Below are 142122 nucleotides of genomic sequence, written 5' to 3'. Positions count from 1 at the left end.
ATGTACAAATGTGCTTTATGCAATTGGTGTATGTATGGATTCAGATGGGTGGTGTATGAGTCCCTAATAAAATGATATTTTAAAAACCCCTACTATAAAGATCTACATATAACCCCCTCCCTGGGGGATGGACAGCAGAAAAGGGGGTGAAGGGAGACGCCGGATAGGGCAAGATATGACAAAATAATAGTTTATAAATTATCAAGGACTCATGAGGGAGGGGGGAAGGGGAGGGAGGGAAAAAAGAGAACCTGATGCAAAGGGCTTAAGTGGAGAGCAAATGCTTCGAAAATGATTAGGCAGAGAATGTACGGATGTGCTTTGTACAACTGATATATGTATGTGTATGGATTGTGATGAGAGTTGTATGAGTCCCTAATAAAAGATAGAAAAATCGAAAAAAAAGTAAAAATAAAAGATAAATAAAACAAAAAAAAAGAATTACAAATATCAAAGGCAAATGGAAACGAAAAAAAAAAAAAACCTAACTTATGGCAAGTTGATGGTGTGTCACATGAAGACTTTTGCCAGGTGACTCTAAACCACAGTCACCATGACCGCCCAGCCCCATGGAGCTCCTCTGACCCTGTCTGACAGAGTGGAACCGCCTGTCAGGTTTCCAAGCCTGAAATGTTTGTGAGAGGGTGATCGCCAGGTGTTTCCAGCCCCGGGGATGTCCCCCAAAGAAAAGCAGTAGAAAAATAAGCGGCAAAAGAAGTGAGAAGTCGTGCTTGCTTCGGGGGCACATATACTAAAATTGGAACGATACAGAGAAGATTAGCATGGCCCCTGCACAAGGATGACACGCAAAATCGTGAAGCGTTCCATATTTTTTTTCATTTATCATTGTAAAACCAAGGACAATTTTATAACTTTTTTGTACATAGCTGTTACATGTAGGGCAATCTGTCTTTAAGTAGGGGTAAATTACTCTCCAAGAAATGAAGCCTGGATAGTTTTCCCTTCAAGTCAAGCGTCTTGTTTTTTAAATAAACTTCTTGCTTAAAAAAAAAAAAGAAGAAGAAGTGAGAAGTCATGTTGTAGGTGACACTGTGTTCGTGTCTGAGAGTGCTGTATGTGCAAACCGGGGTCCAACAAACGGCATCTCATAGGAAACTGGGAAGAGGGGATCCGCAATAGGAGAAAGTACACACAGATGTAAGAGTGAGGAGGCTCAGTAAACACCCTATATTCTCGAAGTTAAAGTGGTATTGTCAACAGGCACTCAAAATCTAATCTTTAAAAATTAAAGGCAACATTTCCTAACTGTGTCTTCTAAAAATGCTCAGAAACAGTAATGAACCTACTTGTAGTGAGCATCACTTAAGCCTAGATGGGGTGAAATAGTGAGTTTCACATTGAGCAGCCAACCACAGGTCAGCAGTTCAACACCAGCAGCCGCTCCATGGAAGAAAGATGAGGCTTTCTACTCTCATGAAGACTTACAGCTCAGAAACTCACAGGGGCAGTTCCACACTATTGTAGGGGGTCCCCATGAGCCAGAATCGCCTTGTTGGCAGTTTGTTAAGTTAGAGGTAGGTGGTTTCTAAATAGCATTTGTCATTCAAAGGAAAGGAGGCCTGCTGGGGGATGAGTAACTGCTCAGCTGGGAAACGAGCTCTGTAAACCCACCAGAGGCTCCACAGGAGAGAAGATCTGTCAATTTGTTACCACAGCGAGGAAACTTGATCAGGCGGTTCTACATTGCTATTAAAAAACAAAACACTGCCGTCAAGTCAAAGCTGGCTCATAACAACCCCTGTGGGTTTCCAAGACTGTAACTGTTCACAAGAGTAGAAACTCAGCCTTTCTCACAAGGAGCTGGAGGTGGTTTTGAACTGCCAACCATGGATATAACAGCCCAATACGTAACCACCACACCACCAGGCCTCCTCTCTGCTTTGCCATATGGGGCCACTGAAGGTCAAGACTTGCTCATGACCCACACAACATTCAAAGAAACCAAGGCTTCTCAAATGACTAATTCCATATCTGGAGCCAAAATAGTACATGATGAATCTGGAGCATGATTCCAGAAAGCAAGGAAGTTGTTGACGTCCAGTGGATCCGAAGGATTTAGGAAGAAGGGGGAAACGATCTCAATGATGGACACACAGCCACACCCCAGGGGGACAAACATCAGAAGCCATGGGGGCAGACAGTGGTCAGTGTAAGATGTGAAAATAACAATGATTTATCATTTATCAAGGGGTCATCAGGGGGAGAAGGAGGGAAAAGAGAGCAGATGATACAAGGGCTCAATAGAAAGTAAATTTTTAGAAAAGAATAATGACAACATATGTACAAATATGCTTGATACAATTGATGTATAGATTGTTATAAGAGCTGTAAGAGCCCCCAATTAAATGATCTTTTAATAAATTAAGAAAAGGATTTAGGAGCCAATGTGAAGAGGTTCTCTCTGCCCAAAGATGGGCTAAATTGAACCATGAGAATAATACTTGTAGGGGTTTGAAACACATCATGGACATTTCAATCTCTACAGTCATAATAATAATAAAGACAATAATAACTCATTGATCACCTTTGGAGGATGCTAAGTAATCAGCTCATTTGAGAACTGTCAAAGTGAAAGATGCAATTTTTAAAAACATTTTATTAGGGGCTCATACAACTCTTATCACAATCCATACATATACATACATCAATTGTATAAAGCACATCTGTACATTCCTTGCCCTAATCATTTTCTTTCTTTTTTTTCCTTTTCTTTTTTTTACATTTCATTAGGGGTTCATACAACTCTTATCACAATCCATACATATACATACATCAATTGTATAAAGCACATCCGCACAATCCCTGCCCCAATCATTCTCAAAGCATTTGCTCTCCACTTAAGCCCTTTGCAAGACCCAAATTTTTGTAAAAACTTCAGTGGTCTAGTAGGTGCATGTTGGGCTGCTAGCCTCAAGGTCTGCAGTTCAAAACCACCAGGCACTCCGAGAGAGAAAGACGAGGCTTTCTACTCTCATAAAGACTTAGAGCCTTGGAAGCTGTTAGGGGCAATTCTACCCTGTTCTTACAGGGTGACTCTGAGATGGAATCAACAGGACAGCAATGAGTTTGGTTTATTTTCTTGGTTCCATATTTGTACTGTCCCTCGGGGTGACTAACAGGGCTGAGGGGGAGAAGCTTCTCTGTTATAAGTATTCCAGATAGTAGATGAAGGACGATAGAACTAGGATACCATCATTCTGTAATCCCTTGTGAAATAACAGATCTAGGCAATGACTATCAACGGCTGCTAGCTTCACAAAAAAAGAGTGGTCAGAAGCTGTTATGACCTCCCCCCACCAGCCCCCGCCAGAAGGACACACCACCGTCTGTGAAGCAGAGCTGCCAAAAATCAAACCTACGTCTTATCAGGCCTTTAGATGTAATTACAGGAAATACAGGGGACAGAGAAACATGTTCAAAGACCCCACAGGGATACAAGCAGCAAAAGCCAAATTATGGAAAACTATAGGACAATCAACCAGGTTTCTCCAGCCAAGAAATGCCAAGGGGCGAGGGAGGAGGGAGGAGAGGAGGGAGAAACTGCTGATTAAAGAGAGGCTTAGGAGACGGAACAACTAATTGCAAAACGCATGGACTTTCTTTTTTTTAATATAAGGGTTTTGTTTTTTTTTTAAAAGCACAACCACTTAAGAGATGATCAGAGAAATGTGAACATGGATTGGATATGTTTGATGATCATTTTTCCAGGTGTAATAAAGGTAGTGCGGCTATATATTTTTCACCTGTTCTGATCTTTTAGAAATTTATACCTATATCATTATGGGTGCCTGCCAAAAGAACAAGCAAATCTGTCTTGGGAAAAGTACAGCCAGACAAAAGGGAAATAGCTACTGCCTGCAAACATTCCTGGGGTGAGGACCAGGTAGTATGGCAGGAACCAGACCAAATCCAGGGTTACATATGGTAGCCAACTAAAAAGGACAGGGTGGGGAAACAGAAAAAAAAAGGGTAGTGGGGGCACAGGGCACTAACCCACCCAAGGGAAGGGTATTGTTTATATCTCCACAGAGAAGAAGGGACAAGACTTCAACCCAGGGTTCCAAGATGTGAATACAACATGCTGGCATGGAGTAGGGAACCAATGGAGAGGTCTGAGGGGCTGGCCCCAATCCCAACTATGTGGACACCTTCCCCTCCCCCCAGAAGAACTTATTTCAGAGGACAGCACTGAATCTGCAGCTCCAGGAGACGGACATGTCTGATCAGAGCGCATGGGAGCAAATGAAGGGGGAGGAAGAGAGAGTGGAGTACATCCTGACCCACCAAGCCTTGAGGATGATATTCCCACTCAGAACAGCCAATCCACAGAGAGGACTACATGGCCAGCCCCACTGTGAGACACGACATCCCTCACTGACCCATAGCCCTACAGGGGACAACACTGGAGACACAGTGTGGGAATTCTGCCTGATCTGATCCTACCACACCGAGGCAAAACACTAAGGGCATGGAACAGAACAGCAAGGGGAACAGAGCAACAAAGTCCCCAGGGAATACCGAAAATAGACTTTGGGGTCAGGGCTTGGCCCCCCAACAGACTCGACTGGAAAACACTCCTAAAGGTCAACAAACAGTCCTTGAACTAACTACAAGCTTTTCTTGTTGTTGTGTTTTGCTTTGTTTATTGTCATTGGCTTATTGGTATTGGTGTTGTTGTTTTATTGTATTTTGTTGCTTGCCTTTGCTCTGTCTTGTTTTTGTGCATGTTATTATCTCCGCAGGTCTATCTAAATGATAGGCTGGATGAACAATCTGGAGGAGAAAACAACGGGACCGACAGTTTCAGGGGGACATGGGAGAGGAGGAGGTGGGGGGAAAGGAAGTGGTATTAACAAATCTAGGGACAAGGGAACAATAAATGATTCAAATTGGTGGTGAGGAGGGTGTAAGAGGCCTGATAGGGCACGACCAAGGGTAATGTAACTGAGAGGAATTACTGAAACCCAGGTGGGGACTGAGCATGATAGTGGGACAAGAGGAAAGGAAATAAAGGAAAGAGCTAGGAGGCAAAGGGCATTTATAGAGGTCTAAATAAAGGCATGTACGTATATATATTTATATATGAGGGTGTGGAAATAGATCTATGTGCATATATGTATAGGTTTAGTATTAAGGTAGCAGATGGACATTGGGCCTCCACTGAAGTACTCCCTCAATGCAAGAATACTTTGTTCTATGAAACTGGCATTCCATGATGCTCACCTTCCTGACAATCACTGAAGACAAAGTGGGTGCACAAGCAAATGTGGTGAAGAAAGCTGATGGTGCCTGGCTATCAAAAGATATAGCATCTGGGGTCTTAAAGGCTTGAAGGTAAACAAGTGGCCATCTAGCTCAGAAGCAACAAAACCCACATGGAAGAAGCACATCAGCCTTTGTGGTCACGAGGCATCGAAGGGATCAGGTATCAGGCATCATCAGAACAAAAAATCATATCATTGTGAATGAGAGGGAGTGTGGAGTGGAGACCCAAAGCCCATCTGTAGGCAATTGGATATCCCCTTACAGAAGGGTCTTGGGGAGGAGACAAGCCAGTCAGGGTGCAGTGTAGCAACGATGAAACATACAACTTGCCCTAGTTCCTGAATACTTGCCCCCTCTCCACCCCACCCCACCCCACCCCCTATCATGATCCCAATTCTACCTGAAAAATCTGGCTGGACCAGAGGATGTACACTGGTACAGATAGAAACTGGAAACATAGGGAATCCAGGACGGATGATCTCTTCGGGATCAGCGGTGAGAGTGGCGATACCGGGAGGGTAGAGGGCGGGTACGGTGGAAAGAGGGAACCAATTACAAGAATATACATATAACCTCCTCCCTTGGGGATGAACAACAGAAAAGTGGGTGAGGGAAGACATCAGATGGTGTAAGATATGACAAAACAATAATTTACAAATTATCAAGGGTTCACGAGGGAGGGGGAGCAGGGAGGGAGTGGGGGTAAATGAGGAGCTGATGCCAGGGGCTTAAGTGGAGAGGAAATGTTTTGAGAATGATGAGGGCAATGAATGTACAAATGTGCTTTACACAATTGATGTATGTATGGATTGTGATAAGAGTTGTATGAGCCCTAATAAAATGATTAAACAACAACAAAAAAGAAAAAGTACAGTCAGAATGCCCGAGAAACAAGGACGGCGAGATTTCGTCTCACATACTTTGGGCATGTTGTCCAGAGAGACCAGTCCCTGGAGAAGGGCATCACGCTGGGTAAAGTGGAGTGGCAGCGAAACAGAGGAAGGTCTTTTACAAGGTGGATTGATACAGTGGCTGCCACAATGGGCTAGAACATAACGGTGCTTGTGAGGGTGTGCCGTTCCAAGCAGTGTTTCCTTCTGTGGGACAGGGGTTTGCTGTGAGTCGGCATTGACGCCAGTCCTGGGGGAATGTTATCTTGTCTGAGAGTTCCTTCCAAATCCTCCGTTAGAGGAGAGGAACTGGGAAGGCAGGGGGTGGGTGAAACAGGATGGACGATGGGCTGGTCCTGGCTGAAGCTGAATATAATAGTCTACTTTCATGTGTATTCGAAAAATCACTACAATACAAAGGTCTACCACAAACAAAAACCAAAAGATAATCCGCTCCTTTTCCAAAACAAAGATACCCTGAGCCTCTGATGTTTCTATGTGGTCACTTCCTTGTGTAAATGATATCCTAGCTGGTAACTTTCTTTCACATTATTCCTTCCTTCCAAGAACGTGTGGGTGAATAGTCTCTATGGTCGAAGACCAGGAGAGGCCATGCATGTGTTCTTTTATCAGAAACTCTCTGTGCTCCTGAGAAACTCAAAACTCTCTTACTGACACCCAGGTGACGCCAACTCATCGACTCCCCAAAAGCCCATCTTTCTCCTGTTCAGTGGCTGGTGGTTTTGAACTGCCCATCTTATGGAGATTATAGCCCAAAACATAACCACTACACCACCAGGTCTCCAGCACCTCCTGAGAAGGACAGCCAATGGTTTAAGAGGGAAGCAAGCTGGAGTTGGGGCCTCACATGCTAGTCAACTTCGTGGGTGTGAGGTAAGAGAGCTGTAAATCCATTTTCTCCACCAAAGCCTGTCCCTTCTGCTAGCCAAGAAGGTCCTCTCTAGGCCACTCCTAGCTGGGTATAACCCAGGTGGATGGAAGCAAAATTACGCAGTTATTAAGAATGTGGGCCCAGAGAGAGTCCAGTTCAAATTCTAGTTCTACCAGTTGGTATCTGTGTGACCTTGGGCCCTCCATGGCCCTGAGTCTCAGTCTCAGCATCAGCAGAGTGGGGACATAAAGCTATTGTGTGGCTCCAGGATGAAAATGTGTATGAAACCTCGATGGTGATTATTTCTGCTACTGCTATTATTACTATTGTTATTATTATCATATAGCCAGGCTACAGAGTAGGGCCTTTTCCCAAAAAAGTATTCCTTACAAAGTATAATATACTTAAAAAATATTTTGTAAAAATTAATATTAGTCCCAATGAGTCAGAGATTAAACGTGTTCCAAAGGTTCACCCTTCCTGAAATCCTATCCCTGTCCCCTGAGTATAGTCCCTTATAGCCCAGGGTCTTCGGTTCACTGCCTTGTTTCTTAGAACTCACGATCTGTTCAGAAAAGGGCTCTTGTGGTTGTGGGTGCCGGTAAATCCAAAATTCAGACGTCCATAAGAAGGTCTTCCTCACCCACAAGGTCACAGAAGCTGGTCAAATCAGGTCAGGAATAGGACACAACTGGAGTCCCAAGAAACAGTGGTCAGGTTAGATGCAGGATCCCAAGCAAAAAGTAAAAGCATCTGAAAGTTAAAGCAGGTCTCCTCCTGGCCTCTGCACATGCTCTGTTGCGAAGGACTGTCAGAAAAGGTGACTTTGATGGAAGTGGGGTCTTTGCCTCTGCAGCCCATCTCCCCCAAGGAAACCAAAAGTGATGACTTGAGTCACACGCTCTAGTAAAGTGGGGACTCACAATATATCCCACCTAATCCCATGTCATCTGCGCAAAAGATGACTCCTCCAAAATAGGGTAACAGTCACAGGTGTAGAATCTACAGTAAATCCCCACAGGGATAACTGTGCCTAGAAGGGCCGTCTTAAGTAGTTGGCTCCGTCTCATGTACTGTGGGCATGTTCTCAATGATCTCTTTTTGACCAACAGAATGTGCTGGAGGAGACTGTATTGCCCTGGAATGACCTCACTTGGTGCTGGTGTGGGGTGTTAATTGCAGTAACTTGAAGAATGGGCTCAGAGGGGGATAAAGTAATTTTACCTAGTTTTGGAATTTCTCCTGAGAGGATGGCCTAGAACCTTCCAGGGTCGGATATTGTCACAAACGAGCCCTTTACCGCCCACTTTATAATGCAATAGAGGAGCTGTGCAGATCATGAGTTTATACCCACAAGAAGAATAAAGGCAACTTTGTGTCCGACTGTTCAATGAATGGCCAGTTGTGGCTGGTGATAAAGGCACCCCATGCATGAATTTGTGTATCAACTTGGAGAGAAGCGGAGATAGGTCTTCTCAAAGACCATGCTGGACATCTGTGATAGGTAGGTTTATTGCACCAACCTGGCCAATAGGAACATGTGGGATTCATAAGGTCGCAGTTTGATTGGAGGGCAAAGATAAGTGGCTCAGCAAGCCCTGCCTGTTTCTCTCTTGCTCCCTGGTGATCCAACCAGCGTACAGCTGCCTTAGCTAGTTCTCTGCCTTAACTTGTGAGCTATAGCACCCATGGGACACCCAACCCGTGGATTGTGTCGCTAGAGCTTGAGGTTCCTTCGAGACCTGCTCTGCCACGCGGCTGGTGTGTACATCACCTGAGCTTGGGACTGTCAGAACCTGTCATCTGACTGACTGTGGGCCAGACTGCCTGCTGTTTGCTGCCTGTGACCAGACTACCTGCATTGCCCTAGGGAAGACTCAGCTGTCTGCCTCCTTGACCTTGGACCCAGCAGCCCCAGTAAAGTTGAAGACTTCCCGTACATTCACTGTTCCACGGAAGGGAGTTGAACTTCTCCCTCTGTACTGCTGTTACATTCCTTCTTGCTGTATATATTTATCTTTATATGTATATATATTAAATCATAAGTGTCCTGGTTTTGTTTCTCTAGCAATCCCTGTCTAACACACCATCTCAAAAAGTTGTCTAGTGGATGTCAAAGGACACAGATGCCAAAAATACAGGTGAAGGTAAACCTTCACCGAAAACATAATCAGGATTTTTTTAAATACTGGTGAAGAGTATGACATTAAACTGTTTCCAAAAATAAAATAAAATAGTTTCCGCAGCTGTAAGAAAAGGCAATATTTCCATTATTATCTTTTTTTGAAACCAGGATGTCAGGTTATTATTATAAACATGCAACATTATAAACCAAAATAAGTTGAAGGGTAAAATTCAGCTCATAAACTTAATCTTTTAAGTAGGCATCTGACAGTTTCAAGATCACGTGCTTATATACTCAAGTTGCTTGCTAACACTCGGGATATCGTCTCATTGGGAAGACATCTTTCAGGGAGCCCTGGTGGCGATATGGTTACACATTGGGCAGCTACCCAGAAGGTCAGCAGTTTGAAACCACCAGCAGGAGAAAGACAGGCTTTCTGCTGTAAAGAGTTACCATCTGCTCACAAGGGAAGTTCTGCCCTGTCCTCCGGGGCTGCTATGAGTCAGGACTGACTCGGTGGCAGTGAGCCTCCATCCTTTCGAGCACGTGTAGGGCACATTTCCCATCACCCTGCCTGTCCTCCTTTCTAACAAGGGACAGTCCTGGTTTGTTCTGGGTATCACCCAGGGCTCCGAGCGCCTAGCTTGCCCTCCTCCCAAGGAAGTCATCTCCTTCCCCACATACTCACTTCCATGTATGTGTGCTTCTCCCTGCGCCACTCCACCCAGGGGCGGGGGGCGGGCTTTGACTGAAGAATGTGTTACATACATACAAGTATGGAAATCATTGGGAGCAGCTCTATGACTTTCCACACGGCGGCACACCTTTACAACCTGCACCTGGATCCAGAGACAATATTACCAACCCCTCAGAGGCTCACCTGAAACTCCTCCAGGTCACGACACCCCCAAAAGGTAACTTCAGACCCTATAGACTGATTATCCTGTTTTGAAATGCATATTAATGGGACCATAGCATGTGTAAACTTTTGTCACTGACTTCCTTATGTGTGTGAGTATAAGGGGCTTCAAAAAGTTCATGGAAAAATTCCATTATCTTTTCATTCCATTTTGCTATGAACTTTTGGAGGCCCCTCGTCCACTCTTGTGGATGTAGCAGCAGGTCATTTTCCTGGCTATGCTAGTATTCATTCCCTCATGCGGATTGCTGCAATTAATGTATGCATGTATGCATATTATAATTTATGCCTTTTACCTCATAGTTGGGTGTTTGTTTGGTTTGTGGTTTTCCCTCTTCTGATTAATGAAACAACTACTGAAAGATTTATTTCTTCAAAGTAACCAGTGGTGTGGAGGTAACAACAAAATTACCCAACAACTCCCCTAATACTCCTTCAAAGCAAACATATCTACCTTGATTTCCATTAGAATGTATTCTTCACACTAATAAATAAAAAGGCCAGAATGTTAAATATACATATATGTATATATACACATACATATATAAACACACACTTATCTCAGAACAAACGATTATTAGCTTCATCTTCCGAACAAGAATGCCGAGTTAGTCTCTCTTCAGAAAACAAAGTTACAATTTGAGGGCCTTCCATGTTTGCCTCCGCTGCCAGCACCGAGCCTGCCTCGTGAGAATCTTTCCACGTCATGAGGATCGTTCCTGCCCCACTGCTGTCTGTGGCTGTGGTGACTGGCTCAGGAGCAAGACTTGGGGCAACGCCCCTGGGTGTGTTCCACAGCGTCTCGCGTCTTCTTGACTTCCCTGCCATCAGAGGCTCCATCAGACAAGACTTCCTTCTTGTGCCATCTTCTTCTTGACCAGGGCTTGAGAAGGAAGAACTGCCTCAATTAATTCCGGACCATCTAAAATTCCCCAAGTATCTGAAAATCCCTCTCATTTTAGGATTATTCCACCTTCCCAGTCTCGAGGTGTTGGTCCTACCGCAAATGCTTCAGCTTCGGCCTCTTGGATGATGTCACTCTTTCTCATCCGGTTTCATTCCCATTGTCTGCAATGCACTTTGACTGGAGGCCATTTTTATGACAGACGGGATGGGTTATCACTGACTGTCAGCGACCGTCGTCTGCCCTGCGCACCTCCAGGTCAAGGGACCGCCCTGTTGTGGTTTCTTTTATTTGTTATTCCCAGTGTGGGGTATGACAAGCAGTGCTGCTATGAAAAATCTTGTGCTTTTGTTAAATTTTATTTTTCTAAGTCATTTTATTGGGACTCGTACAATTCTTATCACAATCCATACATACATCTGTTGTGTCAAGCACATTTGTACATTTGTTGCCATCATCATTCTCAAAACATTCGCCTTCTACTTGAGCCCTGAATATCTGCTGCTCATTTTCCCCCTCCCTCCCCATTTTCCCCCACCCGGTGAACCCTTCATCATTCATAAAGTATTATTATTTGGTCATATATTACACTGTCTGACATCTCCACCTGCTCTTTTTGTTTGTTTTTGGATTTTTGTGGAACATGTGTATTCCTCTTGAGTCTATGCTCTGAAAATGCACGGAATGGATTGGGGGTATGAGGACTTTCAGTTTAAGTAGGAACCCCATCTCTCCCCCACCCCACCCCCCCAAAAAAAAACAGTTCTCCAAAGTGGTTGTACCAATTCACTTCCATTGCTGTCCATGAGCGCTCCAGCTACTCCACGTCTGCTTCCCACGGGGTTTTTTTAGACTTTTGGGTTTTAGCTGTTCTAGTGGTTCATGGGTGTGGCTTTCAGACACACATGCATACACACTCTACATTGCTCGCGAATGAATGCACAACACTAGTAAGTCAAGAAGAATTGCTACAAGATCATAGAAACCTTTATTAAACAAAAATGTGAAGCTATTGTTTCTCAACATACTGTCTGCCTATGTCTGTGCACTTCTGAAAGCAGGGTTTCCATCTCTCTAGCCTCCCCCACCCCCCTCCCCCCACCCCCCCTCCCCACACCCCCACTCCCCCCAAATTCCACGTTCTTTGATTCCACACATCAAAATGGCATTTTGGGCAGCTTTGTGGAATCCGAACTGTGTTCCTTTTAAATGGTCTTTGAGTTTGGGGAACAAAAAGACGTCTGAAGGGTCAAGGTCAGGGTTGTAGGGTGGATAGGGTCAAGTTTCCCAGTGAAATTCTCATAGAATAAGCTTTTCTACCCTTAAAATAATGAGCAGATGCATTGTCCTGGTGGAGAAGAGCTGCATTGCTACAACTTGCCTGGCGTTTTGGTTTTCAGCAACGCAGGATTCAATTTCCTTAAAACTTCTTCCTAATAAGCCCCCATGATTATGCGATGTCCTCCAAGAAAATCTATCAAAGTGACTCCTCGGGGCTCCAAAAAGCAGTCGCTGTAACCTTCTGAGCGAAGCTCTCTGCCTTCAGTTCAGCTGGCCTGGCAGACTCCTGTGGAAGGTTTGGATTGACTGGACCTTTTTTTAATTTTTAAAAAGGCGCTTCTCAGTATTGCTTAGAGAACTTATCGGCAGCCATCCACTGACCACAAAGACACGTTTAAACATGTTTTGTTCCTAATAAACCCACGTGTGTGTGAACTTGAGCCTCAGAGCAGTGCTTTTCCTCTTTCTTTTCCTTCGTATGCTCATAGGTACACATGATGAAAATAAAAATGAAAAGGCCGAGAGGCAGCCACAGAGCGGACGAGTCAAGCCAGGGAATCCAACTCTACCGAAAGCATGGATTTTTACTTCCTTCTTTATTTTGGGTGAAGATCTTTTTATATTTTTCTTTGTAATTACCCAAAGTGTACTTTTACCTTCATAAATCTGAAGCCATTTCTCTTGGTGTCCCCTGGTCTTGCTCTACATTTGGAAGTTCTATAACTACACCATGGGTTTCTCCTTTTCGTGTTGCAATTGTTATTTACAGCTTAACATTTCTGGGTCTCGAGTTCAGGTTTGCAGTTTTACCTTACTTTTATGAAGTTTCTAGCTGGCTTGGTGTCTAGATGGTGCTGTCATGTGTCTTTTTCTCAGGTTGCCACCTGATGTCATTGGCTCTCTGTCCAGTGGACTTCCTTTAATATTTTTATTAAGCCTGGTCTGATTTTCACGAATTCCCTCACTTTGTGCTTATCTAGAAATAACCATGTTTCGGCATCATTTTTGAAAAACCATTTTGCCGGACATAGGATTCTTGATCGGCAATTCTTCTCTTTCGGGGTTTTGAATGTGCCATCCAACATGTGCCAACATGGTTTCTGGTGAGAAATCAGCATTTATTGGTGTCCCTCTGTAAGTGATATTTTCTTTTTTACAAGCTACTCTCAACTCTTTCTTTGTCTGTAGTTTTGGGAAGTTTGAATATGATGTGTCTTGGTGAATTTCTTTTTGGGTCAATCCAGGATGGGGTTCATTGAGATGTGAGGATGAAAACCTTATTGTCTCCCATAATGTTTGAGAAGATCTATACCAATGTATCTTCCAACCTATATCTGTACCTCCCCATTCACTTCTAGAGTTCTTGTGACATGTAAATGCTTCCTCTTAACAGTGTCTTCCATAACTCTCAGGCTTGCTTAATTTTTCATCATGCTTTTTTTCACAAATAAATTTGTCTCGTGGGATTTGTTCTGAGGAGCCTAAATATGAATCTTTTGATTTATCACCAGTGTATTCCATTATCATGTCTTCTTCAGGAGAGTTTTCCATCACCTTATTTGCTATTTCCATCACCTTATTTGCTATTTCCATCACCTTATTTGTTTAAGCTATGTTTATGGTTGGTTATTGACTGCTGTTTCCAGGCATTTGGGTGTTAATTTATTTGCTTATGCATTTCTTCATTGATTGCATGTTTGCTTGTTTTGTGCTGATACTTTAATTTTATTTTGATGGCTCTAGAACTTTGTTTCTTCTTTTTCTGTCTAGAATCTCTTTCTTCCTTTGTCTTATTTTAATTGCTATTGTTTGTGGCACTGATCTACAAGTGTGGTGATGTCTGTTGGATGGGTATGACTTCCTCGCTCACTGGCGGGTCTGGTGGGTCACACCCATGTGTGACTTGACAATGGTTAGGCTCCGCTGTCTCCCCTTACAGGATTGAGTGGCGGTGGGGGCACTGTTGGGCAAATGGTACTGGCTGGGCATGGCTCCCCTGCAGCCTGGGTGGAATCAGGAGGCCCTTCCAGGTTGGTGCTAGCAGCTGATGTGTCCTCTGGAGGTCAGCGGAGGATGTTTCCGTAGCTGCTGGGGACAGTGCTGCTCAAATGAGCACTGAAGCCCTGTGTGTGCACTAGTTGGCATCTCAGTGGGCAATGGAGGACCAGGGGTTTCAGTGCTCAGGATCCCAAAATGGTGACTAAGCTACCATCTTGTCCTGTCTCCTCTATGTAGACTTCTTAATATTCTTTTATTTTAGACGAAGAGACTGGTCGAAAGAAATGGTCCAAAATTGATTTTTTTTAATTACTCTGGGAACTCAACACTGCCTTCATTTTGCAAGGTTTCCTGAGACTGTATCCTGCCAGCTGCCTCCACAGTGAACCTACTTGCAGGGAAGTTGCCAGTAGGGCCTCCACTTATGGGGAACGGGTAAAGATGGGGCATTTGTTGGTGAAATCCTGATGTTCCCATCATTCACCGAGAGACTGTGATTGTGGCTGGGCCCCTATTCACTCCCTCCTGTCTCCTTACATAAAGTGAGACCATCATAACACCTCCAGGAGCTACCTCTTTGGCTGCCATCGAGAGTCCCAGAGACCAGCCTGTTCTTTCTCTCGTTCCCCACCTGCATGTTCCTTAGCTCCTCCTACACCCCCCAAGACCCTTCTGCCTCTGCTTTTCTAGACCATCCCACCCTCCTCTAGATCTAGAGAGCGGAAGTCTTCATCTGCATCTTCTCCACCCTTGGTCATGAGTCAAAGCTTTCTCCTCCCCCACTATTGGTGCTCTGGGTGGAAAGGAAGGGGAATGTTGCCTGAAGGGGTGGCAGAGTTAGGGAGTTATCAGCCAATACAAGCGATCGGACATGTCTTACAGGGTACGACATTATTTCTCACGTCGAGTCTTCAGCAGGCCTGCATAGGGGAAGGGTATCGTGGACATGTTCTAGGTCAAAGACACTTGTTCCTTCTCATCTTAGGTCACATTATAGACCCTGACACTTAGAGGCCTGCCTAATCTTTACTGGGCTCTCCCGGAACTGCATGGGGCCAGGAGGCAGACGCAGACATTCCCATCATACCAGGAAGGAGAAACATAGATTGCCGAGAGCAAAGAAGTAGACCCAAGCTAGTCGAGAGATGAAGGGAGGAGGCGGTGTTCAAACTGAAAGAGAAAGGATAAACAGGAGCACAGCAGCAACAACAGGAGTGGAGAGACTGTCCAAGCAACAGGAAAAGTCCTGTTCAGAGCACTGAGGCAAGAGAGAATATGAGCTTCGTGAGAAGCTGAAATAAGGCCAGTATGTTTGGCAAGTGGCATGGAGTGCAGAGGGGAGGGAGGTAGACATGAGCCAGGCAGGCGGACACAGGCCAGGCCTAGTACAGCCTTAGAGACCATAGGGAGGGTGCTAAACTTGGAGTTTTCCTGACTTTGCAAAAGTCTGAGTCACCAAACTATTCCAGAGAGATTTGCTCTGTCAACCAGATTCTGTGGGCTGGAGTAGAGGTGGGAAGCCAAGACTCAGAGGTGGGCTTTTCTGACTGTTTCTGTGTACTGGAACAATTGCAGGGCTATCCAGATCTGTCTGAGCTAAACAACCTGCCCAGCTGACCGCCTTCTGAGGCAGCCCAGCCCCCACCGTGTAGGCCAGTGGCTACTGGCCTGGCTCTGCAAGGTATGATCTTATGCAAGTTGCTGTATGGGCATATGCAAGCAGCTCTCTGGTCTTGTGCAAGTTGCTCTTCCCCGCTGAGCCTCAGGTCCTTCGCCTGCACTATCAGGAGCCATGCCAGCTGCCCCAGAGGCTTGTTGTACCGATCCCATGAGGTCACTGATATCAGAGATTTCCAATAGAACCTGGTCTAGCACATCATTGATAAATTATCACTGCTGTTGTTTAGCGTCTATCCCAGCTGCCAGGCACCGCTCAGCCTGTTGGTTGCTAGGCAGCTGCAGAGACAGACCTGGTGAGTAGCAGGGATGCTGTGTCTTTTTGCCTAAATGTGCATCTTGCATTTAGAAGTCCCCCTTCTTCCCCAGTGGGTATAGCAGGGTTGCTCATGGGACGCATTCCAGAAAGAATAACGTTGTAAGAAGAAACTCCAAATCTCGATGAGAAATTGGAGGATAGGTCTGCTCTGCGGGCCACTCAGCCAACTCTGAGGGCTTCTTACTCGGCCTCCATCTAGCATCCCTCTCCCTCCAACAGAATCCCTTCGATAGAACCAGAGGCTCCTCCCGGAAAATAAAATCGGGCATGGCATGGCCTTGTGGATGCCCCACTGTGGCTCCGCACTGTGCTCAGGGTCAGGGCCACACTGTCATCGTGAACTGCCAAGCTCAGCTTCTTTCCCTCTCCTGAAGCTGGATTCTTGCTCCAGGCCAGCCACGTGGATCAACTTCCAGTGGATCAGGTTCTTTCTGCCTCAGGACCTCAGCAATCAAGTTGGCCCCTGACTTCTCGAACAATTCCCTGATGGCTCTTCCACCTTCAAGACTCCAGAGACCTTACTGAGTGGCATAATGGAAAATATTATCTGAGGAGACTGAGACCATGAATACCACCAAGCCTCAAATCAGGCCAGACTGAGTAGGATGCTTGAGCCCCCAAGGGGAAGCACCCAGCCTCATCACCTCCAGCACAACAGGAGGGTACAGTTGGCTCTGATAAGGGGCCTGGTCCAGGGAGAGAAGCATCAGTAAGTGTGGCACAGAGCAAAGGCACTGAAGTCACATTCAAACTCAGCTACTCGTACACTGGTTGCCTAAGGCAAGACACTTACCTCTCTGAACCTCAGTTTTCTCATCTGTAAATTGGAGCTAAATAAGAAGGCCCCGCAGGCATGTGGACACAATTCAGGGTGGACATAAGCAAAGCTCTTGGTATGAGACAGCACTCAGTGAATGGCAGGATGCCACCCTCCCTTGGTACATCTGGAGAGACAGCACCAGTTCAGACCGGCCCTTCCCAGACTAGACTTGCATCACCCGGAGTTAGGCAGCCAAAGCCTGGGAACCATCTCTGCTTTGGATGGTGTTCTGTTTGGGGTTTTGGATTTCCCAGCGTTTCCTTTGGAAAAGGTCCAGCTTCCTCCCTGCTGGAAGGCAGCAAGAGGAGATTGTTCACGCCTGGGCCTGGATGCCCAGGGGACCATGCAGGGAGGTGACAAAAGCTTAGGATCTGGAGTCAAGCCAATCTGGGTGTGGATCCAGGTTTTTCCCCTTTATAATGCTGTGTGATCCCCGGCAAATCACTTTCCCTCTCTGAGGCACCGATTTCCTGACCTGTTCAAGGGTCTCATGATCTCGCCTTCGGCAAGTGCGGGATACGGATAGAGGGACGGAATGAAAGAAAATGCTGGATGCACTTCCTGCTGTTCGTATAGCGATTCCTTTAAGGGAAGGTATTGAAGATCGGGGGTGGAGTCATAGAAGTTACCAACACAAATGCCCCCTGGCAAATGGAGCAGCTCACGCCTCGCCTGGAATCCACAACTCTGCTCCAGGTGACCAAGATCCTCTAGGATGTGAAGGTGCTCTGCTGGCATGGTCAAGAGATGGGCTGAGAACCACAAGGTCAGCAGATGGAAACCACCAGCTGCTCTTCAGGAGAAATATGAGGCTTGCTCTCTTCTCCCGTAAGGAGTTGCAGTCTCAGAAAACCAGCAGGGACAGGTCTACCCTGTCCCTATAGCGTCACTGTGCGTCGGCATCAACTCCTCGATGGCAATGAGTCTGGTTGGTTGGTGGTTAGTGGATGGGTGGGTTGGTGGGTTGGCTGGCTGGCTGGCTGGTGGGCGGGGGGTTGGGTGGTTGGTGGAGAGGAATGAGAAGGTGGCACGCGAGATAAGCATTGAGCTGTTAACCACAGGGTTAGTAGTGCAAACCCATCAGCTGCTCTGTGAGAGATGCCCAGTCTCCAAAAACCTGGGCAGAGGGGGGAGGGGGTGGGGTTGGGAGCAGTGCTCCTCTGTCCTATAGGGTCACTATGAGTCAGAATCAACTCAGTAGCAGTGGATTGGGGGTTGGTTTTGGGGTAGGAATGGGAATCCAGGATTGTCAGGCTTTCTGAATTCACAGAAAACTCTAGATTTTTCATGCAAACTCTCATGATTAAAGTATAGAAAGGGGGCTATACTGGGTGATTCCACTTGTAAATGATCCTGAAGCAGCAGGAAGTCATCCAGAGTAGTAAAGAGCAGGAGAATATGCTTTCTTGGGGACGGAGGTGGGTCATGGCTGGCAGGGAGTTTGAGGAGAAGTTCTGGAAAGATTCTCCCTAGATCTGAGAGTTGGTGTCATGGGTGTGTCCTTTTGCACAGTTATATACTTTTCCATATGTAAATTACTATTGTTATTAGTAATTGTTTTTGTTGTTGTTAGTTACCTTAGAGTGGGCCACACAGCAGTACAGTGGAAGCAAAGACCTGGTGACCTGCTTCCATTAAGATTACACCAAGGGAAAAAAAACAAAACCATTACACAAAGAAACTCCCATGGAGCAGTTCTGTGTAATCCACAGGGTTCATAAGTCGTCACATGTACCCTACTTCAATTCAATTACAGCCGTTCTCAACCTGTGGGTCTCGACCCCTGTGGGGGTCCAAAGACCCTTTCACACAGGTCACCTGATTCATAACAGTAGCAAAATGACAGTTATGAAGTAGCAACGAAAATAATTTTATGGTTGGGGGGCTCATCACAGCATGAGGAACTGTATGAAAGGGTCACGGCATTAGGAAGGTTGAGAACCACTGACTTAAAAGGTTACTTAAGACTGTCTTAGAACAAATGCAGCCAGGCTTCAGTGGTGGGAAAAGAAATTGGGGGGAGGGGGTCAGACAGGCTGTATCCTGACTCTGAGCCCCTAGTTGGAGAACGGGGACCAGGGCTCAGGCACTCTGGGCCCTCGACATCCGGGCTGGGCTGCTTTTCACCCTTAGGAAGCAGGTGTGTGGTGGACAGCATCCCTGCTTCCTGAGCCCAAAGGAGAAGGGGTCTGGCTCCTGCCACTGCCCTGTGGAGAGAGGGCTGTCCAGCCACTTCTCTGTGCACCTCTGCCTCTCAGCCAGATTCGACTAAGTTTGAATTCGATCCCTGCCACTTCAGTGCAAAATAGGGCCCCACCTCCCACTCAAAACACAAAAACCAAAGCCCAAACTTCCACCCTTATTCATGATTCTGTTTGCTTCACCAAGAATACCCAGGGGGCAGTGATTACAAGGCTGGCAGCATCCAAATCAAAACCACAATGAGATGCCCATTTGCATGGCAATGATTAAACAAATAAAGAAACCCAGGAACAGCAGGTGCTGGTGAAGTGACAGAGAAACCGGAAGAAACACTCCTTGGTTGTGGGTGGACGTGCAAGCTCTTACCACCCCTCCAGAAAACCGGAGCTTCCTTGCGGAGGCAAACATAGAATCACCACGGGGCCGCACAGTCTGGGTCCTAGCGATAGACCCTGCAGGAGTGACGGAAGGAATGTAAACAGAAACGTGTTCCTCAGTGCTCACTGCCTACTTCATAGTGGCCAGAACATAGAATCAGCCGACACGCCCATCTGCACGTGAGGGGATAGACAAGATGTAGCAGACTCCTCCAATGGAACATTAAGCATTCTATAAAGGCAAAGGAGTCCTGATCGGTGCCGCAATGTGGATAAACCATGAAAACATTATGCTGAGCCAAATCGGCCAGTCAAAAAAAGCACAAATTCTCCACACTCACTGATAGGCAATAAAGAAACATGTAGAAGCCAAAGCTGACTGAATATGCACGCCCTGGCTGCTGGCAGTACAGCCAACCCAGCGGCTCTACAGGAGAAAGGCTGGCGATCTGTCCGGTCAAGATCACAGTCTAGAAAACCGCATGGGGGATTCGGCTCTGTCCTGTGGGCTCTCTAGGAGCTGAAATTGACTCCAGGACGCCCTAATGGCAACAGCCAACAGCGGTCCACAGGGGCGGGAGGAAGGAGGAAAGGGAGGGTTCTCAAGCAGGAGGCACTGAGTTCATGTTAATGGCGGTGGGAGAATTTGGAAAAGGGTAGAGAGAACGAATGGTTGTAGGACACAAAGAATGTGATCGATGTCACTGGATTATGCATGTGGAGACGTGTTCAATTGGCTAATGCTTTCTTATGTATATTTTCACACACACACATACATACAAGAGGCCGTTTCATTTCCAAAAAAGCATTGCTCCGAATCTAGATTTTACCAAGCCTACCTCTCAGTCCTGAGCAACCCCAGACAGCTAATGCCAAGGCTGCAAACTCTGCATCCCTGGTGGCCACAGCCCCAGACATCAGAAGAGCTCCAATCCCTCTGCCCGGCCCTGAGCGCCTGCCTTCATTTTTTATTTCCGCTCCATTCTTCTATGTTCCTAGGTCAATGGAGAGCGAGCGCGCACACCTCCAACAGAAAGGGACACTCGTCGAAGCAAATGCACGCTAAATGCACTTATTTGCACAGACACTCAAAGCCCTGTACTAGATACCAAATCATTGCAGGAAGGGGCAAACCTCTGGCTCCTAGCAGCCCTGGCACTGTGGAGTGAATTAAAGATAAAGATCAATAGGGCAATGGATGCTGGCCCCAGCACCCTAGGCTCGTAGGGTGCAGACCAATAAATGCCCTAGTTTTTGTAAACTTGTGTCCAATTCACAGAAAATGTCTTGCTGCAAGTTATTCTTAGTCTTCTGTCCTCATAGGGCTTTTGTGGCTCTAAACATGGTCTGTGGCCATCTCTTTGTTCTCCTGGCCTAGATCCACATTGGGGAAACCTCTGGTTCTAGATGTGCTGCTGAAATAACCCAGCCATTCATTTGGCCCCACATCCAGAGTTTTTTTAGGACAGCAGTGTGTGTGTATGTGTGTGTGTGTAAAGTAGGTCATGCATACTCACTGCCGCTGAGTCTATTCCAACTCATCATGACCACAGGGCAGAACTGCCCCTTTGGGTTCCGGAGGCCGTCAATTGTTATAGAAGCAGACAGCCTCACCTCTCTCTTGACCTTGCCATTAGCACCCAACCTAAAACCCACTGCATTTTTAAAAAACTCTAAACCAGTGGTTCTCAACCTTCCTAATGCTGCTGCCCTGTCATACAGTCCTTCATGTTGTGGTGCCCCCCCAACCATAAAATTATTTTCGTTGTTACTTCATAACTGTAATATTGCTACTGTTATGAATCAGGTGACCCTGTGAAAGGGTCATTCGACACCCCCCCCCAAAGGGTTCACGACCCACAGGTTGAGAACGGCTGCTCTAAAGTCACTGTCATCAAGTCTATACTGACTCACAGAAACCCTATGGGCTTCCCAGACCAAATCTTTATGGGAATAGAAAGCCTCATCTTTCTCCAGTGGGTTAGTTGGTGGTTTTGAACTGTAGACCTTACAGTTAGCCACTCAACATGTAAACCACTATGGCACCAATTTATACACATACATATACAATGCTATACATTTCTTATATCTAATGTGCATGTTATATGTAACATATATAATCATAGATATAGTATATATTATATTATATCTATAATATATAGATATATATATTATAGATATAGTATCATAGATATAGTATATATTATATTATATCTAATCATAGATATAGTATATATAATATAATATAATATATTATATTATATCTAATGTGCATGTTATATGTAACATATATAATCATAGATATAGTATATATTATATACTCATACCTGAGTATCTCACACAGTCAGGCAGAGCCAGGAAAAATGGAGAGGGCAGGAGGCTGACTGTGCTGGCCTTCTGGGCACTGCTTTGGGGCACTCCTGTGCTCAGCAACTGGGACCTGGAACTGAGCTTCCTTCGCCTGCCCTGAAGGAAGGTGCCTGACAGGGTTCAGGGTAGTCTGCCTATTTTCCTGCAGGTCTTGTTTCAAGGGGGGAGGAACAGCTATGATTTCCCCGAATCCAAGTATTTACCAACTCTCTAGAGACACCTACATGGGGTCCCTCTGAACACTGACCCAATGGCACCTAGCCATGACCTTGGGGAGCACTCTCATTGCGTTCACTCAACACCCAGGGGGAGATGCCATTACTAAACTGGTTTTACAGACAAGGAGGCTGCAGTGTGGAGGAGACAAGACTTTCCTATAATCCCACAGCCAGATCGGGAACCACATCTGGGTCACACTCCAAAGCTGCTGGAGTGCACTTGGAACCACCGGCTGGCCGGTAGAAGATCTGGGCCCTAGGCCAGCCAGAGGGGGGGGGGGGCGCACCACCCTCTCTGAGCTCCAGCCCTTTGATCCAGGGAGCTGTCTCCAGGGCATTCTCGGATTGGAGAGGCATCCCATGACTGATGGCTCAGCCCTTGTGCTGAAAAGTCCTGGGTCTCTGGCCAGAGAGCCCACCTGCTGGTGGAGGCTGTGCCTGGGTTGGGAGGGGGAGGGGGGAGTCTTCACCCACAAAGCAAATAAACAGCAATCCACCGAGGAGCCACACCCACCCACCCACATCAGCCAAAGACCTGAAATCCTGCCCCCTGGTCAGAAGACCACAGGTGAGAGGAAGAATCAGCTCCCAGCCCTGAATCAGACCCCCACCTACCTCCTGGCTTTGACGACCCCCACCATCGCCACTAGTCACTCCTCTGTCTGGCCCCCTCTTAGAAGGGAGACATCCAGAAACACTGCATTCTGCCATGTGACTGTGTGATTATCTCTCCTCTCAAAGAAGGGACCTGACCCTTTTTGCCCGCCCGAGTCCCAGGCCCTGAGCCTTTACCAATGCCACCTCTGCGCCACCCTGCTCCCTACCCGATCCTGTGTGGCTCTCCCAAGTGCCTCCGGCCCGAAGGAACCCTTAGTCCAGGCCACAGCTTACTGGATAGAGCTAGTCGCTTGCGGCCATCCCAGGATCGATTGATCACTGCTTCCTCAGGTGATGGTGGCGGGCAGCGTGGGCTGGGGGCTCTAGTATTCTCGCTCCTGGGGCACAGTCGATCCACACAGCTCAGGGTTGGCACGCTCTGCTCCCCACCCCCTCAACCTTGCCATCCGCGAGAGTTGGATCTGGGAGGGACCCCGGGGCTTCCGTTCAAGCTGTCGACCGGAGCAGGATGAACAGGGTTAGGTGGAGAGGGTCATAGGGCGGTGGTCTTGGAGGGTGGGCAGCCGGGGGTGGGAAGCGGGGTGCAAGCTTTTAGAAGAAGATCCAGTGGCGGAGGGGGTGTCCCGAAGACCCGGACCGGAGATTCCGGCCATCGCGCTTCCATCGCTCCCTTCTGACGGCTTCCCCAGCGATTCCGAACCGTCCAATCAGGCCGCCCTCTGATGGGGAGCGTCTGCAGCTGTTTGTGCTGCCGGAGTCCGAAGTCCGAGCGAGAGCGACCCGGGGTTGCGCGGAGCGAAAGGGTGCGAGCGGCCGCCGGCACCCTGGATCCCGGCTCGTCCTGGAGACCGCAGCCGGACCCCGGCCTCGGTCCAGTCCTTGCTGCGCGCCGGTAGGGCGACAGGCCTGTCAGTGCCGGCAGGAGCTTGGGGTCACTCCGTGCCAAGGACCCAGGATGGGTCGGCTCAGCAAGGAAGCCAGGGGCGGGAACAGGGCTGATCAGTGGTCCGAGGGTGGCAACGAATGGACTTGGAGCAGTGAGGACGCGGAGAGGGGACCGGGGTTTTGATCCGAGCAGGCCCGCCCTTAGGTCATACGGATGGGGTGGTCGCTCCCTAGGACGCCAAGCCCTGTACCTCGACAGCCTGGAGCGAATGTGAGCGCGACCTTCGCCGGGTGTTGGAGCTGTTGCCTCCGCGGGGACGTGAAGAGAACAGCGGGGGCAATGGCGCGTCCTTCGGTCGTGAGACCCCGAACGAGATCCTGGGCACAGGCCGTGCTCCAGACTGCGCACAGGACGCCTCCCTCGGGATCTGAAGGCCAGAAGGCCAGGCCAGAGCGGTTCTCATTTGCCCAAACCTGAGAGGGTGAAAAGGGGGAGACTGGATGGGGAAACAGGGAGAACCATGGAACGCTGCACTGAGCTTGGAGCTGGAAGGTCTGGGTTGGGTCCACGGGACTTGTCATAGGGAAGGATTCCCAAGGACTCTGTGGATTCCCAAAAGCGCGCTAGGGGAGAGGGCCAAGTCCTGGGTTTGAAATTGGGACCTCCTCGCCGGCAGGCAGCAGCCCGACAGCGTGTGTAGGTACGCAGTGTGGCCAGCAGAGGGCACAATATTCCCGGTCCGCCCGCCGGCCCCGAGCCCGGCTCAGCGACTCCCGACTCCTGGGCTCCGCGCGCCCGAGCGTTCCTCGCCGGGCTTCTACCAGCAGCTGCCGCGGCCCGGGCCCAGATGCCCAAAGACCGTGACCCGAGCCTAGTCCCCACCTGAGAACGGGGCTGTGAGGGCTGGGTATTACTCAAGACTGAGAATTTCCAGGCCTGGGTAAGGCGGAGGACCAAGGACATCAGAGAAACTTTGCATCCACTTTCCATCCCCTCCCCTTCACAAGCAAGCACACAAAGAAAAGACACAGGAGAAATTCACGGAAACACAAAGCGACACACACGCGCGCGCACACACACACACACACACCCCACTCTCGAACATGAGTACAGAGGATCGTTCGCTATGCACACACACCGGGGTGGTGTGGAAACACGCCTCAAAAGGACCTCAAACCTAATACAGAGGCTGAGACATACAAAGAAGGGGACACCCACCAAGAGCCTAACCAAGGGTCTCAAAGCGACACACACACACACACGCACACGCACGCACACACAAAGAAATATGAAAATACAGACGAGCCAGAGTGTGACACAGATTCACACCCAGAGACACATACAAAGGCGAGGCCAGAGGCGGATCCGCAGAGACACACATTACGAACCCCAGAAAGTCCCAGAGACACAAAAAGAGTGGAGGGGTGTGTGGGGGTAGGGGGTGGGGGTTACAGAAATAAGACCCTGGAGCACACAAACGAACGCTAGAGCCTCTCGGAGGCCAGAGCCCTTCACGCACAGATACCCACGGATTCCCACCCAGGTATTAGGGAGGGGCCCCCTAATCTCCCACAAAGCCGGGGGCCCCTCCGCGGCCCCCCCCCGCTGCGCTGGGGCCACTTCTGACCGTGCCTCCTGCTGCCTCCAAATCTGATCCGCCCTCTCTCCTGCAGTGGGGTCAGGGGACCCGCCCCCCCTCCCCTCCACCCTGGCCCCGTGCTGCACCGCTGCTCTGCTCCCGAAGGGCCCGCGCCGCCCCTCGGGGGCTCCAGGGACCAGTCCGCTCTGGCCCCAGACGACAGTCCTCTTACCCCATCCCGGGCTCTGAGGCCAGCTGCACCTCCGTGGGGATCCTGGAGCTGCAGACCCGGCGGGTGAATAGTGACTGTGCCCGATACAACGGGTGCGACACCTTCTTTGGCACCAGGAGTGGTTGCCAGGCCCAGGGGGCGATAGGCCCGGAGGGGCGGGTGTTGGCCGTGTGGCCTCCCCGTCGTCTGCCATCAGGGGGACCAGGCCCACTCTGTCCCCGCTGACCTGGGCGCTGCCCGGGCCCCGTGCGGCCTACTCGCCCTGAACCAGGTCCCTGGTCCGCCAAAGGGAGCTGATCCCAGCAGTCAACCCGGTTGCTGCGAGTGGCCAGCAACGCCTGTGCCGGGCCTTCCCTCGGCTTCCGACCCCATCGCCGCCCCAAACCCGGTGAGACCCGACGTCCCCTCATTGCCCTCCCCCCAGTCTCCTGACTAGGCGCCCCCTTGCCTGGCCCAGTCGTTCTCCAAATCTGTCACCTGAGTCCTTCTCTCCAACCCACTGCCCCCCTTTTCGATCCTGGGGCCCCCAAGTCCCACTCCACCCAATCCCGGTCATACCTAAAGCTTTCCCGGGGCCTTTCGCCCTAAATCTGGAGCCCAAGTCCCCCCTCCCTGGCCAGGGCCTCCTTCGGCTGGTCGGATCCCGGCCCTCGGTCCCCGGTGCCAGCCCTCTCCGCAGAGCCTCCCGGCCCCGGCAGGCACCACCGCCCCGGGGACGCCAGCTCAGACCTGTGCGACCTACCTCGGTCGACAGCTCGGGTCCCCGGGGAGGCCACTCGCGCCCCGCGCCGTGCCCTGGCGCTCGCCGCTGTCTGCGCAATCTGGCCCCGCTCGGGGCCACTCCTCTTATCTCTCGATCTTTACAAAATATTAATAATAAAGAAGGCAAGCGAGGAAAAGAGCGCTTTCATTCCCCAACTCCCAAGTCAATTTTTCCAAGGGGGTGGGGCAGGAGGGCTTCTTTCGAAGGCCACCCAAACTTCTGCGCTGGGCCAGCGGGGAGCCAGGGCGGGCTGGGGCGCCGGGGCCGGCCCTCGGGGGCCGGCGTGGCGCGGGGCGCCGGCCGGGGGCGCGGGGAAGCCTCCCGCGGTGGGGGCGGCGACGGCACTATTTGACGTGGAGCGGCCGGCTCATCCCGGCGCAGGGATACGAGGCGCACCAATGAGTTCAAATGTCAGGAAGTTTGAGGAGGGGTGAGGCGGCTCCCGGCCGGGTATCCTTCCGCCGCCAGCCCCAGCTCTAAACCGAGCGCCTCGGCGGGCGCACCATGGCACTGGAGTAGGCAGGGAGCGCGCCCGGAGCCCCGCGGCCCGCTGCGCCCCGCCCGGGACCCCGCTGCGCCGTCCGCGCCCCCCAAGCCCGCGGGGCCGCCCCTGCATCCCCGCCCCCTCCCCCGCCCGCCGCCGCCGCCGCCGCCTCCCCGCGGCTCCGTCTGCCGCCACTGCCGCCGCCGCCGCCGCCGCCGGGCTCCGGGGCTGACAAGCAGGTGACAGAGGAGCCGGCGCGCAGGGCTGCGAGTGGCCGGGAAGCGCGGGGCGGGCTGCAGCCGCCGGGGCCAGCGCGCTGCTCCACGCCCGCCGGGGCCAGCCAGCCGCAGCCCCGCGGGGGCCGCGCCTCCCCGGCTCCCGGGCGGCGGCGGCGGCGAGCGGGCCAGCGGCCGGGCAGGCGGGGCCCGCGGCGCGCCCCGCGCCCCATGGATATAGCAACAGGTCCCGAATCGCTGGAGAGGTGCTTCCCCCGCGGGCAGACGGACTGCGCCAAGATGCTGGACGGCATCAAGATGGAGGAGCACGCCCTGCGCCCCGGGCCCGCCACTCTAGGGGTGCTGCTGGGTGAGTGCGGAGCCGGGCCACCCGAGCGGTCACGGGGCAGGGCCCAGGGGTGTCATCCCGCCCGGGACGCAGGCATCCAGAGCCACGGATAAAGTCTATGGGTGTGCGGGATGTGGGGATGGAGGAGCCTCGGAGACGGGACTCCGGGGGTGATCACCGGAGGGCCAGTAGGCAGCCCGGACCGGACCGGCAACCTGAAGTGCAGGGACACCACCCAGGGGCGGGGAGGGTGGGACAGCTCCGGCCGCCACCCGCTGCCCTCCGTAGGCCTAGGTTCTAGAGCTGCAACCCCCCGCGGGTGTAGGAGCCGGTCACGGGGAGGATGGCAGACCGAGGCGTCACCCTGGCGAGCGTGGGAGAGATGTCAGGTCACCTAGGGCAGAAGGAGGGCTTCTGAGAGGAAACTGCCACCTGGGCCACCCAAGCCAGGGAGCATGGGAGGTTAGGGACAGAAGACCAGGAAGGGCACCCTAGCCCCAACCTCTCCGCTCTGGGTCCCGGGTTCCAGCCGCCGACCCAACGTGGCGCTCGCTCCTTTGTCGTACCCGGGCGCCGAACCTCAGGAGAGAGCGCAACGGGGCCAGGTCACCCTGCTGGATCCCGCAGGCCGAGCCTAGTCGAGCGGGCTGCCGGGTCCCAGGCGCCGCGGCGGGGCAGCGCGGGCGGCCAGCAGGGCAGCGCTCCCCAGCTGCGCGCACCCTCGGAGTCAGAGCTGTGGGTACCGCGCCGTCCAGACTCCCGAGCCGGGCCGGGCTGAGCCGTGCCGCGCGGCACTGATGGCTGGGCTCTTGCCCTGTGCGCTGCAGGCTCCGACTGCCCGCATCCTGCCGTCTGCGAGGGCTGCCAGCGGCCCATCTCCGACCGCTTCCTGATGCGAGTCAACGAGTCGTCCTGGCACGAGGAGTGTTTGCAGTGCGCGGCGTGTCAGCAAGCCCTCACCACCAGCTGCTACTTCCGGGATCGGAAACTGTACTGCAAACAAGACTACCAACAGTAAGCCTCTCCTCCTGCTGCTCCTTCCCCGCCGCGTCCCAGCACTCGCGCCCAGCCGCCCTGCTGCCCGGTTCAGTGGGGCCAGCGCCCGCCAGGCCGTAGGCTCTTCGCCCCGCTGGGCCGGATTCCTCGGCCGGCTGCGCGGGTCGGGACTGCGGCGGCGGCGGCGTACCTTCCCAGCCCGACCGTCGCTGGTAGGGCGACCAGGAGCCTCCAGTCAGGTTCCTAGTTCCCATCCGTTGGCCTGGAAACCAGTCTTGGGCTGCAGAGTTAAGGCGCAGGACGAGGCCCTGGCCATCTGGGGGAAGATGCAGCGGCCTGGGGCGGGGACTAGGTACCTCTGAGTCGCTAATAGAAGGACCCACGGATTGATTTCCAAAGGAAAGCAGGCCCTTTGAGGGAACCAGGCCCCGGCCTGCCGACATGCTTCCCCAGCAGAGGCGCAGGTTTGTGTGGGTTTGGGGGCTCTGCAGCTGGAAGGTGAAGTGTATGTGTGTGCTTTGAACTGACCTGAACTGGGGAGGGGGAGACCCCCTTCCAGGAGACTTCTTGCTGCAGTTGTAGTCTCCGTGGCACATGGAGTACCCATCCTCCTCCAGCCGTACCATGCGGGAATTTTGCATTTGTGATTTTTCTTTTCATTGTTTGGAAAATCAGAATAGGTGGGGAAATAACCTCAAAAGATAGCACCCCACAATCTTGCAGTGAGTGGCAAACCAAGCCAGTCTTCCCCAACAGGCCTCCTTTCTTGCAGTCTCTATGTTAGGGTGCAGCCTAGGGAGGGGTGCCACCAGTCTTGCAGCTGAGGCCAGACCTTGTTGGCCGTGCCCTACCTGTGGCCTTTTCCTCATAACTGAGGCTGAATTTGCATGGCAAGGGATTGGGCACTGAAGAGGGTGGGCAGTGGTAGTCACTTCACTCACCCTGCTGGGGTTTGTGACTGGCAGTAGGGCTTGGGAAGGAGGAAAGAGGGAGGTGGTGAGGAGCCAGAGCTGGAAGACAAGAGCTGATGCGGGGGTCCACAGAGCGGCATTGAGGAAAGAAGGAGGGGGGGGCTGTGGGAAATCTTGAGTGAAGCCTTGAAAGTCCACTTGGGTAGACTGCTCAGTGAGTTCAAGACTCAGAGGGTTCATGGTATGGGACCAACGGGTGGGGGCGGGGATAGGGATGAGCTGGACTGAGGTGCCTAGTGGTGAGTGACGCCTAACCTGCTTGGCCCAGGGAGGCAGACCTGGTGGAAAGTCAGGAACCCCAGGACTCCCATCTCCATCGCCCCACCTGCTTGGTTTAGGCCAAGGAATAGTGTGGCTGCAGGCAGAAGCCCATTGGGGGCAGGAAGAGGGAATTAGTCTAATTGTGTCCCCCTGGTATAGGATCAGGGACTGGGAGCAGGAGCTTGGCTCTTCCTACCACCTGGAAGCTCTTTAAGAAGAAACCCAGGTCCCCTGTGTGGAGTACCCCCGTTTAGACATACTGCCCTGGATGCCTTTGTACTGCACCCTGGGCTGATATTCTGTCTATGAGAGGTGGTGAGGCGGAGCTCAACTGACCTGCATCCTGGCACAGAGCAGCAAAACTGAGATGGGGTTGTCTGAGTTAGGGCTTTGGGCAAGCATAAGAGTGACCCCTCACAGGCCCACCAACCTCCACCCTCCCTCTGCTCTGCTTGCCAGACCCTGGCTCTGTCCCCTCCCTTGAGGACTCAACTTGTGGGGCCAGGAGGCCACAGGAACTGGGAATGCCCCCCCCCCCTCCACTGACTCTCCTTTGGAGCACTTTGCTTTTCTTACATTTACCGGGTTGAAAGCAGCTCTCCAACCTCTTGTCTCCAGTTCCTGCCCTGTGATGGTCAGTGGCGCTTCTCCTCCGAGGCGGGGCGGGAAGGATGCCCCCTGGTTCTGGGAAGCACAGATCCGGAACATCACAGAACTCTAGCTGCATGTTGCCTTAGAGATGAGCTGGCCAACCCCCTCATTTTACAAAGCCGTTAAACAATTGCGACTACTTTGTGGAAACTATATTTGTTTTGAGAGAGGAGGGGCGGAAAGGAAAGAAAAAGTCGCCTAAGAAAGTGTGATCCGGGTGTGCTTTCAAGTGTGTTTTGGCTCAGGAAGAATTGGTGCATCCATCCAGATTCTGGTGGGCCCTTGGAGCTACAAGACCCCCACCCCCAACAGACGGACATTATTCAGCTACTCCAGTTTTCTCCTTTTCCCTCACCCCCTCACCCCTCCAAAAACGCCTGTTAGGTGCAGGCTGGCCGGGTGTGCGGGTGTGCTAGTGGGTGCGAGGCTGTTACCCAGCTGATCTGGTCCCCAGCAATCTCTCCTTTAGTCTCACCTCCCATGTCGTCATTTTGCGGAGAGAGCCAGCCAGGAGGCAGGCAGAGTCCACCAGGGAGCCATGTGCTTGACACAATAAATTAGTTTCCATGAAAAAGGAGATTGCACAATTTATTTTTTTCTTTGAGACATACAGAGGCATATATGTACCGCATCCCGGTGGACAAGGTTTTCAGACAAGAAGCCCTTCAAGTGGGCACAGAACCACATCCCGATTTTGTCTACAACTGCCTGGTTGGTTGGGAAATTAACACAGACGCCCATGAAAATAACAACTTTGGAAAAATGAGCCCTCCAGGCGTCGAGCTGCTGGGAACACTCCTCAGAGCATCTCTCCCTCCTTTCGGTTTGTTCGCAGAGGCCCTGAGCAACCAGACCAGGCCGAGTTATTGTACTATTGTACGCACGATGGGGGTGATGAATTGTTGTTGGGACACATTTAATAGCTCTTGATAAATCCACCGGCACGCCCTAGATGGGCAAGCAGAGTGCATAGCCACTGCTGGGGCATTTTCCTGTGTCTCTGGGATAGGATAAGCTGCAGGGCAGGGTGTGTGTGAGGAGGGGCTTCTTGCAAAAGGCGCATCTTTCTCCGCCTGTCCAGGGAAATGCTGGTGCCTGGGCAGCCTGAGCTCTTTTTCCGGACAGAAAACCCAGTAGTTAGAAACCTGGAACAAACGGGACTCTCCTCCCTCCCCGAGAGCACAGGGGAGAAAAAAAATGACAACACGACCCTCCCCTCTTTCCTCCCTTTTTTCTTTTCCCTTGGCTCCGCCAAACTGAATTATATAACTCTCTTGTCTTGCTGTCTGTCTCTCTTCTGGAAAGGGTTTCTATCCTGAGGAGGTGGCGAATTCCTGGAGGAGGCTCCGGAAGGGGGGAGGGTCTGGGGGAGCGTCCAAAAAGCTGTCACAAAATGGAGTCTAATAGTAACACAGTCCCCAGGTCTGGCTCACCCGTTGGGGAGCAGGATCCCGCATGCCTGGAAGAGCCAGGGTTAGGAGTCCAGTCCATGAGCATGTGGCTTGGCCTCCCGGTGGTCCAGTGACCTGAAGTTCCCCTGGGCCCACGAGGGCTCCTTGGGGCTCCTCTGCCTCAGTAGTGTCCCCACTTGGGCAGATGCTGGGGCAGAGAGGGTTTGATTGTGTTTTGCTCACAGCAGCCCATGTACCAGGGGCACTTTTTACCCCCCAGGTAGTGGTGGCCATAGTGACCCAACTGCTTCTTCCCAGCACTTTCCTTTCCTGGGAAGTGTTTGCGCTGGGAAAGACTTTCCCGGGACCTCACCTCTCCTCTCCTTGGTCAGCTAGAGAGTCCACGGAGCACCCGGTGGCAGCTCAGGAGGCTGCTTTCCTGCAGGCTGCTTTCCCTACCGGCAGCACCCCTCCACCAGTGGGCACCCAAACTGGCATGGCTCCTATTGGATACTTCTACCCACAGCCTAGGGTAGAGGGCCTACCCTGGAAACAGGGTTGGGGGTGGGTGGGCCCCATTCAACAAACAAAAAACAAGTTCTCTTGGGAGGGGGCTACACCAAGGCTGCAGGGCTCACTCCCCCTGCCCCATGAAGATTCGGGTGGCCCTTGGGAGGACACCTCTCTGATGAAGTCCAGTCCTTTGGTGGCAGGCCTTCTGGGTGCTGCAGTCCTTAGCGGAGGCCTTCAGCTTGTCAGCAGCTGCCCCTGCTCACCCTGGATTTCCCAGGCCCCGCTTCGGCCTCATTTGTTTGCCGGTTTTCTCTCAAGTGGGGAAAAGTAGAGTGGTGGAGCTCTTCTAGGGTAGGGGATTGGCACATCTCGGCTCATTCAGGCCCCATCCATTGGCTCAGGAAAGGACCAAGGCACAGTGACCGTGCACAGCCCTGGCAGACCTACCTGAGCCTCTCATATAAAGTGGGGACAGACCTACCTGGGGAAAAGGATTTGCGATAAGGCATTCCCAAGGACCTGGCATCTTGCCCAGCATGTTGTTAACACTCAGAAATGATTGTGTTACTATTATCATCGCCAGCTTGGCAGAGGATACCCTGACTCCCAGGACATACAGTCAGGCTGCCCTCATGGTCAGTCTGGGGCAGATATCCTGGCCAGGCAGCCTGTGCTGGCTGCACTTACCTTTAGACCTTCTCTGCAGGGATCTGGAGAAAGAGCATCCCTAGGAGACTCTGCTTTTTGCCTGAGTGGGTCACTGTGAGGACCCTGCCTCCCGCACAAGCGTGTGTTAGGAACAACCTTTGGAGTATTCGTCAGACCTGGGTCTGCCTTCCAGCCCCACCTCTCCGCGGCTGTGTGATCCTAAACGAGTGGCTATGGCTCAGCCCTGGGTTCTCCTTCAGCAACTGGGAGTGGTGGTAATGATTACAGCGGGCACATTGGGGATGGGGGGTGTCCAGCAAATGCTCTGTGCTCCCTGGGTGCCCCATGCTCTCCTGTACCCCTGGAAAGGTGGGGAAACCTCTGATGGTGGAGGGGGGAAGAGAACAAATGCCAACTGCATTTTTGATAGGGCAGGAGCCAGGGTGGGCTTGGCATGCTGGTCTGGTCTATTTCTCCCCAGTGGAGTGGGATGGGCCAGTGGGAGTGGAGGTTGGTCCAGAGCAGTGATATAGCCACTGGGGATGATCCAGCTCTCCCGGGGTCGGTAGTGTGTAGCTTGGCAAAGCATATTCAGTAATACAATTTCAAATTTGGAAAATGGTTCCCACTTATTGTTTTGTGATTCAGGCGATAGAAAATAAAGCTTGGCCAACACCTTTGAGGTTAACAGTGAGAGTCAGACAGTGGGGGAGTAAGGGGGGGGTAAGCGATCCAAGGATCCCTGTGCTTCTCAGAAAGGAGAGGTTGCATACTGAGGGCTCAATAGAAAGTAAATGTCTAGAAAAGAATGAAGGCAACGTATGTACAAGCATGCCTGATGCAATTGATGTAACAAGAGTTGTAAGAGTCCCCAGTAAAATGACCTTTTAATAGAAAGAAAGAAAGAAAGAAAGAAAGAAAGAAAGAAAGAAAGAAAGAAAGAAAGAAAGAAAGAAGAGGTTACAAAGGTGTAGAAACGCCAACCTCTGGGCCAGGCTGCACAGCCTGCTTCTGGGGTGGGGGGCGTTGGTCCCCGGTGGTGGCTCCTGATTGGCCCCCTCCACCACAGATGTGGGGGGGGTTGTTTTTGTTTTCAATCAAAGGGCCAGACAGAAAGGAGGAAACCCAGTCCTGTTTTGGCACTAGTTAGGCTGAGGGATGGAGGATTCACTCAGTGACATGAATTATAGCTTCCCATTTGTTGGAGACCACCACCACCAGGCACCCCCTGCTGTGGGGAGGGAGGGAGGGAGGGAGAGATGGTCCACTCACCCAAGGAAGACATGCTTTGCCCATCATTTGCAGGTACAGGGAACCCCGGGCCTACTTTTCTCTGACTGCCCCAGCCAGCAGCTCCTCGCCTACCTCCAGATTCGTGCTGATGGCAGCAGAGAGCAAAATCCAGATTGCATGTATTCGTTACCACTGCAGTTGAGAGCGGGAGGCAGCAGGGCGGTGGCAAGGGGTGAGGCGGAAACCCGCATTTGAAAACGTTGATTCACAAAGGCAGAGGAAGCAAAGTGGCAGACGCTTGCCATTTCATCGACTGGCTGGTGTTCTCCATTCATGTCATAAATGTCTCCTGTCATTTGATGCCAAGAGCAACATGATTTGGTTCCCCCGTGGCCTATAGGGTTTTTCTCTTTTTAAATTTTTTTTGCAGTAAATGTTTATTTGTTAATAATATACTTTAAACAGCCTAAGCTTGACCTCAAGTCTCTGCAAGCATCCATCTTCTCAGGAAAATCTTTCAAAGTTTGTGTAATTTTGGGGGGAAGGTGTAAGTGACGGGGCAGTGAAGGGCCTGTGTTTGCTTTAACTACTGCTTCGGAGTGGAAGAGTGGAGTGGCCCGGTATAAGGGGCCACTGTGCTCCGAATGGCAACTTTCTTGGGTTTCAGGCCCCCTGACAGCACTTCCTCGCAGCGCTTTACCTTTGCCCCTCCCCACATCAGTACAAATAAATTTCTGCAGGAGCCCTTCCTTTGTTAGTCCCTGGACAATATTGTATCCATTTCTGTTCAAATTCTTGACTGGCAGCCGCTGGACCTGCTCTGCTGTCCCTGGGGTGCTGGGGAGGGGAGGGAAGTATGGAGACCTGGGGGATTGGATGTGTGTTATTGGGAGGCATTCTCTCAATTGGGAGCCCTGCTCTAGTGGACCAGGGACCTAGGTGCCCGGTGAGAGCAGGGCACCTTTCTAGCCTCATGCTTGGTGTGCTGGGGGGAAATCTTTCTGAAGGAAGAACCCAGATCTCGGAGTCTGGTTCCAGATGAAATGGAGATGTTCAAAGCCCAGCCAGGCCAGTGGATACTGTAATAAGCTTCCTCAGGAACTGTGGAGAGGTTTCAGGCTGGGGATGGTTGTGAGGAAGAACAGGGGTGCCCCCTGGGCTGACAGGGGCAAGACGACCACTGAGACACTACGTAGTTGCAGGAAAATAAGCTGAGCATGCAGGGACACACGCAACCACCACCACTACCACCCCTCACCCAGTGTTGTGGGGCTTCAGAGGTGCTGGTGATGACAGAAGGAGGTGGAGGAGCAGTGCTCTCTCTTGTCCAGCCCCCACTTTCAGCAGGGACTCAGTGACTGCTGTCAAGTGATTGCTATAGTGACTGGACTGTTGGCCTGAAGCTGCCTGGGCCAGAAGAGACCAAGAAGACCAAGGTGCTCTGAAGTCTGTGAGCCCTTAGGTGGGGAATCTTTTTCAAGTGACAGAATACTGGCAATTACAGATCAGGGACTAAGGCGCTCTCTGTTGCAAGTGGAGCAGTCTAAGGGCTACGGGAGGAAGGACAGACTGATGGGCCACCAACAGACCTCCATTTCATCTTCTGCAAAATTGGGGAATAATTTCAGTTTCACATGGTTGCGCTGGGGCTGCATGAAAAAAAACCCACAGGTGCCAGCCAGCATTGGGCAATGTGTGCTTCCTTTCTTCCTGCTGAGGAGTGCCTGGCAGAAAAGCAGCGTTGTGGGCCCTGTGTGGGCGGTGACAAGTGCAGCCTCCAGAGCAGGCCAGCCTCCTTTTCCTCACCTAGATCTCCACTTACTGTTTTGTTGTTTTTGCATTTCCTCCTTAAAGATGGAGTGGAGTGACTTAGTGCTGGCTTTCAGAGGCTGTTGGGTGCGATGGACCCTATGTCAGCTGAGGCTCCTAGATCTTGTGTTTCCCATCAGCCTCTGGAGCACAGCTGGGTAGATGGGCACTGATCAGAGGAGAGCTTTACTGACCCCAGAGGTCAGTTAGCAGGCCACCATAATGCATCCAGAAGGTACAGGGATTGGCTTTTGTTGATGCCTGGGAACTTGGTGCAAGGGGCCTATATTGCCTTGACTTGGCTTGTAAGCCAGGAAACAGACTGAGGAGGTGAAGACACTCCCTCACCCTTCCCCCAGGTGTAACTCCCAAAGCTGGAGGGGCTCCCCAAACCCTCCCATTCAGACCAGCTCCAGACACTCCTGGTTGCCACCCTGATCACCTGTCCAAGAGCAGGGAGTCATCAATGCCCCCTTCGAAGACCCACTGTCAATAGTGAAGGCAAAAGGTTACAATATTGGCTTTCTCCTTCCTTCTCCCAGGCCCGCAGTCCAGGGAGCAGAAGTGGGGCCAGCTTTGGGGAGTCCGTCCACGGCAAGGTTCCTGCCCCTCTTTCGCCTCCCTCCACCCCCGTGGGGCAGTGGGGTGCACAAGCTCCTCAGGTCCAGGGCTCCCCACTGAGCCGCTGGAGGAGCGGCGGTTGATGAATTTCCGTGTCACCAGGGTTTAGCCGGGATTTGGGAAGCGCAAGCTCTAATACGCGCACTCGGCCTTGCCCTTTCTAAAGCATAGTCCTTTCACCCACCGCTGATTTATGAAGGAATCCGATCCCGGACGAGCTAGGCGGGAGCTGGAGCCCAGGGCCCCCGCAGCAGCCTTAGGGTCCTCTGCACTTCGGGGGAGGGGGCCCAAGTAGGTCTTAGGCACTCCTGGCTTGGAATGGGGTGCCGGGCGTTCTGGCCTCCCACAGCTCGGGCTCTGGAGGAGCAGGTCGGTCCCCCTAAACCCTCAGAAAGGAAGCAAGGCTGGCGGGGAGAGTTCTCCTGTGAATTCCGGGCTCAGCACAGCGCCCGCCCTGACTCCCACCGGCAGGCGCCAAAGTAACGAATTCGGGAAATTGTTTTTGTTTCTATCGAAATCAGAGAAAATCGGGAGAAGGGGGAAGCCTGAAACATCCCCCCCCCACCTGAAAAATGTGTCAAGTCCCTCCGATTCTGGAAGAGGCTAGATAGCCAGAACGCCGACTCGGCAGGACACTCAGCCTACCCCCTGCCCCCGCCCTCCTTGCCCCCAGCCCAAGGGCGGAGGGATGACGATTTTTTTTTCCAGATTTGGTTTGCAGGAGGGAATGTGGTTGTATCAATCCACAAATATTTACTCTTAACAGACTTGTATCTGTGGAGATTTCGAACAAAGACAGTTTAGGGGGATTACAAAAACCCTAAACCCCGTTTTTCTCCAGGACTTGGTACTTTAAATGCCAATTATAGGCGAGCCATATCCAACAGCAACCGGGGAGGCGAGCAGGGTCCGGAGAAGGGGTGGGGGCCGAGTCCGGCCATTAAATGTAACTTTTCATTATGAAAAGGATTTCGCTGGTTTTCTCTTCTAACAAGATTATGTCACAAACACAAGTACGGAGGATGGTGCTGAATGACAGGGATCTGTCGTTTAATCAGAGGCTGCGCTGCTCAAACCTCCGAGCCCTTTGTCCCGCCGAGTGAACGACGGAAACTTGCCCTCCTAATCCCCTTATTCATGTCAAGTAGAGAAAAGAAGCCGAGCACCTTACAACCGTGTCCCCTCCACCCCTTCCGCGGGCGGGGAGAAGGGGGGCTCCGGTCCGTGCCCCCCCTCCCCTAGGCCTTTCATTTCCAGCGTGCTCAGGCCTTGGAGCCAGCGAAGCCTCCCTCCCAATCTGGGTGGGAGAAGAGCCTCCTTTACGGGAGCCTCAGTCAGCAGCGTCTGGGAAATGGGGACAACAGCCCCGCGACCACAGAATACCTGGGGAGATTTTTAAGCCCCATTGATAGGGAGCACGGCCCTGTTCTGTCCCCCCACCTCTCAGGAAAGGAGTCGGGGAGAGGGCGCACCCACCACTCTCACTAATAAGGGGCTGGCAAGAAGTGGGCGGCTGAAAGGAGATGCCAGGCTAGAGGTCCTCAGTGGGGCGGATTTCGTTGGGTTCCCGCGGTTGCAGGGTGCAGCACTGCAGAGTTAGCCGTTCCCGGCGATGTGTTGGGCCCTTTTCTTCCGTGGGCGAATTCCTTTGTTTGACCCCAAGCGAAAGCCAGCTTCTCCTCGCCGCTGCCGCCACGGCTCTCGATCCACCGTTTGCAGCGCTTGATCGTGGGGCCCCGGCCGCACCGACCCAGCTCCGCCCGCCCGCCCGCCGGCCCTCGGGCGCGGTCGCCTGCCCGGGGTCGGGCTGCCGGCCCGGACGCCTCTTGCAGCCTGCGAAGCGGCGGCGGGCAGCGCCCAGCCAGCTCCCGGCGGCGGCCTCGGAGCACGGCGGGGAGCCGCGGTGGGCCGCCTAGCAGCCGCGCGGTTCCGGGTCGCTGCACCGGCTGAAAAAAGTCAAAAGCAAAACCAACACCGAGCAAACGAAACCGTGCGTCCCGCGCGCTCTGGGCTCTGCGCCCCAGCAGAGGAGCAGGGCGCCAACTCCCAGGATTTGGGCCTGAAGGACCCTGAGTCGACGGAGCCGAAGAGGGTGCGGGACGGGGGGGGGGGTGGGGACAGACTTTGGAGCAATCGTCTCCGGTGCCCTCAGCCCCTCGGCCTCCTGGTAAAGATCGAAGGCTGTGATCCGGGATGGTCTCCTGGGGGCCCCTGGGCGCCCTGGGAGCGCTCTGGGGACGCCTGGCTGCCCCGTTGTCTCCTCTTGGCCGGACCCTGAGCGCGGGAGGACGAGGCCGCGAGCAGGGTGTCACCTCGTAAAAGCGACAGGCAAGGCCTGTTTTATGGAGAGGGAGAATGGGGCAGGAAGTGATGCTTCCCTCTCAGGCCACGCTGGGACAGAACCCGGAGGACGGGGCAGGGCAGGGGCCAGGACCGTGCGCTCTGGGCTGTTGGTGTAGGACGCTACGCGGCGGCGCGGGAAGAGAGCTACAGCCCGGGAGCCGGGAGCTCACCTCCCGCCGGTGCTCTCCGGGTGTCCCCTTCTGCAATCCCGGCCTGGCCCTTCCTCCCGCCGAGGGCGGGGGCGAGACTTTCTCTCTCCGAACACTTGATACCAACTTTGTTTTTTTGGCAAGAAAAATAAGCCTTGTTTGGAAAGGGGTGGGCGGGGGTGGGGGTGCCTAGCGAGCGAGGGAAGGAGCGAGCCGGCGGCAGAACCAACTTTGCGGATTAGGTTTCAGCGCCTCCGCCCCACCCCCAGCCCCGCGGCGGTGATTTGTGTGCGGGGGTCTGTGACCCTTTGAGGCATCAAACGGCCCGCGGGAACCGGCCGAGTTCAGAGGGACAGTGGGCAGAGGGGCGGCCTAAGACAACGCAGATGGTTCATATCAGCCGGGCCGGGCCCGCGCCCTGGGCTCGCAGCGTCCGCCGCCGGCCTGGGCTCCTCGGCCTACGCAGAGGCCCTGGGTGTGCTGGGGAGACCCCTCCTGAGCGTTCACAGGGACTAGAGACTCGCAATCAACGCCCAGTGGGTCCCAACGGAAACCTGCGTTTGGCCGGCGCTGCCAGGCGTCCTGACCTCACCCGGCTCAGGAGGAGCTCCCGAGCTCCTGGCCTGCCCCAGAGTGGGACCTGGCCTCTCAGCCAGAACTCTCAGGGCCCCACCTTCTGCTGGCAGCTGGGGCTCATTGGGGTCACATTGGCCCTCCCTCCCTCAGTCCTTAGGAGGCTTATTTTTCTCAGGGATGTACCCTACCTTCAGCCTGCCCTGCTTGCTGTCCCAGGTTTGGGAAGCCTCCACTTTCTGGGGACAGTCTTCCCTTTGCCTGTCCACCTGGCTCCATGGCGATCCAATGCCTTTCCCCTCCCTGCCCACTAGATCCCTTCCGGCTGGCCTCTGCTAACTTTGAGGGAGACTTCTCTCCTCTCCCTCTCCATCCCAGGTACTTTGGTCTAGGGTCTTTCTCTATGGGTGGGGGCTCTGATGGAAGAATGGAAGGAGCACTCCACCCCCCACCACCCGGTGCTGGCCCCCAAGTGGCCAGGCCTCACCACTGAGCCAGCTGCTCCTCTGCCCAGAGCTAGGGCAGTGCCTTCACCTGCGGCAGCTCCAGGCCACCCTGCTCTGGTTTCTAGGGCCCCGTTTGGTTTTCTCCTGGCATCCAAGAACCATCTCAGTGACTTCAGCAGAGCCACATTAAGGCCACACCCATAGGACCCTTGGGCTGCCTTAACCTGTCCCATCTGAAAGGCTCATCTGTGTCCTCATAGAAATGAGGAAAATGGGGCCAAGGTAGGACCCTAACTCCCCAGGTGCAGTCAGTTTGAGGCAGGCCTACCCATCTGTCTGCCTGCTGCCAGGCTAGGCATCTTAGAGGTTACTCCAGCATGCTTTCAGAACCCTCTCCCAGGCCCTGGCCTTAACACTAACCAACTCTTCTCTAGGCTGAGGTCACTGGGGTGGGAGGTGAGGGGATCCTTTCATCCTGGTTCCTGAGGGGGGTGGGGTCAGGCATACCTCCACAATGATGAGGTTGAGAGCTTTCTTGGCAGCATGGGGATTTTATTTTCTGAGTTGGCACTCAGAGGAACAAGAGTCAGGTGAGCACAGGGCCTCCCCTTGTTCCTCCATCCTTCTAGTCTTGCCACCCTGGACTCAGCCCTTTCTCTCTGTAGCAGGTCACAGGGAGGCCAGGAGCCTGGCCAGGGCCACGGAGGACCAAGTCAGTTGCCAGAACCTCTCAAGTACTCATCTCCCGGGGTCCCTGCCTCAGGGACCCAGCCGGCTGGGTCATCTGTGAGTAGAAGACACATCTGCCCTCCACATGTTGGAGGCCAAGCAGAGGACATGTGGTTTGGGACGTGTTATCTTAATCATATTTATTAGCCAATCCTGGAGGGAGATCGAAGAAAAAAAATCTGATATTGTTACAATTTGGAGAAGACCCCCAAACCCAGCCAACGACAGATCAGGTGAGGCCACTGGCAGCAGCCAGATTTCAGCTGGATCAGGACAAGGCTTTGGAGAGTCTTCCTTCAGGTTGTTGTAGTGCACCCGAGTCTTGAGGCTGTGAAACAACACTTAATCGCTTTCATTTTTCCCAGAGATCTGAAGCAAAATTAATTACCTGCCTTGACTGATAGTTGTTCTGTTGGAGTGTGGTTCTAATCCTTATTAACATTCTCTAAAGTCAGGCATGAAATAGGACTTTTGCACCACACTCTTCGGCATATGTTTTCCTTTTCCCGGGTATTTTTCAGGCGATCCACGAGCCGCACTGCTGTTCATTATTTTTTTGCCATAGGTCTAAAGTTGCCAGTCCCCAAGCTAGTCCGCGCCCCAGCACGGCAAAGGGGGGTAGGCTTGTGGGGGTTGTGGGGGGAGATGACACGTCTCTGCTCACGATGCAAATTGCTTCTGATTATTGAGCTTTGAATGTTTTCCCCCATCGTGTTTTTATTAAAAACTCCAGCATATTTACGCTTGATGGTGTCTTCAATTAGGTTAGAGAGAGAGAGTTTCCCTTTCTGTGGTAGAATGTAAAGAAAATAGTTGTCAGGACCGCAAAATTACCGCCCAAGCCTGGTTCTAGTAAAGCCTAAAGCCTGGCCCTGCTTTGCCGAGCCCAGCAGGCTGGGGCGCTTTTTCTGAACACTCCAGCTGCTGGTGAAACAGACATAAGAGCCTCCTCTTTGCTGTGGGGTTCTCAGCCCCCCCCCCAGCCCCCCTTTGCCCACTCAGGGGCAACAAACACTTCCCAAGCTTGTGAAGCGCAGAAAGGGGTCTCACTGCATGGTCTTTCTGACAGCAAGGCAGGCCCCAGGCATGGGCAACTGCAGTGGCAACAGCTAACAATCCCTTAGCACTCGGGATAAAAGAGGCTAAGTGCCGCACATTCTCGAATGATGCGTGATGGACACGCTGTTCTGATGTTCATTTCTGAGAAATAAGGAAATAGAGGCACGGAGAAGTTGTGGCTTGCTCCAGGTCGCACAGCTAGCAAGTGGAGTTGGGATTTCAGTGATCCTCAGGGAGGGCAGGTCTGGGGCCCTGGCTGGGGCTTGGCCACCCATTGGTGGCCTGGCACAGAACTTGTGATTCCTTGCTGAATGCCTGGCTCCTAGTGGCCGGTGTTCATTGGCCGTTAGCTGTGGTAGGCGTTTGAAGGTGATTACCTCCATGGGCTCTCGCCCCACCCCAGGGAGAGGCGTGGGGTGTTATCATCGTTTCCCATTCTGACATTTCTGCTGCTAGGTGCAGCGATTTTCACAAAGTCACAGCTGAAGTGGGCACAATAGAGGGACTGTTCACTGGGGGCACCTGTTACTTACAGGCCCGTGTCACATCCCTGTTGTTTACCTTGGTCTCCAGGTGACAGAACTGGGGTTCAGAGAGGTAAAACCACACGGCCCAGAGTCACACAGCCAGTGGAGACCTGTAACACCCCCCACCCCTCCCACCCCATACATCTGTGGATGCCAAGTGCTATTACTGTATTTGCTTCTCAGCCGCAAGGGATCGGAGCCTTGAGACATTCAGATCCTGGCCTGGGCCTTCTCAGAGTGGCTCACACGGGCGGAATAACTCCCCTCGCAGTAGGCGCTGCATGGAGGAGCTTGGCACCATTCCATCCTATCCCCATTTTATAGATGGGGAGCAGCTGATGGGGACCAGACTCAGTGTCCTGGCTTTGGGGTGGTGTTTCTCAGAGAAAGACTATGATTTCTCCTCTTCCTGGTCAGCACTGCCAGCCCCCAGGCGGGCGGGCCATCCCTGAGTGTCCTCAGAGTGCTTTGTAAGGAGAGCCTGGGGCTACAGAGAAGAAAGGTGATGTGTTTGTTCCAAGTTGCTCAGGGAGATGTAGAATGCGAGCCTCCCTCTTGCTCAGGGTATCAGTGGTTGGACAGACAGGGGACAGGGGTGCAGGCCAGGCCTCCCAGGGATGCCTTTATCCTGTGGTGCCTTCCCTGCTCCCAGGCAGAGACAGCAGCTCCGGACAGGCTCTGGCTGCCCTTTGAAGGGGAGGGCCAACTGAGTGTGTCACTTTGAACTGTGAAGGGGCCTGTGGCGAGGGCTCAGCCCCCTCCCACGTGCCCCTGCCCGCCCACCCCTCAAGGTCTGGTTCCAGTCTGCGGGTCTGGAGCCAGAGGGGCGGGCAGGCTGGCGGCCCCCCTGTGGGATGTCAGCCTGATAAGTGACCACAGACCCCTGGAGGAAGATGGAGCTGGCCGCCCACTGGTCCAGCTGAGCCACGTGGCGAGAGTTCAGGCCAGCCCCTGAGGTGCCATCCTCCCAGGGACATGCATTGGTGACTGCAGAGAAACCTCTCTGGGAATGTCAAAGGTTTGTGCTAAAACAACAGTAGTGATAGTAATATTAACGATTTGTAAAGGGAAGCGTCTTGCCCTGGGGCACGGGGAGCATCAAGGAACTAACCACGTACTGTTTGGTAAGTGTTAAAGGCAGGGCCCCGGGACAGACTAAGACACCGTTGCTTCTGGAAAACTAGACACCAGGCACTCAGCTGGGGGTGCCACAAGTTGCTCAGCTTTCAGACCAGGCCCTGGCTAAGCTGGACCAGGAAGAGGTGGGCGCTCCCTGCCCTCTGAGGGTTCCCCAGCTAAGTGGGTGGGGGTGGTAGGCAGAGGGAAGCAGGAATTATGGAAGTCACAGGCCCTGTGCCTGGAAATACTGAAATATTGGCCTCTTCTTGGATTGTAGAATTCTAGAACCAATTTCTTGGGAGTCTAGGAACTTCACCCAGAGTCTTGGCCCTGGTGTCACAGCGGTTAAGCACTCAGCTGTTAACAGAAAAGTCTAACAGTGAGGCCACCCCACAGGAGGAAAGTGAGGTCATTTGCCTCCCTGAGGGAGTCACAGCCTGGGGAACCCAATGGAGTGGTTTTGCTCTGCCCAGTAGACTCATTCTAAGTCGGAATGGGGCTTGACAGCCGTGATTTGATTGGGGTCTGGGTTTGGGTTTTTCAGCCAAGTGGATACCTATACTTTGGAGCCCACAAATTCAGAGATTGAATCTAGACTGTACAATTTCTTGGCATGTGACCTTGGGCAGCACACTTTCCTCCTCTTGCCCCGGTTTCTTCAGAGTTTCTGGAGGAGCAGGCCCCTGCTTTGGGGTATGAATGAGATGGACAGGGGAGAGTTCTCGCACTCGGTGTGTGGGTCTTGCTGTCTCTGCTCTAGGTGTTTCCACAGGCTCTGGGCTTGGGCAAACTGGCCTCTGTTTTCTGTGTCAAGGAGCTCCTTGCCAGAGTCTCTGGGTCCACTAGGCCCTGGCTGGAGCCGGGCCTCACACAATACTAGTAGGTGCTCAGTTCGTATTGTCACAAAGGATAGGAACCAGCCACAGGCTAAACTGGCTGGGCAGGAATCAGATCCTCCTTTTGCTGTGTGGCATTGACCAGGTTCCTCAGCCCCTCTGAGCCTCTGTTCCCTCATGAGTAGATGGGACCAGGGTGGGGGTTTGGGGGCGGGGAAGGAACCTCCTTGGAGGGTGGATGTGAGAACTGAATGAGAAGGCGGAGCAAAGGGCTGTACGGCTGTAAGTGTGGCCTGTTGTCACTGGAGAGTCTGTGGGCGGCAGGTCTGGCTGTGACTCTGGAAGAGAGTGAGACTACCTGGTGGCTTCAAGGGCCTTCCAGGGAGGAGCCCTGACAGCGGGTCTATAAGGGGTTAAGTCAGTGGGCTGAGAAAAGTAGGCTGGGGCTGTGAGTCTGACCAAAGGGGCTACCTAGGGAGGAGGGGGCAGGGGCCAATGGCTGTGCTACAGGGTTTGAATTCCAGCCTGTGGGCTGGAGGGAGCCATTGAAGGTTATTGGACAGGGGAGTGACAGGACTGGAGAGGCCCTTTATGGCATGACACTGGCATCTTGTGCAGAGGACTGGAGACCGGCAGGAGGAGGCTGCTGCTTCCGTGGAGGCAAGGGCAGTGGGATGGGGGCGTTGGGGGTAGGGCTGGAGAAGGGCTGGGGTTGAGCCAGCCTTAGGGGCAGTGCTGATGGGTGAAGTGGGGACAGAACAAAGAGCCACAGAGGCTGAAGCTTGCCACCAAGGCACTGGGACTCTTAGTGTGTCTGGCTAAGGCCTTGGTATCCCGAGCATTCTGGGCTGCTCCCAGTAAGAATGACATACCTGTCTAGGTCACTGATAGGGCCTGCCTAGCCCTCTGGGGTACTCATTTTCAGGACAGGTACAGGAGGTGGGTATCTGGCAGTCCCATTTGATATGGGGGATACCCCTGAGTACTTGCTATGCTGGGCTGCTCCTAACCCCTGCCCTCCCCATTCTTACCATGACGAGCTGCCTCAGCCATTTAGCCCTCCTCTGAGGGCAGGACCTCTGACTGTCCTGCCACAGGCTGCCTGCCAGGGATGAGGGCCTCCACACCTATTTCTGGAAGGCCTGTGTGAAATGGGCTTCAGAGAATGCAAGCCACTCATTGCTGCTTAGAAGCTTGCCTTGCCCTGCTGTTCCAACCACGTTTTCTGGATACCCACTCATGCCCCATCTCCACAGGATCAGACTCTCCTACCTCCTCCTCATCCCTGTCACACTGGACTGTAGTGGTCCTGTTCACCTTGGGGACTTGGTGTCAGCCCAGCTCTGTGCGATAGGAGAAGGTCTGGTGGGTAAGCTGGGGCTCCCCTCTTTCTTCCCTCCCTCCCTGCCTTCTCCCCTGCTCACGGAGCACCTACTGTATGCCAGGTGCCCGCCCCCTCCCCCGCCAGCATGGTTCAAGCAGGAAACCTGGGGAGGACTAAGGCATCACAGAGGCAGATTAAGCTAAGCAGTGTGACCTGGGACAACTGGCCTCCCTGTTCTGTGCTTCAGTTCCCACACCTCTGGAAGGAGGACCACAGAGGACCTGAGGAGAGAGCACAAGTCTTTAACTCAGTGATACAAGAAATGGACACTTGATGGAGTCAACCTGAGGGGGCAGCCCTGTCAGAGGGGGTGGGTGAGGGAGCTGGAGAGAGAAGCTGCTGGCAGGTCTGATGCTTCCAAAGGGACTACGTGTTGGCCTGCTAACGACAAGGTCAGTGGTTCAAACCCATGAGCTGCTCCTCTGGAGAAAGTTAAGACTTTTTGTTTCCCTTCTGGGGAAGGCCACCTACCTCCTGCTGAGAGTCAGGTGGAAGAAACCACTTGAAAACCAGCCTCAGACCCAGGGAGAGGTGGGTCTCCTCAGACCTAGCAGGCCTGTTTGAGCCAGAGCCCACCCCAGATTTGGGAAGCTGAGCAGGCCATATGGTGGGCAGGGCAAAACGGAGATGCAGAAGTCTTAGTCAAAAATGAGGAGCTATAAGATGCTGGCTGGAGCCCGATCCTCAGAAGGGATGAAGCAGGGCAGCGTAGGGATGATGGAGGTGGCCCTCTGGGTAGCAGCTGGGAGATCTTGGGGGCAGGGGCTGAATGCTGTGTGAGGAGGCAGGGGATGTTTGGACAGAGCCCATGAGGGGGGGCTTTCCAGGCCCTTCTCTCCACCCTGCCGTCCATTCCAGGCAGTGCATCTGGGCAGAGTTAATCCCGCGCCCAGCACCTGTGCGGCACCGGCTCTGAATTGAGCTCCTCCTGCACATGAACGAAGCCCACATGGCAGGCCTGTGAGGTAGGTGCTTCCATTTCACAGGAAACGGGGCCTCCAAATGGGGAGCCCTGCCAATGGGCTGTCTGACCACAGTCAGGCCCATCTGACTCCAGACCCTACTCCCTACCCCACACCACTCCCCACCATTCATCACCCAGCCACTGTCATCACCTGGGGAGCAGCAAGACGTCCTGGGCTCACACAGAGGCAAAGGGGAGGGCTTCTGGGACTGGGCAGGGTCGCTTCTGGGATACAAAAAAGCACAGGAAAAGACCCACCAGTTCCAATAAAGGAGGTGCTGCGGAGAGGCCCCACTGGGCTGCAGGCACTGCTCTGTCTGCGCAAATGTAGGCAGGAGGCCAAGGCCTGCCCTTCTGAATAACTCTTTGCATGTTAGAATGGACCTGATGCAGGCACATGCAGGACTTCGGAGGTTCTGAGGAATGAGCGTGTGTCGCAGAGGCAAGGAGTGCCAGTCTTGGCTCCCTCACTGCCTTTTAGCCTCAGTCTGTTCACTTAACAAATGGGCCATCTCAAAGCCCAAGTCAGGGTCCCCCTGCAAAGGAAGCCAGCGGTGCTATCTCCTATAATAGCTTTATTATTATTCATCCACTCCTCTCCAAGTCTAACAATAATAATTATAACAGCTGGGGAAACAAGATCAGAGAGGTTTAGTAGCAGTCCTGAAGTCACCCAGCTGGGAAGTAGGCAGTTGGGACTTTGGTCTCTCTTCTTCTGGGGTGGGGTCAGGGTGGAGGTAGGAGGGCAGGGGGTGCATACCTCTTTGGCCTTGGTCACTGAGACCTCCTGGAACAAAAGAGGGGGTGCATGAGCCTTGGCAGGCTGAGTCAGAGCTAGGACATGAAGCCATGTCTGGATTGTGAGCGTTCTGGGGACTCGGTACAGCAGCCACTTCTGCCAACCTAAAGGCAGTCTGCTGAGCCTAGAGTTCCTTGGATGGCCTTGCTTTGATGGCCTCTTTGGACCCCAGTCTTCCTACAGGCCTGTCTCCCTTGGGAGCTGCTGTACTTGGGGCTTCCTCCCCTTCTCCCGTCTGCTTACTGGAAGGTAGCCATGTGCCTGATGCCAGGTCCTGCCTGAGACACAGCAGATACAGCCTGCCCCCAACGAGCTCATCATCCGGTGGGCAGGCGACTTGTCCCTGGCAGGAGCTTTGTAAAAGCTGATGGAGGCAGTACAGGGCATTGTGGGTCCTGGGGAAAGGGCTCCTCTTTCATATTAGGGGGCATGGTGGGGGGTGGCTTTCTAGAGGAAGAGCTGCCCATGCTGGTAACAGGATGATCCAAGTAGAGAGGAGCAGAGGTGTGTGTGTGTTCGACAGACAGTACAGCATGCACAGGGGCCTGGAGTGGATGATTTGAGAGTACAGGGAGAAGGCAGATCTTGAAGGGTCTTACAGACACTGCTGGGAGGTCTGGCTTTTTCCTTGGAGCCACTAGGAGCCATGGAAGGTTTCAGGAGCAGGGGAAGACCAAAATGCCAAAGTGGGAGGCTAGGAGGTTAGGGAGGCGAGGGGTGGCCACCAGGTTATATAAACACAGGCCAGTAAGTACATGTGTGTGCATAGTGTCTGTGTAGAAGACCTCAGTGGACTTGGACTCTGTGAGAAACTGACCTTGGCCTCTGGGTCAGGACTAATCACTTAGCACGTAGCAAAGGACATGGTCCACTGGGAGGACATGATAAGCGTGTGTGAGGCCAATGGGCCCAGGTGTACATGATGTACAAGGTATATCAGGGATGGCAGGGTGTGTTTCCAAGTGTGTGTGTGTGTGTGTGTGTGTGTGGCATAAACTGGGAAGGCAGCCCTCTATCTGGTCATACTGCCCAGGAGAGGCCTAGGGCACCTTGGCATGAGGGCAGGAAGCTATTGACTTGGCCTGGTCTGGCCTGGCCTCAACCCCCAGCCCCCTGGCAGGAGCTGTCAGCAGAGCTTCTGTTTAACTCTCAGGCTACTGCTGTCAGGGGTTATCGCTGCTGTAAATCCTGAACCCTTTCATGGCAGTAGTACCTGCCTACCTCCCTCTGCCTGAGCTGCTTGCAGGCGGGTGGCGGATGGTGGGCTTTGAGCTCCGGAACAGGCAGCATCTGGAGAGGCAGGCTTAGCAGCTCCTCGGGGACTCTGGTGTATTCTCCTGCATTCGAATGCCAGTGCATACAGTGTGTGGCAGGGCAGGGAAGGAGTGTGTGTGTGTGTGTAAATGCACTTGTGTCTCTGAGCTTGGTGTGCTCTCCCTGCCCATCACCCTCTGCACCAGTGGCCTGTGCCCATCTCTCTGTTTGAGCACAAGTCCTCTGGGTGCATACATGTCTTACCTGTCAGCTCCTGTCTGTGCCCCCGAAGGAAGGTGCTGGTGTGGGTGCATTCCCATATGTGTGGAGAGGGACCTTGCATGATGTGTGTGTGGAATGTGAGCCCATCTTAGGACACTGTGTGACTGGGTGTGTACATGGAGCTGGGTACCAATGCATGGGTGCTGGCTGTTGGGGCCAATAAGTCAGGGTGTGTGCATGTGTCAGTGTAGGTCCAGAAACGGGGTGGGCAGAGCAGCAGATGGTCCCGCCTGGCCTGTGACGTCTGTGCCCATAGCAGAGCCCAGCCCAGGTTTTCGTAGGAATTTCCTCTCACCTTTATTTATCCAGTTGGGCAGGTGGAGGGTGGCGTGTGATGATGGATGGCGTGCTCTGGGGCCTGCGGTTGCCCTTGTGCCCTTTCCCTCTCTTCAGGGGCCATCAAAGTTCTTCTTCCTCCACCTCTTCTCCATCTTTGAAGGTGCTGGGCCCAGGCTTAGCTCCAGAGCCAAAGGTACAGCTGCCTAGAACCTCCCCCACAAGCTAGACCAAACCCTGGGAAGAGACAGAGCCCCAGCCCCTCCCCTGGGACACTTGTGCCTGGGGCTCTACCCCTGAGGGGCCTCAGCGGCTCTCAGACCTGGAAGCCCCCAGACCTGGGACCAGGGAAGCACATGGAGAGGGTGAAAGTTGACAATGTTGACCTGGCCTGGGCACAGGTTCCTGGCAGGTAGGCCAGACCAGGTGTGCTGCTTTGGTACACTCAGACTGGTGTGTCCTTGCAGGTGTGCCTTGGCGAATGTTCCCCAACAGGTGTGTCCTGACAGGTGTGCCCTTGCTACATTCTCTGGGGCAAGGGGGATAAATGGGTTTGCCCAAACCCACTGAGGCTGCCCCTAGGGCTCCCTGCTGGCTCCTCACAGCCCAGACACTGTCCTCCTAGCCCCCCACCCCCCCACCCCGAGGGCCTTCCCCACCACTGGCCGACTGCCCTTTCCTCAGCCCCCACCTGGGGAGCTGACCCTGACCCTGGCCGCCCCCCCACGTCCCAGCTCGGGGCTCACAAAGGGAGAGGAGGCAAGAGAGAAATCGCAGAGATTTGTCTTGTCTCGGGCTGACAGCGGAGCGAGTGATTGCCAGGCCCGCTTGGCAGTTTTTAATCATTTTATCTCTGTTCTGGGCTCTCCGGGGAGACAGCCAGTGCTTAGCAGTCTGCTCAGAAAGACCTCGGGGCGCGGGCGCAGCGGCGGCGCGGAGCCCCCATTATTAGCTGTGCTCTTCGGAGCGCGCTCGGATCTCTCCCGGGGGAGCCGGTGAAAAATTAACACGGGCCGGCGGCGCGGGCGCCCGATGTAACTGTAATTACTCCATTGATATTCCTCACACAATAGCGCTGTCATCAGTCATTTACATAAACTTTCTCTCCGCAAAGACGGGCGGAGGTGCCTAATCCTATTGGGTGCCTCCACAGCATGTATTATACATGGCGGCGGGCGCCTAGGTGAGGAGCGGAGGGGAGAGGAGGGGCGGGCTGCGGGAGGGGGCAGCCGCCCCTCTTGCGGGGCGGGCCCTCAGGGCTCCTAGGTGAGGAGGGGCGGGAAGGGGTAGAAATAATTGGGAAGGAGAATTGGAGAGGAGGAGAGAGGAGGGAAGGGGAGGAGAGAGGATCCTTGGGAAGGAGACTTGGAGGGGGGAGGAAGGAGGGGCTGAAGGCTCCGCAGGGCGGGGCGGGGAAAGGATCTCGGGTAAGGAGATGTGGAGAGGGCTCGAAGAGCGAGCCAGTGAGCGAGCGGAGGAATTAGGGGTGTCTTTCAGGGCGTCAGACGCCGCATAGCGGGCTGAAGCAGCGGCCAGAGCCAGGAGCTGCCCGCTAAGAGTGGGGGTCCCGTCGAGGATGCGGGCTGGGGGCTGTCGGGCCCTCGATCATCTGCCCCGCTCCCCCCGCTGGTGCAGGTGAGTCTGCTCCTCCAGGGGCCTCGCACAAAGCCTGGCCCGACCTGCGAGGACCAGACACCCCGACCCCCACCCCGGGGGATTGCCTGCAGGGCCGGGCCCCAAGCCCTCCTGGGTGTGGAGGGCTCTTCAGCTGCCAAGGAGTTAAAGCCTGGCTGGAAATTACCCTGTAATGACCTAATTAAAGACTTCTGGGCCAGCTAGTTGGGGTGAAAGCTAGTAACACCAGCCCAACAGTAATATCCCGGAGGAGCGCCCCCTGTTATTGATGCAACCTTGTCCCCCACATCCCACCAGCCTCTGCCCAACCCTTCCCCCCAGCCCAGCCAGCACAAGCGACCATCATGGGCTGGGGAGAGTAGCAGGGGCTGAGCTTACCCCAGCTGGGGTGGCCTAGCTGATGGCCTGCAGGGGAGGGCTCAGGATGGGACCAAGGAGAGAGGCCGGGGCTAGTCAAATTTCCGTTGCTGAATATTTAATGAAGCCCGAGCGGTTTATTTGGTTGGCCTGTCGATTTTTATTCTTCTGTCAATAGCTTCTCATATGTGGGGCTGTGATGATCTTTAGCAGGCCCTCTCCAGGGACGGCAGCCACTAAATGCAATTATGGATTTTATACCTCAATGTGTTTGATATTTCCACTGATCTAATTTGCAGGCTGGTAGTTTATTGTTTGGCATTTTAATGGCGTTCAAATGCGATGGGAAATTTGATTTCTTTTTATAATTCCTCCTTAACGCAGTTAATGTGGGTGGCGGGATGGCCCAGATTCTAGAGCCCAATGTATAGAAAGAAGGGGAGCGAGGAGACACACCCTTGTATCTGTTTGAAGCTGTGTCTGTTGAAGGGTGAACTTTCCTTTGAGCCCTGGGGCCCGGGTGTCTGTCTGCCTCGGGGGTAGGAGTCTCTTTAGGCTGGCACTGGGGGCTTAGGGCTGGCACAGGAGTCAGGAAGATGAGGACGGGCCGCAGGGCCCCGGCGGTCCTTTGCATTCCATGTCCTGCTGGCCTTATCATGTCACCTCCCCAAGTGCTTTCCATCTCGGGCTGCTTCAGAGCTCTGCACCCATCTACTGCTCTGCTACCCTGCAGCCATCCTTCCCACCGCCACCAGTTTCTGGTGGCCTGCATCTGACAACAGTGGTTAGACCGACCCACGCCTTTGGGACCAGGCGACTCTGTGATCTGTCTGTCAAATGTATGACAAATCCTTGTGCAGCCTCAGCCATGCTCATCAATTGTGTCCGCCCCTAAGTCCCAGGTCAGGAGCGTCTCCACTTCTGTCCCAGCCTGCACTCTTCCTTCTCAACCTGGCCTCCTTGGGAAGGGGAGGCACAGGGACATGGCCACAGAAGACCCACCTTGACTGGTCAGCATTCCAGACCATGGTTCCCAGAGGGTCTGCTGGCCCTTTCTTCAAGCTACTCAGAGAGCAAAGGGGATGCTAAAGTGCTCAGAGCAAGATAGAGGCACTCTACCTTCTCGTGGCAACTCCCCAGCACAAAGCCACCTGCTTTCCTGGCAGGGAGTCCACCGGCTGGGCAGCCATCCAGAAGTGGCCTTCTGCCCTAGGTTATCGGGTGGGGTCATGCAGGATGTAGCATGCACTCCAGGGAGCTGCCTGCCCATGGCCTGACAGCTCAGGCCGGCCCTAGTTCACTGTTCTGTCCAGAGACACTCAGGGAACTCGACCAGACACCCTGCTGGGAAGATGGCCCAAGACAAGTAGGGGGAATCTTCTCCATCTTGGGTCACTGGACAGCCAGTTGGGTGGCCATCAGCCTGGCATGAGGTACAAGGGAGCTTTGATGAATGTATCTGAAGTCTCCTCTATAGCTTGCAGACCCCAAGTTTGGGGCTGGAGGATTCTCTTTGCTGGAGGGCAAGGGATCCTGGAGTCAAGGAGGAAATCATTCAAGCTCCACGTTCCTGAGCGCACCCTGTGTGCCGGGCCCTGTGCCAGTCTTGGTGTGCAGTACCTTGGGAAGTCCAAGGACCGTTCTTATCCACATGTCATGGAGACACACAGTGAACCTCTGAGGGTTCTGTCCCCTGCCTGTGATGGGCCGCTCATAGTGACCCTGGGTGTGTGGCTTCAGAGACTTGCTCTACCATCTGGTTTGAGAGTGTGGCCTTCCCAGGGGCTAGGCCACCCTTTCACTGGGACCTTCTTCCCTTCCTCTCCTCTTCTCAGCAGTCCTGGCCCTGGGTGCTGCTGTCCTTGGACCAGTCTTACCCCCAATGGCCCATTTGACTGCTGGTTGGATCCCAGTGGGTGGGTTTTGTCTCCCAGGGAATGTTTCCCTATTTGGGCTCTCCTCCTTATCCTATGTCTTTTCTGGGTGTCTGCTGTGTCTGATCCATTGTCTGTGGCTGCTCTGGGGTGTCAGGCCCTCTGAGCCACCCAGCCACCCACTTAGTTCCTGGGGGGGGGAGAATGTATTCCACAGCCAACCTCTTACAGCTCTATGAGGCAGGGGCCACAGGTAGCCCCACTGTACAGATAGGCAAATACATATTGCTTCCAAGGACCTAACTGGGCCCCCAAAGTCCCACTCCAACTACCATCATACCGCCCCTGGCTGCTTTGAGTGATGCGTGGAGCCTAAAGCCAGGCAGTTATATATTCAGGATGTAGGTCTCACCCAGCCTAGGAGACAAAACCAGACAGGGACTGGCTGTCATATTCATAGACTACCTGCTGCTCAAGACCACACACAACCAAGAGTCCCATAAAGATTGTGGATCGGATGAATGGATGAATGAAAGTGTCAGTGTTCTCAGCCACCCAAGGTCTCCCAGCCCCGTCAAGAGGGAATCCAATCTACATGCCAGGTGCTCAGAGTTGTCCCTGGTGTCCCCTCCACTTTCCCTACAACCCCACAGCTCCACACAGGTGCCCCGTTCTCACCCCGAGCCCTCACTTCCCCTAGACCTTCAGCTCCTTTCATGCCTCTGCACCCCCATCTACACTGTTTTTCCCACCAAGGAAACTTTTTCCCTGCGCTAACCTGGCAAACTGCTCATCCTAGATGACCTTTGCCCAGCAGGACCGGCCCTGGCTCCTCTGTACACCCTCACCACACTGCCTTCACCACTGTCTGCCAAGGTTGGCGGCTGCCCTCTGTACATGGCACCTACTATCCCATCAGAGCATGACCAGCATCAAGGGTCTGTCGTCAGAGGGTGGGTGAGTGAGTGGGTGAATGGGTGGGTGAGAAGAAGGGAATGAGGAAGAACTGTGTCTTTTGGCCATCATTCTGGAGGCCTGAGACTAATTGGCTTACTCCTCCATCGAAAACCCCCCTGGAATGGAAGAAGAATGGCTCGCCCAGGTGTGGACGAGACACTGTTGGCGGGTGATGTACAAACAGTCCCTTCAATGGCCTCGCCCAGTTGTGAGAGCTGTTTCTGCCAGCTCCCAGGGAAATTAGACCTGAGCAATCTGATGTCCCACTTAGGAAAGAAAACAGGATTCCCCAGCCTGAGAGGAGGCTTTAGCGGGCAGCCTGCAAGCAGCAGCCTGAGAAGATCTTCACAGCTCAGTGTCCTGGGGCGTGCTGTGCTGGTGAGCTGGGTCTGCGCTCCTCCACCTGCCTGAGGACAATAAGAGGTGTGTGTATGTGCAGGGACTGCTGGTGGAGGAACCGGTCCCCAGGGCTTCCATGTGCCTGCAGGAACAAGAACTCCCCAATCTTTCACTTGCATCTCCTGTCAGAGCCCAGACGGACAGATGAATGTGGACTGCAGACCCTGGACCAAACCCCAACTCAGTCACTTCCGCTGCGTCTCTTTTGAGAAGTCACCCGCCCTCTCTGAGTTTCAGTCGCTCCCTCTGTAAATGGGGAACACAATCTCACCTTCTGGATTGTTGACAGGATTTAGTATCGGTCTTGTTTTTCCCTGACACAGCTGGAAAGCTCAACATTAGTGACCATTTTATTCCTTGTCCAAACTGGGACATTTTCCAAGTGACTAGCCTGTTGCCATTAAGTTGATGCCCAGGGTGTTAGACTTGGGCTGCCCTGGGTAGCCTGGGCTAAGGTCACCTTCCAGTAAAGGTCTTTTTCAAAGGTCAGGGTGTGACCAGGGGTGCCCTTACTTTCTCCCCTATACTTACTGCTCCCTGGAATCTTAGAGATCAGACAGAAGCAAGACTGTGGAGCCTTTCTGGGGCACTCCCAGCATGCCCCGCATTTTGTTTTCTCATGTACTTGTTACCATAGGCAGGTGTTACTCTTATCCTTGCTTTATTGATGAGGAAACCGAGGTTCAGAGGGGATAACCGACTTGCCCAGGGGACCTGAAAACAAGACTAGTTGTTTCCAAAGGCAGAGCTCCAACCACTGCCCACCCCGGGCAGCCCCCGCAGCTGAAAGGTAAGGTGGCTGCTGACAAAGGGCCATCTGGAGGCCAGGTGGATGCCCACTCACCCTGCCAGGTGAGCAGCCGGGCAGGCAGCCCTCGGATGCACTACGGGCAATGACGGAGTTGGTTTTCAAGGTTGGAGCATCTCCCCCCTCAGCCCAGCAGCTGTCAGATGTAAAGGATGAGATGGGGGAGAAATCTATGAACTGTGGTTTTGAAAAACCTGTTTGTTGTATGAACTATTGATTGACGGGAAAGCTCCTCCCAAGTCACCATTTAAGCTTAATGGCAAGCAGGCTCAGAAGAGGTGGGGGGGGGGCAGCATTAACTCTTCCCCAGCCTATTCCCCTCTCCCAGAGTAACCGGCCTGGTAGGGACAGCCCCCTTCTCCAGGAGCCCAGCCCCAGAGTCCCCTGCACTGTGGGACCCTGGCTGTTGGGGCTCAACATCATCTGCCAGTGAGACAGGGCAGCAGAAAGAGAAGGCTTTTATCTCCGATTGAAGTAAGTGAGAATTCTACCCCAAGACACTTACCAGTTGAAAAGCCTCCACTGAGTCTCAGCTTTCCTGGCTGCCAAATGGAACCATTATCCCTCTTGCAGGGGCTGAGAAGACAGGTTTAAATAGTCGGTGCTGGGGGAAGTTCCTGGATGCACTCTCAGAGTCAAGTGCTGGTGGAGACAGGCATGTTTCCTTTGGGATTCTTTCCAGCAAGCCAGAGCCTTTCAGCAATTACATTGAGTTTCTCAGAATCCCTGCCAAGAGCTGACAGGGACAGAGGGCCTGGAGCCTTCTGCTGCCCTCTCAGCCCACCTGTTGTCAGTCTTCCCCAAGACAGGGGCTTGGCTCCCCTCTCCCATCTGGCCCTAGTATCAGGTGTGCCTCCTTGCTCACTGTGTTTCCCTAGTTCCCTCCTGATATGTGTCCTTCTGATGGGGGTACCCCATCCCACCGTAGGACCCACTGAAGATTCTTCTTCAGACCCAGGAGCCCAACTCGCAAACAACCCCCAACCCCCACACACACACCCTGGCTCTGAGACCAAGGCAGACACATTTCTCCAAAGCTTCTGTGCTTGGTTGACTCACTCGCACCCCCTCTGGACCATCCAGCTCTGTGAAGGAATGCAGGTAGGACTCAGAGAAGACTCTGTCCTGAGAGAGCACCCAGTCTGGTGTGGGAAACAGACATGGATCCTGGTGATGCCAAGTACCCAGGGAGACCCCTGCCATGCTAGAGATGCCCTAGGACCTGGTCCTGTGCAGGGTCACCGCTAACTCAGCCGTCCCCACTGGGCAAATGACTTGACAAGCAGAGCACTAACTTTCCACGCACAACCTGCCCAGCTACAGAGGACTGCCTGGCACAGGGGCAACATCCCTGTCAGAGAAGGCAACTGTGCTTATCCCCAGAATTGGGGCTTGCTAGGTCAGTGGGACAGGAGACTGGCCTTGTAGGGCTGTCATGACAAGGAGCAAGGGATGATGTCTCTGGGAGCAGGGGCAGGTGGCGCTAGAGAGGAAGCAGGCTCTCCTGATAACTCTAGAATGCCATGCTGAAGAGTTGAAGCTGACCGAGTCTGAAGGAAGCTACACCCAGGTTTACAGCAGCAAGTACTGACATCCCAGTTTGTGGCCAGTGGGCTAGAGGGATGGGGGCGGGGGCAGTGTCGGGGAAGCAGCCCCACTGAATCCCTCTGGATATAAGCTCAGGGAGACCAGGACCGGCCGTGGCTTATTCAGCGTGCTTAGTAAAGTACCCGGTGCCCAGGAGACACTCAGTAAATATCCCCTGGGTGGATTACCGCCCTAGGGAGAGGGTTAGAATCTTCTCACTTATCCCGATTTGAGGCCAGATTCCTGACTAGTTGACAGAATATTAGGCTAAATTCTGTTCTTCCGAAAGATGCTTAATTGGTTATGACTACATAGCTGGGAGTGGAGGTGGGGGTAGGGTCCCCAGGGTAGAGTGTGAACAAGAGAGTCATCAGAGGTGCCTGGGAAAGCAACGATGATGCTGACTTCCCTCACCTACATGTATCCACTTATATATCTACTGTTGTCCATCCATCTGTTCACCCACCCCCCTATTTATCCATCTCACCACCTGTCTACGCATGCATCTGTCCATCCACCTAGTCATTCACCCACCCATCCATCCAGTATTCACTGAGGGTTCACTCCATGCCAGCGAAGACAAAGCAGTGCCACCCATTGGCATAGGCTGCCCTTTAACTCACAGCTCACTGGGGGATGTAGACAAGCCAGAGGACCAGGTAGACTAGAAGCCTCGCCCCTGATGCTAGTAGCACCTGGTGTACCTGTAAGGCAAACCCTTGGCTCCTGGAGACACCGTTCCCCAGAACCAAACACTTGTCCAGTCAACAGATGTTCCTTGGTGCCGGGACCCCCAAGCAAGTAATAATGTCCCTGCCCTGTGGAGCTCCCTCCCACGCCTTGTGCAAGCCCCAGGGATACTCGGGCAAATTGAGAGAGAAGGTCACCATCCCTCAGCAGGAACAGCAGCGAGGATGACAAGGTGCCCCGGTGGCACCAAGCCAAGATCTTAGTGCAGTCCCTAAGGGGAAGAAGCAGTGCAGAGCTCTTGGTGGACTTGGATGGTTTTCTTTCTTTCTTTTTTTTTTTTAATCATTTCATTAGGGGCTCATACAACTCTTATCACAATCCATACATACATCAATTGTGTAAAGCATAATCGTACATTCATTGCCCTCATCATTCTTAAAACATTTGCTCTCCACTTAAGCCTCTAACATCAGCTCCTCATTTTCCCCTCCCCGTTCCCCTATCCCTCACGAACCCTTGATGATTTATAAATTATTATTTTGTCATATCTTGCCCTGTGCATCGTTTCCCTTTACCCACTTTTCTGTTGTCTGTCCCCCAGGGAGGAGGTCACATGTAGATCCTTGTAATCGGATCTTTCCAACCCACCCTCCCTCTTCGTTCCCTTTATCGCCACTCACACCACTGGTCCTGGAGGGATCATCCGCCCTGGATTCCCTGTGTTTCTGGTTCCTATCTGTACCAGTGTATATCCTCTGGTCTAGCCAGACTTGCAAGGGAGAATTCGGATCATGATGGGGGGCGGAGGGAAGAAGCTTTTAGGAACTAGAGGAAAGTTGTATGTTTCATCGTTGCTATATCGCACCCTGTCTGGCTCATCTCCTCCCTGAGACCCCTCTGCCAGGGGATCTCGAGTGGCCTACAAATGGGCTTTGGGTCTCCACTCCACACTCTCCCCCTCATTCACTATGGTAAGATTTTTTTGTTCGGATGATGCCTGATACCTGATCCCTTTGACACCTCGTGATCACACAGGCTTGTGTGCTTCTTCCATGTGAGCATTGTTGCTTCTGAGCTAGATGGCTGCTTGTTTACCTTCAAGCCTTTAAGACCCCAGATGCTATGTCTTTTGATAGCTGGGCACCATCAGCTTTCTTCACCACATTTGCTTATGCATCCGCTTTGTCTTCAGGGGTTGGGTCGGGAAGGTGAGCATCATAGAATGCCAATTTAATAGAAGAAAGTATTCTTGCATTGAGGGAATACTTGAGTGGAGGCCCAATGGGACTTGGACAATTTTCTGTAGGAAGAAACTGAATATGTAAGCTCACTCTTGTGAACAAATATCTTTTTTTAAGAAATGACTCTCCCCAAAGCCATATATAGTAGGAATAGCTCAAATGATATATAATGGATACACAAAGAGTAAGTGGTACCCTGCCTTCCCCTAGACCAGTCCCTGGGGATAAGCTCTATAGGAAGGAGGAATACATCCCTCCTGACATGTCCCCACACATTTGCACTCAGTTATACATGCATAACTTCATGGCAACATGGGCTTGGGCTGCCCCTACTGTGACATATGGATGACTGGTGTTTTTCACTTACTTGGAAGTTCCTTCCATGTCAGTGGATTCAGCTCCATCTCACTGCCCACTGGGCCACTGTTCATTAAACCAGTCCCCGATCAGTGGACAGTTGAACGCGTGCCTGTTGTTCGAGATTACAGATACTGCCGCGGTGAACATCCGAGTCCAGCAGCTCTGCTGAGGGGTACCCAGGCCGCATGTAGAAAGGGGAGTTGAGGCCCACATGATGGACTGTAGAAGAAGGGCATTGGTGAGAGATGCAAGCCTGCCACTCTCCAGAGCTGCAGAGTCAGGAGCTCCAGCTCTGAGGCTGGGCAGACGCCAGGATGCCAATGGTCAGGGGAACCCACACCAGGAGGATGCTCAGAGCTTGCAGCCCCAGGCCCGGGCTGTATCAAGCCCTCTTCCATGCAGGAGATGGCCAAACTTACAGGGAAACCAGGACATGTATCACAGCCCCAGGTCCCGGTTCTGGAAGCTCACACTGCGTCCTTTGGGAAATCTCCAGTGGAATCAGCCTTGAACACAGAGTGAGTTCTCAAACTTTTCTCCCCAGAGAGCCATGGTCCCCATTCCTGCCCGCCTCCCCCCCCACCCTTGTCCCCAGGACCCACTATCTCTGCCTTCCCCTTCTCTGCCTCGGCAGCTCCAGGAGTGACGGGGAAAGACAGCTTGCCAGCCTATGACCGACTGCATGTAGGTTTCACTTGTATTTTTTCAGCACCTTGTGAAATTCTGAACACCAGCAATAATTCCCTCACCATATTGGGTCAAGGGCGGGAGTGGGTGGGGGAAGGCCTCAAAAGGAAAATGAACCGGCCCAGGCTTGGACTCCATTTGTAACAATATGGAAATTGATTGTGGAGTCAGAGGAATATTTTGTAGGTTTCCTTACCTGTGCTCGGCACTAATAGCCAAGAACATTAATGAACCCCGGGAATGAGTTATGGGCGAATTAAGGAGGCCGCAAGGCTCCCTGGGCCTCCCTCAAAGGCAGGTCCCAGGCTCGTTGGTCTGCAGGCTCTTCTTCTTCCTGCGCTGGGAGAACCAGGTGGAGCTGGAGCACAGCAGCTGGAAAATAAGGCACCATCTAGGTGTGACATGGTGCCGGCAGGACCAAGCCGTCCCATCTGTTTGCTGTATCACGTTGGGCAGGTGGTGTAGCCTCAGTGTTCTCTCATCTATTAAAGGGAGCTAATCTTCCCTCTCTCAGGGGGTTTGGGAGGACATGTTGCCCAGGAGTTGGCTCAGTGGGGACTCGGGAAACTGGATAAGTGGATGGATGGATGGATTGATGGATGGATGGATGGATGGATGGATGGATGGATAGATGACTCTCCAGCTGGAATCAGGTAGATGCTAGCTGCCAGTGGAAGATGTAGGTTTCCCAGGAACACAGAGAACTTGGAGGCTGCAACTACGGAGACTGCAAAGTGGGGACTAAGTATTGGGTAGAGGGAGATGATGGCTTCTGGTGTCTTTGTGTATAGGCCATGCCCAGACCCAGAGCTACATCTGACTGGAGCATTTCCGACTGTGTCTTGGACATCCTTATGTGAAGGCTTTGCAGGTCCCTTAGTGGCAGCGTGATCTGGAGTCGTGGTCCCTGTCCCCACCCATCCACAGCACCTGGGCATCTCTGCTCCTTATCTTGGTGAGAAGCCATCCCCGGTCACTAAGGACAAAACCGTCTGCATCTTCCTCCATGTCCTGTGGCCTCCTGGGTAGCTGACTTCCAGCCAAGCCTCTCAGCTCTTCTCCTGCTCAGCCCCAACGAAGCCTAGGCCTCACCATCCCTTCCCTGAACTACTGCCCTCCCTGCTTGTCATCTGCCTCCCTCTACCCCCATGTCAGGGTGCACTGTCGCTCCCTTGCTTAAAGGCCTATGTCCCAGTGCCCTGCCAGGAACCTCTCAGTTTCTCTCTGCACCCCTCGGCCTTCTTTCCTGAGGATACCCTGGTTTTCAACCTGGAGCAACATCAGCACCAACTGAAGGGCTGTTATCCCACCCACTTCCCCTGAGATTTTGACTCTACCTGTTGGGCTGTTAACCACTGCGACGTCAGCCGTTCAAAACAGCCAGCTGGCTCCATGGGAGAAATACAGGCTTTCAACTCCGGCAAAGAGTGACAGCCCGCCCTTGGGGAAGGACATCCTGCAAAGTCGAGGGGAAGCGCAAGCTGGGAGGGCCCCCGAGGAGATGGGCTGACACCGTGGCCGCCACAATGGTCTCAAGCGCAGAAACAGCTGTGACGTGGGTGCAGGACCGGGCAGTGTTTCATTCTGTCATGCACTGGGTCGCGGTGCGTCAGAAAGGACTCGATGGGCCCTAACAACAGCAGAGTGTGTGCGCTCGGAAACTGGGATCGGTGCCACCCTGTCCTTTAGGGTCAGGATCACCGTGAGTCAGACTTGACTCGATGGCAGTGAGTTATTTTGGAAGTCGTGGGTGGGAACAACGGATTGACATTTCCATGACTCTTCCAGGCGATGCTGGAGCCCGTGTCTTGCTGGAGAACTCCGCTGGCGCACCCCTCTCTAGGGACACACTTGCTGTTTCCTTTCTTACAGCCCTCCCGTGGCAGGTTTGTTCCTGCCTTCAAATCCTGACTGTGTCTTTCCCCTGCTTCCCAACCTGGGCGCTCCCACCCCTCCTGTTCCCTGTGTCCTCAGACAGATGTTGGCCTGGAGCTCCTCAGTACCAGCAGTCTCCTGTCCCTTCATGGTGGGCTGGGCAGAGCAGGCCTCTGATAGAGGGCTCTCTGAACTTGCCCCTTCCATGTGGGAGACTCAGGTGGGGTGCCTGGTCAGTGCTCGTCAAATACAGCCACTCACCCATCTTTCTTGTTACAATGCTAAGCAACTTTCACCGGCGTGGCCAGATTAAGAGGAACTCGGAAGCAAGACCTGGTGACCACCTTGCAAAAAACCCAACAACTGAAAACCCTAGCGGCCCCAGCGGTTCAAATCCACCACTGCTCAGGGTCTCTGTGAAGCGAATGCCCTCAGCCGCTCAGAGGCAGGGTGGGTGTACAGTCACTCAAAGCTAGTCACTCAAAGTCCCCGGAGTCCGCTTCTATTCTGACTCATGGGGGGGGGGCCCACGGGCTAGAATCCACTTAGTGGCACCTGAGTTTTGTCTTCTTTGTTTTATGCTTTGACCAAGGGTCTGGGCAGCTTGTCCAGGAATGTCACACTCTGGGTTTGGCTGCTAAGGGTCTGGGTCATTGCTGTACACACAGACCAGGCCAGCTTCCCCCAGGCCAGAGCAGCCAGGAGCCTCCGGGGAAAGAAGGCCAGAGGCTCTGTGCTACCGGGTCAGCTGAGGAGCGGGCAGGGGCTCCAAGGAGGCAACCCAGTGTTTTGTTTTAATCAGCGTGAGATGCTGACAAGAGGGCTTCCCTGGGGACAGGAAGGGGGAGACCAGATCCACTGTTGGTGGAGGCGCTTCTGCAAACAGTGAGGAAACCCAAAGTCAGCAGCGGGGGAGAGAGGGCAGCGGTCCTGGAAGGAGAGCATTAATTATGCCCAGAGCACACCCCCCCCCCCATGCACACGGCGGGCAGAACCTCGGCGGCAGCGCTGGCCCTGCGCCACCCGCCAGAGCTGCTGCCCTCTGCTCCGTCCCAGGTGCACCCTTCCCCAGGATGCCGAGGCCTGCTGAGCCCAAGCCCGTTAGGAGCCACTGGGCCACTGGAAGTTGTTGGCTGCAGCAAAACTTTGAGCGCATCCTATCCGTGGGTGCCCCGGGCGGCCCTCAGAGGGCCAGGAAAGTGCTCGCCATACCTATTTTAAACACCAGTGTAATGGTTTACAGCCCATGGAGGGATAATTACGGAGTGCAGAACCCTGCTTTTATGGCCTCTCTTCCCCCGGGCACACTTAGAGAACAGTATGTGTCATGTAGCCAATTTAGATAATGATTCTGATAAAGATAAACGGAATTGTTTATTATAAGTAATTGGGTCTACGAAGGCCCAGATGAGGCGGTGATGAGGAAGGACACGCAGGGCAGGACGTGGGGACATAGGGACAGGGCTCTGGATGGGGATCCAAGCTAGTGGAGGAGACTGGCCTCTTCTTTTCTCTCTCTTTCTCTGCCCCCCACTTCCCCAGCTCCCTCTCTCTCTTTCTGGGGCTGAATGGACACTCCTCCATCCTGAATCCCAGCAGAGACTGCCCCTAGCCATAAATAAATCACTGGGTTTTCTGTTGAGTCAGCTGAGTGGGGGAGGCATCTGTAAGGAGGGGCTGGATGAGGGGGACAGGGGTGTCCCGACCCACCCACCCTGAGCTCCGCAGTTGCCTGGCCTGTGGGTCCCAAGTTTCAGGCAGGTTTCCAAATTTCTAAAGGCTGCTGTCCTCCGTGGGCAGCTGAGAGGTATGAGTGGGGTCCAGGGATAGGGAGCTGGGGTCAGCTCAGAGCAGAGATTCAGAGCTATCTCAAGGGGAATGGTGGCCCGCTGTTGGGGATCTTTGTGAAGGATAAACAAAGGTCCTTCAAGCCCTCCCCCTCCCAACAATACACACACCTGAGACCTCTAATAACACCTCAGCCCCAGGCAGGACCGTGAGAACTCTGCCCTGCCAGCCCCCTCCCCCAGTCTCCGTTGCTCTCGGTCCAAGGCCTCCTCAGGCTCAGTGCCTGAGTGTGGGGGAGCCGAGGGCCCACGCAGCGTCGGATTCTGAACGATGGGCACACAGAGGCTAGAACCCTGTCTCGCTCTCTTGAGATCTGGATCTGACCACCCAGCCCCAGAACTAGGGCTCCAACCAGGCATGTCAACAGGGAGTGATCCTCCAGGCCAGCAGCCCCTGAGAGGGGCCGAGCCTATCTGCCAGGGTTTTAGGTAGGGAGGATCTCGCAGTTGAGTTTAAATGTGGGCTCTCACACACCAAGGTTTGAGCTTAGGGACCCACACCCTGGTATCCACAAGGACCCCTTAGGCAGGGCCCTCACAAGGGAGGCCGGTGGCCCATCAGACGCAGGTGTCGGGGCTCCCAGTGTAGCTGCCCGAGGCTTCGGCTGCAGCTCCCGGATTAAAACCCAAACCGGAGGAGCGGCCTGTCACACGGCCTGTGATCCTGGCATGATTGAGAGGGGGGCCAGGCGGGGAGGGGGCTGCAGGCCTCCAGGCAGCCCTGGTGCACAGAGCAACAGCGCAGCAGGAGCTGGAGGAGGAGAAAGGGGTGGGGTGGGGGTTTCTCTTTCTTCCCTGCTTGCTTATCTGATCACAGCGGAGGGCAGGGTTCCCGTTCAAAGGCAACCTCCTTATCAGCTGGGGATTTGTTTGGGGCGTGATAACCGCACCTGGCAGGGAAGCCTTCCTGCAGGTGGGGGGCAGGGAGGCAGCCCTGCAGGTTTGGGCCTCCTGGGCGAATGTGTCCACCCGGTGAGTATGTTTGTCACCCTGTGTGTACACATGTCCTGTGTGTTCACAAGGCTCGGTGTGTGCAGGGCTGTGTGTCACCTGTGTCCACATGGACACATACATGTGCCGCTTTGTACACCCACCTGTGTGCAACCTTGTGCGTGTGGGAGGACACGGCAAAGATGCCATTGGCAGGGGACAGAAGAAAGGAGCTCATATTCTGGGCCTGGGGCTAGATTAAGGGGTTGCTTGGTTTCTCTGATGTAAAGGATTGAATGTTCATTTCCCCCAAATATGTGTTGTCAATCCTAACCTCTACACCCCATGGTGTGGTTATAATCCCATTTGGGAATGGGTCCTTGTTATGCTAATGAGCCAGGATTAGTATAGTTTGTGTCTTGAGTCCATCTCTTTTTCCATATAAAAGAAATTAAACAAGCAAGCTAGGAAGCAGAGATGAGAGGAGGCCAGAGAGATGCCAAGCTGTGCCAAGCAGCAGCTCAGCGACAAGGACCTTTCTGCATAGCCAACAGAGAGAAAGCCCCTTCCCTGAACTTGAACTTCTAGCCTCCTAACCAGTGCCTAAAGGGCAGAAGAAGGGGGCCTGCTGGGGCCCAGGGGGTGGGCGTATTAGCACTGGGGTGGACTAAGATAATGGGGCTGCTTAAAAGCAGAGATACCATCCCAGAGAGCCTGGAAGGATCTCTCTAGCACCCAAGGCCTCCACGCTCTAGGTCCAGAGGGTGTGAGCAGAACCTAGCCTCTGAAGGGCAGTCTTAGAGAATGGAGGGGTATTTCCAAACTTGAGATGGAATGCCATTTGTTCTACTGGGTTTAAACTTACTTGGTGCCTGATGTCTCTTTTTTCCTCGGATTTCTCCCACTTGCAACGGAAATGTCTATTCTGTTCCTGTTCTTACATCAGAAGCCAATAACTTGTAGTTTTGATTTCACAGAGTCATGGATGAAGGGAAATTTTGCCCCAGGATGGAATATGCCTGACATTTTGTCCATATTTTATTTCGATTCCAAGTTCCCAAACTTCTTTGACCAACTGCCCTCTTTTCAGGAAAAAAACCCCACAAACTACCAAAAACAACCTCAGAGCTATCCCTACCTGGCAATTAAAAACATTTGTATTACAGCCCATAACCCAAGGTAAAGTATAGACATTTGCTTTTGTTTTTTGTTTTTAAATAAAAAGATCATTTTAGTGAGGGTTCTTACAGTTCTTATAACAATCCATACATCAATTGTATCAAGCATATCTCTACATATGTTACCAGCATTAGTTTCTAAACATTTACTTTTTTATGTGAGCCCCTGGTAACAGCCCCTCTTTTTTCCCTCCCAGGCATTTGATTTTGTAGGTCCCCTGGGTCATTCCAGGGGCCTGGGGTGGGGAGGGACGACACACACTATATTGTCCACTTAGGGAAACACTGGTTTAGATGATTCAGAAGATAACATTTTGCACTTGGAGCTGATTTAAGACATTCAGGATGGTGTGATAGGGTGAAGGGGTTTTGCATGTGACAAGAACATGAATGTTAGGGGGCCAAAGAGTGAAATGTTATGGATTGAATTACTCCCCACCCTGCTTCCTCCGACCCCCTCCACCCGTAATATGTGTTGTAAATCCTAACCTCCATGCCTCTGGTTATGAGTGCATTTGAGAATGGATTGCCTGTGTTATGTTAATGAGACAGCAGCCATATGGGGTATGTCTAGAGTTACATCTCTTTTGAGATGTAAAAGAGATAAAACAGGCCAGCTGGGAAGCCTAGAGGAAGGGAAGAGAGATGGTAAGCCACATGAAGATGGTCCCAGAGCAGAAGCAGAGACAGACAAGGACCTTCCTTCCGATGAGAAACAATCAGCGAGAGAAAGCCTCCCTCTGTCCCAGGCACTCTGAATTTAGACTTCTAGGCGGCGAGAAAATAAACTGCTGTTTATTAAAGCCACCCCTTTATGGTCTTCCTGTTACGCCAACTCTGGGTAACTAAGACACCTGGTGATACCGTTCCTGGCGCCCACCAGTGCCAGGATGCAGCCAGGCATGCACGGGTCCTCCATCAGGGAGTTCGGCAGCCTGGATCCTGTGGGAATGAGGTGAAGGATGGATGAGCGGTGCCACGGTTCACCCATCTTCACAGCAGGTTGGGGGCAGGGTGGAAGCCAACACATCAGAGTGACTTCAGAGGCTTAAGGTGTTTATAGAGAACAGCAAGCCTGAGGCAGAGGCCAAGAGGAAGACCAAAGAGGGTGAGCAGGACAGGTCCAAACCAAAGAAGAAGAAAAAGCTGAAAATGAAACATAGCCCCAGGTACCAGGGTCTGCCCCAAGCAGGGAAGCAGGGCTAGGGCAGCAGTGCCTAGCGTGACCAAAGGACCTGGGTCTTTCTGTGCTAGGAGCAGACTTTGCTGGACAGCCATCGCCCATCCCAAACCCATGACCCCGGTTTTCCACAAAGATATTTTTACATTACACGTTTTGTGTGGGGAGCATTGCCGGTGCTCATAGTTCTAAGAAACGACAGAGCGTCCCCCTGCGCCCAGTTGCACAATATCACAACTAGGAGGTTGTTATGCAAACCAGGGGAATCAAAACAAGGCTCAGGGGTTGTATCAATAACAACCCAATGCAATCCGTGAATTCTTTCTCCATTCCCCTCCCTTTACCTGTACCTGTGTGTGTGTGTTTGTAGGCAGTTATCACATGTAGGGTTGCCTATCAACGCCCATAGCCAAGATACAGAAAAGTCCCATCCCCACCAGGATCCCCCAGTTGCCCTTTTCTAACCATACCCACTTTCTTCCCCTGAGTCATCCTTGCCCCTAGGGTTGGTTTGTTTGGGTTTTAACTGAGTGAATGGTTCCTCTATCTAGCAGACTTCCAAGCTGAAAATGTGGGCATTCCCTTGGTCCTTGCCATCTCTACTCTAGGCGTCCCCTTACCAATCATGTCTGGATCCCTCTCCTTCTCTCTATTGTGAAAACCCTGACTCATTCCATCCTGGTTCTTGGTCCAGGCCTCTTGGCCTCTAGGCTTGTCTCTGGCAACTGACTCCCTGATGTCCTGCAACCTGCCCTGCTTTCTCAAGCACAGACTGAACCAGCCCCGCCCCTCCAGATCCGCCGGTCTCACTACTGTGTTTGCAGACCGCCCATAGCTCGGGAAGGATTCTGAAAGGACCGTGGGCTGCCAAAGGAACCCACAAATCTGTCTTGGAAGAAGTCCAGCCAGAATGCTCCTTGGAAGCAAGGATGGAGAGACTTCATCTCATATGCTTCAGGCATGTTTTCAGGAGAGACCGGTCCCCGGAGAAGGATGACATCGTGCTTGATACAGTGGAAGGGCAGCAAAAAAGAGAAAGACCCTAGACGAGATGGATGGACACATGGCTGCTGTCACGGGCTCAACATGACAACGACTGTGAGGATGGTGCAGGGCCGGGCAGTGTTTCGTTCTCTTGTGTGCAGGGTTGCCACGAGCCAGAACTGATTCAAAAGCACCTAACCACAACAGAGCACCACTCCTCTGTTCTGAGGCTAAGAACCCAGAGCACTTGGCTGTGAGTTCAGTCCTGTCCACTTCTCTGGCCCTTTACGGAATGTTCCAGCCTTTCTGAGCTAGTCGCAGGGCTGTGGGAGGCCATGCTACCAGGCCATCTCTTCTGCTGGGTGCAGTACCCACCCCTGCTTCCTCCTGCCCCCCCTGGCGGTGTCAGCTTGTGGGTAATTGCTAGGGAGAACTCTCCTGACCCTGTGCCTGGTTTGTCGGAGCCTTGACTGGGTTTCTTCCCACGGCCACCCCTTCCTTCCCCTGCCCTGATCACAAGTATTGTCATGGTCTGTTTACTCCCTAGTCTTCCCAGAGACTGCAAATAACTTGGAGGCAGAGACTCTGTCTGGTTCCGTGTTGTGAAGCTTGTGTCTGTGTGGTAGAAAGCAGGCACCCGTTCTACTTTGTGTAAACGATGAATGGATGGGTGGGCGGGAAGTGGAAAGACAGGCCTGGTTGTCAAGCTCATGTTGGAAGCAGGCAGCGAAGGCATCAGAGCAGAGACGGCAGACACTTTGGGTCAAATCATAGCCACACATCCCAGAATGGGGATCTCCTCCATGACCTTAGTGTCAAGGCCTGAGCACCTGGCTCTAAAGAAAGAAATGAAAGACAACTATTGAGTGTCTTCCGGGTACCAGGCCCTCACCATGCTACAGGAGACAGGGCGGATCAGTGGGAAGAGTAGGGACAGGTTGTTGTTGGGTGCCACTGCTTGGTTCCGAACTCTGCGTGAACAGAAGGAAACACTGACTGGTCTGGGGTCGTCCTCACCATTGTTGCCACATTGGGCTGCCATGTTGTCGCCACTGTGTCGATCCATCTTGGCAAAGGTCTTCCTCTTTTGCCTCTGAATCCTCCATTTTACCAAGTCTGTCTTTTTCTAGGGCTTGGTCTCTCCTGATAACATGTCTACACTATGTGAGATGAAGTTTCACCAGCCTTGTTTCTGAGGAGCACCCCAACCATACTCCTTTCAAGACAGTTGTGTTGGTTCTTTGGGCCCTGGTGGCATAGTTGGCTATGTGTGGAGCTGCTAACCACAAGGTGAATGGTTAGAACATACTAGCCACTCGTTGGGAGAAAGACGAGGCTGTCTACTCCCATCCAAGATTCAATATCTTGGAAACCCCCACGGGTCATTCTGCTATGTCATATTAGGTCACTAGGAGTCCGAATTGATTCCGTAGCAGTGAGGGAGAGAGATAATAACCAAATCCTGGATCTATTGGGCTCTAGCCAACCTCAGGCAAGCCACTTTCCCCTGTGAAATAGGGCAACGCTCACACCACCCACCCTCAAGGGGCTGCTGGAAGGAGCCAGAAACAAGCAAGCATGAATATAAGGATACGTGCTTTTGCTACGGGGATAAGCAACTCTTCAGAGGTTTCTGAAGGGGCTCTGGGCTGACTGCAACCAGGAATGTGTCCCCACCTTAGCCTGACCATCTCTCAGCCTCGATGTCCCTGATGCCTAGCCCTCCTGCATGGCCCCATTGATCTGAAGAGCTAGCCATCTCACAGTTCCTGGTTCCCGGTTAGTACTCCTGTAGGAGACACAAGAGGGGACCCATGAAGAGAGAGTGGATGGGGCTGAGGAAGCATGACGTTGGGAGGCAATTGGGTGGCACACAGAGGCATTCTGTCCCAAGAGGGCAGACAGGTAGGCAATGTCAGGACATCTGGTGTCAAAGGTTGGAATCTTGGCTTTGCTCCTTCCTGACAGAGAAGTTCTCCAGGATGTCAGCAGCACGGGGGGATATTCTGCGCTAGCTTCTTCCTGGTTGTGTCCTTAGCATCCCAACGTCCCCGACTCCTAGTGCTACCATGACAAGCTGGCATCAAGTCGCCCCTGACTAACAGTGTCCCCATGCATGTCCCAAGTAGAGGTGCGCTCCAAAGCCTTTGAATGGCTGGTTGTTTAAGACACAGATCAGCGGACACAGAGTAGGTACTAGAAAAAAATATTTGTTGTGTCAATGAATCCACCATAAGCAATAACTTAACATGTTTAAACCTTAGTTCTCTCATTGGAAGTGGAAGTTGAATGCTGCTGGTTTTGTTATGAGGTACAATTCGCCTAAAATTTCACATCACCTAGAATTTACAATGTTTAGAGTTTACGATTTGGTGGTTTGGGGTATATTTACAAGGTTGAATGATGCAGGGTTTGTTTGTGGGTGGTGGTGGTAGTGAGTAAATATACAGACAATAAAATATTGGTCAACTCAGCCTTGTTTACATGGATCATTTGGTGGCACTGATGCTAGTCATCAAGCTGTGGAAGGCTGTAGGTCAGATCAAAGAAAGTGACCACGTGGGGGGGGGGGAGTTTCACAAAGCGACTGGCTCCTGGCCACTCCGTGCTTGTTGGCTTGTTCTTCTTTTCAGAGGGTACCTGCTGCTTCCTAAAAGGATGTGAGGCAGCTTCCAAGAGGAGCCTGAGACAAACAAAATCACAGTGAGACCACTTCACAGCCCCTGAGATGGCCACGGCATGTTGCTCCCTCTTTGTTCCGGTATCTAGCTCTCTGGCTGTGCCAATGGAAAGCAACACGGGTTGTCAAGAATGTGGAGAAGCTGCAGTCTTGGGGGGTTGTTGGTGGGAATGTGGTATAGCAGCCACTGTGGAGGACAGTGAGAGGTGGATCCTCAATAGTTAAACAGAATTTCCGTAGGACCCAAACACAAAGGCCTCTTAAAGCAGGGCCGGGACAGATCCTTGTATAACCATGTGCATAGCCTCTTGGCTCACAATCGCCAAAAGGTGGCAACGGTGCAAGCGTGCTTCAACAGGTGGATGGTTGAAATGTCCAGACGATGGAAGCGTTGGCATCTGTGAAAAGAAATGAAGTGCTGACACATGCTAGGATGTGAACGAACCTTGAAAAGACCCCGAGTGAAGTAAGTCAGGCAGGGATTGGACGATGGTGTGTGAACTCATTTATACAAGTATGACGTAACTAGACCAGGAAAATGCATCGAGCCAGACATTGAATAGAGGTTACCTGGGATGGGGAGAGTAGGGAATTATTGTTTGATGGTGCGAGGTTTCTTTTAGGGGGATGAAAAAGGTCTTGGAAACTGGGGGCTTCATGACCTTTGTGGAAACTTCCCATGAGCTTTTCATTCTGTTTCCCATGAATCTTGAAGCTCCCTCACAGATGGTGCTGGTGACTGCTCACATGGTGACGTCACTGAAATGTGCACTTAGAATGGCAAACTGACTTGTTTTGCCAACAGCACTTTAAGATGTGGAGGATCAACTCTCTGGAGAGTGAGGGGAATAAATGAAGCATCCGAGCCAGTGGTTTCCCCAGAGAGATGCTTGAGTTAAGTTCGGAGCAGCCTATCAGCCAAGAGAGGATGGGAAATAGGCCTCACCTTGAGGCCCTCATCCAGACAGTGTTTCCTGGCCCACAGCCACTTTCTGCAGGTGTCTCTCCTGTGAGGGATAGCTGGGATGAGGTGTCACATCCCTAACTTTCCCTGCTGCCTTCTCATCAGAGGCTCTCAGCAAACCTTTGATGAAAACCCAGTGCCAAACCCACGGCTATCAATTTTATTCCAACTAACAGCAACCTGATAGGTAGCGAGCCAAGAGCATCAGCCCCTGTGCCACCAGGGATCCTTCCTGTGGACGCAGTCAAGGGCTTCAAAGATCTTCAGCAGAGACCCTGCTCCACAAGCTTCATGGCTGCAGAGTGAAGGAGGAGCCTCCCGAGGGGCTCTGGGATTCTGAAAGGAGCTTGGGTGGAACTGCCTGTGAAGCGCCCGGCTGCTACCCACAAGGTCTGTAGCTCAACCCCACCAGCTGCTCCATAGCAGAAAGTGAAGCTGTCTGGTCCTGTCAAGATTGACAGCCTCTGAAGCCCTCTAGAGGGTTGCTGTGGGTGGCAATCGACTCAATGATGAGTGGGTTTGGGCTTGGCTCTGCGGGACTCTGAAGGAAGCGCTGGTGTTATGCTGGGTTCTCTTGCTCACTGCCACAGAGTCCGTTCCAGCTGACAGTGACCTTCTAGGACAGAGTAGAACTCCCCCTGTGGGTTTCTAAGATGGCAACTCTGTGGCGGAGGAAGAAGTCTCACCTTTCCCTTGAGGAGGGGATGATGGTGTTGAACTGCTGACCTTGTGGTTAGCAGCCCAAGTTTAACCACTACACCACCAGGAAAAGTTAATGGCTCAAACCCACCCACTGCTCTGTGGGAGAGATGAAGCTTGCTGCTCCTGTAAAGATTCACCAAAAAACATCCCAAACTCACTGCCATCAAGTTGATGACAACTCATAGCAACCCGCAAAAGCTCTACGGAGCTCTTCTCTGCCCTGGAGGGAGGGTGGCTTTGAGTCAGAATCAATTCGATGGCAGTGTGTATGCGCTCGCGCGCGCGCGTGTGTAACCATTAATGATTTTTAAAATTTTAATTAGGTGGTCTGAATTACATTTCGGACCATCAAGTCTGTATTCAACAGTTCAAACCATTCATCAGATCCCACTCCTGTATCCTTCCCATTCCTCCCCCAGCTTTCTCTTTTCCATCTTATAGACCACTGCCCTCCTTGCCACCCAAGTGTACACCTGTTGTGTTGGTCTGGATTGACTAGAGAAACAAATCCAGAGACACTCACATGTGTATAAGAGGACTTTATATCCAAGAATAATTGTACATTAAGAAAACATTCCATCCTAGTCCAGATCAAGTTCATAAGTCCGATATTACCCCATATGTTGATAAGTTCCTCTTCAGACTCATGCAAACACGCAATGATGCTGAATGCAGGAAGATCACAGACCAGTGGGTGGAAAGTCTTATGGATCCAGTGGTGGTGGAAGCATCTCAGTGCTGGCATGGGTCTCCACATGGCTCCTCCAGCTCCAGGTGTCTTGTCAGCAGGAAGACAAAGCAGAGACTGTGGGTCTGGCCTCCATTGAGCTATTTATCTCTGTCAGGCCTCCAAATGAGGTCATCAAGCTGTAACCTGATTGACAAGCTAACTTCCACCCCTTCATTCTTAATAGTCTCAAGTTGACACCAGATTATGTAGCTACCATACCTACCAATCTTCTCCATCAGTTCATCTTCCCATCCTCGCTCTCCCTCCCTTGGGATCCTCCAAAGCCTGTTCCCTTTGGTGTGCTAGACTATGTTTTGTTTCGTGTGCTTATAGAAGTGGTTTCATACAATATTTGTCCTTTTGTGATTGACAAAGCCCACTCAGCATAATGTTCTCCAGGTCCATGCAAGATGCTTCCTGGTTTCGTCATTGTTTTTCAGCAATGCATAGCATTCCATTGTGTGTATGTACCAAAGTTTCTTTACCCGCTCCGTTACTGATGAGCGTTGGGGCTGGTCATAACTCCTTGCTGATGAGCAGTGCTGGGTGAGCACAGACGTGCATATGTGATGGTGAGTGTAGTGAAGTGAAATTTCTTAACGTAGCTTTGCTACCGGAGTCTCTGAAACCTCCCACCCAATCATTGGGTGGGACTCTGCAAATAGGGTCTGTAACACCCATAGAGGGGATTTGTTAGTTTTCATTACCACCCACCTATATGGATGAGCCATCTTTGAAGTCAAGGCAGAGAGAGAAATCCCAGGACCTCCCAGAGAGAGCATGTTCTAGAACTCTGTCCAAAATGGTGGCGGCCAAGCCCTCAGGCACCAGAGACTGGTCGTGGAGCCTATGGGACAGAGCAAGAGGGGCCCACGTGACGGAGAGACCGAGGACCAGAGAGAGACCTGGTTGCTGGCTGAGGAGAGGTGTTGCTGCAGACCAGTTACTGTATCCTTGCTGTTCACTGATCCTGACTATGGTAATCTCTCGAATTCCCTAAGAAGCCCCATCACTTGAGTGTGGTCTGTGAGTTCTGTGTGGCTATTGCAACAATTTATTGAGTCCTTCATCGAAGTAAAATGCTGTGGAGGGAACTGTTGGTGGCAGAGTAGCAAGGAAGGATGGCATGTGGAGGCAATGGAGAAGCCAGAGGAGGTCAGATATGGCCCCTACTCCCTTTACTTCAGTGGTTTTTTTTTTTAATGATACTCTGAAACTTGCTCTTGAAAATAGAGTAAATAAATGGAAGGAATGATGAACAGAAACTTTCAAAGAGCAGCTTGAGAAGATAAAGTATTATAATGAAAAATGCCGAGCTGAGTTAGAAAACCAAAAGGGGGGAATGTGCTCACCATTTCTTAAGCTGAAGAACTGAAGAAAAGATTCAAGTCCCGAGGTGCAATATTGAAGGATTCTACGAGCAAAATGTTGAATGATATGGGAAGCAGAAAACAGGAATACAGAGCCACTGGATCAAAAAGAAACGGCAATGTTCAATCATTTCAAGAAGTAGCATGTAGTCAAGAACCAATGGTACTGAAGGAAGAGTTCTACCTGCCCTGAAGGGGGGGAGGGGCGGTGAGGGCGGAAACAAGGCTGCAAGAATTGACGTAATACCAACTGGAATATTTCAACAAACGTATGCAATGCTGGAAGCACTCACTGGTCTGGGCCAAGATATTTGGAAGACAGCTACCTGGCCAACCAATTGGAAAAGATCCATCTTTATGCCCGTTCCAAAGAAAGGTGACCTAACAGAATATATAAATTATCAAACAGTATCATTTCTATCACATGCAAATAATATTTGCACAAGATAACCCAAAGGTGGTTACAATAACACAGTGAGAGGAAGCTGCCAGAAATTAAAGCCAGACTCAGAAGAACACATGAAATGAGGGATATCATTACTGATGTCAGATGTATCTTGGCTGGAAAGCAGAGAGTACCAGAAAGATGCTGTGTTTTAATTACTATGCAGAAGCACTCGACTGTGTGGGTCAGTTCAAACTATGGATAGCATTCAGAAGAATGGGAACTCCTGAGCACTGCATTGTGCTCATATGGAAGCGTACATAGACCAAGAGATAGTTAGTTGTTGGAATAGAACAAGGGAGTACTGAATGCTTTAAACCCAGGAAAGGTGTGGATCGGGGTTGTCTCCTTTCACCATACTTATTCAGTCTGCATACAAGCACATAACTCAAGAAGCTGGACTGCATGAAGAAGAACATGGCATCAGGATTGGAGGAAGACTCGTAAGCAACCTGTGGTGTGCAGATGACACAACCTTGCTTCCTGAAAAAGAAGAGGACTTGGAGCACTTACTGATGAAGGTCAAAGACCACAACCTTCAGTACAGGTTGTACCGCAATGTAAAGACAGCAAGAACCCTTACAACTGGATCCATAATAGTAATAAACAGACAAAATTGATGTTGTCGCGGATTCCATTTGACTTGGATTCACAATCCACACTTATGGAAGCAACAGTCAGGAAATCAACGAACAAATTGCATTGGGCAAATCTGATGCACAACACTTCTTTAAAATGTTAAAGAGTAAAGATGCTGAGGACTAAGTCAGGTGAGCCCGACCCAAGCCATGGCATTTTCAGTTGCCTCGTATGCATATGAAAGTTGGAGGGTGGATAAGGGAGACCACCAGGAAGGAATTGATGGGTTTGAATTATGGAATTGGCAATAATATTGAAATTATGATGAACTGCCAGAAGACAAAACAAATCTGTCCTAGAAGAGGAACAGCCAAACTGTTCCTTAGACTTGAGGATGGGGCCATCTGAGTGCATTGGACATGGTATCAGAAGGAGCCAGTCTGTGGAGAAGAGTATCATGCTTGGCAAATCAGAGGGTCTGAGAAAAAAAGAGGCAGACTCTCGATGAGCTGGATCGGCAGCAGTTGCAACAATGAGCTCCTCCAGCACTGATGGTGAGGGTGGCACGAGACTCCGCAGAGCTGCCTCTGCTGTCCAGAGGGCTTCTGTGAGCAGAAAACTACAGGAGGACACCAGACAGCATCTGACAGAGGGATATGCTATGCTCAAACGCACAGGACGCAGCGCAGGAAGAGCTTAGGAGCCCAAACAGGAGGGCGAGGCATATGCCTCCTGCCCGTTCTTCAGCTGCCTCTGACCTTAGCTCATTGGAGCTGCATACACGGATGGGAGTCTAAGGCAGTCGGATGACAGTGTCTCTCATTGGGGGTGCAATCATTCTTTGATGGGGGGCTGTCTGTGCATTGTAGGTTTTTCTTTTTTCCCAGTTCAATCACTAGCTTTTATTTTTTTATTTTTTTAACAATTTATTGGGGCTCATACAATTCTTATCACAGTTCATACATATACATACATCAATTGTATAAAGCACATCTGTACAGTCTTTGCCCTAATCATTTTTTTCTCCTCTTTTCTTTTTTTACATTTTATTAGGGACTCATACAACTCTTATCACAATCCATACATATACATACATCAATTGTATAAAGCACATCCATACATTCCCTGCCCCAATCATTCTCAAGGCATTTGCTCTCCACTTAAGCCCCTTGCATCAGGTCCTCTTTTTTTCACTAACATCCCAGCCTCTACCCACTAGGTGACACTACCACTACCACCTTCAGTTGTAACAATAAAAACATGACCTCTGACCTTACAGTGTGTCCCCTAAGGGGCCAAACTACCCTGCTTGAGACCAACGGAGTTAGAGGAACACCAGACCTTCGAGTTTTGTGTGGCCGAGTGTGGCCGTATTGTGTCCTTCCATCCTCAGATCTTCCCCCTCTTGCCTTATCTGATGAACTAACAGATTGCCTTCTGGGGAGGTGGTACTTGCCTGGCCAGTCAACTGACCCCACTGCCATCTATTGGGTGATGTGACAATGGCGCAAACAATTATGCAGATGGAAGCAGTGTTTGGGTGGTTATTTGAATATTGGATCGCATTCTGTTCTGAGCTTTAAAAAGGTGAACACAAGTGGAACGGGGGTTGTGGGGGACAGGGGCATGGGGGAGAAAAGCATGACTTTCTGTCAGCAGCAGCATTCTTCTCTTGCAGCGAGACGTCGCCAGGCTGACATGGTGGACGGTCTGACAGTGAAGGGAGAGAATGGCAGGGAAGAACAGGAGCGTGCCCGTGCATCCAAATGCCAGAGGCCGAGCTTGAAAGAGCAGGCAGGTGTTCTGTATGCCACACAAGGAGCACACAAAAGGCCGAGTGTGCTCAGGGATTTGATCATCTGGCTAACTCTCTGCGAGCACAACTGCTCACATGGGCACATCTCATAGGGGTGCTAGCACACAGGCTCTGGGTACCAGAAACCTCCTGAGGGAGGGGAGCAGGACATCCTTTCTGCAGAGCCCTTTCTATGTGCTCAGGAGCATGGATGCCCCAGCCCTGCAGCTCCGGGCAGGGCCAGGGCTTTGGGACTGGAAGGCTCTTGCTGTGTCCACCCAATCATTCAGGCAGGCTTCCAGCAGGCCATCCCTGAGGGTGTTTGGTGCGCTGGCTCGATTGCACTTGGCGTGGGCCATCCGGCCCTAAGTCAGAGAACCCCAGGGAGCTCCTGACTGTGTTTCAGCAGCTCCAGCTGTCCATGCACGGTTGTTCAGGAAGTTCATTGCACAAAGGTACCTAGCCAGGGGGCTAGTCAGGGACTCTGAAGTCCACCTTGCATTTTGCTCACTGACCCCAGGCTACATCTGGCCAGATGTAGGAAGGGTGGGTGCCTACTTCATTTTGCAGCAAGGTCCAGCCTGGGCCGGTGATTCAGTGAGCACCATGGGCATAAATGAGCAAATGAAGGGCCCTGGAGTTTCCCTTGTGGGGGAGGAGCAGGAAGATGGGAGAAATCTCTCCAGAAGAGGGACTGAGGAGGCTGAGCCAGGAGAGGGGAGTTGGGATCCTCAGCCGGGAAGGGCAGAGAGGGCACTCTTAGTCTGGTGCCACATCAAGGAGACCTGCATACGGTGTGGTGTTTAGGAGGGTGGTGACTGGATCATGGGAGTGTGGGGTCCAGGGCAGGAGGAGAGGGAGGGGGCCTGAGAGATGAAGCCAGCAGGGCAGAAGCGGGCAGGCTGCAACGGGGGCCGAATGCCAGGTTCAGGGGTTGGGGAAAGGGAGCCAGGATGGGTCATAAGCCAGGGGTCCCTTATGAGGGCTGGGCTTCATTTAGGAAGCCCTCTTCAGTCAGGGCACAGACAGCAGGCTAGGAACAAGTTAGCCTTGCATTTTTGGCCTGCCCCCTCCCCCAGGCAGCTAGGTTTCCGGGGTCCCAGGGTACCCCACCCGCTGACCCTCTGCCCTCCTTGCCGCTTGGCAGTCCCCTCCCTCTGGTCCAAATTCCCACCTCCTGATTTGATTTTGGAAGGACTAATTAGATATAATTCATTATCCTCAAAAATGAGATCAGAAATCAGGAGCTCTCCTCTGAAGGAGGTGGCCTCGCCCCTCATCCATCATGCCTCTAAGTAACCAATTTAAAGTCAGGCGGACGCACGCACCAGCATTATTACCTTGTCATAAATAGTTAGGGGAAGGCCCCCGAATGAGGCAGCCTTATAAATGGTTTTTATCACATTAGTTTGCAGTTATTTGTCATCCACTTTGCTTAAGATAAATGCCGAACAAATAATCAAATTATCAAGCCCGAACCTCGGAAAATCATTTGCATTAATTGCAGCAGGAGAGGCCAGGCATCCAAATTGGGGGACCCCTGACCCTCTCAGGCCTGGTGTGGGGGTGGACTTCCTGGCAGGATGGAGGGCAGGGCTACACCGGGGGCTGGAGACCTTGCCGGGGACAGGGCAGGCCAGACCTGGGAATGAGGGAAAGGTTGAGAGGGCCTTTTAGGGAGTTGAGAGCCTGTGGTTGCCGGGGCTGTAGCTAGGGTGCTGCCAGTGGGTCTGCCAGGGCTTCCTCTCCGACTCCCTCTCCCTCTCCCTGACACAGACACACAGGTACAGAGAGAGACACACTCACACAGACACTCAGACACACACACACACACTCACCTGTATACACAGGTACAGACACATGCACATGAATACAAATACAAACAGAGGCAGCCACACACAAGTATGACATACCAGGTACAGACACAGATAACTATAGATGCACACAGACACACACAGATGCATATACACAGAAATACAGATACACACACACAAATTCACCCACACACAGATATAGACACGCTCACGCTCTCACATATAGACAGATGAAGGCACACTCTGGCTCACACAGATAAGGTACACACACACTCACATTCTTAAATACACACACAGATACAGGCACACAGACACACCCGCATATTCACATACACGCAAGTATAGGCACACGCACACTCTCACATGTACACACAGATGCATGTCCACTCTAGCTCACACAGAGACAGGCACGCGCGTGCACACACACACACACACACACACACACGTGCTGTCTGTCATCAGGAGCCTGGTGCCTTTGTCTAGCCCCAGAAGGGCCCTGTCACAGGCCTGAATGGACCCCCCTGCCCCCACAGTGCGAGACAGCTTCAGGCAACTCTTGCCCCCAGCCTGTCTGGTTCCTGTCCTGGCCACCAGTGCTGGGCAGCTGGTGAGGAGGGTCCCAGGCCTGTTCAGAACGTGTCCAGGGGCACCCGCTGACCCCCTCCCAGCTGGGCCCAGGAAAGCTCCCTCCAGCAATAGTTCTTCAGTGGAAAATGGCAATTTCACACTGCCCCCAGAAGCCCCTCCTTCACCCCAGCTGGGCCATTGATGGACTGGCCCTGCAGGCGCCTGCCCCACCCCAGCATGACCACCTCCAGCCCTGCCAGGGAGACCCCACTCTCATCACTGACACTGGAGGGCCTGCACTGATCTTAGAGGGCATTTGGGGTGGCAGCGTCTACACTGGCCTCAAGTTGTCCTGGCATAAGCCCAAGCAACGTGAGCTTTCCGTGGTTAGTGTAGACCCCCTGGGAGCTGGCCACAAAGTGACTGGGAGGCCGAGTGCTCGAAGATGGAGCCGGCTGGGCCACTGTGAGGCTTTGGGCTCGTTGATAAAACTCCACATCTCTGTTTTCTCCTCTGTGAACGGCAGGTCGCAGTGAGGGCTGATAGAGCTAAAAGCTCTTGTATCAAAGCCCAAGAGCCTCAGACTGACCACAAGGTGGGCGTTTCAAGCCCATCAAGGGAGAGATGTACAGGCTCAGAAACCCTCTGTGGGCCCACTGTGAGTCAGAATGGACTTGCTGCCAGTGGGGTTGTTCTGGGCTTGTCTCAAAGGCTAGCGCACACACAGTATGCACCGGAGAACAGCATGAAGCTGGTTCCTCAGGAAGACGGCAGGGACCATGGTGAACATTTGGGGTGATGGTAATTGCTTTATTTATTTATCTCATCCTTGCTTCATTTAACACCCGTATTCCCTGAGCACCCGGTTGGGGCAAGGGCTGAGGCTGCAACTAGAACCAAGCCAGGCCCGGAGAAGACTCCAGGAGGCCGTTGAGACAAGGACAGTGGGTCAGGGCCCCAACTCAGGGTGCACACGCAGCTGCTGGGGGGTCCCAGCAGGAGTGACTCACCAGTGGGGGGGGGCACCAGGGAGTCTGAGACCCGGGATGGGTAAGAGTCAGCCTGGGTGAGGTGAAGGCTGGCTGAATACTCACCCAGGTCCACTCCGGGACCAGCAGGGATACCTTCAGGGAGGGCCGCCGCTGACACCCTGGCTTCTCCAGCTAGCTCGCTCATCAGGCAGCAGGCGGCTGGGGCAGCTGCTGCAAGTGCTGTGGGCGGAGGGCAGGCATTGGGGGGCGGGGGGGGGGGGGGAAGCCCGGCACTGAAGCTGAGCCGCAGCACATGGTCGCTGTCTGTTTACTGGGTAGCGGGGCAGGTTTAATGGGCCAGCCCGGAGGCCATGGAGAGGCTCCTCAAAGGAGCCATAGAAGAGGGAGAGCCAGGCCCTCCCTCTCTCTGCCTGCCCTCTCTCAGCTGGGGGGCCAGGAGGGAGCCCGGGGCTCTGTGGAGCCCCCCCACACACCCCTCCCTGCCTACCCATCAGCCTGTGGTGGGGCTGTGGCCCGGTGCTGAGCAGGCACCTGGAAATGCCAGGTCTGGTGGGATGACAGGCCAAACCTGCCCCTCGGTGTCTTCCAAGGCCTGAGGGGTCCCTGCAAGGTGTGGCCACACAGTGGGGAGGGAGGACACCTGGCCAGGCATGACCTTTGCCCCAGCCCGGGCAGGCCTGCCGTGCCCCCCGGCCCAATAGCCCCCACAGCCCCCAACTGCCTCAATCACTCATCTCTGCAGGCTCGGCACAGCTGGTGCTTCCAGGGAAATGACCTAATGAATCAACAATGCGGGGATTGTGGAGGTGGAGCGCAGCAGGGCAGTAACAGACCTTTCTCCCAGCACTGGGCCCACGGGCACCGGGGACACCTGCGGGACTGAGAGTGGCCAACACCAGGGTGCACAGCCTGACCCCTGCATGTGACCTAGTCCCCAAACCAGGCTGCCGCCGCCACTCGCTGCTGTTTTGTCCCTTGCCAGTAGTGTGGCCTTGGGCAAGTGTTTTTACTTTCCCTAGCTCCAGCCTCTCATCTGACCACATGGGGGCTAGCAGGAGGCCAGGAGCCCATGTTGATGGGGAGAGAGGGGTGTGGGAGTGCTTGGCACAGGACATGGCACCAGGAGATGCTCAGGGGCACAATGGATAGATGACCGTCCTAGTACTAGTGACCATGGTGGTGGTTTGGTTGGTAGTACTGTGATGCCAACCCAGGGACCATCTAGTTAAGAGTCCCCAGTGGCCCACTCTAAGGACCACCCTCGCCAGGAGCTCCCCTTTACACTGGAGTTGTAAAGTGAGGTGAGGAGCAGCGAACTGGGTTGCCACGGCTTGTGCGTGGCATCCAGCCTGGTTCCTGCCCCTGATGACCTACCTCCTGGCTCCTGGCCTGGGAGCATAGCCCTGGGAATTCAGCAGAACCAGTTCCCTGGTCTGGTCATGTGTGGTTCCCACACCCTGCCCGCAGGGAGGGAAGGATGCCTGCTCCCAGGGTGGGCACAGGGGGCTGGGAAGGTACGGGCGGAAGTGTGTGGGGCTGGGCTGGGAGCTGGTGGGCGGCCTGTTGGAGCAGGCCCCGAGCTGGGCACAGAGGGCCCATTGTTGCCAGGCCCAGCCAGGCCGGGCCCTCAAGAGTGGCCACCGCTGCTGAGTTTCGAGAACTGTCTAGACAGGGCAGCCCCAGGCAGGAGGGCTGTGCCACCAGGAGAAGTTGTTGCCCTCAGCTTACTCGGGACCCGGCAGATGGAGGGAGGCAGGGGTGGGAGCAGGGCTGCCAAATGGGAAGAGCCACCAGACACAACTCCGACACTGTTGGTGAGGGAAGTGGCACTGGCTGGGGTGACTGGCAAGGGGACGCAGAACAGCCTGCGTCCTAACCCTGGCCCTGCTGCTGTGCAGCCCCGGGGCAAGCGAATGCCCCTCTCTGAGCCTGGCTTTATGCCGCTGACCGACCTCAGGTTTAAGCAAGTGTCTTGATTTCCAGCCCTGCCTCTGCCACTTCTCCACTATAGAGCCTCGGCCAAGGACTCACGCAACCCCCCCCTCCCCCGCGAGCCTCAGTCTCCTCAGCTCTACAGTGGGGATCGGGATAGTCTCTGCTGAGACAGAGCATGTGAGGTGTTCATAGGGTACCTGGCACATAGTAAGTATGCAGCAAACACGATGGCAGCTCCTGTTATCGGCAGCCTGCTGATTGGCTCTGGATGAAGCCAGGCTTTACTTGCCAGGCTGTGCCTGGCACCCCTCTGGTGCTCCCACTCCTCCAGAATGCCTTCTCCACGATGAGGCACTGGGGCCCCGGAAATGGGCCCACTGGAGACCAGGCCACCAGGGGCCAGGGGCAATCGGCCATACTGTCTTTGGGGAATCCCCCCACCCCCGAGTCTCGCTCTCTGCCTCCCAGTGTGGGACTATTTTTAACTGGGTGGGTAGGAGGTGCTGCATTTATCTCTGCCTGGTATTTTTGGCACCTCCTGGCTGACAGGGCTCTTCTGCTTGCCTGTGCCAGCAGCGCCCACGGAGGAGAGCAAGCTGGAGCCCTGTGCCATGTGTAGTAGGCTCAGTCAGGGCAATGCCAGGAGAGGGGGTCCTGGGGTGGCCACTCCTCATTTGCTTCGCCAACCTTCAGGCCACCCACAGCTGGATCTGAGGCTGTGGGGGTCCCACATCTGTAACAGGGAGTCACCCGGCCAGGGTCCCCTCCTTGTCCCCCACCCCAACGCTCTGTGTGGTTTCCATGGCGACGAGCACAACCCCTCCAGCCCTCACAGAGGAGCCTTGTTTGTTTTGCCCACATAACTCCAGAGGCCAAGTCACTGGCCCCAGCTCTCCTCTCCTCGTGTCCCCCACCCAGGCCAGCCCACTCCCCTACCGGATCAGCCAGGCAGGCCTGGGTGGGGGTCGGGGATGGGGGTGAGGGCGGTAGCAACACACCCAGGCTGAGAAACCACAAACAGGGAGCTGAGTTCCTGCGCCCTGGGAACCTCACTTCCCTTGTCTACAGAATGGGGGTATGCCACTGAGACTGAGAGCCCATGTCAGCCCAGCTGTCTGTCTCCCTCACTAGAGAGGCTGGAGCATGAAACAAAGTGACAGGTTGGCGCTGCCCTGGGCACCGAGAGTGCCCGTTCACTGGGACTTGCTGGTCTTCTTGCTGTTGGGGGCTGTTGACTGTTAGTGTCCATGAACAAGGGGTGGGGTACTCCCACCAGGCCCCTTGCCCGCCCCCCCACCCCCGCTGACTTCCTCCAGCTCTTGGGTTGGAGGGGGGCAGGGGTGCAGCCTGGCATGGCCATTGTTTGGCCTCTCCTTTCCTGAGAATCAAGCTGGGACTCGGAGGAGGGGCAGCCAGCCATGCAGTGACATTCCACAGTCCTGCGAACCTCCTCACCCTGCTCCTGACTGCAGCGGCTAAATTGAGTCTCGGTTTCCTCAAAATGACTATTTATTGCTTTCATGCAGTATCGAGTATTTACTGAGTGTTGGAGCAAAGGCTCGCCCAGTGCTAGGCTCTGCTGGCCGGGGAGACTGACACTGTAGCAGGGTTGCTCTGGGAACCTGTGTCTGGGGAAGGGGTGGGGCTAGGGCGGCCCCCACTTCTCCAAAGAAACAAAGGTCTGGCCGCTGCTGCACCCTGTGCTGGGTGGCAGGAGCAAGCCACCAAGCCTCTGATCCTGGCTGCCCCCTCCCTGAGTGGTGTGCTCCTGTGGGGTGGAGGAGGTGGGGAGGAGTGTGTATCACTGGCCCCTCCCCAACCATGGAGAATCGCCGGTCTTTGAACAGAGGAGGCACCAGCTGCCCCCCCTTGTCAGCCCCTTGGGTAACCCACCTCCTCAACAGGGCCGGCCATGCCAGCCTGGGGCCTGTCAGCTGTGTCCCGCTGCCTAGAGGCCTCCCCCTCCCCACAGCCCTAGCAAGAGCCCCCCCCTCCCTGAGGGCTGCATCATTGTCTCCAGGGTTAATTCAAATGCGGGCCCCAAACCCGAAAGAAGTGTGAATGGCAAGGCTGTGCCCTGGGAACAAAGGCAAAAGGAGCAGAGGGGAGCCCTGGCTCTCACTGGGCACCTGGAGAGGAGGGCCTTACCTGTGCAGAACCCCTCACAGCCACCGGTTTCACAGATGGGGAAACAGAAGATGGAGAGAATCAACGAGAGGCAGAATGTGCATTTGAACCCAGCTCTTTGCCTTCCAGAGACCCAGGGCCTCTGACAGCCCCTGCCAGGAGGCCAGAGTGGCTGGCAGAAGTTCTCATGGGCATCTCAGGATAAAGGGCAGAGGGCAGGCCGGGAGAGGCACCCAAGAGAGCAGAGGTCCAGAGGTTGGGGCTGGGTGGGTTTCAGGGCGGCCAGACCAGGGCAGTGTGCTGCTCAAGCCTGTTTCTAGAGAGAAGGGGTAGCAGCGAGGAAGAAGATGGTAGCTGGAAGCCAACGGAAACAAGGCATGGGGTGGGCTGGGCATATTACAGGGCAAGGAAGAAGGAAAGGTCTGAAAACAAGTAGCTCAAGTAGCAGCAGTGGCAATTGCTGTGCCGTCGAGTCAATTTCGACCCATAGCGGCTCCACATGACAGAAGTTCCACTGCCCCCACAGGGTTTCCTGGACCACGGTCTTTACAGCACGTCAGCACGTCTGGTCTCCCTGGAGCCGCTGATGAGTTCAAAGGATGGCCTTAACCCGTGTGCCACCAGGCTTCGGTGATACTGACAGCGAACGTGTCTGCGGCCCTGCCCATCCTAAGCACTTTACACCTATCAAAAGGAAGTCTGGGCCCGGCTGAGGGGCTTTGTGTACCACCCAGGGAAGCAGAAGCAATTCTTTCCATCCGCTGCGGGGGCAGGACGGGCCCTGAAGACTTGGGCACAGGTGTGGTTGTCTCCTCTCTAGAAGAGCCAGGTGTCAAGAGGGCAGGGACTGGCAGGGCGGGGGCGCAGGTCTGAGGGGTGGCCAGGATGCCTCGTGGCAAGATTGAGAGAGGATGCGGAGTGACACTCAGGCTTCGAAGTTCTGAATCTTGGCACAGAGAAATTGGCAGGTGTCCCCTTCACAAGAGCTGACCTCAGAGTGCTGAGCTCTGGTAAATGATGAGTTGGGCTGGGGGTGTTCTCTCTCTCTCTCTCTCTCTCTCTCTCTCTCTCTCTCTCTCTCTCTCTCTCTATATATATATATATATATATATATATATATATATATATATATATATATATATATATATATATATATCCTAAAACTCCACTGTTGCTCACTGTAAAATCAATTCAGTCAGCCTTTCCCCCTTCTCAGCCCCTCCCTAGAGGTGGCTGCAGACAGGTGTTCCTAGTGTAAGGTGCTCTGTGGACACCCAGTTCCTTTCCCTCCTGGGAGATCTTATGTGCTCCTTGTGCCCTGCTCAGCTGGTACCCCTAGGCAGCAGGCCGGGGATGTCCGCCCATGTCCACGATCAAGGACATGCCCCTTCTTTGGAACCACCACCTAATAGTCCTGGGGATGGGTGAGCTTTGATTTATGGACCCGTCTCCTGTTGGGCGGTTTCCAGGGCTCCGCTGTCACGCACGTAATACATCAATGAGCATCCTGGTACATAGATCTTTGTGCACATGTGCTGTGTAACGGCAGCAGGGTGGAAACACACAGGCCTGTGGCTGCCCCCAGGCCTCTACCCAGAGCAGCTGGGAATGCTGGTGTTCAAGGGGTCTGGAGCCTAGGGAAGAAGAAGAGCTTGATTGTGTCTCTCAGGATTTGGGGCATCAAAGTGGCAAGTGAAGCCATAAGAGGGCAGGAGGGCAGAGACTGGGTGATACTGGTCCTAAGAGTAGATGGCGACCAGGCACCTGCATAGAGTGTCTTCCCCCAAAGGGCAGGTTGAATATGGTGAGTGGTAGGGGAGGGCGTCAACATGCATATCCAGCCTCATGCACGGTGCCTGGCTTGTGCTGCCCCAAAGCATCAGTTGGTTGAATGAATGAGCAAGGCCCTGGGTGGGCTGTTATGTGCTGGCAGCAGCATGGAGGTAGTAGAAGCTGCGTTGATGGAGGAAGGACCTGCCAGGTAAAGACATGGCCCTCAGGGGGTACTGACTGCGCACAGAGTGAGACTGGCCAGGAAGGTGAGAGGTGGGTGGGTGGGCGGAGGTGAAGAGAGGTGATGGAAAGGTGCTGCTTGGGTAGGAGAGGGAGAATGGAGGGAACGAGTTGTGGAAGGTGTTTGGTGCTGGCGTTGGGGGTGGGGGGCTTTACCCAGGCCTTGGGCCTCATGATTTGGAGAAGGTTCCTCACAGGGAGGAGACAGCTGTTAGTTACGCTATGGAGGGCCCAAAGAGGGAATAGGGTCTGAGTCTCTGAGCACTGACCACACCCCAACCCTGCCCAGACAGAAAATAGGTGAGGAAACCAAGTCTGGGGAGCAGGAGCCACCGCCCCAAAGTCATAAAGGATCAAGTGAAACTGGAATCCATATTTTCCAGGCCCCCAAAATAGCCCACTACCTTTTCCCCACCCACTCCTGTCCCATTCTGACACCCCTGGGCCCTCCTAGGAAGGCCCAGAGACATCCCCAGGGGCGGGGCCTGTTCCTTTCACACACAGGGAGTTGGAGAAGCGCGCTGTATTCCCTCCTTTGTTAAAGCAGGCTGGATGCTTTGCTGGATAAGAGAAGTGAGTTCACGTCAGAATTGTCGCTTCTCAAAAATGGACCTAGAGATGAGGGTTGGTTTGGGGTCCAACCCAGGCCAAGGGGCTCTGTCAGCATGAGCAACGAGCAGCTTTGACCTCTGAGGCCAGAGGGCATGGGGATGGGCAGAGGTGCTGGGAGGACGGGTGGGGGGGGGTGGCGGGGAGTGGAGTAGGACAGGGTGGATCTCACATAAGCTGAGAAGATGGGGCAGGTGTCCCAGGCAGCAGACAAGCCAGGGGTGGAGGCCTGGAGTCACAAAAGTACACGGTGCATACAGCAGAGCAGGGCGAGTAGGGAGAGTAGGGCAAGTGGCTGGCTGGTGGGAACGTCATGGTGTCTTAAGATGGGTAGAGAACCTGGGAGCCCCTGAGGCTTGAACAGGGCTCCAAGTGGGCTGAGGTGGGGAGGAAAGAGAGGACAGCCAGTGAGAGTCAGTGACTGACTTAGCTACCAACCACCTTGGCCCATGGCTGGGCCGCTCCCCAGCGCCCCCAGCACAATCAAGTCACCACTTGAGGAGCGCCAACCCTTCCCATTTTCCTCCCTCAATTCCTCATTGTAGATGTGGGGGGAGCCCTGGTGGCACAGGGGTGAAGTACTCAGCCGCCAACCAAATGGTCAGCAGTTTGAGCCCACCAGCCGCCCTGCAGGAGAAGGGTGTGGCTGGAAGAGGCTGGGATGCAGAGAGAGGCTGGAGTCTTCAGAGGCAGCAAGGACAGGGCTCTTGGACAAAGTATTGGTGACAGCGGTGAGTGGGACATGATGAAATCACATCACCGAGCCCTGCACCCTGTATACTTAGTCTCTGACCAGAAACCTAGCTCTGAGAGGGCACTCGAAATCTGGATACCCAAGAGTCTCCCTGACTGTGCCCCAGTCTTTGAGAATGCAGGCCTCTGGCCCTGGGGAGGCTGACCCCAAAGCAGCCCCAGCTTCCGTGGTAGAGTCATGTGGTCACCCCCATAGCGATACATGCGTGTACACAGGTGTGTATGCATGCCCTCGTGCTGGGGCATATGTAAAAGGTATGCAAAGGTACGACATAGATCAGCCTGTAGACTACCAAGTTGTAGACCTACGGAGTCCTTTGGTTAGGGAGCCTGTGTAGATGTGATATGAGTATATGTGGACAGTGTGGATACGTATGCATGCAGACTGACTTGTTTTTGTAGGCCAGTTTGTTCCATGTGCATGTGGGATTCTACTGTCGATCATGCCTACGGCAGAGAACTGGGCGCCATGTCATTCTGGGACACCGAAGGTTGAAGCTGACTCAGCAGCAATTCACAACAACGTGTGGGCACATGTGAGCACGTGTGAGCAGCAGAGATGGGCAGATACAGAAGGACAGGTCAGCAGGCGTAAAGTGAGTGTGTATGCTGGTGTACAAGCGGGTGCACATCTGGTGCCAGCATGCACAGATGGATTGGCAGACATGTATAAGTAGGGTGGGGCCTGCAGACTGATGGTGCGTAGAATACGGTTGTGCGTTGCAGGTGTGTGTACGTGTGGCAACCTAGGTATGAGTGAATGTGTACAAGGGTGAGTCAAACAGTATCGCTACAGGGCGGGATCTCACGCTAACATACCTGGCCTTAATCCATACTGGGTTTGAACATGCCTTTCCGAGCAGTGGACGAATGTAGGCAAGTTCTCTGTCATACACGCGTTTCGTCTCAAAAATAAGGGCCAATCCTCACCGTGGCTCCCCAGGGGGAATTGCCAGGACATTTAAATCTCAGGCAGACAGGTGAGCTCCAAGCGTTACCGTGACTTTACGTGGGGGCCCCCAAAGGGGTCATCTGGATAACTTTTCTCACAGGACCCAGGACCATCCCAGGGGCTTGTTCTGAAGGAATTTTGAGGATCAGGCCGCTGCACTGAGGATTTGTTTCTTCCTCTCTCATCACCACTATGCGCCTGCTCATCCTTTGAAGACAGCAAGGGCCGCCCCAGGAGAATCTCGGGTGGGAACGTTCCCCATCCACCCTCCAGCCCTGCTCTTGCTCCGGCAGACTGCTTTTTGTTCCCTGAACAAAAAGAACATTGACAAGGAAGGCCTGTGGAGTCTCCCGAGGGTGCCCGAACTGCCGTTGAGACGGGAAGTCAACAGAAGAACTGGGTACCCTTTAGGGGACAGACCCGTTGGAGAGACAGAAACCCCAGCTCCGGAAAGGCTGCGGCCAGGTGAAGGAGCTGGCAATAGCTTCGCAACAGTGTCTGTGGTGTCCTAGCACCCCTTTTTGACGTGCCCTTGTTTGTAACCGACAATTCCTTCAAGTGTGCGTGGGCCTGAGAGGCCTTCTTTCTGAAGAAGCCAGCTCCAACTGCTGCAGAGTGAGGGGGCAAGGAAGCATCTAGGCAGGGCACTCCACCCCCTCAAAAACAAACCTACCTAGAGTTTGGCATGTCCCCACAGCAGCTCACCTGCCTGGCCATCAGAAATTCAGTCCAACCCAGTGAGCCTGGCTCTCAGCAGGCACCGCCGCCCTGCTCTGAGCCCGGCGGGGAGGGGTCCACACTCGGAAATGGCCCATAAATTTCTCGAGATGCTTTAATTTTTTAAAAGCCTCACATAGATGCTTTGCATTGCGAAAACCCACAAATATCGGCTCAATGAGGTGCGCCGGCAGAAAGCCTGGCCAGGCCTTCAGCCCTCCCTCCCCAGCAGCTGGGCCAGGCGCAGCCAGGGGCCCCTGGCCTGGCCAGCCGGGCGGAGGAGCCCAGCTTTGTTCCGAGTGGGGCTCAGACTGCAGAGTGGCTGGGTAAATAGTCACCACAGTAATCGCAGGCTGATTCCAACTAATTAAATCCTGCGCCAAGAGCCCACTCCAGCCGGAATCCCAAGAGGCCATGAACACACAGACACCCCAGACGGGGCTTTGCTCCAGGTTGGGTCTAGCTCTCTAATCCTGTATCTTTTGAAAGATAGGCGCGTCCCAGGATGAGGGGTCAGCGGGCCTGCCCTGTGCCGAGCAGTGGAATTTTTCAATAACCAGCAGCTGGGTCACCAGGCACACAAAGACCGTGTAATATCCTGTGGGCTTACTCAGGGACAGAGAGAAGGCCAAAAAAGCCAGTTCCCTGCAGGCCCCGGACAGCCACCCCCTGCAGCCTGGGCCCCCAGCAGCCTCCGAGGCCCCTTGCCTGGGCTGCCGCTCTCCTCTGACCAGAAGAGCAGCGAGTCGTGGTCCCCAGCCCTTGCCAGCCCCTTCTGAGCTGGGTCTTCCAAGTGAACTCATCTTCCTTTTTACAAACCGGCAGTGCTGTTCTCAGGCAAGCAGCCGCAGCTGTGAAGGCACCTGCGTGCAGCAGGACTGTCAGGTCCAGGCCCCATGGGGCGATGGGCATACCTCGCTTGGAGTGGCCACCCTGGAAAGGGCAAAGCCCAGAGTCAGAGGGACTCTGAGGTTCAAATTAGGGGTCTGCCTGTCCCCATAGCTTGCTGATTCTGCCACCCATCCAACTGGTGGCCTAGAGCAAAAGACTCAGTTGTACCTTCTGTGCGATGGGACCATCAGTTGGGAGCAGGATGTGGTGGGAGGATTCCGTGAACACCAGCGGGGGTGGGTAGTGGGGAAATGCTAGTCCCTATCCCCCTGCATGAGGTTCAGCCACTCCCTCCGTGTGTGTTATGAGGCTCATAGCCTTCCCACCAGGCTTAGGGTGAAGCCAGACCCGGGCCTTACGGGCCTCACACCCTGTAGAGGGCTGTCCTCAGCGGGAACCGCACTGCACATGTGACACTGATTAGACGCTGCAGAGCCCCAGTTGATTCTAGTTTATTTTATTTTTTTCCCAGAGAAACAATAGTTACCCCCTCTCCTGAGTCTGGAATGCTTTACACCCCGGGTCTGGGACCCCTCATTTAAATTGGCTGAGAAGGGACAGGCGCTGCGAGTCCCAGGAGGAGACTGTTAGGGATAGAAAGCCGGGGCCCAGGAATTTACAATCAGTTACTTGAGAGGTGTCCTGCACCCTGCCCTGCCCCCACCCCCACCCCATCCAGCCCCTCGCAGGCCCAGCATGTGCCGTAAAGATGTCACATTGGTTAGGGGTGCCGAGGAGGGGGTCCAGAGTCTGGTTTGGAGAGGGGGGTACACAGCCTGGGACAGAATCCATTGTGTCTGGGCAAGAGCATCCTCTGAGCCTCAGGGCCCCACTGCCAAGTGGGACAGGGAGGGGGCCTGTACTCAGGAACCACTAGGTAAGTGGGGGCTATTTATAATACCTCTCTCTCTCTCTCTCTCTCTCTCTCTCTCTCTCTCTCTCTCTCTCTCTCTCTCTCTCACACACACACACACACACACACGATGCCAGCTCTGAGGCAGGTGAAACCCACAGACCCATGGTGCACCTTGGCCCACAGACTTGGTCACCATTGTGGCTCCCTCACTGTCCAGCTGAGCCCAGCTCTGTTGTCTTTGTTCCTCATCAAGTGCAAATGGACTTGTCTCACCTCACCTCCCTGAGCCTGGTTTTCTGATCTGTGCAGAGGGAAGTGTCTGTCATCCTTCCACAGGGTGCCCAGCTCAGAGGCAGGCCCACAGCAGGTTATGCAAGGACAGGCCAAGAGTTGAAGTGTTGAGGGAGCCCCTGATGCCTCCCAAAGGAAAGGCATTAGGGGGCCTGAGGGAGTGAGCAAGGGCCCTGATGGAGGAAGGGAAAGAGCATGGTGCTGGACTGGACATAGCCAGCCCCCATAAACCACTCAGTTCAGGCAAGGGGCAGGAGAGCAGCGCTGTATGAGGGGCAAAGGCAGGGACAGGTGTTGCCAGAGACAGTGGCTCAGGCAGAGGTGAAGGGAAATGAGGGCATGGGAGATCCTGGCCTGAGGGCCAGAGAATGAGTCCATTTGAGGAGCACTTAGGTTTTAGGGGGAGCTGCTAAGGGAGCTAGGAGCTCTGGTGGTGAGTGGGCTCTGTGTGGAGGTGCTAACCACAAGGTCAGTGGTTTGAAACCACCAACTGTTCCTTGGGAGAAAGACGAGGCTTTTTGCTGAAGCAGTTCTGCTCTGTCCTATACTGTCGCTGAGTCCAAATCAATTAGATGGCAGAGTTGTGAGGAAGGGAGTACAGAGTTGGCCCTGGCAGGGGGGTCAGTGAGTGCCAGGAACCCTCCTTGGGACTTATGCCTGTCCTGTGCTGGCCTTGCCACCAAGGGACTTGGCAGGCAGGTTCCCCAGGTACCCTGGCTCCACCAGATTCCCAGGTTTCCAAGTGCCCAGCTTCTGCCTTTAGCAGAGAGTCAGAACTTGAGAGCATTGCTGGGAGTGAGCACTGTGCTGGGGGCCCTTCAGAGAACTCAGCTCCCTTTGCGCCTGGCCTCTCAGGTCCACAAACTCACGTGGACGTGGACTGTGACTTAGCTGCACCAACCCACCATTTTAGTCACCAAATCCTGAAGACCCACTAGCCTGGAGCAAGGAAGGGGTGGCATGAGAAGGGGGTGTCCCTGCAGAGGGGAGTGCAGGGAAATGGCCTGAACCCTTGTGAGGGACAGTGAGAGAAAAGGAGAAAAGAGAATTGTGTGTGTGTGTGTGTGTGTGTGTGTGTGTGTGTGTGTGTGTGTGTGTGTTGGGGAGGAGGCCAGGGGTCGGGGGGGGGTGGTAGAGAGTAAACAGCCCCTGCCCTGTCCTCTCTGCGGCTGTGGACAGGTACACAGGCCTGTTTGGACAGCTGCCTTGTCTGTCCCTCTGTTTGGGAGATGCTGGCTGATAGATGGGGGGGCAGGGATGATTAACTCCTTGCTGCCTGTAATGCTGCCTGCACAGGGCCGCCTCCTTCCGTGTGTGTGTGTGTGTGTGTGTGTGTGTAAGATGGTGCCCATCCTGACTCCCCTGCCCTTGTTGGTCCAGTGTGAGGAGGGATCCATCTAGCTCTGAACCATGGGCAGTAGCTCAGGGAAAGATGAGGGGCACTGGCACATCCTTAGTCTGCCCTTATCCGTAGAAGAAAGCCAATGGCAGAGGTCTTCCTCCAACATCTCTCCCAGAAAGGAGCAGGGAGAGAATCTGTCCCTCTGTCCAAGGTCCTCCTCCCTCCCCCTCCACATTCTTGTATTATGGTGCCAGCTGGCCACCAGGCTCTCAGGGCTGTCCCCTCATCACAAGCCCAGCCCAGCCCAGCCTGGGGTACAGTTTGGGGCCCACAGGCAGCAGGCCCCTCTGGGTGAAGGGTGTGATTGGGAGAGAGAGCCCCTGATCAGATCCATCCTCTCAAGGGCATTGGACCCCCCGGGGTTGGGGGGGGTGCATTTCCCAGCCCAAGTGATGAATCAGCCGCTGTTCCAGCTGTGGGCTCCACATGATGTGGTGACTGTCCCCAGGCATCTCCTCATGGCCCCAGCCCTCCTCTTAGAATGGCACCTTCCTGGGCCCCTCCTCCCCTGTCCACTCCAAAGCCCTATCCATTTCATGTTGCCTGGAGGTTGCTGGATGCTATGGGTTCCATACTGACTCACAGCGACCCTATAGGACCGACCCAGTTTCTTCAGGGAAGCAGGCTGCCCTTTCTTCTGGGCGGGCTCAGAATGCCCACCTTTTGGTTAGCAGCTGGGCAGTTAGCCAGGGTTCTTTCATTCACACCGCCACCCCTTTAATCCCTGCCCTTCCCAGTTCTGAGCCCCAAACTCCCACTAGCCTCACCTGCAGAGACCAGTCCCACCCCTCAGCCATCTCCCCTCGCCCCTCTCCCAGGCTTAGCTGCCCGCCTCTGTCCATGCATTGTAGCCCAGCTACCAGTTAAAAATGCAAATCGCTCAAGCCACTCCCACTTAAAACCTTTCAATGGCTTCCCTTGGCTCTTGAGATTAAGACAAAAATCCTTTAAATGGCCCACAAGGCCCTCCACAGGATATGGGTTGGAGAAATGAGGCTGTAACCCAGGCTGTGAGGTGCAGTACTCTCCGGCGCATGGACATGGACACGGACAGCTTCTCAAGTATATACATGTTTATGATTTTTAGTTTTTAAAGAAAAGAACCTCAGCCCGTTCTACAAATGAAGAAGGCTCAGGAGGATGCTAGTTCCCAATGCTTGTGTTAACTAGCTCCGGGGGAGGGGTGTGTGTGTCCCATCCCAGGGGCCTCTGGGTGGGGCCTAGGTGATGAGGGACAGGGTGGGAGGAGACAGTCCACAGCGCCGAGTTCATTTGAATATTACTTCAAGGGCTGCATTGCCTACTCAGAAATACAATTCTTGATTAACTTACAAAAAGTTTTCAAGGAAACCGTCGCCATCTCTCCGGCTGCCTCCTCCTGTGGGCCACCTCTCGGGACTAGGCATTGAGCTGGGCATTCACCTCCTGCCATCAATTCCGGCCTAAGCCTTCCTTTCCATCCCCATTGGCCAGCTCTCCTGCGGCCCTGGGCTCAGCCTTTGCCTTGGGCCTCAGGAAAGTGGCCCCCTCACACTCACTGCACATCCCACCCCGAGCTGCCGCCGGCCCCCATTCTGCACCCCACCCCAGTAACCACCACGGCAGTATTTCGGGGCCTGGATGCCCGGCGATGGGAGAGGACGCCCCAGGCTTCCTCGGAGGCCGAGCTGCTGCGGTGCAGGTGGGGAGGCCTTGTAGGACCAGAAGACTCGGCGGGGTGGCGTTCCAGGCGGGGGACCCGGCCGGGCCTCGCGCCGCCCCCCCCTCCCCCCGCCACCCGTCCCAGGCTTTGTCTTGGGCAAATTACCCCCTTTCCCAGCGCCTCCTTTGCTCCTTAGTAAAATGGGAGGGCCAGGAGCAGGGCTGTCGCAGGACGGCCGTGGGAAGGCGTGCACACAGTCGGCGCAGGATAAATGCTGGGGAGACCGCCGCAGGCGCGCGGAAAGGGTTAAAGCCGGGCGCTTTTTAATTGTCAAATGACTGCGGGCGATTAGCGCTGGCAGCTTCCTCAATAATCGCTCTTCTCTGTACCTGCTGGGAGCTTAATTAAAAAACAAAGAGGCTCAATTTAAAGGCCATTACTATGCTAATGCGGCCGGGCGGGCGGTGATTAAGCGGCTCGGGCGGGCGGCGGCGGCTGGGGCGGGGCGCGGGGCGATCCGTTACCCACTAAACGGACCGGCGGGCGGCCGGGACGCGGGGACCCCGGCGCTGGCCCTGATCCACCGCCGCTTGCCCCCAGCCGGCCGGGGCCCGAGCGCGGGGAGCCAAAGCCGACCCAAGGCGTGGTCTCCCAGATCCGCTCTTGCAAAGGGCCCCGGTGTGGGGTAGGGTGTAACTGTCCCCTCCGCCCCACACGTCCAGTGCCTCCTTCAGAATGCCCCTCCTGCAAGGTTCCTCGCCGCTCAGCCACTTGCTGCCCCGTCTGAGGAGCCCATTCCTCAGGTTCAGCTTCCAGGCCCCCAAAGGGCCGCCAGATTTTAACATTGGTAAAGCAGGACACCATTGATAAAACTCTTATCCTGGCGAAATAGCCACATGGCAGCTGAAAAGCCACACACCCTGGCTTGTCGGGCATTCTTTCCAAAAATCGGGACTTTTTAAAAACGCCGCGAGTCTCAGGAAAAATTGTTAAAAATCAGGACTGTCCCGCCAAAAGCTGGACGTCTGGTCACCTTACCCGTGACACACTGTGCCTGTAGCTCGGGTCAAAGTCAGTGGGCACAGCAAGGCCACTTAGTGGGGGGAGGTGTGGAGTAGGGGATGAGGACCTACAGTTCTCCAGCTCCTAAACCTCAGTCCCCTTGCTCTCCCCTCAGGACCTCCAGGAGGACAGGCTCTAAGACAGTGAAGAGCCAGTGTGATCTGGGAGGGCCCTGGCTGGCACCCCCAGTCCCTAGCTATTTGGCCTGCATAAGAAAGGGATTCTTCTTGGGGTCACCAAGAGGCCTCAGTGAAGCCCCTTGGAGTGAGGCACTGGAGTGGTCCCTGCATTGAGTGGGTTGGGGCTGAGTGAGTGAGTGTATGTGTGTGTGTGGGTGGGTGGGTGAGTGAGTGAATGAGTGGGTGGGTGGGTGAGTGGGTGAGTGAGTGGGGGTGGGTGAGTGGGTGGGTGGGTGCGTGCGTGGGTGAGTGAGTGGGTGGTGGGTGAGTGAGTGGGTGGGTGGGCGGGTGAGTGGGTGAGCGGGTGGGTGTGTGGGTGTGTGGGTGAGTGGGTGGGTGGGTGAGTGAGCGAGTGAGTAGAGTGAAGGAAGGAGGGGCCACTTAGTGAAGGTTTTGTGAAGAGACTGGATAATGAGGTCGTTGGCCACACAATGAACAAAGCTGGTGCTGTTTTGGGTTGTGTTCCGAAGAGTATCACGTGGACAATGAAGGAGAAGAGGCAGTTTCTACCTTTTGCAGGACTGAGGGGCTGGGTGGCAGGTTTTCAGGACTGTGTGTGGCTGGTGTCAGGCACATTCAAAAGAACCGCAGGAACCTGAGGAGCTTTAACAGAAGGGAGGGGGGTGGTCTCTGGGAGTGGGTCACTCTTTGAGTGTCTGGAAAGCAAGAAGGGATAGGCTTATTCTGTGGGACCCCGCTGAAGTGGGACCTTTGAACCCAACATATGACACTCCCAAGGCTGCTTTGACTTCCTGATTTTGACCCTGAGTATGTTTTCATTAACTCTCTGGTCAAGGTTATGAAGTTTGGTTGGTGACACAGAAAAATACCTACCTGACACCTCCCCACCGCCATTGGGGAGGAGGGAAATAAACTGGTTCCAATCATCAGAATAAAATGCAGCTGCCAACAGTGCAACTGCTCGTGGTAAACTGTGGCCCTGGCTCCAAATTCTCTAGAGTCTAACCCTGATCGTCTGTGGCCTCCAAGAGGAGCTCACGCCCAATGACAGGGCGAACCTTCATTGAAAAGTGTTCGTGGAAAATGATTCATCTCCACGAAGATAATTTAGTAAAATAAAAATGACAACAGAAAAAAGTCATAAATCATTTAAGTGTGCTAGAAAGAAAATTGATCTAAAAAATTAAGTTGCTTTTCTAGAGTTTATTGCAGAAAACACAAGCTCAAAGGAAATGTATCAATATGGTTAGAACTATAATTAAAGAACTTGTCGTCTATAAAGGTACAGGGTGTCCAGAGTCCTTGGGGTCAACACGGTAAGGCAAAAGCATAACCTTAGTGAGCTGGCATGCGCTCCCCGGATCTTCCTTGTGAGACCCCCTCGCTCTGGGATGCCACGTTCCCTGTTACACAGCGGGCTCTCTGAGAGCGGTGACCCAGTGTCTTGTTCCCTGCCCATTCTCCGTCACCTAGCGCAGCTCTTAGCCATGACGAGGGTTTGGTGAATGCTTGTAGAATCAACAAGCCCTTTGGTGAAAGACGCAAATGGCAGTTTCTACTTTTTCCAGAGGAGGAATCATGGTATAAGGTCTGGTACAGATGAGTATTTCCTATGTATTGGGGGAATGCATGCGTGGGTGGATGCTTGCTTGCATGGTTGAGAGGGTGATGGGTGGATAGATGGCAAATGAATGGATAGGAAGATGGAAGATTGGTTGACTGGCTAGCTATTTGGATGGGTGGATTCATGGGTGGGTGAGTAAGTGGATGAATGGATGGATTAATAGGAATGCAATTATTCATAGCTCAGCATTCAAGGAAGACTTTTTCTTGCTCACCTATACTCCAACCTGACTGGCTGCGGTAGTCCTGGTAGACTAAAGAAACAAATTCATAGACGCGCACATGTGTCTAAGAGCTATATGTACAAGAGCAATTGAATATTGAGAAAACATCCCAGCCCAGGCCAGATCAAGTCTATAAGTCCAATATTAGTCCATATGTCTGATACCAATTTATAAAGTCTTCTTCAGACTCAGGAAACACACGCAATGACACCGAATGCAGGAAGATCACAGGCCAGTGGGTGAAAAATCTTGTGGATCCAGTGGCAGTAGAAGCATCTCAGCACTGGCAGGGGTCTCCACATGGCTCCTCCAGTTCCAGGCCACAGGGTCTTTCAGCATAGTGTCATGTGTCTTGTCAGGGAGTGCGCTTGTCTCCCGCCTCCTAAGAGGAATACAGGAATTCCCAGAATCCTCAGGGGAAGGCCACGCTCACACCGAGGGCTCATTGGCTATATTCTGATTGACAGCCTAGACTCCACCCCTTCACGCTGAATCCTCAAATTGACACCACATGATGTAACTACCACACTGGCCCACTGTCTCCCTAACCCTGAGCATGACCTCCATTGTCCCCTCCAGCTTTTGCTTCTTTAACTGTTTCCTCCCAGAAAGAGCTCTCTGCTTGCTTCTATGGCTTTACACAGCTTAGGCACACACCTGTCCCCAGCTCAGCCCACTGCATTCCCCATTCAAATCTCTGCCATTTGTTAAAAGTTTCCTTTTCCAGGTGAGAGAGGAGCTTTGCCTTCTTCAGGTTAGAGAAGACCATACTGACCCCCATCGAGTTAGATTCTGGATCCTCAACCGTCTCTGGTCACATATCTCCAACCTGAGCTGTTCTGGCGATCCAAGAACCCTGGAGTAAAATCCAATAGCCTTCACAAGTCTTGGCGGTGGAGTGTCTCATCTTCCACCCTATGACCTGCCACAGCCCCCATCTCTCCAGCCTCAGCCCAGATCATGGGCCCTGGCACTCAGAGATAGTTGGAGGAAGTGCTCAGGATCGAGGCGATGGAGGCAGGAGAACCCTTGAAGAACCAGGAAGCCATCGGGAACACCAAGCACCAAGGAAAGGAGAGCAGACAGGAGCTCTAGAGCCTGGATTGGAATCCTAGCTTTGAACTAAGCAGCTGTGTTACCCTCTTCAAGTACCACTTCCTTCCCTTATAAAACAAGAGTCTCAGTGCCTGTCTCCCCGGAGCCTGATGGGGAACCATTCCTGTGCAGATAAGCCCCAGGGCTTGGTGGGAAGCATTAATGCTAGTTCATAATAATTGTTGCTAGATTTGGTAACCAGGAGCTAGGACCTCAGTGAGGATGAAGGGCAGAAACCTGAAAGCAGCTCAAAGCGGGGCTTGATGAACAGATGGGAGGAAGAAGCCCATACTGTGGGCCCAGCCCAGGGCCTGGCTTGTAGTAAGTGCTCAATAAATGTGCGATGAATGTTTTGCCAGTGCCTGGGGCCGAAAGAAGAGGGAGGAGAACCAGCCTGAGGGTTAATGGAATAATACGGGCAAGGCTTTAGCCCAGTGCCTGGTGCAGAAAACACAGTTCACAAATGGCAGCAGACTCACCCAGGCTTTCTGGCAGCTCTTCTGCCCTGGACTAGGGCCTCATGCTGGGCTAGAAGGGGCTCATGGGAAAATGGTCAGAGGGACCTGAAGTGTCACATCCCACCTGCCTTGGACCAGTGTCTTTCCCTGATGGCAGAAGGACATCTTTCTGGCACCAGAGAGGCCTGGTCTCCAGAGGGACCCCCCCACACACACACACTCACTGTCAAGGAGTTACACATAGTGTCTCTAATACCCCCAAATGACAAGGGAGCAGAGTCTAAGTCTCCTTCCCACCCCCAGGAGTCAAAGTCCCATGGGTGGTGACCAGTCATCAAGGGCCAAGCCAGTGCGCACAGCAGCTCCTTCTGAAGGCCTGCAAGGAAGTGAGGCTGCTCTCTCTAAGTGTGCGTGTGTCCTGGCAGCTCCTGATTGACCATCTCCAGCCTGGGCCTCTCCAGAACACATCCACATGACTAATTAGATTAGAGGGCAGCTTGGACTTAACACGTACAGAACTGCACCCCCAATTCTCCTCTCCCTTGCCCCACACCAACTGTTCTTGCTCCTCTCTTCTCCATTCCATTTCATGACACCCCCCCTAGTTGCTCCAGCCCCCAAACTCCAGCCTCATCCCTGCCTCTGTTTCTCTCACATCCCATGTCCAAGCCGGACCTGGATTATTGCGATAACTTTCAATGCCTCCCCCACACTCTTCTCCAGTCTGGTGCCAGAGGGATCCGGTTAAAATGTCAGTTAGATCACATGCCCCCTGCTCACAAACCACCCAGGGCTCCCATCTCACTGGAGCCCCATCTGTCCCCCATCTGTCCCCCAACCCCATTCTTCCCTGCCCCGACTTCCGACCCCTGGCTGGTAAGATCCCTCTCAGCAACCTCTGACCCCAGGCCCACCCTCCTCAGGGCCTTTGCACTTGCCCCTCTGCTTGGACCCTCCTGCCCACAGGTATCTGTGGGTGGACAGCCTCTGCAGCCTCCTTCAAGTGTCAGATCTCAGTAACAACTGTCTTCCCTAAACGTGCAGCCGCTGCCACCCCCTCGGCTGTCGTGGCCTCGTTTTTCTTCATCACTTTGTCACCATCTAGTATACTCTGTTCTGAGGCTTGATCTCCCCATTGCCTGTCCCAGACCCATTCAACAGCCATGGCCTTTGGGCTCCCTGCTTCATCCCCGCCCAGCGGCCGGGCTGTGCACATAGTAGAAGCTAAATAAATCTTTGTGGGATCAACTGAACGCGTGCATGTCTGGGCCAGCTGGCCATGGGAATGGTCCCGGGGCGCCCGGCTGTGCCCGCCCTTCCCTGCCGCTGGCCCATGACCTCCAGCCTCAGCCAGGGCCTGCAGACAGCATCCCAGGCCGGATCAAAGGGCCCAGGAGGCGGCAGCCCCGCACAGCTGTGTCTGCGCGGCCGCCCGCAGGAAGCACCGGGGCAGCCCTCGCGGCAGGCCCGGCCCGGCCCGGCGAGGCTGCTGAGAGGCCCTGCGAGGCGCGCGCGCCGGCGGCGAATGGTCAGAGCGCCAGGCTCCGCCGCGCATTCCAGCCGCGTGATTGACGCGCGCACCGGGCCCCCGCCTGCGGCTCCCGCCGCCCGCCTGCCCGGCCCGCCGCCGCCGCCGCATCAAAGCAGATGTTTGCAGCTGGTTTGAGTTGGATTCCCATCAACAGGCCCCTTTTTTGTCTCAAAATAAAAAACAGCTCCGCCCGGAATGATAAGGGCGCGGCAGGCACGTGGGGGAGATGTCATCGACTGGGACAGGGAGGAGACCAAGCAGCAGCTCCCTCTGCCTGCTTCCACCCCATTAGCTCCGCCAAGTGACATGACAGGCAGGCCCTGATGGCCACAGCTGGGCCTCTAAGAGTGCCCAGGGTCCCACTGTCCCCCAGCTCCTGTGAACTCTCACTTCAGACCTGCTCACCCCCAGTGTGCAGGGCCAGGCCTTGGGGCTCCCACCACCAGCCTAGAGGGACCAATGTCGATAAAGTGGGGACTGCCACCCCTGTTTGCAGCTAGGGAGGCAGGTTCAGAGACTGGAGGTGGAGTCACACCTATTCCTCCGCCTCCAGCGCTGGCTTCTTCACCTCCTTTGGGAGTCCCCACCCCAGCCCCACCCCTCGCCACTCTCCTCCAGGCTGAGTGCCACCCCTTCAAAGTCACTGAGTGTGCCCCTTCCCAGCACACATCCTGCTATGCCAGCTTCGGGGCATAGCTACATGTGGTGCGTGCCTCAGAGTCAGCCTCTGTGGGTTTTGCTGAGGTATAACCAGGACCCCACAGGTCAGTGGTTCGAAACACTAGCCATTCCACAGGAGAAGGATGGGGCTTTCTACTCCATAAACAGCTACAGTCTTGGAAACAAACTGGAACAGTTCTGCTCCGTCTGACAGGACTGCTCTGAGTGGGCACTGACGGTGGCAATGAGTTAGAGTATAGCCAGAGCGGACCGATGGGCTGTGCTTCCTGTGGAGGGAGGAGGAGGCTTCCGGGGCTGTGGGCTGTGGGCCTGGATAGGTCCTCAAAGACATCAGACCCAGAATTGCTCCTCCCCCCTCCCTATGTGGCCACTGATGAAGCCTGATAGATGTCCACACCTACCAAGGGACAGACAGACAGCAAGAGCATATTGCCAGTGATCTGAGCAGGTGAGGAAGAGAACATTCTAAAACCTGTACGGGGGGACCATGGTGAAGCCCAGACTGGGGTGTGGAGGGGGAGCATGGACGTACGGAGGTCACTACAGTGCCTGGCACGGGGCTTGACTTCTCACAGGGCTGAAATCTCACTGGAGCCTCAATCCCCTAACAGAAAGCATGCCTGGAACTTCACCGGTAGAATTAGGGAACTAGATTCTAAGTTAGGGAGGTATTAAGTTTTGGGGTGGGGTGGGGGTGGGGAGAGAGATGCATTTACCTTATCAGGTTGTGGCATTGTTGGACCCTCAAAAGTGAAGTACCCAGTATGCTCTTGTCCTACCTGCCTGTCCATTCTCATTTCCCAGCAAGGCTGTCTATGCATTCAACACTCACTTGCTCCTCCTGCATACCAGCACCTCAGGTGGGGGTGGGGGGGCAGGGGAGTTAACGCAGCCCTTGGTCTTTTGCTCTGTGGGGACTTAAAACACACATGCAAACAAACAATTAGAGAGTGACTGAGTCTGTTTGGCATCAAGGAAGGCTTCACAGAGAAGGCAATGCAAATTGGGCCTTGAAGGATGAAGAGGAGTTCAACAGGAAGCAAAGGGAAGAGGAAGAGCAGATCAGCCTTAGAGGCAGGCAGACTGTATGTTTCCAGGGCTAAGGAGGCAGGAAGGGACGTGCTTGTTCCTAGAGTGACGAGAAACTTGGGTAGATGAGCAAGAGGGTCTCAGGCCAGGTGGGGAAGGGCCAGTGGGGCCTTGAGTGCCATGATTAGTCCTTGGGCACTAGTCCCAAGTGGCTGGGTGCTCTTGGACGCTGAGAAGTGAAGAGGGCATGTGATCTCATTGGTTTGTTGAGATGGCAAGCTGAGACTTTGAGTGTTTCCTCCCCAAGGAACCAGGAGGGGGCGCTGTCCACTGATCATCAAAGAGTGGTTATGGAGTAGGAGGAGGTGGTGACAGAAGGCTGGCTAGTGCGGAGACCCGGGGTGGTTGTGAGGACGGTACAGTGCCGTGATGGGGTGGAGCGTGCACATAGAGCAGCGACTGGTGCTGGATGGAAGTCTTGACGAGATGATGGCAACGGTCACAGTCCCTATTTGCTGAACTCTGTAAGGCTGGCCTTGGGAGATGGCCCCTTTGCCATCCCAGTTGGACTGACCGGAAAACTGAGGCCCAAAGAGGAAAAGGCCCTCCTACACGGTCTGTCTCAGGGAGCTTGCAAGGATCCCAAGCCTGGTGCCTGCTCCTGGTCCCTGTAATCTGGGGATGAAGACCCCTCCATGTAGAAGCGGGATGTCCCCAGGACTCCAGAAAGCCAGTTTTACTGAAGCTGAAAGCCAGAGGTCACCATGACTTTGGTCCCTGCAGCTGTGATGGTGTAAGAGAAATGAACTAATCAGATTTATAATCCATGTTCAAATGCTCTAGAAAAATTGGTTTTCAGAGTTTTGTTTATTAGTTTTATGAGTTTAATAAATTGAGCATTAAACGGCTAGACCAATACAAACTCAGGGGTTGTAGATGAATAGTCTCACAGCCTGGGACTCTTCAAGAAAAGGATGTCCCTACAGATGGGATTTCTTTTATTTATTTATTTATTTTTAACTTCATTATCACAGAGGGTGTTGGGGGTGAGGTGGGGTAGGGGAGTGTGCTGGGTTTGGTTTTTAACACATAGACACACACTCTGCTCCACCTCCAGGGCCAGACTCCTGCTGGGCAGTGCAGCCTCAGGGTGAACGGGTCCCTGCCCCAGGGGCCTCATGGTGAGTTATGGTCACAGAATACTACAGGGCATGGGCACTGCATGTGTGCAATAAAAGGGAGAGCGAGGGCAGTGGGGATGCACTGGGAGACCTTGAGCGGTGACCCAACCTCTGCTCCCTGGCTGTGTCCTGATCTGTAAAACGGGAATAGAAGCAGCATCTTCCTTTCCAGCTCTTGAGGACTTGCTGAGCTGCTACAGGCAGAAGATACCTCAGCGTTACCATCACCCAATAAGTGTCAACAAGACAAGCAGGCAGGGCAGGCTGGTGTGCTCACACCATGGATCAGCAGAGGCCCACATGGCAGCCAGCAAGGCGGACCCGCCCACGGTGATTGTGAGAGGGAGGGGTGGCTGGGGGCAGTAGGCCCTGTGTCGGAGAGACTGCTCCCAGGAGTCACCCAGGTGGTCACCCGAGGTGGTCAACAGAAGCATTTTGGAGACACAAGCAAGGGTGGGGCCGGGCAGAGGCAAGGCAGCTTGCGGTGAGTGGTAGGCTCCTTGGATGTATTAGGTGTTTTGCCAGGGACCCTCCAGTGACCCACAGCAAGCCAAGTCACAGCCACTGAGTCCATTCTGGCTCCCAGGGACCCTAGAAAGACTCCCAGGCTTGTAAAATGTTCTGGGAGCAGGTAGCCTCGTCTTTCTCTCAACAGAGTGACTGGTGGGTTTGAACCACCAGCCTCATGGACAGCCACCAACAATAGGTAGGTACAATCATTCCCACTTTACAGATAGGAATTTGAGTCTCAGAAAAGTTAAATGCCTTGTCCAAGGTCACACAGCAAGAAAGTTCCAGAACTAGAATGAAACCCCAGGACCTTCTCTCCTTTCCCACGGCCTCACCTACAATGCCCCTACTCCCATAAGACCAGGTTTGGGGTCAGGAAAGATGACCTAAAGCAGAGCAGGACTGGGTTAGTGCAGTGTTCATACACCTCAGCGTGTGTAGGGTGGCCACAGCAGAAGGGAAAACAGGGAAGTTGACCCAGAATCCTCTGGGAAGGGTTATAATGGGGACCCAGAGAGGGAGGCATCCCCTTCAGACTAAGGAGCCCTTCCTGGAGGAAGTGATGCCTATGGGAAATCCTTAAAGATTCACAGGAGTTTGCCAGCGCAAAGGTTGCTGGGAGGGGGGAGGAGGAAGGGACGGGGGAGGGTGGTAGTGGATGGTGTTTTAGGCTGTCAAGGCAGCATAAGCCGCACGTGTTGTGTGTGTGTGTGTGTGTGTGTGTGTGTGTGTGTGTGTGTGTGTGTGTGTGATGTAGAGTACCCACAAGCCTGTGTGTCTGAGGCGTGAGGAAGCTGCCCCCCTGGATTGGTGGCCATCAGGTGAGGGTGCGACAACAGTACTGGAGAGCACAGAGGAGACAGAGTAGAGGCCTCCTGCCCCAGGTGAGGGGAGAACTTCTTCTGCCCCACCGGCCCCTGCTTCCTGCAGAAACACATCCTCCTCAAATCTCCAGCATAATCCTGAGGTGTGGGGACTCTCACCCCCCTCTTAGAGATGAAGAAACGGAGACCATGACCACCTGCCCACGGTCACAGTGCTGATCAGTGGATCAGTCCGGATGGAAATCAGGACCTGGCTGGAATGTCAGCCAGCCCTTTCCTCTCTGCTGGGGCGTTTCCCACCAGGCAAGGTGGGCAGAAGGCCTGGGGAGCAAGTCGCCATTTCCTGTCAGGACTTGCAGCGGGTCAGTCTGCCCCCAGGCTCCTGCAGCTGGCCGCAGTGCACAGAGCATGCCCACCTGCTCCTTGCATCTGCACCTTGCCAAGCAGCCAGTGTGGTTGAGGCCATTATACAAACGTGTAAGCTGAGGCTCCGAGAGAACTATCCGCCCAGTCACCGGGCAGCAAGTGGGGAAATCTGGCCTGAGTGCCAACCGGATGTCATGTCTGACGGCTCAGCATCCGATGGCTCAGTGGCTGGGTCTAGGAAGTGGAGGGGGATGGAGGGAGGGGATGGGCTTGCAGAAAGGAGGAAACCCTGCAGGTGCCCCCCCCATCCCCCCCACAGATAGCATGCAGACAAAGGCAGTGCGGTAATTGGGAGTGAGTATTTCATGGCGTCCCCCCCGATGTTTTATTGGGTGGAGAGATGCTCAGAGACCAGACGGATGGCGCATTCCCTGTATAAAGTGCACGCGGTTTGTTTTATTTCCCGAGTTTTTGCAATCTAGATAACAGATGACGCCCCCAGTGGCTGGCGCTGCCTCTGTAATGGCGGCACAGAGCCTTTGGAGAAGTATTAATAATAGATTGTGTTGATGAGTTTGGAGAAAGTAGCAATCGACCCCCTGCTGCCAAGACATTAGCGCTGTTCCGAGCACAGCCCGCCACTCGAGGTGGGGACTGCTCAAATGCAGGTCACCCACTCTGCCGCCCGCCCCCTCCTGCCAGAGGAGAAGGCCTCCAAGCTAGATGTGGTGGCTCTGGAGCCCAGCCCCGCCCACCTGCACAGAGGCACGCCAGCCCCTGTCCACTCCTGGGCCACAGAGGCTCCAGGCTCAATTAGGCTCCTAGGTCAGGGGGGAGAGTGTGGAGAGGACACTGGGGGACAGCAGGCAGGAAGTGGTGGTGGTGGTGGTAGAGTAAGGCAGGGCCATCCTCTCTGTCAGAGAGCACCCCTGGGTTCCTTCCCCAGCTCGGTCCCTTAGAGCCTAAGAATCAGAATAGGCTGCTGTCCAAGACTGCTAGTGAGCAGACCATCTCTGCCCGACGGTGCAGAGCCCAAGGGCCAAGTCAGAGCTGCGCTCCAGCCCCCATTCTGCTGGTGGGGCTGTACCCCTGCTGCAGGATGGGGCGGCCCAAGGAAAGGCGCAGCCTCGGGGGCTAGCAGAGGCTGGCCTGCCTTTAACACAGAACTCAGCCTGGGTGTGGTCATGCCTCAGCCTGTCCCTGGCGGGGGGGGGGGGGGCGGGGGTCTCCATGGAGCTGCTCTGTGGACTGGAGTCTCCTTGAGGATTTGGTAGAGTCAGGTCCCATCTTGTGAAAGCCCATGGAGTTGGAGGCTGACAGTAACACCCATGGTCACACCAATGTGATATGACACTCACTCATCCTGTTATAACCCACTGGTACCACTGACTCCTGAGCACAGCCCTCTGAGGGAGGTCCCGATGACATCCCCATTCACAGTAGCGGGAACTGAGGCTGGGGGGAAACTCAGGAAAAGAGGAGGAGGTGCCTGCCCAGATGGGGGTACCAGAGGAGCTTTCCCAGAGGGGTGGGCATTGGAGTTGGGTCTTGCAGGATGAGTAGGAGCCTGCTGGGTTGAGTAGAGGTAAGTGGCAGGGGTCACTGGGACTGCTCTTGCCCATGCTGGGGTGGCAGGTAGAGCTAGAGTGGTCCTGTCCATAGCGCCCCCACCCTGCCCCAGTTCGCTGTAGGCGGCGCTGATGGCAGCCCCGGGAAGCAGGCAGGCCGAGTGCCTCGCATTGATGGCCGTTTCTGTTCCAGAACCGATTAGCGGAGAATTGCAGCTGTAATCTGTGCCCGCGATGGCGGGCCATAAAGAGGGATGGGATGCGCGCAGCACTCCCAAGGTGGCGCCCGCAGACGTGGCCCAGGGACGCGGGGAATGAAAAATGGTTTTAATTCCCTCCCAGCAGCAATAATTTGATTCTTCATAAATTTTTCCATCAAAGTGTGTGGTTGAGGCTGAGTTCCCACAGAGTGGGGCACGTGACGAGGGTGGAAAGACTGGGAGGAGTGGTCAGCCGGTCAGGGGAGAGGAGGGAGCCACACTGCCCAAGTGGGCCCCGTACAGACCCCGCCCAGCTTTGTCTGGGGAGATGGCACCGCATGCTCACAAGGAACCAATTCAGACCTAGTCTCGGGAGCCAGCTGGGTCATTTTCTTCCCACATGACCCCGAGCAAGCAGCCCCATCTCTCAGTGGCAGCGCCTCAGTATCCTCATCTCTAAAATGGGGTTAATAGCCACTCCTGTCTCCTGGTGTGGTCCCAGGGTTAAATCGCTTCTGCAAGTAAAATGCTTGGGCGCGTGGCTGGTGTGTGGTACACACATGGTGAGGATCTGTTTGGCAGAAGTGCCTGGGCCGAAAGAGAGGGGGTGAATAGGCCTTGGCCAAGGCCAGGGGCAGAACAAGAACTAATCAGGAGCCACTGTGGTGGTGTGTTGGAGAAAGTACAGACTGTTCCCAGGGGCCACAGGTGGGGTGGGAGCCAAGACTTATAAGAGATGGTACTGATCGCCAGGCTCAGGGACTCGGGTGTTCTGCTAATGGGAACTAGGAAGCTGGGGAAGAATTCAGAACAAGGATGCAGCATAATCAGTGTGGGCTTTCGGAAGACCCTTGTCTTCTGGGTGGAGGGTGGCTTGGAGGGGGCCAGACTGGGGCCAGGAGCCCAGGTCAGAGACTGAGGCAGCAGCTCAGACCGATCGGTGGGTTGGACAGGACTAGGAATTGCTTGGATGTCAGGGGGAGGGCAGGAGAGGGACAGGGAGGGTGCTGAGTAAGTCTGAGAGAGAGGGTAGATGGGACCCAGGGACGGGCTGCCCTCTGGACCTGCACGCTGCCCTCTAGCGGCCAGTGTGCCTGCTCAGGAAGGGCCCAAGTGGCGGCACCCTAAGGTGGGCCCGGGACTTGGAGCCAGAGGAGTGGGGCTGCAGGGCCCTCCCACTCTCTTTGTCCCTGTACCCAAGGACAGTCTCTCTTAGTTGTGCCAGAGAGTCAGCATGGTGGGCAGCAGGAGCAGCTCTTAGCGGGCAGTGGCTCCTGAGAGGGAACCCAGAGTGCAGCCCAACATGCCTGTCTCCCTCTCCCTCCACCCCCCACCCCCACCCAGGCTCTTCGCCGCCAAGTGCAGCGGCTGCATGGAGAAGATTGCACCCACGGAGTTCGTGATGCGGGCGCTGGAGTGCGTGTACCACCTGGGCTGCTTCTGCTGCTGCGTGTGTGAGCGGCAGCTACGCAAGGGCGACGAGTTCGTGCTGAAGGAGGGCCAGCTTCTGTGCAAGGGCGACTACGAGAAGGAGAAGGACCTGCTCAGCTCCGTGAGCCCCGACGAGTCCGACTCCGGTGAGCCCTGGCCTGGCCCTGTGGGGAAGGTCCGGCAGGGCGCTGCTATGGGCTGGGGTCCCAGTCAGAGGGGCCTTCTCCTGACCCCAGGTCATGAGTTACCTACAGACAACCCCACACATGCACGTACATGCACACGTGCGCACACATGCAAACGCACACACACGATGCACTTGTGGATGCCACCACCTGGCGTGCACGTGCTTGTGCACCTCCATACATGACACAAATACTCCCCCACACAACATGCACATCGGGATCCCCACGCTCAGGAGCAGAGTCACATATACTCACTGCCATCGAGTGTGGAGGATTCCGACTCGTGCTGGGTGACCCTGCAGGACAGAGTGGCCCTGCTCCTGTGGGCTCTCGAGGCTGTCCTTGATGGGACAGAAAGCCTCATCGTTCTCCTGCAGAGTGGCTGGTGGCTTGGGGCTACTGGCTTTGTGGTTAGCAATCCCATCCCCAACCCACGATGCCACCAGTACCTCTGCCCCACATATATGTGTGCATAGACGGGTGCTCAAAGATCCAAGCACACCAAATCCCACACCCAGGGAGGTACACTTGTGTAGACACACACACTCGCACATACATGCACACCCACACCCTGGCCTCTGGCACATTGCCCTTCAGCCTCTCTTCCTTGGCACGGCCCTGCCATGGTACAGCATAGCAGGTGTGGCCAACACCAGGTCTTTGGGCTGGTGATGTCTTGGGGCAGAGAGCGGACATGTCCTCCCCGGTCTTGGGCCTCCCGCGGTGGGGAGCAGAGTGCCCTGCCCTATTTCCTCTCGGCTGGGTAGCGGGCCTGCAGCCCTCTCACTAAGCACAAACGTACTCATTGCCATCGAGTCGATTCTGACTCATAGGGTTCTGAGACTGTGGCTCCTATAAGGAGCAGACAGCCTCTTCCTCCCACAGTGCAGCTGGTGGCTCAAACTGCTCACTTCGAGGTTAGCAGTCCAATGTGTAACCATTGCACCCCGGGGCTCCTTGGAGGCCTCTAGTGGAAGGAAAGCCCCCTTTCCAGGGGGAGGGGCTCTTTTCTACTCTTCTCTGGCTGCTGACAGGACCCATTTGGGACCCTCGGCAGCAAGGAGTCTGAAGGAGGCGGCCGGTGTCCTTGTCATCGTGGGAGAAGTGGAGAAGGACTTGGACCAGAGGGTCCAGAGGAGACACCCTGGTCTGCTGGCTCCCAAATCCACAGGAGTCAGCTTGTGGGTTGGCCCGAGGAAGGACTTTATGATGTCAGGGCCTTTGGTAGAGGTAGTGAGCTCCCCATCCATCTGTCCATCCTGAGCAGGCCCCTGGCTGGATCAGGGAGAGTGTGTGGTGGTCTCCTCACACCAAGGCTACCCTGGGGACCTAGGGGAAAAGTTGAGGGAGAAGGCTTGCCCCTCCATAGGGGCTCGCGCTCTGAGGGAGACCCCAGAGAGTCCTAGGGAACGGGGCCAGTTGAGATGTGGAGCAGCTGTGCAGGGTGCGGGGCATAGGGGCCCTGGAACTTGCATCTCTGGCACTCTGGCTACGGAAGGGGCAGTGTGCACATGCTGGAGGGCATGTCTGGGGAAGCACATGTGTGGCTGCTTCTATGTGCACACGTGTCTGCTTACTCAGACGTGTGCCTGCCAGTGCATCCCTCCAGTGAGCACCAGCCTGTGTACCTGTGCACATATACCGGGAGCATACTGTTCATGCCTGGGCCTCTGCAGGCACATATGAGATGTGTGTGCAATTCCATGCACAGTGGGGCCCTGCTCAGAGACCGATGGATGGGGAGCTCACTATCACTTTCAAGGGCCCTGTTGGTGACATAGGCCCACCTCAGGGGGAGCCGTGAGCCACCACCTGAGGCTTTGGGACCCTAAACCACCCCAAGACCCAGCAGACAGGCTCCCAGCTTGAGAATGTTCCTGTCAGCATAGCGGAGCTGGGGCCGGGGCCCAGGCCTCTCCAGGTTCCTGGATAAGAGAGTGAGGCAGTGAGGCAGGGTGGAGAGCCAGGGGGGAAGACAGACTGTGTCTGGCGAACCCCAGGAAGCTGTGGCCAGAGTTGATGGAACCCCAGCAGGCAGCATTTGCTTAGGGGTGCAAGGCTGGGACTGAGGACAGCCCCCAGCCCACCCCCTTGACAAGCTAGGTTGTATCCTCCACAGTGAAAAGCGAGGATGAGGATGGAGACATGAAGCCGGCCAAGGGGCAGGGCAGCCAGAGCAAGGGCAGCGGGGACGACGGGAAGGACCCTCGGAGGCCCAAGCGGCCTCGGACCATCCTCACCACGCAGCAGCGGAGAGCCTTCAAGGCCTCCTTTGAGGTGTCGTCCAAGCCCTGCAGAAAGGTGAGGGGCAGCGGGCGGAGCAGGGTGGGGTGGGAGAAGCTCCCTGCATGGGCCACCTTCCCCCTCCATCCCCAGGTCCCCACCCCTGCCACCCAGCCTGACCTGCCCTCTCCTCTGGCAGGTCCGAGAAACGCTGGCAGCAGAGACAGGCCTCAGTGTGCGTGTGGTCCAGGTCTGGTTTCAGAACCAAAGAGCAAAGGTGAGAAGCCAGCCCTTGCATTGCCCGTACCGTTCTGAGGTGGAAGTGGACCGGGCAGCAGGCAAGGGGGCAGATGTGGGTAGAGCATGGTCTGTGGGGGGGGGGGCACAGGGAGGCAGGACCACAGTCAACTGTGCTTCCATCCCTGCAGATGAAGAAGTTGGCCCGGAGGCACCAGCAGCAGCAGGAGCAGCAGAACTCCCAGCGGCTGGGCCAAGGTGAGCAAGGGCTCAGGCTGAGCCTGCGTCCTAGGGAGGAAGGCACTCGGGCTCAGTCCCGTGTAATGCCATCTCTCAGAAACCTTCCTTCAGAGATGCTCAGAGCCCAGGGAGGGTCTATCTTGCAGTTTGCTAAACTAGGGACGTGTTGGGACCGGCAGGGAGGAGAGATTAAAAAAAAAATCCCACGGCCAAGGAGTGGATTCTGACTGATATCAAACTGATCTAGGGGCTTCTGAGACAGCCTCATCTTCCTCCCCTAGGAACCAGCGACCCGGAAGTTGACAACCCAATCAGTGCCTTACCCGCAGCATCACCAGGGGTGGTAGATTTTCTGCCTCAAAACAATAACTGTTGTCACACTCGGCATTCGACATTCTGTCTCGTTTGCTTCTCATAGATCCCTGAAAATGGCTGTAGCCCATTTCACAGATAGGGAACCTGAGGCGCCGTGAGATTAAGGAACTTGTGTGGGATCACTCAGCTCACTGGGGCCAAAGCCAGGCCTCTACCCCAAGCCTGGAGCACCCAACGTGACCCCACTTGCAGCCCCGTCAGCCTCAGTGGAAGTCTCCCAGGGCAGCGCCAAGCTTGTCAGGGTGCTGGGGGGTGTCCAGCGGGGGCTCCTACTGCTGAGCACATGGCCTCTGGAGCAGGGGCCAACTCCCCACCACACTGGGTTTTGCCAGCTTTGCTGGTCCGGCCAAGTCCAGGCCAGTGCTGGTCTCCCAGGCTCTGTAGGGCACGTGGCAGAGATGCAGGGGTGCAGGCTGCCTCCTGGAACTGCTGAAGTGGGATGGGGGGTCCCCATGGCTGTCTGTGCCCGAGTGAGATGGGAGCTCCTGGGCAGGGGCCAGGGATACCAGAGGACAGTCTCTTCTCTCCAGGACCCGGCAGGACTCCGAGCTTCTAAGTGACAGCCTCAGCATCCAGCCTTCTCCCCTTGCTCTGCCCTCTGCAGAAGCACCCACCTCCTCCATATCCCACCCTTTTGTCCCCACTGCCTTCTGGACACTGCCTCCCCAAGAATGTTCCAAGGTTCCCTCAAACTCATCAGCCATCCTGCCCACCCCCGCCACACCTGCCCCATCCCAGGTTCTTGTCCAGTGTCCCTCAAGCCCCTCCTCCTCAGTCTACCCCTAACCCCCAGCTCTTCTCCCGTAGCCCTTTCCCCTCGGACCTCAGCTACCCTCTCTGCCCGCCTTTCTCCATGGTCTGCTGAGCTGGCCCACCAGTCTGTCGCCAGCCCATCCCGGGGGCTCTTCTTCCTCACCTGCCCTGGCTCTCACTTCCCCGTACCATATGTCTGCCCCCTGCTCAGGGCTTGTTCTTTAAGTCCCCTGGGGCTGAGGTGAAGACCCCTCCTCCAGGAAGCCTTCTAGGATCTTCTTGGCCAAACTTAGAGTCCAGCTCACTCATGGAATCCTTCTGACCTGCCCAGGGGTCTGCCTCCCTGTGGGCCTGAGGCAGGGCTCCTGGAAAGAGGAAGGTGGGCAGAGGGTGGCCTGGCTTTTGACGGCTGACTCAGGAGGTGGGGCTGTGGTATGCTCCTGGGGAAGGAGACTGGAGGGGCAGAAGTTGTGCTCAGTGACCCGCCCCCCTAGGAGGGGGGCATCCCCTGGAAGGCTGGCGGCAAACAACCAGGAAGGAGTTTCTGACCCTCTGGGAGGAGGGTTTTCCGGAGGGAGCGCCAGGGTTTCCAGGGAACCTTTGGGGCGGGCCAAGCTGGACAGTGGATATGTGCTCTGTCCCCAGAGGTGCTGTCGAGCCGAATGGAGGGCATGATGGCCTCCTACACGCCCCTCGCCCCGCCGCAGCAGCAAATCGTGGCCATGGAGCAGAGCCCCTACGGCAGCAGTGACCCCTTCCAGCAGGGCCTCACGCCGCCCCAAATGCCAGGTGACCACATGAACCCCTATGGTAAGCCGCCCACCCCTGCTGCCGCCCCTAGCACTGCCCCTGCCCCTACCTTGCCTGGGAGGGCAGGGCAGGCCTGGGGCCTGCTAACCACCTCCTACCTCAGGGCCCCAGGCAGGCCTGGCCAACACAGCCCCCTGCCTCCTCCTGGCATGAGAGTGCGCCCCGGAGGGCCCCACCACAGCCCCTCACCTCTGTGATCAGATATGAGCGGACAGGCATTCTGTGCCTCCCAGTACCTCCCTGCTCCCCACAACCTACAGGGCAGACAGGGTCCCCAGGAGTCCCAGCTGGGACCCTGGTCCTGATACCCTGTTTGCCCCCACCCCCCAGGGAATGATTCCATCTTCCACGACATCGACAGTGATACCTCCTTAACCAGCCTCAGCGACTGCTTCCTCGGCTCCTCAGACGTGGGATCCCTGCAGGCCCGCGTGGGGAACCCCATCGACCGCCTCTACTCCATGCAGAGCTCCTACTTCGCCTCCTGAGGGCTCGCTGGGCCGCATGGATGGACGTTTGGGCCAGGGACGAGGGGACAGCGGCCCAGGAGCCGCCCCACAGACTCTGCAGACAGCCATATGGTGCCCTCCCTGTGGCCAGCCAGGCCTGGCTGAAGTCCCCAGTGGGCACAACCAGACAGGAAGATGGGTGCAGCCTGGGCAGGGGCCATGTTCTGCTCACAGAGACCTTGACGCCTCCAGGGACCCAGCACTCTTGGACGGCCACTCCCCTCCCAGCCCCACCTCAGCCTCCATAACCTCCTTCTCCCGTCCTGTCTCTTTTTTGGGAAGCTTAAATTCTCTCTATTTTTTTAAACGTCCTGTCTGTGTCCAACTGGCTGTGCGGCTGGGCTGGGGCCTCAGAGCATGCCCAGGATGCTGAGGGGTGGCACGGCCCCTGTCCCTGTCCCTAGGAGGTACGAGTGTGCCCGTGTCTCTGACCAGTAGACGCTCTGCCTCCTCCCCAGAGGGCAGGCATGCCAGCCTGATCCAGCCCACCTGGAACCCCAGAGAAGCCAGACCCCCAGGGCTCTCCCCTGAAGGGAGCTCACCGGGGAGCCTTGGAGGGGGTCCGACTGAATGGAGGCAGACACAAAGGGACAGACACACCTACCAACACACGCACACTTAAAGGCACACACAGACAGACACACAGGCATGCTGCAGGAAACAGAAATCTCCCTGGTCTGCCCTGCCCACAGCAAGGAGGAGACCTGAGGCTAGGGTCAGAGAGAGGTGGCCAGGTAGGGGCAGGGATCCCCCCACCCCCACCCCCACTTTTAGGGCAATTGGAGAGGAAGGAAGGAGGAATGGGAGTAGAGAGAAAGGACCAGATAAACTGAAAGCATCCCAGTGGGTCCAACAGTGTCCCACCTGGTTCAGATAGTGACTACTTGAGTGGGCGGGGCTTCCCAAGACCCTACCAACTCCAGGTCAAGAGTGGGCCGCTGTAACCAAAATAGGCCCCATTCGAGAGCCTTCAAGTGGAAAGGGACCTCAAATGTTACCTGCTTGGAACTCCATCTGATGTTTGACTCCTGCCCAAACCACCTCTGCCTCCACTTGCATACCTCCAATGACAGGGAGCTCACGACCTTAATTGAGCCCAAGTCTACTGCCTTTCTTCCTGGCTGCACCTCTGCCTCTTTCAGCCCGAGTCTTCAGTTTTCTAAGTCAGGCCTTTCCAACTCCTCCAGCTCTTCCTCTTAAAACTGTGGTCCCATGTTCCATTGGAAGGGCCAGATCCAACCTTGGCATTGACACCAGCCAAGATTTAGACTTGAGTTGCAGGCCCCAGACCTTTTTCTTGCCACCTTCTCTAACTCAGCACACCTAGCAGGCTCTGCAGCCCAGCTCTGTGATGGCCAGGCTGCCCTCCCACCCATGCCCATCGACCCTCGGAGTCTCACCCAGGCCAAGGTGGGCCCTGTGTGGAGCAGGAATGGACTGGGGTCCTCTTACTATCTGGCTCTTGCCTGTTACCCAGCCCTCTTTGGATGGTGCATCGCAGCTGCCCGTCCAACCAGCTCACCCCCCAGGAGATTGGGTAGGACTTTGCCAAAGCCCTGCTGGGAACCAGAGGGGCAGTAGCAAAGCCAGCCCCGCCAGCTCAGATGAGGAAGGGAGGAGGCGGCTAAGGTGCCCTGTTCTCAGTGACCCCACTTCCAGGTGCTCATGGTCCCACCTTTAATTCACAAGGCCAGCCCTGAGGGGCCTGATTCCACCAGGGGGCGCACACGGACCTCCTTTCTGCTCCGCCCACTAGGGTCCTCAACTTTCACCAAACTGCTAGTGGTTTGGCCCGGGGAGGACCTGTTCCTGGGGAGTGCATACCCCTAATGCCTGCATACCCCACCCCCCGCCCACGCCCTGCCCAGGTGTCACCAGGGAGGGGTGGTGGATGGGAAGCCGGAGGCAATATCACCCGTCCAGTCTGAGCGGGCAGCCTGGTCCTTCTGTGAGCTTCCTGCTCTGCACAGCGGTGCAGAGAGGGTCTCAGCCTTTCCTCCTGCAGCCTCGGCCCAGCCAGGGCCGGCCCATGCCTGTCCCTGTGCCTCCCTGGAGGCCCCCACGTCTCTCCCCTTGCATATGCACAGCGAGTCATGCACAGGGCAGCTCTGGGGGAGGCCTGGCTCATCACTCCCTTGGGAAAGGATCATTTGTCTCACCCCTTGAGTTTTAAGCTGGATCAGCTGGCCAGGAGAGGCAAAGGGATCTGGCCCGTTTTGTCTCACAGTCCACCTTGGGGCTTCAATTGGGAACATTCGGCCTGTCTCCTCTCCCCCTCTCCTTCCTCCAACTCTTCGCCAGGATGACCTCCGGGTCAGGTGCATGGTGTGTTCTTAGCAAACTCTGGATGACCCCTGGGGTCATCAGTGTCTGCTCTGGGCCCTCACCAAGTCTAGCCCTCCTGAGTCTACCCCAGACTCACCCTTACCCGACTCCGCCACCATGCTAGCAGCTGGTCTGGGGCACTGGGGTCCATGACCACAGTGGTCAAGGCCAGAAGAGCTAAAGTCAGGGACTCGCCTCCTGGGCAGGAGGTGGTGCACAGATGGCCAAGATGCAGGGCCTGCTCATGAGGAACTACCTAGAAGGAGAAGCCAGCACTTGCCATCTCTGATTGCACCCAGTTCACTGTTGTCAGATGCAGAACCCCAGGCTCAGAGAGGGAAGTGCTCAGGGGCACCACGCAGAAGCCCAGGGAGCCCAGGCTCTAGGGGGAGCCGAGGTGCGGGTGAGCAGGCTCTTCCCACTGCATGGGAGGCAGCATGGCTGGGCTCACCCCCACAGACAACCCCACCTTGCTAAGGGACCCATTAGCATCACGGAGCTGGGGGTGGGGAGCCCAAGAGCAGAGACAGTGTAACCAACTGGCCTCCAGAGATGGGCAGAGCGTGAGAGGCAGAAGGGTGAATCTGGGGGGCAGGGAGACTCAGAGAGAGGATGGTACCTGGCCTGGGTCCCAAAGAGTCGGGGCAGAGTTAAGGGCCCAGTGCCAGGCTCCTTTCCTGCCCCAGACAGAACCTTGCCTTTTTCTAGCCCCCCACCCCACACAGCTCCCCCTCACCCCGCCCCCAGGCTCTGCCATCCTGTGAGACTCCCAGGAAGCCACACAGGACACTGCTTCCCAGAGGCCAGCTTAGCTCACCCCCCACCTCCCCCAAAGAAGGCTCCCTGGTGGGGTGGGGGTGGGAGTACACTGCATCCTGCCAGCAGGGGCTTTGCAGGGAAGCTGCCCCCCACCACATCGGCTGTCTGTGCCCTTTCACTGCACACACAGGAAGTCTCAGAGAAGGAGAATTGGCGTCCACTGCCTGGCCTTGGCCCTGAGCTCTGGGCACCGCTGGGCTGAAGGCCCTGGCCCTGTCAGAAGCACCCTTGGCCCAAGGCCTGCCTCAGTCCTGCTCACATGAACACAAGCTCACACCGGAGGCACACAGGCCTCTGCTGCCTGCGAGCCCAGGAGCAAGAAGAGCCGGCCAGGGAGCCTCTCTGCTGGGCGTGGGGCCTGGCTCAACCACCATGCCCCAGTTCTCCTTGTACAGACTCACTGCCCACCCACCACCCCAGACATGTCTTATTTAATAACTTGTCATTGTTAAATTATTTATTAGCGTTTACCACTTCATCACCCCACCCTGCCCTCTCACTCACACCTTCCGCCTCGTCCTACAAAAGCAGGAAATGGAAACAGCAACAGCAAAAGACGGAACGTCAGTATATTTGTAAATAAACCAACCTGTACACTCCTGTCTGTCTCTCTTGCCAGTGGGGGCGGGGGTGTGCGGGGCTCTGGGAGGAGGGGTGGCGTGGGCAGAGCCAGGCCTTCAGGGGACCTTAACAGTGTTCTTCCTGGGGACCTCGCACCACTACCGTGCCCCATCCCCTCCCATCATCCTCCTTACCATCCCAATCCCAGTCTCTCTCCTGAAAGCCAGCTCCTCCCATCCCCTCTTGAACTCCAGTCCAGGCCCCACCACTCAGTCATTGATTCACTCTCTCCATGGTCACCAAGAGCCACTAAGGGCCAGCCACTGGCATGAGAGCCTGCCTCCAAGAAGGCCCTATGCTAGAGTGGGGGACAGTGTCCTGTGAGCTCAGTGGGGGAGCACTGAGGACATGTGACAAGGTATCTGACCTCATCAGCAGGGGTAGAGCCTTGTGGAAGCTGCGAGCCCATGGGCACATGGGAGTTATCTGGCATGGCAGGAGCCAGGATGGCAGGAGCATCTCAGGCTTGGGGAAGTCTTGTAACTGCCTTCAACAGCACAAAACGTGCTAAAGTGGGGGGTGGGGGTGGGGAGGCCATGTTGAGGCACGGCCAGCCCATCCAGGCTCAGGCTGCTGAGTCGAGAGTAAATTTGATTGGATCCGGTGAGGCCTGTTGGGTAACTCAAGAGAGAAGTGACAATGGCTTAAGCTAGGGTGAGGCAGAAAAGGGGATAGACCCCCAAATACCAGTGAGATAGGGGATCCCAGATCACTGAGATGGGGCTCCGGAAGGAGGGGGAGGAGGAAGAGGAAACTGGGGTTAGATATGTTGAGTGAGGGGCTCTAGGGAATAGACAGGGAGGGGTCAGAGGCTGAGCTCTGGAATCAGCAGCCCGATGGACAGTCATGGGGACACAGGATGGTGGAGCCCACCCAGGGAAATGGGGGGAAGTGGAGGTCCAAACCCAGAATAATCGTAGGACTTGGGACTGAACATGACTGTGGGCTCCAAAGGAAATGATGGCGGGTGGGGAACCGGAGGGGGGGGGAGGGGGGAAGAGTTGGCGGAGCCACATTTGTGATTTCAGAGCAGTGGTTCCCAGAGTGTGTTCCTTGAAGTCTTAGGGTTCCTGAGAGTGCCTCCTGGCGAACGGGTGCATCTGTCTTTGTCTGTGGAGAGAGCTCCGTGGGCCTGTTTGTTGTGCATGAAGGTGGGTGTCTGCAGGGGTCTGTGGACGGGCGTAGCAAGGCTGTTTGCGTCTGGAATGGAGTGGAGCATCTAGAATATGCACCTCTGTGTGGGTGAAGATGACTGCACATTCCCTTGTGGGATCTTCTGGGCCACTCTTCTTCCCCTCATCGCTCCTCCATGTCTAAATTCCCTCCTACGGCCCCAAAGGAATCCTGGTGGCTCTGTAGCCCTAGCCTTGGGCTGCGAACCACAAGGTCAGCGGTTGAAACCCACCAGCCACTTGGAGAGAGAAAGTTATGACTCTCTGCCCCTCAGGACTTAGCGCCTTGGGAAGGCTAAGCAGAGTGGCCACGGGGCAGAATCAACTGGATGGACGCGCCCTCTGGGGCCGGCTCTGTCCTGCACTCTCACTGCACTCACTGGTCACAGCTGCTGGGGTGTTTCAGCCACAGTGGCTTGGGGCATTCGAGAGACAGTGAGGGCCCCTAGTCCATTTCTTCCTTTGGTCCTGCAACAACCCCAAGGCCCCCCATCTCTCAGAAAGGAAAATCAAGCCTCAGAAGGAGGGAGTGACTGGCTCAACATAACAAAGCGAACAAGGGTGAGCAAAACCAGGGTAAAAAACAAATTTGGTTGCAAGTTCATGGCCCTGATGCTAATCCAGACCAAACCCTAAGCCTATGCCCTGAGACCTGGGTGTGTACAGCTGCCAGACTGCCCCTTCCATGTGTGGCTGGGCAGACAGGCTCACCGACCCCCAACCCTCCTCTAAGGGCAAGCCAGGGAACGCTCTGAAATCACTCGCATCCAAGCCCCAAGTTGGGGCTCATTGGAGGGCCACTGAGCTCCACACCTTCCCAGCAGTGGACGGCCAGCTCTCACCTACAGCAACAGTTTAAAATCCTGTCACTTAAAAATAATAAATAAACAAACAAATAAATAAAAATCTGCCACTGTAAAGGAGTGTGTGGCTAGGGGGAGTGGTTGATCTGTTTTCCCCTGTCACCTGGCTGACTTCTCCCCCTGGACCAGATGATGAAAGCAAGGGGTGGCGTCTCTGGCACAAGAGAGGGTATGGGAACAAGTCCCCTCCTGGGTTCCTCTTGCTGGGGGCTGTCGCCCTCCACTTAGAAGCCCTTTTTGCTTGGTTTGTACAGATGAGGAAACCAGGGCCTAGGGCGATTCCTTCTGGGGACGTGGGGCTGCAGGGAGAAGCCCCATGGACAAGGCAGAGGTCTCAGAAGAAAGCCTGCTTCCTAGCCCACCCCGCAAGGTCTCTGCGCCCCAGGAAGAAGGCGTGGTTAGGAACCTGGGGCGCCCATGGCTAGGCATGTGAGTGCTAACAGAAAGGGTGGAAGTTCAAATCCTCTGAGCAGTTCTGCAAGAGAATGGCCTAACCCTACCCCTGGACTCACTAACTGCCACCGAGTCAGACCCACAGCATCCTGGTAAGAACCCCACCTTTCTCCCACGGAGCAGCAGGTAGCTTCAAATTGCGGACCTTGCCATTGGCAGCCCAACGCAGAACCCACTACCCCACCAAGGCTGCACCTCTCCAAACAGCAGCAGGCAGCCCCTTATAGCTTCTCCGGAGCAACCCTCAGCCGTGAGCCCTACACCAGGGCAGGGGAGGCGTATCGGGCAGCTGCCCAGAAAAAGAGTCTCCTGGGCACGTGGGTGGCTCCACGGTGGTCGGAAGGAAGGTCACTGGGTGCTGGCACTCCGGGGGCAGGCACCCCCCCGGGGGTGGCCAGTGGGTCAGCAGCCATGGGTTGGCGTGCTGTTCTGTCAGTTTCTCCCGCAGTTCCGTCCGTTGGCCACCTGCGCCAGATGTCCCCATTTGGCCTCTGAGGGTCCCCCGACCCCAAGCCAGGAAGATTTTACTCGGCTGAGCCTCCAAAGATGGGCCAGAGTGGAACAAGAAGGCAGAAGGGAAGGGCATCGAGGAAGAGGAACGGCCAGAGCAAGGGCCTGAAGGTGGGAGCTGCTGGAGCAGGAGCTCGTGTGGTGGAGTAGTGCCAGGCTGTATGCATCAGCCAGGGAGCGCAGGCGGTGGCCCCAGCTTGGAGCAGGCCAGGCGCCTTGCCAGTGAGAGGACACCTGAAGCATCCTGCTCTCTGATTTCGCCAGGATTAAAGTCAGCGCTCGACAGGAACATGCTGGTCTACAGAATAAGAAAACAAGCACCCACCCCGTACCCACTCCCAGGACAGAGAAAATGTGTATTTTCAAGTCCTTGGAGCCCTTGATGTCCATGATCCCAAGAGCCTCTTGTTCCTTGGTTTGGAAAACTTGGCACCAAACCAGCAATGAGGCAATGCACAGAAAGCCTCTTAGCACAGAGCTCAGCGAGCAAGGCAGTCCCCTGTGCACCCCTGGCCTGCAACAGGACACTCACAGGCCTTTCGTGCTGCTCAAAGCTTGGGAGGAATCCCTACGGAAGCCCCCCAGAAAGTCAAGGAAACTCACTGCCACCAACTCTTAACGACCCTGTAGGACAGGGTAGGACTGCTCCTGTGAGTTTCCCGGCTAGAGTAGAAAGCCCCGTCTTTGTCCCACGGAGCCGCCCCGTGCTTTCGATCTGCAGACTTTGCAGTTAGCTGCCCAACACGTAATCACTACGCCACCAGGGGTCCGTTTAAGGAAAGAGCAAAAGCCCGGAGCAGAAGTTTGGTAACCTTTCTCTACGGAACATGCAGTCTCTCCCCAGAACACGAGGTGGCGATCGGGAGTCATGCAGGTGAGCGCCGAGGCCAGGCTGGGCGCGGGTAGGCGGCGGAGCACAGGGTTTGGGGTGGCGGGAGGCTTCGGATTACCGCCAGAGAAGCAAGGTCGGAGACTTGGAGACTTGGGACAGCAGATACCAGGGTGCGGGCTTGACAGGAAGCATCATATGACCTCATTACAACCTGGAGAAGATGTGAGCAGTCCCATGCTGCAGACCAGAGACTGGGCTCAGGGATGATAGGTTCCCTTTTGGAGGCCACATAGCTGAGCTGGAGTTGGGCGCAGCTCGGACTCCACAGTTCATCCCTGGGGTGCCCACAGGAGAAGAACTAGGGGATATGGGAAGTGGGAGGGGAGTAATATACGTACAGCAGCTTCGCACGACAATGGCTATGCTTCAGCCACTCAGACGCCATGTGCTGATCCCATGACACCACCACCACCACCACACACACACACACACAGACACACACGCACAACTGCAAAGTGATGGGGACTGTCACGAACCCATTTCATTGATAAGGAAACTGAGGCTCTGGGAAAATCAAAGCCTAGGGAAGGCTGCTGCCCATCAAATGTTTCTGGGAAACCAGCTACCAGTCGCAGGCCCTGAGTGTGGCCACAGGGGTGAGTGGAGAAGGGCTGAGTCCCCCCTTACTCCCCCTCCCCCGCCACCTGGCCTCTGCTCCACCACCCCTCCCTCTAGCGTCAGCAGGCTCAGCTCTGTCCCAGGGGAGCTTCACCTTCTTGAGAACACATCAGTCTTGAGGACAGGCACCTTCTGGGTACATGAGAGGCTCCCTCTACCAGAACCAAGTCCAGGTGCACCCACAGGTGTGCAGCCCATTCTGGACAGTCCCTATAGAGTTTCCAGCTCGTCACAGGAGCAGCCCCGTTGTTCTCCTGTGGAGCCGCTTTAGGGTCTGAACTACCAACCCATTGGTTAGTAGCAACTGAGCTCTAAACCAGTGGTCCACCAAGGCGCCAGTAGGGACTTAACAGTGGGGACGGGCTGGGGACCCAGGGCATGAGGATGCTCCCCTGCCAGCTTTGTGGACAAACATGAACTTTGAAGTGAGGTTCCCTGTGGTACCAGTGCCAGCTCTGCCATTGACTTTGGGCAAGACAGCCTCTCCAGGTCTCTGTTCCCTTGTAATCTGAAGTGTGAACCTGGATCCCCAGAGCCATCATGAAGGCCACCCTGAGGAGTGAGTGAACTGGGCCCAGAGTTTAGCCTATCCCAGGTGCTCAACTGGAATGGCTACAATTATCCATAAATGCCCCTTGATTCTGTCACCAGGAAGGTGACCCTCAACCTGCTGCCCTGAGAACCAGAGGAGCGATTGGAAGGGGTGTGGGACTGTCCTTGGTGCTGGCAGTGGCGACTTTCCCACACTTGAGGAGCCCTGGTGGCATAGTGGGCTGTGCACTCGGCTGCTAACCTCAAAGCCAGTAGTTTGAAACCACCAGTTGCCCCAGGGGAGAAAGACAAGGTTTTCTAGGCCCTTAATGAGTCGCAGTCTCAGAAAGCCACAGGGCAGTGCTACTCTGTCCGATAGGGTCACTGTGAGTAATAATCAACTTAATGGTAGGTTTTGTTTTGTGGTTTTAAGCCAAGGAAGCTTCCAAGAACTGAACTTGTCTGGCATCGACTTCCTTTTCCTCATCCGCAGGCCCAGAGCGGACGCATGCTCAGCAGGAGCAGGTCTCCTAGCCTGTGATTGGTGCAGTGTGGAGCTGGGGGAGGAGCATTTTCTTGCATGCAAGATGCAGGGAGAACCGGTAGCCATCTTCCTCACCACCGGGAGGCTGCTGAGAGGCTGTGGCCAATTTACAGACAGACGAAAGCAATGGACAAAGAGACATGCAGCCCAAGGCTGTATCGTATGGAGACCTTAAAGAGACAATAAAGTCCCTTATTGCTTAAGTTAGTTTGAGTTAAATCTCTGCCACTTGCCATCAAAGAGTGCTAACGAAACCCCACATCATCCCCATCTCTCGGGATTATTGGGTGAGTAAATGAGAGAATAGTTCCGAGTTTCTGGCATAAAATTGGTGCATAAAAAGGAAGAGACAGACACAAAGCTGATTCTCAACAGACTCCAATAATGGCCTCTGCATCTTCCCACCAATTTTGCAGCACCCCCCACCTGTGCGACTTAAGGCAAACGCTGCTGACACAGGCGTCTGGGTATCAGCTGGTATTGAGGAGAAGCCATGGTCGGGGTATTTTCTCTGTAGATTACAGTCAAGTGGATATTGTCAGAGACTTCCTAGGGACAAATAAAAAAGGATGCTTGTTGGCTTATAATACCCAATGGGGGGCAGTTCCTGCCGCCTGCCTGACCGTTTGTGCCCTTGAGTGTCTGTGTGGTGCAGGGAACCCTCAGTTACAAATGTGTGTGTGCACACACACACACACGCACATGGAGGGGAGTCTCTCTGGTACACCCACACCTGGACCTGGCCGGCTGTGCTGCAGGGGCAGGCAGTGGGGCACTTCATAAGCAACATAGCTCAATTGAAAAAGTGAATTACTAGTGCTGAGTTACTAATAAGCGAATAATCAGGTTACACCCTTCACAAAAATGGCCACAAACAGAGCGATTGTGACAAGAGCTGAACACAGCAGTCATGCGCTCCCAAATGAAGTGAAGTCACAACTCTGGATGAAGGCAACGCACTGCCATCGATCTCTCGGCTTAGAAAAGACCCTGCCGCCCACTGGTAATGACGCAAATCGTGTCGAGAACCAGCAGATCCATGGTCGGGGCTGCGAGCTGAGCCCTAATCACAGGGCAGGGCTTTGCAGGTGGCATCTCACCGCATCCTTTTGGTAAGTGTTCCTAGCATCCCCCTTCCGCAGATGAGGGAGAAAGGACACTCTGAGGGCCGAAGGAACTTGCTGGTGGCCAAAGTGCCAGTCACCAACACACACAAACAGTGCATGTCCTTCAGCCCAGAAGGAAGGCCAGGCGAGACCGGGAAAGCCTCTAATTTCCTGCAATTCTGCCCTTCTGAAGGGTGGAGTTGGGTTCACCAGACCAGGCTCTAAGCCAAGGAGTGCCTTGTGGTGGCCCAAGGGACAGGTGGGGAGGCTGCTCCCAGGGGAACAGAGTTGTGGACTCAGCAGTGGAGCTGAGGGGTGTGGTTCAGCCTAAGGTGCTTTCTGGGAGCTGTCCAGCAGGTTGGTTCAGACAAGCTGGGGCAAGGGATGTAGGGAGAGAGCGAAACGACCAGATGGCAGAGAGTCATTGCCATCGTATGGCCCAGCACAGTCTTGACTAGGCATCGCCTGGTGCCCACCGTGCCACTGCCTTATCCTCTGCAAGGAGAGCCAGTGCTTTGTAATCGCCTCACTGTGGCGCCATCCTTCCCGCCTGCCATCCTTCCCGCCTTTCCTGTATCTATGCCTCCTCCTCTTCTAAGCCTCCTGAATTTGGTCTGGTCAATGTCTGGTCTCAAGGGGTTGCTGGTTCTCAGGTGTGCGTACCCCACTAGTGCTGCCCTTCCCTTATGATCCTTCCTGTTGTTTGGCTGAAAATTGAGCCACGGGAGGGAGTTCACTTCTCGACCTTGAAGAGGGACTATAGGTCATGGTCTCAAGGATCCTCCAGTCACTTACCAGCCAATGAGCAAGCCTAATCTTTTTGATTTTGTGATTTTGAGTTTCGTGTCACCTTTTTCTCCCCCTCTATCTAGGACCATCTCGTGTGATTCCTCTCAGAGCAGTTGTGGTGGTAGCTGGGCACCATCTAGTTCTTCTGGTCTCAAGATCATGGAGACTGACGTTCCCAATCGGTGTGGTATCCATTAGATGAATTGTTTCCACGCGTGTTGAATTTTCATCACTGTTTTTCCTCCCAACAGGGAGAAAGTACTACTTGTAATAGATGGTTGCTCATGAGCTTTTAAGTCAATGCCTGGTTTATAAAACCGATTCCTGATTCTTTATAAATATTTACTATTTAGTTTTGCTTCATTTTGAGTTTTATTCAAGTTTTATCTGCTAGTTCCATTTTTCACTCAACATTCTTTACAATATTCACTTACATCGCTCCGTGTAACCTTGACTCATTAATGATCATTTCTCTATATTTATTCATTCTCCTGCTGCAGATACTGCACACACACACACACACACACACACACACACATGCCGCCCCCAGTTCTTCCTGGAATAAACAGTGATACCATGAGTGTCTGCCTGCATGGCTCCTGGTGACACACACAACCAAAGTTTTTCGAACCAATGACCTGGTAGAGGAGCTGGCTGGCTTATCAAGATATGCACAAGGCCAACTTTGTAAAACAAAGACATTGTTTACCCAAATGTACTAAGTTGGAATCCTACCAGCAATTAATAAGAATTCCTGTCAGTTGCTTCTCTAAAGACGTACAGTCTCCGTAACCCTATGGAGGACTCTGTCCTATGAGGTCACCGTGAGTCAAACTCTTGGTGGCAATGAATCTGATTGTAGTCCATCTTGATGAAAAAAGGCTGCTACATCTTTTTTTTCTGTGGAGCAGCTGGGTGGATTTGGACCACCCAGTCTTTCCGTTAACAGCCAGCACTCAATCACTGCATCACCATGACCCGTTCACAAGAACCCCAATTAAGACTCAGGGTGTTTTCGCAGTCACCTGCGCGCATGCCTACCAGAACACAACAGAAGACTGCAGTTGTTCCGCACGCATGTTCCCAGATGAGTTGGAAAAAGGCTGGTTTGCTAGTTATTAATTCAGTGTTCACCAGGCCTTAATAAAAAAAACTACTGTGGATGATGAGAATTAGCTGTAAAATAAATAGTAGTCATAGTCAAGCCAAACCGGTTGCTGTTGTGTTGATTCTGACAGGACAGAGTAGAACTGCCCCACATGGCTTCCAGGGCTGTCCATCTTTGTGGAAGCACACTGCCACGTCTTTCTTCCACGTGGGTTCGAACTTCTGACCTTTTGGTCAGCAGCTGAGTACTTAACCACTTGTCTACAGGGCTCCTTACTAATAATACCGGTGATATATTAATATAGAGTATTTATATTGCTACGAACCCAGTTTGGCCAGAATTTCCTAAAATAATTGGTTAGTTTCTCATTTCTCTGATTCGTATTCCTTCTTTGTTTTGCATCTATGTTATATCATTTTGGGAATGAGGTCATCCTGGTTTCAGGAAGAGAGCATTCCCTCTTCTCTATTCTGCAAGAGTTTGTATGAAATTGTAATATGTTTATACAAACATCTGACTTGGATGTTTGCTATGTGGAAATATGTTTTTTCATGGTTATGGCTTTTATTTTTTTATTTAAAAATATTTTATTGGGAGCTCTTACATATATCATAACATTCCATCAATCACATAAAACAGTATTGTACAATTGCTACCACAGTCAATTTCAAAACATTTTCTTTCTTTTTGGTTTACATAGATGGCATATAATATGTTAAAAATACCATTAAACAATGTATTATTTAAGGTTAAGTATAATATGAGGGGATTTTTTTAAAGTGTAGAAAAAATGGATTATAATATAATGGCATCTCCCCACTTTCCCCCACTTCATTTTTTAAAAATCATTTTATTAGGGACTCATACACCACCCATCTCGATCCATACATACATCAGTTGTGTAAAGCACATTTGTACATTCGTTGCCCTCATCATTCTCCAAACTTTTGCTTTTGCTCTCCACCCAAGCCCCTGGAATCAGATCCTCATTTTTTCCCCTCCCTCCCTTTCCCCCCTCCCTCATGAACTCCTGATAATTTATAAATTATTATTTTGTCATATCTGGCTCTGTCCCACGTCTCCCTTCCCCCACTTTTCTGATATATGTCCCCCAGGGAGGAGGTCACATGTAGATCCTTGAAATAGGTTCCCCCTTTCCAACCCACCCTCCCTATGCCCTCCCAGTATTGCCACCCACTTGTGGAAATATTTTTAACTCCTAATTCAGTTATGTTTAGTGGTTGTGAGACTATTGAAGATTTTTTATTTTTGTTGATTCGGTGTGGAGAAGTTATGTGTATTTTTAATGAATTTGTCTCTTTTATTTATTTGTCCCTTTTGATTTGTTGTGACGTTTATGAAACTTAAAATTAAATGTATTATGTATTATTGCACAAGATACTCTTTTTCTCTTTCGCGTCTCTGCTTCATCTATAGGATTGTTTCCTTCTTTTTTCATTCTTGATATCTAAAGGCTTTTTTTATTCTTTATCAAATTTGCCAAATATTTATCTTACTAGTCTTTTAAATAACTCGTTTTTGTCTTCATTTATTCTCTCTATTGTAGAACCTTATTTTCCCTTTTTAATTAACTTATGGTATCCTTTCTCCTACTTTCTTTGAATTCTCTTTTTCTTTATTCTTCAAATTCTTCATTTGTTGTCAGCCTTCCTTTATCTTAAAAAAATTTTTTTAATTTAAAAATAATTTTATTGGGGTATCTTTTTAAGTTTAATATAAGCATTTATGTCTAAATTTCCCTCAGACTGCCACTTTTGTGGGCTACATAGTTTTGATATGGAATTCTTTTCTTCAGTTTTAAATACTTGAAAAATTTTTGTGTTGTGATTTTAAAAAAATCATTTTATTGGGGCCCGTACAACTCTTATCACAATCCATCTATCCATCCATTGTGTCAAGCACTTTTGTACATTTTGTGTTGTGAATTTTAAGAGCAATTTGTAAACAAGAAATTACTTTCGCTCATAACTTTGCCATTGGCTTTTCAACTTGGGTTTTACTGTTGGATACATTTGCCGACTCAACAGCCTCTCAAGGACAATTCAGTGAAACCAATGACCTCAATCATGTGTCGCTATCACTGATGTCCCTGGCCACATTTTCTGTCACCGTCAACAGAAACTCACGGCTTGCTGTTGGCTCCACTGTACTGAGAGCCACTGAAACACACTCTGGATGACACTGTCTATCTTAAGTTGTTGAGAATTGCATTTATTCCAGTGTATGGTCGTTTTAAATAAACTTCCCATGTGTCTGTGAAAAGATACATATTCTCCACATGTTGAGTAGTCTCCATACACTTGGCCCGCCTGGGTGGTTGGGTGATTTAAATCTTGTGTTTCTGCCTTAGCTTTTTATCCGCTTCGCAAGTGCTTGCAGCAATCATTGCACGAGTCATATTGAAATCTCCCATAATAATCCTGGACTGGACAGCTTTTCGCTGTCCTTCTGTCCATTCTTGTATGGTATTTTGTGAGGCTGGTTTATTAGTTGAATTGTCATCTATTCCAGGCATACTCAAACTTTTATCTGGATTAGTAACTTAATCTCTTCGAGTCAGCGCTGACGCATCATGACCCTGTAGGACAGGGTAGACCCGCCGTGGGAGGTTCCCAGGCTGTCACTCTTCACGGGAGTAGAAAGCCCACTCTGTCTTGGAAACTCACGCGAGCGGTCCCTCTGAGTCCTCATGGACTCAATGGCAGTGCGTGTTTTTTTCTTCCCTTCTCCTCTCTCCACCTCCACCCCCTTTACATTCTCCATTTCTCTACAGTCTCTTGGGTAGTTTCTTCCGATCTCCTTTCCAGCTCGTCATTACAACGACATGGATTGCCTGCTATTTAATCTATTAAAATGTGCTTCTTATGGGCTGAGTGGCGAGGTCCAGGGCAGATCGCCACATCGACCCTCCGCAGCTCTTGCCCATGGCTTTTCCTTCATCATCTCATTGACGGCAATGCACGGCCTCCCGGGTCTCCTGGGCCCATTCTGCTTCTTTCCTGACCCTCTGATCTTGTCTTTGGGGAAATGCTGACCTTCTGGTCATCAATGGTTCGTTAATCTACAATGGGTGCATCGCCCCAGCGTGATTATTTCCCTTAGGGGCCCTTAATTCGTCGACTCTACGAGATGATCCCATCAATTATAATTTTCTCTTATAAAAGTTTTTTATATAGTTTAGTTTCAATGCTTCCTGTTAAATTTTCATAAGCTCTATTCATTTTTTACTTGCGTTATTTCATCGTGTGTTTCTTTAAGCATCCTATACACCATTATTTTTTTTTATAATTCTTTCTTATTAAAAGATCATTTTATTGGGGGCTCTTATGGCAATCCATACATCAATTGTATCAAGCATATTTGTACATATGTTGCCATCACTAGTTTCTAAACATGTACTTTCTACAACATGAGCCCTTGGTATCAGCTCCTCTTTTCTCCCTCCCTTCCCCCAAACCCTAGTGACCCTTGATAAATTACAAATGATTATTATTTTCATATCTGACACCCCCATGTACACCATTATTTTATATTTGGTAATCCCAGTATCTAAAGTATTTAGAGGGATGCAGGTCACACAGTGGTTAAGTGCTCGTACTACTAATTCAAGGGTCGGTGGTTCAAACCCACTAACCATTAGGCGGCCGTGCAGCTTTAAAAACTCTATGAGGCAGTGCCACTCTATCCATAGTGTTGCTATGAGTTGAAATTGACTTGATGTCAATGAGTTATTAAATATCATGTTTCTTATCTCTGCTGAGTGTCACAGTGATTGCTTTCTTATCAACTGGTAGCCACCAATTGTGCACTCATATTTGTTGAACTTAATCCGTGGGGGTCATAAGGACCTAAGTTGGACGTGTATACCTACATCGAGCAGTGACCATTGCTTCTGCCAAGAACCAGGGACCGCTACTACTCTGGGATCGCCTTCCTCTTCTCAAAGAGACCCTGACTCAGTGCAGGAGTCCTAAGTGAAGGTCCTCAGCCTCGCCTATTACAAGTGGCATGTGCCCACTGCAGTGTCCCTTTCAACAGGTAGCCGACGTCCCTAGTCCGCTCCGAATCACCACTCTATGCTTGAGTCTCAGCTCCTCGTTGTTCCGCCAGCTTCTTCTCGGAGCAGGCTGCTTGATCCTTGAAGATTTCCCTAACCTAGCAAACCTAGCATGGACTTTCAAAATAATGGCTTCTTTTCTTTTTATAATTCACACAGAACCTAGACGTTTCATGGACGGGCACTCAGGAGCCCTGGTCTACCAGACCACCCAAACACAACCAACCAAATACCGCAAATCCCATGACGCTGTCTTTGGCCTCACCTTACAGACAAGGACAGTGAGGTTCAGAAGTGAAGTGACTTGCTCAAAACAAGCCAGTCAAGTGGGATCAGAGGCAGGACTATTAATTACGTGGGCCTGCCATCAGCCTGAGTGCCCAGCCAGGGGTCTGCTGGTCCCCAAAGATGGCGAAATGTGTGTACCACAGAGATTTGAACTGGGCCCTTCAGGGTCAGCCCCCTGCTGGGAATGTACATTTCTACTCTAGACCTGATGAATCAGAATCTACATTTGAACAGGACTCCCAGGTGCTTTGTTGGGACCTATTGGAAACCTTGTGAAGATGTAGATTCTGACACCTGTGTCTGGGGTGGCAATACAGAGTCTCAGCAGGGGATTTCAGAACAGGTTCCTGGCTTCCAGGACTGCAGCCTGGGAGGGAGTGTCGTCAGTACAGCCCCAGGCCTGTGCTCCTGGACCAACGCACCAGCTTCTGCTGGGGAAGGAACAAGGACCCCCAGTCTGACTAAGAGTGGGCCAGGCCCCAGCCATTCCAGCACCTATTCCTTCAGAGCCTGCACAGGGCACTCAGCCTGCAGCTCCCAGCCTGGGAAGGGAGCCAGCCTGAGCTTCCTGCACTCGGGTTTCCATAGCAACCGTCACCTTCTGGATTAGGTGCAGAAGCCACAGGCAGTTCATTACAGGTGGGTCTTCTGCAGACGTGGTGAGTGTCTGAGGGGAGCTCAGAGGGAAGAGAATTTATGTGAGGGGGTGATGTTCAAAGGAGCCCACAGCATGACCCGCCAGTCCTTTCTCTTCACCCCGTACCCCAATGGTGACAGCCTCGGAGTCACAGGTCCAACCAAGTCCAGAAATATAGCCTGATACTATGTCCTAAGGAATAGGGGTGGGAGGTCGGGGGTGGGGGGGGACTGTGTAGTGCCAGACCATACCAGGTTCCCCCTTCTTGTTCTTACTCATCGGCCATCCCTAGAGCCTTTCCAGCCAGGCCCTCAGGACCCTGCAATAAAGGAGGGCGCCGGCCCCCAGCACACAGTCTAGTGAGCAACCCAGAGAGGTCCTCACCGCAGCTTAAAGGAGACAAGGAAGCATCAGGGTCTGTGAGCCCACAGAAGGGGAGCCCTTTGGGGAATGCTTCTCAGAGCAAGAGGTATTTGAGCTGGATCTTAAAGGGTGACAAAAACTTAGCCCCGTGGAGAAGGGAGGGGAGGGCATTTCAGGCAGAGGGAACCACACGCCATAGGCTCAGAGGCACAAAAGGATAGAGTCACTTTGGAAAAACAAAAAATTCCCGGAGCTGAGTGAAGGGAGAAAGGCAGCCACAGAAGGCGAGCCAGGCCTGAGCTCTCAGGGTCTTGACTATGACGCCATGAATGGAGGCTGTCTCTTAAGGAGCCAAGGGCAGCCAGCCCTTCAGGGGTTTCATAAGGGCATGGCACGGGCCTGAATGAGGGCACCCCGTAAGAGCACCATTGCAACAATGTACCCGAGAGACGGTGGTAGCCAGCATGACGACCACAGTGGCAGGGAGGAGAGAAGGGGCAGATTTGAGAGAGGCTTACAAGGGGTAAATCGATGGGCATGTGGTGAGTGATGGACAGGGAGGCCGGTGAAAGGGAGGAGAGCATTCCCCAGGAGAACGTCCGCAGAAGCAGGGAGTGGGGACAGGGCGGGCGGTCACACAGGCCTGCGCTAGGTCAGGTGGCGGTGACCGATGTCGCTCATACAGATGCTGGCGGTGGAGCTCCCTGGGGTGTGATATCCAGGACATTTCCTCTCCAGGTCAATAGAGAAAAAGAATGTGCTGGGCCCTCCTCAGCCCAGAGGTGCCTGCCGGATCCAAACACCAGGCAGACAGCTCCAACTGCGTTCTTGGGTCCTTCTGGCCCAGATCAGGGGGACCCTCTGGGCAGTGGGTGTTTCCCACCGCTGAGCATTGGCCCCATTCAACCTCCCAGCCCAATGGGAGCCGATTTCTGTTTCACATCTTGTATGCTGGTTGTGTGTGCAACAGTAACACCAGTAGCTATGTAGCCCGATACTGTGTCAATCGGCAACTGCAGCCGAGAGGAGTTGGTGATTACAAACCTCGGTGTCTGGGGCTGGGGCACAGGAACGGGAACAGGGATGGGGGAGCTGCCCTCAAATCCTGCCTCCGCTCTGACAGCTTGTCTTTGAGCCGCGAATCTCCTTCCTTCCACAGACTCCCAACTCCCCCAACCCCCCCAGCTCACCCCACCCCCTCCCAGCTGCACCGCCCTCAGAGGCAGGGCCTGATACCGGGCTTGGGTTAGGACACCTGAGGACGCCGCCCCCCCCAAAGATCCATCTGGCGGACTAGTGTGTGAGACCATAAGCTTCTCAACTCCCCTCCTTTATCACCAGCCCCCAACTAATCTCTGGCTGGCGCTAGGCCTGGGCATCAGACTTGGTTGACTCCCCCTCTCTATTGACTGGGGTCTTGGGGACACTGCCCAGACCCTGGATCAGGAGTAGGGAAAGGAGGTGTGGCCCCGGACGGCGCCGGGAAAGGGGCGGGGCCAGGTCGGAGCGGCTGCCAGGTAGAGCGGTCCTCCGGCCCCAGGCTCCCGGGAGCCGGGCGCAGAGCTGGCTCGGCGGGGTCGCCTCCTGGCGCCCGGGGCCTGACCTGCGCCCTGTCTGCGGGGACAGCCCTTCGGAGGAGGAAGGCTCCAGCCCCGCAGCCGCTTCCTCCTCGGGGCGGGGCCGGCGGCCGCGGGCCAAGCGCCGTAAAATTTAAAGAGGTGCGAAAGACACTCCGCAGAAACCTCAGCAGCGCGGGAAATGAAATAAGGCCTCCCTTCGGGGCGCCCGCCCCCGCCCGCGCAGCCCGGGCCTGGTCACCCCAGAGGGTCCAGGTGCGGGCCTTGCGCTCAACACCCCTTTCCCCAGGGGCATATGTGGGTAGAGGGGGCGCGACCCCTACGCCACCGCTCCGCCCCTAGCGTGGGAGGACCAGGGCCAGGCAACCTCCGAGAGTCCCCGGCCGGGCTGCCCACCCCCAGTCCCACCCACCGCACCCCGTCTGAGTCTCCAAGACAGCGACAGCGTCGTCCCCTCCCCTCCCTGGTCGAAAAGCGGACCCAGACATCCCCCTACTCGTCGCGTCTGGATGATCGTGGGTCTGGCTCCGGCCGCCCCTTCCTCCCGCCCCGCACAGCATCCCACCCCCGCCCCCCATGATGGATGGAGCCTTCAGGGAGTCGGCGCTGGCGGCCTCGGCTCAGGCGGAAATGAAGAGGATAAGATCTGCGAGCCGAGCCGCCCGTGACACCGTGATATCCGCCCAGCTCACAGCGCTCCCGGTGATGGATGGGCCAGAGCGCCCCCTCCCCACCGCAGGTCCTCGGACCCAGGGTTCCCATTCCCACCCCTCGTGGCAGAGCTGGCTGAAACACGCTTACACAACCCCCTCCGCGAATCTCCCAGACACCCCACACTGTGGCCACACACGTGGCCAGCCAACTCCGCCCCCAGAGGGTCCCCCATGCATCTGGATGTGCCTGGTGAACATGTGTGGGACTGCCCCTTTCCCTAACACGCGGGACAGCCCCTTTCTTTGGCGCTCCCAGGAACGAGACCCTGCCTTTAACATTCACACACACCACACCTGCCCATCCGACCACCTCGCCCATGTGCTCGGATACATACATCCAGGCAGGCAGTGCCCACCCCACGCGGGCTTTCTGTTGCCGCTAAAGGGCCCCCTTTGTCCTCAGAAAGAGGGTTTTCCCTCTGCAAACTCCCCACTTGTGGGGGTGAGGGGAGATGTGAGGGAAGGGAGCAAGCAAGGCAGTAGGTGCCCAAATGCTCCCATCAGCAAGTCTGGCCACTGAGCATTCTGACTTGGCAGGGACAGCCGGGAAGGCTGCAAGGCAAGTGCTGGCCAAACAAACCTCACCATCAGTGTTGCCATGGTTACAATCTTCCCAGTACTATCTAAGGGAACATCGTTGCCATGGTTACAGGCACCACTCTCTCCGGCACCCCTTCCTTATATAGCTACCATTTGCTTCCAATCACCACTACCATTCATTCATTCACCCATTCCTTGAGTCACTCCTCCCTTGAGATGAGATGCTCAGCTGGGGACGCAGAGATAAGTATGCCAGTCACTACCTTAGGCAGTGCAGAGCGGAATGGACCGGCCAGGCAGGCCAGCAGCCCTCCACAGCGTTGCTGCTTCCAGAGAGCCCTGGAGAATGAGTAACCCCGGCCACTCGGGTGATTTCATAAGCAGGGTAATCAGGAGCAGCAGGCCAGGATCATGAGAGTCAGCAGGAAGGCATGGCCCCATCACCATCATGACTGCTCTGTGTGCTTGGGGAAGAGCGTGCTCTCTGCGCTGTCGTGGCCAGGCGCTAAGGAGAGGAGGTGATCTCTCAGCCACACCACAGATAGATCTTTTACCATCCCAGTTCCGTGGGACGCAGCCGACCAATCATAGGTCTGACAAAGCTAGGTTTCAACTTGACTCTCCCATTCTAGCTTAGGAACGTTGGGCACACCGATTCTGTACAGTGTGTGGCAGGTAGTCAGCACTCTGGGAGTCATTGTTTCTACCATAGTTGTTTCTACCCATGCAAAACCAAACCAACCCAGATCCACTAGAATCAAATCAATTCCAACTCCATAGGAGCTTAGATTTCTGAAGAGAACCACGAACATTAATACACTTTTGACCTCTAGGGGGAGCTCAAGTTCCTCTCTTCCCTACCCTAAGCCAAAACACAGGAACAAAGATGGGTAGAAAGTATTTACTGCAATGTAAAAGTCAAGACGTATAATTGGATTGGATATGTTATCGGGAGAAACTAGTCCTTGGAAAAGGACGTGCTTGGTATAGTAGAAGGAGAGCAATAAATGGATTTATTGACGAGATGGATTGAGATACACTTTCCATAATGCTGATCATAACCATTGTGTGAGGGACTGGCAGTGTTTCATTCTGTCGAACACAGTGTTGCTATGGGTCAGAACCAACCTCATGGCATCTAACAACCAGGACATCCATCTACACAGGCAAGTCCTCCTTTGTGAGTGTGGCTGGGGCCCACTCACCTGGGCCAGGAATTCAACATCGTGGTCTTAGGGTTTGTAAGCCAGTGCTGCCCACTGTGAAATTCATCAAAATAGATACCTGAGAAATAATTTTATAGTTCAGTAACGAGTTAAGTTGGCAGTGATGTAATGATGTAGTCATCTTCCATTTGTGACCAGATGTGAGCATCCTCCACTGCCGCATAATGCCAATCAGCTGTCTAGTCTTTGCAAACCCAGAAGTTACAATCCTGCCAATCCATGTTTTCATACTTTAGGTGCCCATATTATTGTATGTATTTTAATATTTACTCATGTCATATGTGTACATAATTACATAAATGGACTCATTCTCAATTTGCTCTCATTCAGCATTATTTTCTGAGGTTTATCTAAATTGATGTACGTAGCCCTGGTTCATTTGTTTTACCTACTGAAAATGGTATAAAACTCCACCATTCCTTTATTGACTCTGCTATTGGTAGACAGACAGACTGTTTTCAAATTTTGTTGGGACACAAATGATCTCTTGTGCATGTCTCTTTGTGTACATAACCAAGGAGTGAAAGTGAGTGATGGGTTCTGGAGGCTGGACAAGGAGCCCTAGTGACATGGGCTGAGTGTTAGGCTGCTAACCCAAAGTTCTCCGGGACAAAGATGAGGCCATTGAAAAGACCATGGCTTGGGTCAGGTGCACCTTAGTCTCCAAAGTAACATCTTTTTACTACCCTAAAGAAGTCTTGTGCAGCAGATTGACCTAATGCCATGAGTCTTGATCTCTTGACAGCTGCTTTCTTGAGCATTGAATGTGGATCCAAGAAAAATAATGCCAATCTTTTTTCTATTTGCCATGCTGTTACCCGTTGGTCCAATTGTGAGGATTGGGGTCTTCTTTACATTGGGTTATAATCCATACTGAAGGTTGCAATTTTTTATCTTCATCACATACCTAAGTGACTTCATCAAGTCATCTAGAATTTATTTTTATATATGAGCTTCCGCTTTATATATACACACACATACATATGCTCTAGCCAATAGTCCCAGGACCATATATGATGGTAAGTTGATAAGTATTGATACTAGGTTTCCAGTTCATACCTGTATGGGTTTATTCCAAACAAAATGCGTTTAAGCATGGCTCTGTGATCAGCAGCTGGCAGCCGAAGAGCTCTCAGTAATGCCCTCATCTCAGTCCGTTGTTGTTGTGTACTGTCGAGTCAATTCTAACTCTTGGAGGTCCTATGAACAACAGAAGGCCCTGCCTCATCCTCACAATTGTCTTGTTACAGCTCATTATTGCAGCCATTGTGTCACTCCATCTTGTTGAAGGCCTTCCTCTTTTTTTCTGACCAAGGCCAAGACATTTCTTTCCAGCATGACAACACACCTCCTCATTCCTCCAGGTTATCCTAGAGAACGTCATGTCCCATCCAGCTAATAGACCTGATCTTGCCCCTTCACACATCTTTTTGTTCCCTAAACTCAATATTAAAAAGGAACGTGATTTGAGTCCCTTGAGGAAGCCCAAACAGCCGCTTTAAAATGGTGTAAATCAGAGCGTGCAGAATTATTTGGAAAAGAGTTAGAGAGATGGAAACCACCTTCGGAAGTGTATAGTCCTGTGCACAACTGTGGCATGCCAACTTGAAGATTATAGGGGTGGTATTCAGCCTGTCTATCAGGTCGCAACCTGATGGTGCCTCTTTGTGGGCAAGACCTTCTCATAAGGAGGACCCTGGGAGCCTCCATCTCTCTCGGTGCCCCCCCTTTCTGGAAGACCCTGGTTGCTGCCAGAGCCGTGCCATGTGACCACCGCCATCGAATCCACACAGCCCTGCACCCACCAGTCGTGATCTTCCTGCATTCTGCATCGTGGCTGTGTAAGTCTGAAGAGGGACTGGTGGAACAGTAGTATTGGACATATGGGTTTGAGTTGGACTGGGCTTGGACATTTTCATAATATATAATTACTTCTTGATACAAAGCTCTTTCTTACACATATTTTAGTGTCACTGAATTTGTTTCTCTAGTCAACCTGGCCTAACATGACAACTATTGTGGAAAATGATACGATGCTATTCCGCACAACAGGGAAGAGAAATTACATACAATCCAACAACACCTCTGCTAGGTGTATACCCTAAAGAAGTAAGAGCCATACCATGAAGACATGTATGCACTCATATGTTCATTGTATCACTGTTCCCAATGGCAAGATGTTGGAAACAGCCCAAAGGCCCAGCATAAACAAACGCTGGTACATACACACAATGGAATACTATGCACCACTAAAACTATTATGCTGAAACCATGAAACGATTCATGACATAGATGAACATGGAGAACAACTTACTAAGTGAAGTCAGTCAATCACAAAAGCGTATGTACTGTATAAGACCACTGCTCTAAGGATAAAAACCAAGACAAAGACTTATGTACCAGAGGGATCAGGCTTAGGAGGTTTCCAAGGGTTGGAGGATGAAGCAGTCGATTCGAGGGTTGGCAGGTATTGGCTTGGGCAAAGGTGGGGGGGGGGACGGAGGGTCATGAGAGGGAGAGAAGAAATTGTGGGAGGGGATAGAATGCAGGAAGGGGGCAGGTGATGAGTGGCTTGAAATGTTGAATATAGTTGATGGTATGAAATGGCACGCCCCCACACACACTTAAATCACAATAAAAATTCCTATATATAAAGGAAATATATAGAGCTAGTTGGGAGAATATATTAAGAAGCAATAGGTTCATATTTGGGTATTTTTGCTTAATAAAGGCTTCTATGATTTCAGAGCAATATTTTTGGACATACTCTCATTAAATGGATCCCTCCTCTCCACTGATTTTGAAGTGATCGCTGTCATATACACACTTTCCCTACATACGTAAGTTGGGTTCTGGGTTCTGATTTTTATTCTATTGTCTCTCCTTATGCCATGAGTACACAGTTTGGGTGATTATATCTTTATATACAGTTGCGATGTTCGGTTGGTATGACGGAGAGCGGCTAGCTCTTCACCACATCGGTATCTCCTTGATTTTGTGACCACAGTCAGGCTGCGTGTCAAAGATTCCTTTGCAGTACGGTGGCCACAGAAGTGAGTTCTGGCCACAGAAGTGAGTAGAAACAATAGACACCATCTCTAGACACTGCCTCTAAGACCTATGCATGCTCTTCCATGCCCTTTCCTCATCTGCTAAGTCGTTTGATGCAAATAAGCCGGCTGACCTTAAAAGGAGTCCAAATTGGAAGCCTGAGTCTCTGAATTGCTGCTTGATGGAGAAATGCCTCCTGGTCAAGATTATACATTTTGGGCTTTAAACGACGGTTTGACTATTCTTGGTCCTTTATCTCAGGGGAACTTAAGGTCAGTTTGGTTATTTTAAAACAACAACAAAATTGTCTTTGATTGAAATTCCATTTAATCAGTCCATTTGTGGAGGATGGCTATTTTAACCCTGGTTAAGAGCTTGGCTTCTAACCAAAAGGCTAGTGGTTTGAACCCACCAGCCACTCTGCAGGAGAAAGACATGAGAACAAACACTTAGCTACTACCTCACACTGACCCTGATAGCAAAATTCAAAAAGCAAAAGAAACAATAAAAAATGACAAATGCTGAAGAGGATGTGGAGGGATCGGAACGCTCGTCCATTGCTGGTGGGATTGTAGAATTGTATGGCCACTGCTATCAAAAACAGTCTGGCACTTGTTTAAACAAATGCAAATGGAAACACCACATGGCCCCGCAATCTCTTTACTTGGTATAGACCCCAAAGAAATAAAGAACAAAATACATACAGATATACGCAGACCCATGTTTAGCAAAGCAGTAAACATGGAAACAACCCTCTGTGGAAGAATGGGTAAATAAACTCTGGTAGAGATGTATAGTGGAATATTATGCATCTCAGAAAAAAAAAAGAAACTGTCAGACACCCCATGACGTGGATTAATTTGTAGTATATATGTTGAGCAAGTCAGTCAATCTCATAAAGACAGGTATTGTATGCCACCACTATTGTAAAAGAAAAAAAAAACCTAAGAAAAATGGTTTTCACACTGAAAGAAGCAGATTTTAAGGCTCTATAGCAAGGAAGGCATGGTGAGGAGAAACAAGCCAGAGCCAGATACTTGGGGGGCTTACTGGGATGCTGTCACGGCTCTGAGTCAGACTGGACAACTCACGGCACGCACACACAGCTCTTGTGGAGCTTCTGTTACATTTAGTCACAGTTAGGTAGATTTTATTCGTTTTTACATGGTATGTCCTAATTGGTTGTTTCTGTATGATTTTTGCATAGTGATCTTATATCTAGCAGCCTTTCCAAATTCTCCCATGAGTTCTAATAATGTTGCGGGGCGTTTCCCCTGTGTGGAAAATCAGATGCCTCACTTGGTATTCTTTGTATACCGCTCTTATCTCAGACACAGCCTGGACTCACTTCAAGTCCTGTAAGTCTCTGTTCAAGTATCATCCAATCACTCAGGCCTTTTCTGATGTCCTAAACAGAGTGATACACAGACACGCACACACAGACTCACACAGAGTGCTCCTTATGCCCCTGACCTACTTTGTTTTTTGTTATGGGTTGAATTGTGACCCTCCCATCACTACCCCCAAAGACATGTTAAAGTTTTAATCCCTGGTACTGTGAATGTGATTGATCTAGTTTGGAAACAGGATCCTTGAGAACTTTAATTAACATGAAGTCACATCAGAGAAGGGTAAGTCCTCACCCCATCTGAGCCATGTCCTCACACAAGAGGAGACATGTAAAGACACACAAGAAGAAAACCGACAGGTGAAGCTGTATCTTCAAGCCAAGGAACTGTACCAGACCCCAGGGAGAAAGAAGATAGGTCCTTCCCTCAGAGTTGACACAGAGCGCATGGCCCTATCAATACCCTGAATTCAAGGCTCCTCAACCTCCGAAGGGTGAGATGATAAAGCCATGGGATTTGTGGTACTTTGTTACAGCCAATATAAGTGACTCTAGCCACTCGACGCATGATAAATTGTGGGTTTGTTTTTGTCTGCCTCCTCTAACATAGAATTAAGCGCCACTAAAGTAGGGACAGGACCTATTTTGTGCCCTTCTGTATCTCCCAGAGCTTTGCTCAATTCAGATGCTTTAAGAATCCACCACCTGTCTGTCAGTTGGTTGAGCTGTGATGTCAAGCATGTTGCTATGACCTTGGAATCTATGGCATTGGAATTTCAAAATAGCCGAATTGGACAAGTTTTAGTGGAGCTTCTAGAATAACACAAACTAGGAAAAAAGGTTTGGCAATCGATTTCTGATAATTGGTCAATGAGAGCTCTCTGGACCAGAGCAGGAAATTGGCTGATAAGCAAGGGGATATCTCCCCATCCCAAACCAAATTTTTTAAAAGCTATGTATTTAAGTTTTTTACAAAACAACCATATCATCTTCAAAATACTCTCCATTACACAAAGTACTCTCCACTACATAACATTTATCCAATCTGCGACTCCATTCTTGGAACATTTTTCAAATTCATCTGTTTGTATGGCTGACAGAGCACCTCCCTCGTTTGCTTTCTTCACCTCCTCTATGGCGTCAAATCGCTGTCCTTTCATGTCCCTCTGCGTTCTAGGAAACAGGAAGAAGTCACACAGAGGGAGGTCAGGTGAGTGAGGTGTGTGGGACAAGAGAGGCATGCTGTTTTTTGCTACAAATGGACACATTGAGAGGTGCATTGTCATCGTGGCAGAATCAGTCCCCCATCTGCCACAAATCAGGCCTTTTTGTCGCACACTGTTACGCAATCTTTTCAGAGCCTCTGAATAGAACGCTTGATTAACAGTCTGACCTGGTGGAATGAACCCCAAATGCACTACGAGCTGATATTTTCGCCCGTTAGGGAAGTTGACGGTAGTCTAGAACGAGGTTTGTCATCAATCGACATTTTACCTCTTTTGAAATGAGAAAACCACTCATACACTTGAGTTTTTTCCATAGCGCTGTCCTTGTAAGCCGTGTTCAACATCACAACAGTTTCTGCACCGTTGTTCCCAAGCAGGAAACACAATTTCATAGTCGCACACTATTTTCTTAAATCGGCCATCCATTATTGTGACCAAAGAGAACCTTCCCAGGTGACGCACGCCACTGGGTGTACTAACTTGGAGGGTGTGGCTCGATGCTGTCCCAGAGGGGGAAATGCATGCTATGACAGCTCCGCTCTGCATGATGCACAGCACAATTTCGGTTTGTTTGTTTGTTTGTTTGGTGGGGGATGTTGGGAGATGAGGCTCCTCGGTTGAAAGACACTGTGCAGCAGCCCCAGCACGGACCTCAAGTACACCAGCGGTCTTGAAGATGGTGTAGGAAGCAGCAAGTTTTCATCTTGTTGTACATTCAGAACCAACTCAGCGACAACTAACAGTCAGAACTGAGTCATGTCAAATGTTTTCCTATCTATTTCTGTTCCACTTCCTTCTTTGAAAATGGGTGGCTTC

At 53.4% G+C, this 142122-nt stretch overlaps 1 protein-coding gene and 1 non-coding gene across 4 annotated transcripts; both read left to right on the top strand.

The window, feature by feature from the left end:
* The first annotated feature begins 727 nt into the window (after positions 1 to 727).
* Positions 728 to 834, top strand: LOC142460362 (U6 spliceosomal RNA). The gene has a single exon (XR_012786576.1). It is a non-coding gene; the product is annotated as a U6 spliceosomal RNA (small nuclear RNA).
* A 26452-nt stretch (positions 835 to 27286) lies between these two features.
* LMX1B (LIM homeobox transcription factor 1 beta) lies at positions 27287 to 115758 on the top strand. Of its 3 annotated transcripts, none has more exons than XM_075559104.1 (8): positions 27287 to 27425; positions 28232 to 28418; positions 108490 to 108722; positions 110881 to 111062; positions 111184 to 111261; positions 111413 to 111479; positions 113235 to 113378; positions 113730 to 115758. In XM_075559104.1, the coding sequence occupies exons 1-8, from the start codon at positions 27287 to 27289 to the stop codon at positions 113885 to 113887; spliced, it is 1188 nt and encodes a 395-aa protein (XP_075415219.1). In that variant the 3' UTR covers positions 113888 to 115758. The 3 variants fall into 3 exon arrangements, with proteins under 3 accessions (XP_075415219.1, XP_075415218.1, XP_075415217.1); XM_075559103.1 differs by having other exon boundaries at positions 113235 to 113399; XM_075559102.1 differs by having other exon boundaries at positions 111413 to 111506; positions 113205 to 113378.
* Positions 115759 to 142122: the final 26364 nt, after the last annotated feature.

The sequence above is a fragment of the Tenrec ecaudatus genome, chromosome 10 (assembly GCF_050624435.1).
Source record: "Tenrec ecaudatus isolate mTenEca1 chromosome 10, mTenEca1.hap1, whole genome shotgun sequence".
In the NCBI taxonomy this organism is placed as follows: Eukaryota; Metazoa; Chordata; class Mammalia; order Afrosoricida; family Tenrecidae; genus Tenrec; species Tenrec ecaudatus.
This window is presented reverse-complemented; position numbering and strand designations above follow the sequence as displayed.

Coding starts and splice junctions, on each gene's coding strand:
- LMX1B (XM_075559102.1), top strand. CDS start 27,287: ATGGATATAGCAACAGGTCCCGAATCGCTGGAGAGGTGCTTCCCCCGC. Junction 111,063..111,183: donor CGTCCAAGCCCTGCAGAAAG/GTGAGGGGCAGC, acceptor CTCCTCTGGCAG/GTCCGAGAAACGCTGGCAGC. Junction 113,379..113,729: donor CACGCCGCCCCAAATGCCAG/GTGACCACATGA, acceptor CCCACCCCCCAG/GGAATGATTCCATCTTCCAC.